Below are 144,179 nucleotides of genomic sequence, written 5' to 3' on the forward strand. Positions count from 1 at the left end.
GTAAAACACTGGAATGGTAGATTTGCAGTGGAAGAATGTGCAAAGTAGAAATAAAAATAATGGGGTGCAAAGGAGCAAAATAAATAAATAAAAATAAATACAGTAGGGAAAGAGGTAGTTGTTTGGGCTAAATTATAGGTGGGCTATGTACAGGTGCAGTAATCTGTGAGCTGCTCTGACAGTTGGTGTTTAAAGCTAGTGAGGGAGATAAGTGTTTCCAGTTTCAGAGATTTTTGTAGTTCGTTCCAGTCATTGGCAGCAGAGAACTGGAAGGAGAGGCGGCCAAAGGAAGAATTGGTTTTGGGGGTGACCAGAGAGATATACCTGCTGGAGCGCGTGCTATAGGTGGGTGATGCTATGGTGACCAGCGAGCTGAGATAAGGGGGGACTTTACCTAGCAGGGTCTTGTAGATGACATGGAGCCAGTGGGTTTGGCGACGAGTATGATGCGAGGGCCAGCCAACGAGAGCGTACAGGTCGCAATGGTGGGTAGTATATGGGGCTTTTATGGCTAACCCCCGTCGATTTCTACAATTTATCTGGTTATAATCAGATTTTAAACCTAACCTTAAATTAAGACCAAAAAAGAATGTTAGTTTAAATATTTTTTTTACGATACAGACAGTTTTAACTTTGTGGCTGTCTTGTGGAAACCCTAGGGCGATTTGACAGCAGTCTACCTAGCAAATATGGCTGACCAAAACAAAACATCAGCTAAAGTAGAATTCGGCAATGAATTACTAAAGTAAGTGCACAGTTTAAACGCCGTGTCTTTGAATAGGCACCGGGTTAATCGTTTCTTACATAATAGTTTTTGTCAAATAAGTTAGCTAATTTAGTACAGTTTTGTTGTGAAATTAAAGCTGTTATAAAGGTGTTAGCAGCTAGCTAGCTAACCCATTCATAGACGCTAATGTTAACTGCTACGGACAACGCTAGCTAGGCAATCTGAATGTGATTGTCCTGTCTTTATCAGCGCGGTCAAATATTTTTATGTTTTTCTAACCGAGCTAATTAAATGGAAGACCGGCATTTTTGGGGGGTGATTTCTTACCATATATAGTGCGAAAGACGTGTAGCCAGTGCTGAGACCGAGTCAGTTCTTGCAACTTGTTGTGCTTCTGATTCAATGACAGCCCACCTGAGCTGTTCGAAGCCCGCACGCGCAGCCACAAGATCCCGGTGCGCGGGCAGAAGGATTTCATTCCCACAGGGTCGGATCAGCAAAGGGATAGGCTTCAGCAGAGTTTGGACGAGCACTGGAATCTAGTATCTGAGGAGCGAGTGGAGAGGTTGTGAGTAATGGATGGAGGAACCAAGGACGACTAGAGTGGCAGCTACTAGTATAATTAGATAGTGTATGTGTCATCAACTTTAGACTGTTGGTGTGGTTAGATGATTATACCTAGTCCATATGTATTTGCAGCTAAACAAACATTGGTATTACTGTGCTTTACAGCTGGTGGCGTGACTGACTCCTTGTATGTTTTTGTGCCCAGGGGGAACCTGGTGAAGGCAGTGTGGATTCCCAGTGACATGATAGTGGAGCTGCAGTCACCAGCAGTGAGTAATGGTCCATCAGAGAGAGCGAAGGACCTTGTCATGACAAGCTCTCTGCCTCTGCTGATGTCTATTCGAACTCACCAAGAGCTCACCTCTCATTAACATTTAGTATAGGCTAATGTCTAAAGATTTCACATGAAAACTGACATTACATTCATTCTCTGTTCTGCTGTAGGGGAAGTTTTGGCAGACTATGGGGTTTTCTGCCCATGGTAAGCAATGTCTACATCCAGAAGAGGCTCTCTATCTAATGGAGTGTGTAAGTGCATGGGCTCAGCATTGCCAATAAACATGTTAATCAGGGAATTGTTACCAGCTCACACCATTCAGGTTATAATTATCCCTGGTTGGATTGTTGTTCACCTAATAAAGACATTTCCATTAGTTTGATACATGTGGATCCAAATAGGACAAACACAGTTTGTCATTTTTATCTTAGAATTGTTATCCCTTGTGATCCTCAAAATGAATAGGGAAACCTGCAAGTTTTCTACCAAGACCTGCCACTGTCCATCCAAGAGGGTTATGAGAGATTTCTATACTCAAAGACAATGAGTGTACAGCATTACCAGGTATGAGAAAAGACAATATAATACAATTCCAGCAAGTCTAAACTTATGATTTGACGTAACGTGATGATTTTATTTCTTCTAAAGGTATTTGGCCATTTGAAGCGACTTGGTTATGTGGTGAACAGATTTGATCCCAGGTAATTGTCTCCCTCATGGGCATGAACTAGTCTAGATTCTAAGGCCATTCCTTTACTTTAACTTGAACCTTTTCCTTAGTTGCATGCAAGCGACTGTATTTATGATCTGAGGATTGGTGTGGTTCCCTGTAGTTCTGTACCATCGCAGTATGAGAGGCAGTTGAACCTGCCCCAGTCCCGAGACAGCTCAGGAAAACTTTGGAAGAGGAAACGCAGCCACAGCCCCACCTCCACGTGAGTGAGCAGACACAGACATACCCAGTTTATATTTAAACATGGTTTAATCACTCAGTCAACCCACACACCTCAAAGCGATTACTGTCCAATGGGAAACCCTGCCTTTCTGCCTCTTCTAATGTGCTCCAGGCACACAGGAACACAGGAGGGCCCCACTTCTAAGAGAATGGAGGAGGAGAAAGACTGCAACAGAGAGGAAGAGGACAAGAATCCTGACTCTCTTCCAGATCTTTCAGCCCCAGACATTGACGAAATCCAGACAGCATCACACGTTGACCCCACCACTTCAACTGTGGGTGGCCAGGGCAGGAGCTGGTGGTCAAAGAAAGGCTCCCCAGACCCTGACTCTGAGCTGCCAGGTCAGCCCCAGAGCTCCCCTCGCTGGGACTTCAGCTCCATCCCCTTCCCAGACCTGGGCTCCAGATGCTGGCTCCCCAGCAGCCTGACCTCCCCAGACCCCTGCCTGCTGCCCGGGGCTGTGGGGTCAGTGGGGGCCTGCGATGTGGCCCCCTGGCTGCAGAGGCTCAACCTGCGGGAGGTGAGGATGTCCCGGCGTGAGTGGGAGAGAGAGCGGGATAGGGACCGGTACCGGAGGGACATCAACCAGGACAGAGAGGTACGACGTTGCAGGAACTGGGCGGAGTACCAGGAGCTACAGGAGAGAAGGATTCAACGGAGCCGCAGAGATAGGCCAGTACACCTGTGGGAGGGGCCGGTCACACCCCTACATGACCCTGCACAGGTCACTTCAACTGGTAAAACTAATCTGGACTTCATTGCTGTCAATGACAAGTTCATATAAGTTCCAATATCTGTTTACTCTCTGTGATTCATTGTTACATGAACTCATTATCCCATGTGGTTTACCAAAGTTGGATTACATTTTTCATAAGCAGCATCTTGAATGGTTAAATGTCTAAATGGTTTAGACTTTTCTTCCTTCTTGGATGCAGGTGAGCTGCTGGATAAAATCAGTGTGATCAAATCCACACGGCTGCTGGAGGGAACATCCAGGTATTCCTCTTTAGTATCTTATCACGAACCCTGAAGTGGACATGCTAGCTGAGTGTTTCATCCCGGTTAGTGGTAATTGTATCTCCCTGCTCATTCATCATACCATTGATTAAGATGAATGAAATTACAGTTAACGAAAATGTACGCTTAATCCAGTATAAACTAATGTATAGGATTTATTATACAGGAGACAAAATTAACTAATTCTACAGCTCAATGGCAGAGTCATGTCTTAAGTGTAAAACTAATAATGACTCAATAATCCATGCTTTCTGGGAATGCTGTACAATTTTTTGCATCTAAGTTTTTGTATGTGGAGTAAAAATGTCTAAATAATAAGACGAGTGAAACCTTATACTGTGGGTTTGTTAAATATGATTAACATTATGTCCTAGGATGATATATACAATATGACGTAGAGGTGCATTTTATATATTACATCTATGTCTATGCTGCCTGCCTTGTGTTTGACTTTGGGCTTTGTCTTCTCAGTTTGAAAGGTTCAGAGGAGTGGGGAATCTGTTTCAACATTTACCAACCCGACACAGTCGCTGAATTCAAGAAGAGCACTCCTGGAAAACCCTATTCTCGCATGTGTGTGTGCAGGTAAACATCCCAAAACTGTCAGGGGGTGTTTGCATACTTTAAAATCAGTAAAGAAAATACACAAGAAAAGAATACCATTTTCAAAAGAGATGACACAAGACCACCTGCCATCAAAAGTAATCCTAAATGCACTATTATCAAATGCTACTGCACGCTGAATAATGTCTGCTGTCTTCTCCCAGTTTCGATGGTCCAGTGCCTGACTTGTGGACACTGAAAATGCTGGCTTTCCAGAGTGGGGACGTCCCGGTCACCTATGCAGTGGTGGACCACGGGGACATCTCCTTCTACTCCTTCAAGGACTTCCAGATACCCACAGATGTGTCCTTCTGAGGGCCTGACCACAGTAAACAGTCACACGCCCTGGTTTAACTACTGCACCATGCCAGGGCTGCCTGCGGTAATCTGAAACTCTGCAACTGGAACTAATGCCAAAGAAATGAACGAAACGTAATTCTCTTAGTGAATTGATGGACGGCAGTCCTCACACTGTTTGATGCTGTAGTATGCCTTCCTCCTGTGTTGCAGACTTCTATTAGTGGCATATGATCGTCTGCATCTGATTGAAGGTAACCTACATTGTCACCTCTCCAAACAATGTCACCATGTCTTATACCAAGCATGGTTTTGTAACGCCTCTGAAGATTTTGAACCGAATTGGCTCGGTTTTCTTCTGCCTTTATCTCATCACCACCATTGGTTTTCTGGTATTCATATACTGTATCACGAGTGGCTTCACTATGTATGCACTTGGTATAGATGCGGTATGTGTAGATCATACGTATATATCTCAGCCCTTTATTTTTGTCTATCTGCCCATATTTTAGATCCAATCAGCTTTACTGACTGGCCTTTTGTTGTTGTTACCTGACTCCTGTTCTCTTGTTTTTGTTTCAAATTGCTTGTAAAACTCTACAGCTACAGGCCACCATTTATCTTCGCATTGTCTTTGTGGTTGAGTTATTGTTGCATTGTTCTCATGGTTCTTCCTAACAAAACCAATCCCCCCAAACCCAAGTAGTGCCTACCATACACTTCTACTCATTACATAAAGAAAACAACCTTTATTCTACCCTTTATGACATTCTGTCTGAAATCTATGGGACTAGTAAGCCTGTGTAATAACATTTTCTTTCCATTTCCTTTGTGTGGCCTAATCTGAAGATGTAAAGCACATATTCTTCTCTCTTATATAAGTCCACAAACTCAGTGGTGTTAAAACATTGAGATGAGGTTACTGACCACAACCTGCTCCTCTCAGCTCTAACTTACCAGCAAACCCTGTCCATCAGTCCTTCTGTGATGTGCAGTACAATAAATACACTGGATCTCCACCCTTCAGGATCACATTGTCTCTATGTCAATAGGTTAGGAGGAGATTTGATCCATAATAGAAGGACCCTTCCAAGTGCCTTTTGCATCCTTTTGTTATTTTAAGTAGAAATTGTGCACCAATATTGCATTTTAAAATGAAGTGCCCTTAATATAGACCACATGGAGAATTCATTTAATTTGAAGAAAGGCTTGCTAAGGTGCCAAAATTCAGTATCAACCCTGTGCTACTTCTAGGAAGATTTTAACCCACTTTAATCCCCAAATTGTTTTGTTGTTTCCACCATTGTTTTAAAGCCCTAGTTATTTTGTTGCTTTGACGAAGTCATTGCTGAAGATTATGATTTATTTCACATAACAGGTCAACCCTGTTGTGTGAAATGAACTCTCATTTTTACTATGGTGAAACTATTAAACTATTCCTTTTAAAATATTTTCAAAAACATTGAACATATTATAGTCAAATCAGTGTAAAAGCAGGTGAGCTGGTTCTACTCTTTGTCTTTTCTTTGCCATCTTCTGGTGTTTTGTGGTGGAAAACTGAGCGGGTCGAACATAACACGTCACCCTGTTACCCATAGACAGGCTAGACAATTTTTTACAATTTCATTTTTGTGAAGCTTGCATTTAATTGCTACTCCCAGTTTCACCAAACACACTTCCATTCCCGTCGCATGGGGATTTATGGCTGATTTAAAAATACATATTAAACCCTGTTACAGTCCACGTTGTTACTTTATTTAGCCTTTTAATAAGCACTTACTCTAGTAATTTATTTAACTTGTTTAGATGAGAAAACATGTTTTATGAAGTTGAACATGTGCTCTTTATGACAGATTGCTAAAAGGAGGTGAAATCAACAAAATAATTTGACTAAGTTACACTTCTCAAATGGCACTGAATTTGTGGAATGACCCAGAAGGTTTTGGCTTGAACACTCTGTACCTCTGACAATGCCCCTGAGTAAAGTCAACTAGCCATGTGATTGGGCCACACTCACATAATGTTCTCCAACACATATAAAACACAGCCCTCTCCCACTTGGACACCATTCTGCTGGACCTGTGAGCCTAAACATACAGCAATGAGCACTCTGTGGCTTCCGTGTTCACTCCTCTAATTGGTGAGATGTCATTTTTGATTTCTCTCAGCTCCTCTTTCTCCTTGTTTGTCTTTGGCTTCTAAGAAAATAATACATATTTTTGGCACATTATTGAAAATGGAACTTGTTTATGAGTCCCATATTCTACCACGTACGGATAACCCATCCATTGTACTACCATTTGTATCAGTTGTGATCCATGTCTTCTGTAATCTAAGATAGGGTTTACTCTCCTAAGCAGGTGGCGTTTCCACTATGGAGGACTGTTCCTATCATCGTCTTCAGGAACACTTGAGTCTGTCACAGAAAAATGAAAGTACAACAGGTCTGCGGCCTGTGGTGTACTGGACCAATGGTAAGTGTTTGTCTATAAACCCTCTGCCAACATTTTTTTGGGTGAGCTCTGCCCTGAACCTCTGCAACTGAGATATATATACAGTGCCTTGCGAAAGTATTCGGCCCCCTTGAACTTTGCGACCTTTTGCCACATTTCAGGCTTCAAACATAAAAATATAAAACTGTATTTTTTTGAAGAATCAACAACAAGTGGGACACAATCATGAAGTGGAACGACATTTATTTGATATTTCAAACTTTTTTTAACAAATCAAAAACTGAAAAATTGGGCATGCAAAATTATTCAGCCCCCTTTACTTTCAGTGCAGCAAACTCTCTCCAGAAGTGAGGATCTCTGAATGATCCAATGTTGACCTAAATGACTAATTGCACAAATCTGGCCTTTATGGAAGAGTGGCAAGAAGAAAGCCATTTCTTAAAGATATCCATAAAAAGTGTTGTTTAAAGTTTGCCACAAGCCACCTGGGAGACACACCAAACATGTGGAAGAAGGTGCTCTGGTCAGATGAAACCAAAATTGAACTTTTTGGCAACAATGCAAAATGTTATGTTTGGTGTAAAAGCAACACAGCTCATCACCCTGAACACACACACCATCCCCACTGTCAAACATGGTGGTGGCAGCATCATGGTTTGGGCCTGCTTTTCTTCAGCAGGGACAGGGAAGATGGTTCAAATTGATGGTAAGATGGATGGAGCCAAATACAGGACCATTCTGGAAGAAAACCTGATGGAGTCTGCAAAAGACCTGAGACTGGGACGGAGATTTGTCTTCCAACAAGACAATGATCCAAAACATAAAGCAAAATCTGCAATGGAATGGTTCAAAAATAAACATATCCAGGTGTTAGAATGGCCAAGTCAAAGTCCAGACCTGAATCCAATCGAGAATCTGTGGAAATAACTGAAAACTGCTGTTCACAAATGCTCTCCATCCAACCTCACTGAGCTTGAGCTGTTTTGCAAGGAGGAATGGGAAAAAATGTCAGTCTCTCGATGTGCAAAACTGATAGAGACATATCCCAAGCGACTTACAGCTGTAATCGCAGCAAAAGGTGGCACTACAAAGTATTAACTTAAGGGGGCTGAATAATTTTGCACGCCCAATTTTTCAGTTTTTGATTTGTTAAAAAAGTTTGAAATATCCAATAAATGTCGTTCCACGTCATGATTGTGTCCCACTTGTTGTTGATTCTTCACAAAAAAATACAGTTTTATATCTTTATGTTTGAAGCCTGAAATGTGGCAAAAGGTCGCAAAGTTCAAGGGGGCCGAATTCTTTCGCAAGGCACTGTATATATATATATACACACAGTGAGTAAACAGTATACAAATATGATATGTTGATATCAATATTATAGTATATCAACAATTAATATAAAGTATAATAATATATCAATCAATATAAATAATGATATCAATCTGATACCCAACTGTGCAGTTGATAACATGGCAATCATTGGTTGATGCAATGTAGTTGGTCTGGAACGAGACCTGTTTGATGCAACACTTGGAGGATCATCCATACAAGTTGTCTTACAGGAGACCGACATGCTGCGTGTATAAGGAGAGAAGTATTTCCATTTTTGTTCAGTAATATGTATTATGACTACGTAATCTATACAGTGCCTTCAGAAAGTATTCACACCCCTTGACTTTCTACATTTTGTTGTGTTACAAAGTGGAATTAAAATGGATTTTTCATTTTTTTTGTCAACAATCTACACAAAATACTTTGTCAGTGGAAGAACAATTATAATATTGGTAAAAACTTTGAGAAAGAAAACACTAATATATCTTGGTTAGATACAGATTCAACCCCCTGAGTTTAGAATTACCTTTGGCAGCGATTACAGCTGTGCGTCTTTCTTGGTAAGTCTAAGAGGTTTCCACGCCTGGATTGTGCAAAATTAGCCCATTTATTATTTTCAAAATCTCTCAAACTCTCAAATTAGTTGTTGACCATTGCTAGACAACCATTTTCAGGTGTTTCCATAGATTTAAGTAGATTTCAGTCAACTGTAACTCGGCCACTTAGGAACATTCAGTGTCTTCTTGGCCTTGTGTTTTAGGTTATTGTCCTGCTGAAAGGTGAATTCATCTCCCAGTGTCTGGTGGAAAGCCGACTGAACCAGATTTTCCTCCAGGATTTTGCTTGTGCCTAGCTCCGTTTTTATTTTTTCATCCTGAAAAAACTACCCAGTTAACAACTTCAAGCATACCCATAACATGATGCAGCCACTGCTATGCTTGAAAATATGGAGAGTGGTACTCAGTAATGTATTGGATTTGCTCCAAACATAACACTTTGTATTCAGGACAAAAAGTGAATTGCTTTGCCCACATGGTTTGCAGTTCTATTTTAGTGCTTTGTTGTAAATCCCTGATCGGTTTCCTTGCTCTCCGGCAATTGAGTTAGGAAGGACGCCTGTATCTTTGTAGTGACTGGGTGTATTGATACACCATCCAAACTTTAATTATTAACTTCACCATGCTCAAGGGATATTCAATCTCTGCTTTTGAAAAAAAATGTTTACCCATCTACCAATAGGTGCCCTTCTTTGGGAGGTGTTTGAAAACCTCCCTAGTCTTTGAGTTTATTTTATTTTTACAGGGACAGTGCACATTAATCAACGTTTCAGTAAAAGTGCCGGTTTTAGCCAGCCGGCTAATTTTCAACCTCAGTCCCTGGGCAGGTTATTAAAAACAATTACAATATAGACAATCATTGAGCAGTGAGCACACGCAGAGCAACAAAGGACAAGCAAGACATAGCATACAGACAGAGCAACATAGGAAAAGCAAGACGTAGCATACAGACAGAGCAACATAGAACAAAAAGCAGCCAGACAAAATTCATAAAAGCAACAGTGTTTCCACACCTCACAAGCTACAGACAACATGGAAAGCGGCAATACACAGGGATTATGTTCACAAATCTGATTGACCTTCAGCCATGTCTTCATGCATTTTGTGAAAGTGTGATATGTGGTGCACTTATGTGTGTTGTCTGGCAGTGTATTCCAGACATGGGAAGCTCTCACAGAGAAAGCGGATTTACTAAAGGTGCTTTTCCTTAAGGGAACTATACAGTCACCTCATGGCAGACCTGGTGGATCTGCTGCCATATGTATGGGTTTTCTGTTTAACAAAAATACTGAGTGGCGGGGGAGCCAGGCCATTTAGGATCTTGAATACAAGACATGCGTCGGTGTATTGAACAAGATTTTCCCAACTCAGGAGCTCATGCTTTCTGAGGATGTAACAGTAATGATGGCCATTAGGCTTCCTATCAAGCACTTTGAGAGCCTGTTTGTAGACAGACTGAATAGGTTTTAATGTTGTACAGCAAGCTTGGGCCCAACTAGCCAAGCAGTATGTTAAGTGGGGAAGTATCATAGATTTGAAGTACAGTTTTGCTACCTCTGTAGTCAAACAATTTCCTATAAATCGGAAATTAGCTAGGTTGAATTTGGTTATCTAAATTACTCTTTTCACATGCTTTTTAAAAGAGAGGTTGGAATCAAGTATGATGCCAAGGTACTTAAAATCAGATACCACCTGGAGCTTCTCCCCTGACACACAGACATCTGGCTCAGTAGCATCTGTTGCCCTCTGTGAAGAACATGCAAACAGTTTTTTTCAAATTGAGATGCAAACACGAGTCACTGAGTCACTTCGTAACCTGGACCATTACAGTAGTGAGTTCTTGTGCAGCTTGTTGTTTGCTCTTTGCATGCACATATATCACTATCATCAGTATACATTTGAACTTCAGACCCAGTACAGACAGAAGAAAGATCATTAATGTACAGGCTGAACAGGAGGGGCCCCAGTATTGACCCTTGGGGCATGCCCACATCATATCTAAGAGTGGGCGACAGCTCATTGCTCACTCTGACACACTGAGTTCTGCCTTCAAGGTATGATTTCATCCATCTCAAGGCATCGGGGGAAAAGTTGAACTTGGACAATTTTGTGATGAGAATCTCATGGTTAACAGTATCAAAAGCCTTCCTTAGGTCCAGAAACACAGCCCCAACAACTCCCCCATTACGCCCCCATTATCCATCTTGGACATCACATTTTCCAGAAGAAAGCAGTTGGCCGTTCCTGTGGAGTGTTTCGCTCTGAAGCCAAACTGCATGGAGTGTAATGTGAAGGGGCTGTTGTTGAGGTGGGTAATCAGTTGTTCTGCTACACACTTTTCAACAACCTTTGACACCACAGGTAGTATACTAATGGGCCTGTAGTTACTCAGGTCAGTAGGGTCGCCCGATTTAAAGATGGATGTTATTATGGCCGGCTTCCATACCCTTGGAAACAACCACAGACAAATAGATGTGTTGGTGACATTCCAGTTAATTCCCTTAATTGCATTTTCAAAATAGTTTTATTCACTCTTAGGTATTCTTAGTTGATCTGGCTTTCTAACAGTAGAGAGGTTAAACCTGCTCTTAGACAGCTTTCTGGCTATAAGTGTCAGATTATAATCAGATAGCTCAGTAACCATATTGAATGATTTAGTCACTCTGGTTTATTACTTAACACAATCAATCTGTGTTTTAGAGCAACAAGTCACCCTGGTTGGCCCTTTTTAACTAGCTGTGTAAGGTCAAAGGTATTAGTGATCCGTTTGAGGATTTCCTACAAGACTTGTCTTCATAATTAATATTAAAATCTCCCATTAAGATGACCTCTTTCCCAAAATCACCTTCCCTAAGCATGTTATTAAACTGATCAAAAACACACTTTTGGTGGAAGGTGGCCTATACTTTCCAATAAGGGTAAAAGACATTTGGGGAGACAGTGTAACATTCAGGCCAATACATTCTACTTCATTATGACATGACCACTCAATTTGTTTACATTGAATATGTTCTTTAATGTAAATCATCACACCCCCTCCTCTTCCTTCAATCCTGTCTCTCCTGAAAACATTGTAGCCAGGCACAATCAAAGCAGCATATGGAGAGTGTTTATGGAGCCATGTCTCTGAGAGGCAGAGGAAGTCAAGGTTGGAGTCTGAGTAGATGTTGAATTGTATCACTTTTTGGAATGACACTACGAATGTTCAAGTGCCCCCCTAGTAGTCCCTTGGGCTTAGCTCGTGGGTCCCAAGATGACTCGAGAGTAATTGACACATTGAAAAAAGTTACATTTTTGACTGGGTTTAGGCCGTTTTGATTAGGGGCAGTTCGGTTCGGTAGCGCAATTAACAATCCCTCCCGTCTGCACTGGATGCGGGGAACTAATTAAACATCTTGCGTACCAGAAACAGAGTCAGGGATCGCATATAACGACTTGGGTATGTTTGAAGAGTCAAAATCTATCTTGGAGCCGGGCGAGTCGAGAGAAACCATGGGACCATAGCACTCACCTACTTCCACAGCGGCGACGATCAGTGGACGAGGCCATCCACTGCTTTCCACTCCATTATTCAGAACATTATGGTATGCTGTGTACTGTCCGCTCCCGTGGAACGGTGAACCAATGTGTTTGGTGTTGATATTCTCCTGCAGTAGATTTATTGTGTCATCCCAGCAAGGAGGCACTGAGATTATCAGTAGAGCAGCTACATAACTGACAATCATGGCCAAGTACTGGAGATAAAACACATAATTGCGCTTTAAGTCTTTGCTTGAGTTACTTAGCTGGGGTCGGCGTACACCTGATGTTTTAGATCAAATAACAGCATTTGTATGAGAAGCGGCACCACCCTGTCTTCCGTCCGCCATTATCCTGTTAAGGTTAGGAGATAGATGTCATCGCGTGATGTGGTTGAATCTGTGTTTGAAATTCACTGCTAGAAAGATAATTATATGTGTGGGGTTCAGAGATGAGGTAGTCATTCTAAAATCATGTTAAACACTATTATTGCACACAGTGTTATGCTGGTGAATGAGGACCCAAAAGCGACTTAACGAAAACAGAGTCTTTATTCCAGTATTTGACAAAAGTGATAATCCTGGATATATCAAGGTGAAAACAAAACAGGAAAACTGAAATCCACTCGTCAGTAGAGAGGACTGACTGGAGACTCGACCATAGACTGCAGGTTGCTTCGGGAAGGCACCGGCCGTAGCAGACCTAGACACCTGCTCACACGCAGCATCTGAAGAAGGTAAAACACGACAGGGCGAGACAAGGACACAGAACAGCGAACATCATACAAGGATCCGACAAGGACAGAAGCGGAAAACAGAGGGAGAAATAGTGGCTCTAATCAGAGGGCAAAATAGGGGACAGGTGTGAAAAGAGTAAATAAGGTAGTTAGGAGAATGAGGAACAGCTGGGAGCAGGAATGGAACGATAGGGAGAGAGAGAGAGCGAGAGAGGGAGAGAGGGAGGGATAGAAAGAGGGAAAGAACCTAATAAGACCAGCAGAGGGAAACGAATAGAAGGGAAGCACAGAGACAAGACATGATAACCAATGACAAAACATGACACACAGAGTGAGTCCATGCTTATTATGTGACTGGTTGAGCACATTTATATTCCTGAATTTATTTAGGCTTGCTATAACACAGGGGTTGAATACTTAATGACTCAAGACACTTCAGCCTTTCATTTGTAAAATAATAATAATTGAAAAACATAATTCCACTTTTACATTATGGGATGTTGTGTGTAGGCCAATCTGAAGTTAAGTTAATACTTGCTTTGAACAAATATTACAAATAAATAGCAAAACTTCGTATTTTCCTACCCTTTAATACTGCAATGTTGCCCCGAGTCAACAAATTACATTGTAGGCTAGGGGTACAAAATATTATGATTGGATTATAATTTGTAAGCCCCAAACCTCATAAAACAAGAGCTAAAAAATGTTTTGGATGAAAAACAAAAAGGCATGTAGTATATGGTACTGTGGTGTTTATAGCTTAATCTGGTTATTTCAATAATGTCAGCAGTTTGTTAGGGAGTGTGCAATTGCATTTCTGTTAGTACATATACATGGTACACTCTTAGAAAAAAAGTGCTATCTAAAAGGGTTCTTTGGCTGTCCCAATAGGAGAACCCTTTGAAGAACCCTTTTTGGTTTCAGGTAGAACCATTTCCTCAGAGGGTTCCATGTAGAGCCCTTGTCACATGTAGAGCCCTTTCCACTGGAACCAAAAATGGTTCTGCTATGGAGACAGCCAAAGAACCCTTTTGGAACCCTTTTTTTTCTAAGAGTGTATGCATTACTACCACCACTTATAGGTAACTGCCACACTTGAGTAAATGAGGAATACAAAGTATTTTGAAAGCAGGTGCTTCCACACAGGTGTGGTTCCTGAGTTTTGGGTCCTTCATAGTAGCTGAAGAGGTCCATCAGCCATTCCTTGGGCTACAATACCTGTTTTGCCAATTGGCCTAGACCCCTTTTACTGCCGATACGGAGCCCCGCCGATCCTTCACAACTGGTCTACCGACGTAATCCGTCTGAGGGGGTTTTCAACAATCTCCTCCATCGCGACTTCCCCTGAATTGCCCGTCTGCTAGCCGTTTAGAGCATATCGGACTGTTAGTTGAAGAGGTCCATCAGCCAATTTTCTTGGGCTACAATACCTATTTTGCCAATTGGCCTGAACCCTTTTATTACACAGAGCCCTGCCGATCCATCGCGACTGGTCTGCCGACGTAACCGCCCGAGGGGGCTACAACTGATTCTTCCGTCCCGACGTCCCCCTAAGGCACTTCTGCTAGCCCCGGCTAGCTGTCTGAATCGCCGTGTCTCCAACCCGCCTAGCTCCATGATCACTCGGCTACGCATGCCTCTCCCTAATGTCAATATGCCTTGTCCATTGATGTTTTGGTTAGTGACTATTGTCTTATTTCACTGTAGAGCCTCCAGCCTTGCTCAATATGCCTTAGAAAACCCTTTTGTTCCACCTCCCACACATGCAGTGACCTGGTTTAAATGGTGTCTTTAGAGACAATACCTCTCTCATCGTCACTCAATGCCTATGTTTACTTTCACTGTATTCACAATCTACCATAACCTTGTCTGTACATTATGCCTTGAATCTATTCTTCCGTGCCCAGAAACCTGCTCCTTTTACTCTGTTCCGAACGCAATGGAGAAAATCAATTCTTATAGGCTTTAGCTGTACACTTATACTACTCCTCCTGTTCCTCTGGTGATGTAGAGGTTAATCCAGAACCTGCAGGGCCTAGCTCCACTCCCATTCCCCAGGCGCTCTCATTTGTTGACTTCTGTAACCGTAAAAGCCTTGGTTTCATGCATATTAATATTAGAAGCCTCCTCCCTAAGTTTGTTTCATTCACTGCTTTAGCACACTCTGCCAACCCAGATGTCCTAGCCATGTCTGAATCCTGGCTTAGAAAGGCCACCAAAAACCCTGACATTTTCATCCCTATCTACAACATTTTCAGACAAGATAGAACTGCAAAAGGGGGCGGAGTTGCAATCTACTGTCATACTATCCAGGTCTGTGCCCAAACAATTTGATTTCTACTTTTAAAAATACACCTTTCCAGAAACAAGTCTCTCTCTGTTGCCACTTACTATAGACCACCACCTGCACCCAGTTGTGCCCTGGAAACCATATGTGAATTGATTGCCACCCATCTATCTTCAGAGCTTGTGCTGTTAGGTGACAAAAACTGGGACATGCTTAACACACCGGCCGTCCTACAATCTAAAATAGATGCCCTCAATCTCACACAAATTATCAATGAACCTACCAGTTACAACCCCAAATATGTAAACATGGGCACCCTCATAGATATTATCCTAACCAACCTGCCCTCCAAACACACCTCTGCTGTCTTCAACCAGGATCTCAGCGATCACTGCCTTCTTTGCCTGCATCCGTAATGGGTCTGCGGTCAAACGACCACCCCTCATCACTGTCAAACGCTCCCTAAAACACTTCAGCGAGCAGACCTTTCTAATCGACCTGGCCCGGGTATCCTGAAAGGATATTGACCTCATTCCGTCAGTAGAGGATGCCTGGTTATTCTATAAAAGTGCTTTCCTCACCATCTTAAATAAGCATGCCCCATTCATTTAAAAAAAAAAACAGGAACAGATATAGCCCTTGGTTCACTCCAGACCTGACTACCCTTGACCAGCACAAAAACATTATGTGGCGTACTGCATTAGCATCAAATAGCCCCCGCGATATGCAACTTTTCAGGGAAATTAGGAACCAATATACACAGGCAGATTAGCTTTTTCAAACAGAAATTTGCATCCTGTAGCACAAATTCCAAAAGGTTCTGGGACACTAAAGTCCATGGAGAATAAGAGCACCTCCTCCAAGCTGCTCACTGCACTGAGGCTAGGAAACACTCACCACCGATAAATCCACCAGAATTGAGAATTTCAATAAGCATTTTTCTACGGCTGGCCATGCTTCCCACCTGGCTACCCCTACCCCGGTCAACAGTCCTGCACCCCCCACAGCAAATTCACCAAGCCTCCCCCATTTCTTCTTCATCCAAACAAATCCAGATAGCTGATGTTCTGAAAGAGCTGCAAAATCTGGACCCCTACAAATCAGCCGGGGTAGACAATCTGTACCCTCTCTTTCTAAAATGAAATGCCGCAATTGATGCAACTCCTATTACTATCCTGTTCAACCTCTCCTTTGTATCGTCTGAAATCCCCAAAGATTGGAATTATGCCGCGGTCATCCCCCTCTTTAAAGGGGGAAACACTTAGACCCAATCTGTTACAGACGTATATCTATCCTACCCTGCCTTTCTAAGGTCTTCGAAGGCCAAATTAACAAACAGATCACCGACCATTTTGAATCCCGCCATACCTTCTCCACTATGCAATCTGGTTTCTGAGCTGGTAATGGGTGCACCTCAGCCATGCTCAAGGTCCTAAACAATATCATAACCGCTGTCGATATAAGACAATACTGTGCAGCCGTATTCATCGACCTGGCCAAGGCTTTTGACTCTGTCAATCACCACATTCTTATCAGCAGACTCAAAAGCCTTGGTTTCTCAAATGACTGCCTCGCCTGGTTCACCAACTACTTCTCAGACAAACTTCAGTGTGTCAAATTGGAGGACCTGTTGTCCGGACCTCTGGCAGATCTTATAACATCTGGATAGGTATTTTGCGTATCAGCTAACCACATCATGGTCGCGTTCCTCTGCTCACACGTTGTATGAAACAACCAATGGTTGCATGCCATTGCTACAACATATGATGTGGTTAGTTGATATGTAAAATGCCTATCCAGGTGTTGTAAGATCTGCAAGGAGTCAGCAATGCCTGGGCAGAGGAACACACCCAATATATTATAGCAATCTGGTGCCAAATCTCACGTAACTATTGGTTGATGCATGCAACGTCTGAGCAGGGCAACGCATCCAGTGCATACAAAAAAAGATGCCATTACTATAGCCAAAGCCAGTACAGTATTGTAATATTTGTGTTGTGGAGAAATGACCAGGCAGGAGACAGGAGTACAGTTAGTTTTCATTTAGTCAAAAACCCCTCGTGCTCTACAGTTCCCGGCACCCTAGTGCGCATGTGCATTTCCTATTAGGTGTTGTAACGTAACACTGCCGTAATACATTACTGCTTAGTAACAGCATAGTAACTAATATAAACAGATGTAGATCCCAGATACTACATGTATGAAGATAGAAATCCCTTACCATGCTTGATCAGACTTGTAGGCGATGTCATGGCAACATTAGCTGGCTAAACTGATGCCCAGAAACAAGTCATCAGGTCTAACCAATTATCTATATGAATCTTTATCTACATAAAGATTGATGATGCTATGTATTGGCCATTGAGAGGCTTTGAAGCCACCTGTCAGCCATATTGGCACTCCCCAATAGGAGCAGTCCTCCATAGGGATGAATGGAATTCTACAGTATTTACATTCAATGTTTCAAGGACAAAATTAAATGTTTTCAAGTATTTAACATTAGTCTTCTCTTAAAAAGTATACATTAAGGACATTTATAAACAGTACCGATCGAAGGTTCGGCCACCTACTCATTCCATTAAAATAAACTATTTTCTACATTGTAGAATAATAGTGAAGACATCAGCACTATGGAATAACGCATGGAATCATGTAGTAACCAAAAAAGTGTTAAACAAATCTAAATATATTTTATATTTGAGTTTCTTCAAAGTAGCCACACTTTGCCTTGATGACAGCTTGGCACACTTGGCATTCTCTCAACCAGCTTCACTTGGAATGCTTTTCCAAAGTCTTGAAGGAGTTCTCACATAAGCTGAGCACTTGTTGGCTGCATCTCAGTGCTAGAGGCGTCACTACAGACCCTGGTTCGATTCCGGGCTGTATCACAACCGGCCGTGATTGGGAGTCCCATAAGGGGGTGCACAATTGGCCCAGCATTGTTAGGGTTTGGCTGAGGTAGGCCGTCATTGTAAATAGGAATTTGTCTTAACTGACTTGCCTAGTAAAATAAATAAATATCAATAATATTCATGCAATTACAGAATACAGATAATCTTATACCTGAATCATGTCCTCTAGGAGGATATCTGTCTATGCTATTGTGTAGAACCATATTAAAGTCTCCCCCAAATATCAGCTTTGCAGTAGGAAAATGATCTTGGAGTGAATCTGTATTCTCTTTTAGGTCTTCCAAAAGTTTTTTAAATTTGCATTTCTTGAGTTATAACCATAAGTATTACAAAGTAAGAACTGTTTACCAGCAGTTTCAATTACTAAAAATACCCAGTGACCTCTTGTATGAGTTTTAGTTGTTAATACAACAACAACAAATGCCCATGCTGAAGATGTCTATATCGGTCCACTAATACAGGCCTAGTAAAAGCCCAGTGCACTAGTTTTGTGAAAACATTTGAACTAACTGTATTTGAGTGTTTACCAGCATTTATAACCTGAGTCAGATAATTATCTGTACAAAACAGTTAATATGATAATACTTGTGGAATATAAAAATACTTGCTTGATATATGTTTTCCAGTTTATTTAAATACTTTGCAAATGCATCTTATTTCATACTTTTCCCCCGTGGGTATAGAACCCACAAATCTAGCATTGTAAGTGCCATGCTTTACCAACTGAGCCACATTATCACATAATCACAAACCACTTGATGTCTCAATGTACTCAATTACTGTATTGTGCATTGTTTTTCTTCATGGGGATGGGAAGTCTTCAGTTACAAACCTAGATGACCAGCTGCACAATACGGTAATCAAATCAAATCAAATCAAATCAAATCAAATCAAATTTATTTATATAGCCCTTCGTACATCAGCTGATATCTCAAAGTGCTGTACAGAAACCCAGCCTAAAACCCCAAACAGCAAACAATGCAGGTGTAAAAGCACGGTGGCTAGGAAAAACTCCCTAGAAAGGCCAAAACCTAGGAAGAAACCTAGAGAGGAACCGGGCTATGTGGGGTGGCCAGTCCTCTTCTGGCTGTGCCGGGTAGAGATTATAACAGAACATGACCAAGATGTTCAAATGTTCATAAATGACCAGCATGGTCAAATAATAATAAGGCAGAACAGTTGAAACTGGAGCAGCAGCACAGTCAGGTGGACTGGGGACAGCAAGGAGCCATCATGTCAGGTAGTCCTGGGGCACGGTCCTAGGGCTCAGGTCCTCCGAGAGAGAGAAAGAAAGAAAGAGAGAATTAGAGAGAGCATATGTGGGGTGGCCAGTCCTCTTCTGGCTGTGCCGGGTGGAGATTATAACAGAACGTGGCCAAGATGTTCAAATGTTCATAAATGACCAGCATGGTTGAATAATAGTAAGGCAGAACAGTTGAAACTGGAGCAGGAGCATGGCCAGGTGGACTGGGGACAGCAAGGAGTCCTCATGTCAGGTAGTCCTGAGACATGGTCCTAGGGCCCAGGCCAGTTGAAACTGGAGCAGCAGCATGGCCAGGTGGACTGGGGACAGCAAGGAGTCATCATGTCAGGTAGTCCTGGGGCATGGTCCTAGGGCTCAGGTCCTCCGAGAGAGAGAAAGAAAGAGAGAAGGAGAGAATTAGAGAACGCACACTTAGATTCACACAGGACACCTGAATAGGACAGGAGAAGTACTCCAGATAAACAAACTGACCCCAGCCCCCCGACACAAACTACTGCAGCATAAATACTGGAGGCTGAGACAGGAGGGGTCAGGAGACACTGTGGCCCCATCCGAGGACACCCCCGGACAGGGCCAAACAGGAAGGATATAACCCCACCCATGTAATGCACATTTACATATGGATTTGTTGGCTCTTTCTATATTTCCAGAAGACCTTTGACACTGTAAGCCATACTGTTTTTTTATACCCTCCACAAAATTTGGACATTTCTTTAATGAACTCAATAAGAACTCTATACAATGGAGGTAATAGCGCTCTAAAACATGCCAATAGTACATCACCTAAATTTGAAGTCAACAAAAGAGTGAGGCAAGGTTGCCCAATAGTCCATTCCTCTACCTCTTGACAGCTCAGTTTTTACATCTACTAGTATCCCAGAATTAATTTACAGGTATTAAGATAGATAGATGAAAGAGAAATTAAGATATCCCAATTGGCAGATGATACCACTATTTCTTTTAAACCATTTGGAAGTTCCTCTAGCCTTTAATGTAATCATAACTTTTTCAAAGATCTCATATTTAAATCTGAATTTGAAAAAGTGTGACATTCTAGCATTGAAAGGTACTGATATCACTGAAGCTGGCAGTATTCCAATCAGACACAAACTTATTTAGAGATAACAATTACAAAAGAAAAGGAGAGAAGAACATTAATCTTTGCCCCTATGTCTCAGCTATAAAAAAATAAGTTTAACTCATGGTTAGGCAGAGATTTGTCCATTCAAGGAAGAGTTTTGCTGACTAAGGCTTGTCTAGAGCCTCTTATGCGTTCTCTTGTCTTTATTTATTTTATTTTTATTTCACCTTTATTTAACCAGGTAGGCAAATTGAGAACAAGTTCTCATTTACAATTGCGACCTGGCCAAGATAAAGCAAAGCAGTTTGACAGATACAACAACACAGAGTTATACATGGAGTAAAACAAACATACAGTCAATAATACAGTATAAACAAGTCTATATACAATGTGAGCAAATGAGGTGAGAAGGGAGGTAAAGGCAAAAAAGGCCATGGTGGCAAAGTAAATACAATATAGCAAGTAAAATACTGGAATGGTAGTTTTGCAATGGAAGAATGTGCAAAGTAGAAATAAAAATAATGGGGTGCAAAGGAGAAAAATAAATAAATTAAATACAGTTGGGAAAGAGGTAGTTGTTTGGGCTAAATTATAGGTGGGCTATGTACAGGTGCAGTAATCTGTGAGCTGCTCTGACAGTTGGTGCTTAAAGCTAGTGAGGGAGATAAGTGTTTCCAGTTTCAGAGATTTTTGTAGTTCGTTCCAGTCATTGGCAGCAGAGAACTGGAAGGAGAGGCGGCCAAAGAAATAATTGGTGTTTTTTGGGGCGGGGGGGGGGTCTTAATAGTCCCAAATCTATTTGCTCCCAATTAGATGGAAAAATAAACCTCACAAAGGGAAAAATATGTTCTTACAAACAGCGTGTTTAGTTTAGTTAATTTTTTTATTTTTACAGGGACAGTGCACATTAATCAACGTTTCAGTAACAGTGATGGTTTTAGCCAGCCGGCTAATTTTCAACCGCAGTCCCTGGGCAGGTTATTAAAAACAATTACAATATAGACAATAGCAGCATAGAACAAGCAGAACATAGCAACATAGGACAAGCAAGACAGCATACAGACAGAGCAACATAGGACAAGCAAGACGTAGCATACAGACAGAGCAACATAGAACAAAAAGCAGCAAGACATGAGGATGGTCATGTTGGACTTTACTACTTTTAACCAATTCTTAAAAATGTATTGGATAAAGCATTACTTTAAAGACCCAAACAGCTTTGGGTTTACAATACCAAATCTTACTTTCAATACATTTGGTGGTTTAAGTTTCCTTTTGCAGTGTCCTTATGCAGTTGACAAAATGTCCTGTTAAACTGGCTGATTTCCACAAACAAATGCTTAATTGTTGGTCCCTTTTATACAAACACCCCCCCCCACATAAGTATGTTATATGGAATAGTCTTGTCATAAAATATAAAAACAAGTCACTGTTTTTGGAACATTTGTTAAGGAAGGACATTTTACTTGTGGGCCAGCTGCTCAACTCCAATGGACATCTGTATATGTACAATCACTTTTTGAGAATGTATCAGCTCCCTGTCTCACCAAAGGAATATGAAATGGTGTGAAAAGCAATACCAGATGGTGATCGAACACTTTTGAAACAAACTAGGGTCCATACAGATCCATCACTTGTAAATTCAACCATAGTAAATATGATCAGTTTCTCAATCATTGATCAAAATGTCAATAATGAATTCATTAGAGAAGCTTTTTATTTTATATAGCAAAATGTTGGTGGGACTTGCAATGTGTTGTAAATTGGCCAAAATAACTCATATTACCCCTCCAATGAAAGTATTTGTAATCATATTATACATGTTGATGAGAAATGTCAATCTGGGACAGAATCACTTGGGCATTTGTATTCCAATGTGTGTATGTGACTATGTTCTGGGTGGATCTTCGGCTGGACTTGGTAGGAACATCCATCTGCAAGTGATTGTCTTTTTGATTTTGATAGTCCAAGATTCTCCACTAGAAGTATGTGATGAATTTGATTGTAATTCTTGCTAAACATTACATCAATAAAATGCATTTTTTAAAGAACAAAATCCTATTTTAAGATGGGGTGGCAGCGTAGCCTAGTGGTAAGAGCATTGGACTAGTAACCAGAAGGTTGCGAGTTCAAACCCCCGAGCTGACAAGGTACAAATCTGTCGTTCAGTTAACCCACTGTTCCTAGGCCGTCATTGAAAATAAGAATGTGTTCTTAACTGACTTGCCTGGTTAAATAAAGGTAAAAAAAAATAGATTTAAATAATGACTTTGCCATATTGAATACTATGCCTGGTTAAATAAAGGTAAAAATAAGAAGGTAAGGAAATAAATTCATACTCGTTTAAGCTTTTCAAATAGATTTGTCTGTAAAAACCCTCTTTGTTTTTGTGTTTGTTTTGTGTTACAATTTTTAAGAAGGATGTATAGATTTTTGTAACACATTTGAATTTGTATCCTTCAAAATGTATGGAATTTCAACAAAATTATAATAATAAAAAATACTGAGGTACCGTAAGTCACTTCGGTATGGAAGTCTTTCCACAGAGTTTCTAAACCCAGAAGCGCAACATCGCGAGACTTCCGGGAACGCTTGAGAAACAGATGAGCCCAAGGTTTGGGGTTTGAGAAGTCAATGAGAGAAGTGAACATTTTGTATTTTCTCGAAATCTAAAGGCACTACCTAACTTCGAGCCAATGTCTTACGTAGCTGAACTTATTACTCCAACCTCATGAGAGTGACAAACTGATACGTTTTCATTTTCGTCAATAAAGAACTTTATATACAAGGTTATATCAAAAAAGGTTGCTAGATTGAATCCCCGAGCTGACAAGGTAAAAATCGGTCGTTCTGTCCCTGAAAAAGCTAGTTGACCCACTGTTCCTAGGCTGTCATTGTAAATACGAATTTGTTTTTAACTGACTTGCGCAGTTAAAGGTTAAATACATAAATAAATGATTACATGCCTTTGATTTGACGGCTTGTACATGCGCAGTACGGCGCGGAAGACCCGAGGACGTTTTCTATGCATGATCTTAGCTAACCAATTTCGCCATGACCACGCCTATATGTGTGATCGGGAATTTCAGTTTTAGCTGAAACAGGCGTCTCGAAATAGCTATGCATATTCATAGCATGACGAGTCTAGTTTATGCCGCATTCAAACACAACTGGGAACTGGAAAATACGAGGTCAAATCATGATGTCAGTGATCTTTCGGTCGGAGTTCTATAAAGCGGCCCGAGTGATATATCAGTGATATAGAATCTAAACAGTGTGATGAACCCATCAAAGTTGAAGAGATGAGAGTCTATCAAACATCTAAAGAACAATAAATCACCAGGTATTGATGGAATTACATCAGAATTTTACAAATTATTTTCTGAACAAGTAGCTCCCTTCCTATTTGAAGTATTTTTGTTTTAGCGAGTATTAAAAACAATGTTCTCCCTCCTACAATGAGTCAGGGGTTAATAACACTGATACCTAAGCCTAAAAAAGAAGTGCTGCTCATCGATAACTGGCATCCAATTTGTCTTCTTAATAATGATTTTAAGATATTATCCTTACTACTTGCAAAAATAATTTTAAAAGTCCTGGATGCAATCATTGATGAAACACAGTCTGGCTTCATGAGGAACAGACATATTTCTAACAATGTCAGACTAGTATTAGTCATACTTGACTACTCGACCAAATAACTTCATATTATTTTTTGATTTTTATAAAGCATTTGACACAGTAGAGCATCAGTTTCTCTTCCACTCCCTTGAGAGATTTGGCTTTGGGGATTTGGGGACTCTCTATGCAAATGGTAACAGCTCTATCAAATTGAAATATGGCACCTCACCTAGATTTGAGTTAAAGAGAGGAATTAGGCAAGGTTGTCCTATCTCTCCGTACCTGTTTTTATTAATCACACAACTTCTTGCTAATTACCATAGCTGGTAAATAAATTATTATAAGCCAGCTGCCTGATGATACTACACTTTTTCTGAAAGATGCTAACCAAATTCCCATATCAAATTCCCATATCGATCAATGTGATACAATCCTTTTCCAAAGTGTCTGGTCTATCTTAACATTAATAAATGTGAACTCATAGCTGTCAAAGATTGTGTGACACCTTCATATTAAGGTATTTCAGTAAAAGAAGAACTTACATATTTAGGCATAACCATTACAAAGGATCATAAGTCTAGAGGCTTACTACATTTTAACCCTCTTATTAAAAAAAACCAGAAGAAGCTACATCAATGGCTACCGAGGGACTTATCTTTAATAACCAAGGTCAAAGGTATCTCTAGACTAACATATGGTGCTCTATCTTTATATCTTGACAGTAAAATAAGCAAGGAGAAAGACCAGATGCTTTTCAACTTTCTTTAGAGAAAGGAAAACTGTTGTAATGAACACTTATGAGAATGGTGAACTGAATTTTCTGGACTTTACTACTTTAAATAATACTTTTAAGATCAATTGGATAAAACAATTCCTAAGAAGACCCACTTATATCTGGAATTTTATTCCTCATCATGTCTCTACTTTTGGTGGCCTTAACTTCATGTTGTTTTGCAATTATAATATTGACAAAGTTCCAGTGAAACTTTCTGCTTTTCATCAGCAGATTTTCTTGTCATGGTCCTTAATTTACAATGGATTAATTGATAATATCTGTTGGAAAAAGTTTGGATGTTGCCACACACATACCTACTTGTTAACAAAATGAAGGAAGTTTCCTTTAAAATTATTCATAAATATTATCCTGCCAACCACTATATGAAGAAGGTTAAGGAAAACATCATCTCAAATTCCAACTTTTGTAATGACCACCCAGAAACAGTGTTGCATCTTTTTTGGGCATTATATGCATGTAAGAACTGTGGCAAGACATCACTAGGTTTATAATTGAACACATGTATGAAGATTTTACACTATTGTGGAGAGATGTACTGTTTGGATTCTTTACATATGATAGAAATAAGCTGAAACATTTTTATGTAGTTCATTTCATTATTCTTTTGGCCAAATTTCATATACACAAATGTAAATTTACAAACAGAAAACCACATTTTCGTACCATACAAAAATAAATTGAACTGTATTTTAAGACGGTTAAATGCTCTACTAACAAAAAAGCTGTTAGAATTTTAAGTATATGTGTGTCCCTTAAGGTCCTTGTGTAATTGTAATGTGATATTGTACCCCCCTAGCTCGATTGTCCATCGTTTGTAATCTATGTATGCTTGTGTTCCCTCGTGCTTTATGTATTGATTTGTTGTTAATAAATAATAATAAAATAAAAGAAAGCGGCCCGAGTTCGAATTCAGAGTTAGATGACCGTTTCCCAGTCGGAGCTATCCCCCCCCCCCCCCCCCAGGTTGCCAGTTCTTTGAACGCACGGAAGTCAGAGATTTTCGAGTTCCCAGTTGTTTTGAATGCGGCAGTAACATATCTCTCCATTTAATACAGACATTTGACGTCAAATACAGTCATCGAATATTAAAAATATGATTACAATAATCACATGTATTCACCAATGCAAAGAAAATAGGCCGCTAGACAGCCCACCGTGCCGCTTTATGGACACCGACTCAATCGTTAGGGCGGAGAGACCTGTATCTTGTCAGTATATCCAGAATCTTTGATTTGACTCACGGTGACGTTCCGAATTTTGTTGTCTCGTGACCTACTAAATACTAGATAAAGTCATAAACCCCTAAAATTGTTATTTTAAATTTTAACCTTAGCCACAATGATAACCATAACCTTAAATTAAGACCAAAATCACATGTTTGTTGTCATACATTTTAACGAAAAATTCATTACGCCAATTCTGTTGCAAAACATTTATTTAATGGTTGCAAACGGAACGAAACGGGGGAGGGACCTACCTTGATTTGTCCAATAGAAACTCTCGTTTTGAAACCGTTTGGCTAATAATTACACCCCTGCTGTCTACACAGCCATTGAATGTGCATGAGACAGAATGGACAAAACATGTTTATTGGCGGAGGATGTTTCTTTTCTGCACGAGTTTTTTATTATTGCCATTCGCTGTCTTGTTGGCTTGAAATTTAGCTTTCTGGTTTAGTTACCCTGAAAAAGATTCACTGAACGCAGGTGTGTGTTGTTTACATCTTACTTTGACTTTTTAAAATACTGTTGCAAGTGCTTGACAACAATGTCTAGAGGTGATACACGTAGCTAGATAACCAGCTCGTACTACATTTAGCTACAGTACACATTATGGTACTAGCTACAGTAACATTAACGTTAGACTGGAGAATGTGTCTAGACAGTGCTAGCTACTTACTGCTGTAGGTCAGCTAGGATAGGTTGTTTAGCTAGCTAGCGTTAGCCAACTGACGTTACCTAGTGAGTGCAATACATTTATGCCACATAGCAGCAGATCGAATGGCCTTAGCCAACTACTAAAGACTGCATCACTAGTGTGATGGCATGGAATAGTTATCAGTGCTAGCTAGCTATCTGCTCTCTCACAAGGTGTCCTGCATTTTTCCTGACGGCTGTCAGGAAGCTACAGTCAACTAGATTTGTATAAAAGCGGTATCTATGAAAGTGAAACATTTTATATAATTGGTAGGACACAGTTTTGTGAATAATTTGATTTAGGATTTGCCATTACTGTATCTCCCAGGTTGTGATCTCCAGTATTGTTGCCCATCATGGCAGGAGGCATCACAGAGACCGGGGAGCTCTACTCCCCTTATGTGAGTATCACTATTAGACCCTGCAGTGTTATGCTCATTCTCCTGTTTCATGTCAGGTATTGGTGTGCATTATTTTTTTATTTTACAGTCATTCCATATACGAATTTATAAATAAGAACAACAACTTCCAGACACACACTAAAATGACTACATCTCATCTGCCCAGACCCGCATGCTCACACCCCCATCCCTAGTGCCTGTATTATTGTTTGCCATAGTGCTTGTATTATTGTTTGCCACTTGGCCTGAAATTGTATCAATTTGTTTTATTTTCTGTCGCCCATGCTATTTAAAAAAAAGTGTTAATGATTGGTGTATTGATTTGATTTCCAAGTCTTCAGATAAAGTTTTTTGAAGATGAGTGTAAAACTAATAATGACTCAATAATCCATGCTTTCTGGGAATTATATAGTCTGGAAGTTGTTGGCGGAGCTAGAAAGTTGACTGTTATAGGTATTACAATGTAAATGTACTTTTAATCCTTCTGTCTGCATATTTCAAGACATGACATAGGGGGGTGTAGTGAGAGACCCAATGGGCTGGACAATTCTCTTCTCATCACTCAAGACATGACTCTGCCATTGTGCTGTAGGATTTGTGAATTTAGTCTCGTGTTGTGTATAATATATTCTATATATTAGTTTCTACTGGATTAAGTGTAAATGTCAGTTAACTGTAATGTCATTAGATATGCTCCAACTTTCCCTCCATCTTGTTTCAACATAACATATCAACATATCTTTTTATAGAGGTTGACAAATGAATAATGGATAGCAAATGCTGAAAAATTATGTAGGCTAAATTAGTTCAAGTTACCTGCATGAGTCCAAAGTCTACACAATATGTGACAAAATCATTTAAAATAGTGATGTGCACCTACTCTCGTATATATTACATTTTTATCTCTAAAAATGTTCATGAATTCTGCCGCTTGAACAATCTGACTTTCAGATCATGCCTTTATCCGCCTCTGCTTTGACCTTTGTAAAAGCATCCCTTGATCAAAGAGCTGGAAATTCAACACCTCCATGCTATCAAATGAAGCATTCCATACATTGGTCACTACATGGACAGACAACTACACACAATTATAATCACAGCCGCATATATTCTCCCCCAAGCAGACACATTGACGGCCCTGAACGGACTTTATTTGACTCTATGTAAACTGGAAACCACATCCCGAGGCTGCATTCATTGTAGCTGGGGATTTTAACAAGGCTAATCTGAAAACAAGACTCCCTAAATTCTATCAGCATATTGATTGTGTTACCAGGGCTTGTAAAACCCTGGATCATTGTTATTCTAACTTCCTAAACGCATATAAGGCCGTCCCCCACCCCCCTTTTGGAAAAGCTGACCACGACTCCATTTTGTTGCTCCCAGCCTATAGACAGAGACTAAAACAGGAAGCTCCCGCACTCAGGTCTGTTCAACACTGGTTCGACCAATCTAATTCCACGTTTCAAGATTGCTTCTATCACATGGATTGGGATATGTTCCACATTGCGTCAAACAACAACATTGACGAATACGCTGATTCGGTTAGCGAGTTTATTAGCAAGTGCATAGGCGACGTCGTAACCACCACAACTATTAAAACTTTCCCAAACCAGAAACCGTGGATTGATGGCAGCATTCGTGCGAAACTGAAAGCGCGAACCACTGCTTTTAACCAGGGCAAGGTGACCGGAAACATGACCGAATACAAACAGTGTAGCTATTTATAGTATAGAGATATAGTATATACAGACAGTGGAGTCTCAATTCAACGGCTCAGACACAAGAGGTATGTGGCAGGGTCTACAGTCAATCACGGATTACAAAAGGAAAACCAGCCCTGTCACAGACCATGATGTCTTGCTCACAGACAGACTAAACAACTTCTTTGCTCGCTTTGAGGACAATACAGAGGACACGGCCCGCTTCCAAAACCTGTGGACTCTCCTTCACTGCAGCCGACGTGAGTAAAACATGTAAACGTGTTAACCATTGCAAGGCTGCAGGCCCAGACGGCATCCCCAGCCGCGTCCTCAGAGCATGTGCAGACCAGCTGGCTGGTGTGTTTACGGACATATTCAATCAATCCTTATCCCAGTCTGCTGTTCCCACATGCTTCAAGAAGGCCACCATTGTTCCTGTTCCCAAGAAAGCTAAGGTAACTGAGCTAAACGACCACCCCGTAGCACTCACTTCCGTCATCATGAAGTTCTTTGAGAGACTAGTCAAGGACCATGTCACCCTGGGTCTCGACCCCGCCCTGTGCAACTGGGTACTCAACTTCCTGACGGGCCGTCCCCCAGGTGGTGAGGGTAGGTAACAACATCTCCACCCCGCTGATCCCCAACACTGGGGCCCCACACGGGTGCGTTCTGAGCCCTCTCCTGTGTACTCCCTGTTCACCCACGACTGCGTGGCCATGCACACCTCCAACTCAATCATAAAGTTTGCAGACGACACTACAGTGGTAGGCTTGATTACCAACAACTATGAGACGGCCTACAGAGAGGAGGTGAGGGGCCTCGGAGTGTTGTGTCAGGAAAATAACCTCACACTCAACGTCAGATGATCATGGACTTCAGGAAACAGCAGAGGGAGCACCCCCCTATCCACATCGACGGGACAGTAGTGGAGAGGGTAGTAAGTCTTAAGTTCCTCGGCGTACACATTAAGGACAAACTGAATTGGTCCACCCACACAGACAGCATGGTGTGAAGGCGCAGCAGCGCCTCTTCAACCTCAACCTCAGGAGGCTGAAGAAATTTGTCTTGTCACCAAAAGCACTCACAAAACTTTTAACTCCAGCCACTTTAATAATGGAAAAATGATGTAAAAATGTATCACAAGCCACTTTAAACAATGCCACTTAATATAATGTTTACATACCCTACATTACTCATCTCATATGTACAGTGCCGCGACCACTGCGCGGTCGCGGCCGGTTACGACAGAGCCTGGACGCGAACCCAGGGTCTCTGGTGGCACAGCTGGTGCTGCAGTACAGCGCCCTTAACCACTGCGCCACCCGGGAGGCCTTGAGACAGGTACTCTTTTGATAACATTCACAGTCTTTTTGATATTATAGATCAAGTAAACGCACGAAAGACCCCTGTTCTGCTGGCTTCACTGGATGCTGAGAAAGCATCCAGTTGGCTCCCGAGTGGTGCAGTGGTCCAAGGCACTGCAACTCAGTGCTAGAAGCATCACTACAGACCCTGGTTAGATTCCAGGCTGTATCATCAAATCAAATGTATTTATATAGCCCTTCATACATCAGCTGATATCTCAAAGTGCTGTACAGAAACCCAGCCTAAAACCCCAAACAGCAAGCAATGCAGGTATAGAAGCACGGTGGCTAGGAAAAACTCCCTAGAAAGCCCAAAACCTAAGAAGAAACCTAGAGAGGAACCAGGCTATGTGGGGTGGCCAGTACTCTTCTGGCTGTGCCGGGTGGAGATTATAACAGAACATGGCCAAGATGTTCAAATGTTCATAAATAACCAGCATGGTCCAATAATAATAAGGCAGAACAGTTGAAACTGGAGCAGCAGCACGGCCAGGTGGACTGGGGACAGCAAGGAGTCATCATGTCAGGTAGTCCTGAGGCATGGTCCTAGGGCTCAGGTCCTCTGAGAGAGAAAGAGAGAATTAGAGAGAGCACACTTAAATTCACACAGGGCACCGAATAGGACAGGAGAAGTACTCCAGATACAACAAACGGACCCTAGCCCCCCGACACATAAACTACTGCACCATAGGGTGGTTCACAATTGGTCCAGAGTTGTTAGGGTTTGGCCGGGGTAGGCCATCATTGTAAATTAGAATTTGTTCTTAACTGACTTGCCTAGTTAAAGAAAAGGTCAAATAAAATAAAAATAAACATTCGACAGGATGAAGTGAAGCTTTCTGTTCTCAGTCTTAGAAAAGTTGAATATGGGCCCAAACTTTATCAAATGGATGGTGGTGTCTACTAATGGTCTAAACTCTGAGAGATTTTCTTTGGGATGGGGCACAAGACAAGGATGCTCGCTGTCTCCTCTCTCTAAGTGGATGATGTCTTACACTACATATCCAACCCCGAGAAATTCATCCCTTCCATTTGAGACACAATTTCTCAGTACATCAAGTTTTCAGGATATAAGATCAATTTGAATAAATCCATTGTTTGCCCTCTCAATCTTACCGGCTCTATGGAGACACTCTGCCCGTTCCAATGGAAGACACAGGCTTTCAATACCTTGGAATCTTTGTAACACCAGATCTGAATTGCCTTTTCAACTACTTCTCCTGGATCGAATCAAGAATCACCTCCGAACCTGGATCTCCATCCCAATTAGCTTAGTCAGAAGAATCAATGTTATCCATATCAACATCCTCCCTAGATTGAACTATTTATCTCCCTCACCAACTTTAAACATCTGGTATCTGAGCAGCTAACCGATCGCTGCAGCTGTACATAGTCCATCTGTAAATAGCCCACACAATTTACCTACCTCATCCCCATACTGTTTTTATTTATCTACTTTTCTGCTCTTTTGCACACCAGTATATCTTCTTGCACATGACCATATGATCATTTATCACTCCAGTGTTAATATGCTAAATTGTAATTATTCGCCTACCTCCTCATGCCTTTTGCACACAATGTATATAGACTCTCTTTTTTTTCTACTGTGTTATTGACTTGTTTATCGTTTACTCCATGTGTAACTCTATTGTCTGTTCACACTGCTATGCTTTATCTTGGCCAGGTCGCAGTTGTAAATGAGAACTTGTTCTCAACTAGCCTACCTGGTTAAATAAAGGTGAAATAAATAAATAATTTATTTTAGATGCTTCCATGCTATCTCCCAGTTTCATTTTTCAAAGGTTTTTAAGAAACACTTTTTTTTGTTAATTAAAATAATATAAAATTGATCAGAAATGCAGTGTAGATATTGTTGTAAATTACTATGGCTGATTACTATTACTAATTATTACCAATGATTAATTACTAATGGATGACTTTTAATGGAATATCTACATAGGCGTACTGAGGCCCATTTATCAGCAACCATCATTCCTGTGTTCCAATGGCACGTTGTTAGCTAATCCAAGTTTATAATTTTAAAAGGCTAGTTGATCATTAGAAAACCCTTTTACAATTATGTTAGCGCAGCTGAAAACTGTTGTCCTGATTTAAAGAAGCAATAAAACTGGTCTTCTTTAGACTAGTTGAGTATCTGGAGTATCAGCATTTGTGGGTTTGATTACAGGCTCAAAATGGCTCTAACCAGAATATAAAGAGTAGGGTAAGGCCCCGGTGCACAACTGAGCAAGAGGACTACTACATTTGTCTAGTTTGAGAAACGGACACATCACAAGTCCTCAACTGGCAGCTTCATTAAATGGTACCAACAAAATAGCAGTCTCAACGTCAATAGTGAAGAGGCATTTCCGGGATGCTGGCCTTCTAGGCAGAAAAAAAAACAAGGACATTTCTAAGTGACCCAAAACATTTGAACGGTAGTGTATATGGGGCAATAAAAAAAACTTAATCAAGTTCTCCACTCTATCAAAACCTGAATCTAAGGGTGGTCATGCCCTTCCCTGCCTTTAAATCAAATTGGATTTGTCACATGTGCCGAATACAGCAGGTGTAGTAAACCTTACAGTGAAATGCTTACTTATAAGCCCTTAACCAACAATGCACTTTTAAGAAAAATACCCCCCCCCCCCCCATAAAAAATAATAATTAAAAGTAACAAATAATCAAAGAGCAGCAGTAAAATAGCGAGGCTATATACAGGGGGTACTGGTACACAGTCAATGTGCGGGGGCACCGGTTAGTCGAGGTAATTGAGATATGTACATGTAGGTAGAGTTATTAAAGTGACTATGCATAGAAAATAACAGAGTAGGAGCAGTGTAAAGGGTGGGGGGGCAGTGAAAATAGTCTGTGTAGCCATTTGAGTAGATATGCAGGAGTCTTATGGCTGTTTAGAAGTATTTTGGACCTAGACATGGCACTCCGGTACCACTTGCCGTGCGGTAGCAGAGAAAACAGACTATGACTAGGGTGGCTGGAGTCTTTGACAATTTCCTTCCTCTGACACCGCCTGGTATAGAGGTCCTGGATGGCAGGAAGCTTGCCCCATTGATGTACTGGGCCGTAAGCACTACCCTCTGTAGTGCCTTGCAGTTGGAGGCCGAGCAGTTGCTATACCAGGCAGTGATGCAACTTGTCATGATGCTCTCAATGGTGCAGCTGTAGAACTTTTTGAGGATCTGAGGACCATTCCAAATATTTTTCACTCTCCTGAGGGTAGTGGTTTTGTCGTGCCCTCTTCATGACTGTCTTGGTGTGCTTGGACCATGTTAGTTTGTTGGTGATTATGGATGCAAGGAACTTGAAGCTCTCAACCTGCTCCACTACAGCCCCTTTGATGAGAATGTTGGTGTGCTCGGTCCTCCTTTTCCTGTAGTCCACAATCATCTCCTTTGTGTTGATCACGTTGAGGGAGAGGTTGTTGTCCTTACGTTACACTGGCAGGTCTCTGACCTCCCTAAAGGCTGTCTCATCGTTGTCGGTAATCAGGCCTACCACTGTTGTGTCATCAGCAAACTTAATGATGGTTTTGGAGTCGTGCATGTCCGTGCAGTCATGACTGAACAGGGAGTACAGGAGGGGACTGAGCATGCACCCCTGAGGGGCCCCTGTGTTGAGGATCAGCATGGCGGATGTGTTGTTACCTAATATTACCACCTGGGGGCGGCCCGTCAGGAAGTCCAGGATCCAGTTGCAGAGGGTGGTGTTTAGTCCCAGGGTCCTTAGCTTAGAGATGAGCTTTGAGGGCACTATGGTTTTGAATGCTGAAGTCAATGAATAGCATTCTCACATAAGTGTTCCTTTTTGTCCAGGTGTGAAAGGGCAGTGTGGAGTGCAATAGAGATTGCATCATCTGTTGGGGAGGTATGCAAATTGGAGTGGGTCTAGGGTTTCTGGGATAATGGTGATGATGTGAGCCATGACCAGCCTTTCAAAGCACTTCATGGCTACAGACCTGAGGTGCTACGGGTTGGTAGTCATTTAGGCAGGTTACTTTGGTGTTCTTGGGCACAGGGACGATGATGGTCTGCTTGAAACATGTTGGTATTACGGTCTCAGACAGGGAGAGATTGAAAATGTCAGTGAAGACACTTGCTAGTTGGTCAGCGCATGCTCAGAGTACACGTCCTTGTAATCCGTATGGCCCTGCGGCCTTGTGAATGTTGACCTGTTTAAAGGTCTTACTTACAACGGCTGTGAAGAGAGTGATCACACAGTCGTCTGGAACAGCTGAAGCTCTCATGCATGTTTCAGTGTTCCTTGCCTCGAAGTGAGCATAGAAGTAATTTATCTCATCTGGTAGGTTTATGTCACTGGGCAGCTCGGCTGTGCTTCCCTTTTTAGTCTAATAGTTTGCAAGCCCTGCCACGTCTGATGAGCGTTGGAGCCGGTGTAGTCCGATTCGATCTTAGTCCTGTATTGATGCTTTGCCTGTTTGATGGTTCGTCGGAGGACATTGTGTGATTTCTTATAAGCTTCCAGGTTAGAGTCCCACTCCTTGAAAGCAGAAGCTCTACCCTTAGCTCAGTGCGGATGTTGACTGGCTTCTGATTGGGGTATGTACGTACAGTCACTGTGGGGACGATGTTATCGATGCATTTATTGATGAAGCCAGTGACTGATGTGGTGTACTCCTCAATGTCATCTGAAGAATCCCGGAACATACTCCAGTCTGTGCTAGTTAAACAGTCCTGTAGTTTAGCATCTACTTCATCGAATCACTTTTTTATAGACTGAGCCACTGGTGCTTCCTTCTTGTAAGCAGGAATCAGGAGGATAGAATTGTGGTCATATTTGCCAAATGAAGGGCAAGGGAGAGCTTTGTTCGCGTATCTGTGTGTGGATTAAAGGTTGTCTAGAGTAGTTTTTTCCCTCTCTGGTTGCACATTTAACATGCTGGTAGAAATGAGGTAAAATGGATTTAAGTTTACCTGCATTAAAGTCCCCGGCCACTAGGAGCGCCACCTCTGGATCAGCGTTTTCCTGTTTGCTTATGGGGGTACACAGCTCATTGAGTGCTGTCTTCGTGCCAGCATCAGTCTGTGGTGGTATGTAGACAGCTGCAACAAAATACAGATAGTGTGGTCTACAGCTTATCATGAGATACTCTACCTCAGGAAATCAAAACCGAGAGACTTCCTTAGATATCCTGCACCAGCTTTTGTTTACAAATATACATAGACCGCCACCCCTTGTCTTACCAGAGGCTTCTGTTCTATCCTGCCGATACAGTGTATAACCCACCAGCTGTATGTTATTCATATCATCCTTCGTCCACGACTAGGTGAAACACAAGATATTTGTTTTTAAAGTCCCGTTGATAGGACATACAGTGCCTTGCGAAAATATTCGGCCCCCTTGAACTTTGTGACCTTTTGCCACATTTCAGGCTTCAAACATAAAGATATAAAACCATATTTATTTGTGAAGAATCAACAAGTGGGACACAATCATGAAGTGGAACGACATTTATTGGATATTTCAAACTTTTTTAACAAATCAAAAACTGAAAAATTGGGCGTGCAAAATTATTCAGCCCCTTTACTTTCAGTGCAGCAAACTCTCTCCAGAAGTTCAGTGAGGATCTCTGAATGATCCAATGTTGACCTAAATGACTAATGATGATAAATACAATCCACCTGTGTGTAATCAAGTCTCCGTATAAATGCACCTGCACTGTGATAGTCTCAGAGGTCCGTTAAAAGCGCAGAGAGCATCATGAAGAACAAGGAACACACCAGGCAGGTCCGAGATACTGTTGTGAAGAAGTTTAAAGCCGGATTTGGATACAAAAGGATTTCCAAAGCTTTAAACATCCCAAGGAGCACTGTGCAAGCGATAATATTGAAATGGAAGGAGTATCAGACCACTGCAAATCTACCAAGACCTGGCCGTCCCTCTAAACTTTCAGCTCATACAAGGAGAAGACTGATCAGACATGCAGCCAAGAGGCCCATGATCACTCTGGATGAACTGCAGAGATCTACAGCTGAGGTGGGAGACTCTGTCCATAGGACAACAATCAGTCGTATATTGCACAAATCTGGCCTTTATGGAAGAGTGTCAAGAAGAAAGCCAATTTCTTAAAGATATCAATAAAAAGTGTCGTTTAAAGTTTGCCACAAGCCACCTGGGAGACACACAAAACATGTGGAAGAAGGTGCTCTGGTCAGAGGAAACCAAAATTGAACTTTTTGGCAACAATGCAAAACGTTATGTTTGGTGTAAAAGCAACACAGCTCATCATCCTGAACACACCATCCCCACTGTCAAACATGGTGGTGGCAGCATCATGGTTTGGGCCTGCTTTTCTTCAGCAGGGACAGGGAAGATGGTTAAAATTGATGGGAAGATGGATGGAGCCAAATACAGGACCATTCTGGAAGAAAACCTGATGGAGTCTGCAAAAGACCTGAGACTGGGACGGAGATTTGTCTTCCAACAAGACAATGATCCAAAACATAAAGCAAAATCTACAATGGAATGGTTAAAAAATAAACATATCCAGGTGTTAGAATGGCCAAGTCAAAGTCCAGACCTGATTCCAATTGAGAATCTGTGGAAAGAACTGAAAACTGCTGTTCACAAATGCTCTCCATCCAACCTCACTGAGCTCGAGCTGTTTTGCAAGGAGGAATGGGAAAAAATTTCAGTCTCTCGATGTGCAAAACTGATAGACATACCCCAAGCGACTTACAGCTGTAATCGCAGCAAAAGGTGGCGCTACAAAGTATTAACTTAAGGGGGCTGAATAATTTTGCACGCCCAATTTTTCAGTTTTTGATTTGTTTTTTAGTTTTTTAAATATGCAATAAATGTCGTTCCACTTCATGATTGTGTCCCACTTGTTGTTGATTCTTCACAAAAAAATACAGTTTTATATCTTTGTTTGAAGCCTGAAATGTGGCAAAAGGTCGCAAAGTTCAAGGGGGCCGAATACTTTCGCAAGGCACTGTATGTGCTTTTAGTTTGTCCAAGTAATTATCCAGCAATTGTATGTTGGCCAATAGCAGGCAGATTAGCCACTCTTTGGCAGATCCTCAAAAGGCACCCCGATCTCCTTCCGCGATACCTCTTCTGTCTCTTTCTCCTTCAAATGACGGGGATGAGGGCCTGTTCGGGTATCTGGAGTAAATCCCTCTCGTCCGACTCATTAAAGAAAAATTATTCATCCAATTCATGGTGAGTAATCACTGTTCTGATGTCCAGAAGCTCTTTTTGGTCATATGAGACAGTAGCAGCAACATTATGTACAATTGTACTACTGGTCTGCCCAAATCGGCAACATGTTAACATGGATCACAAACAGACAAGACTCAATGTGAATTCAGATAGAGGCCCAATCCTGTGTTCAATTACCTCAACTCAATTATATTCATTAATGACTTTAGTGAAGTGGGGAACATACCTAAAACCTTTGATTTACAACACCCTACTAGCATGGAAGGACTGCAAGAAATACCTTGGCATTTCCTCCCAGATATGCTCTCACTGGCCTATAGGAAACAACCCAGTCTCGCCAAAGCCCAGAGTGATGCCAACTTTCATCTTTGGCATACTCTCAGGATCAGGACCTATTCAGACCTGTTTCATCAGAACGCAACTACACTGAAATCCTTTCAAGAGCTCTGCAGGGAATTCGATGTGCACATTTTTTGTTCTTGATATCTTCAAATTAGACACGTAATTTCCTCATTCACTTCCAAGGAGAGGTTTAGAGCTGATCTCAATTAAGTTGAGACCCTTCTTGCTACAGCACAATCCATAAAAGGCAAAAACTCCAATATCTATATATTCCTATATGAGAGTGTGGGTTCCTCTTTACTCTTAAAATAATCTGGGAAAAGGACCTTTGTCTGATTATCAGTCATAGTTGAAGTGTACCTATGATAAAAATTACAGGCGTCTCTCATCTTTTTAAGTGGGAGAACTTGCACAATTGGTGGCTGTCTAAATACTTTTTTGCCCCACTGTATATGCATGTATTTTGGAGTTGTAGAGAGATCTGGTCATCTATACATACTACTGTATGTACAGTTTGATATGACCCCATGTCTCTATCTTCTTAATGTTCAGCAGGACTTTGTTCTTCATCCAGACTGAGAGAATTGGTTTAAGACTCACATACTTTGCTATAACATGTATTCTCCTGCTGGGGGCTTCTAATTCTTCCCCTGCATTTTAAAACGTGGATTGACCAGATTGTTGACTTTCTTCCTCTTGAAAAGCTCACTTACGACCTCCGCAAGAGACATCCCAGGTTTGATAGACTCTGTCTCCCACTACTCAAACTGGACAGAGTGAATGGGGTGATTTAAGGAAGTGTGTGTGTGTATACAGGAAGTGTAAGTTGCTCTAAAGCTAATTCTTTAATTGTTTTCTCTGCTAAAGCTGGAAATGTCTACACGATTACTGATAGTGCTGCTGCAATTTGTTTGTTTGATATTTTATTCTATAATTTGTCTGCCACATCTGTGAATATGGAATCTGTTTTGTTTGTTGATTTGAAAAACAATAACTTAATATCTTTAAGTTATACAATAGTGATGTAGAGCAGAAATGTTGTGGGGAGCACGTGCGGTGGTTACTCATCTAGTCAGGAAACTGAAAAGAGGAAGAAGGAATGCTTAGGCACTGAAAAAGGCTACCACTGATGGACTTTGATGACCTAAACCATAAATTCTGTTTAGCATTGCGTTATTGTGAGGCCTGTCTAGGTATGTCACAAGTTTCTGCAGGGACTGATATCAGCATGGCTGTGTCTGCTTCAGCTGTTTTAAGGCTAGTTGTCTTGTGGTTAAAGTGCCCTTTCTAGATGAAATATTAACTGACTGAAGGAATGGATAGGGATAAGGGCTTTTTAGTGATCTGACTTTCTGTTCACTGGTCTACCTATATGTCACGGTGTCAGCCCTATGTCTACTGCTAGATGGGACTGTAATAGTCCACAGCTGAGGACAGTGTTTAAATAAGATCAAGATAATGTATTCAGTTGACCAGTGCGTTGCAACTTGGCAATGTGAGGTCAACATGTTTTTCTTTACACCGGTGCTAAACTGTCACATGATTTCCAGGGTTCAAATTTCACTCTCTTGACCAGAGTGGGGTGTTACGTTAAGTGAAGGGAGGATAATGTCCAGTAAACAGGAGCGTCCAGACCTACTGGCCTTTTGTGGACCCCCAAGACAACGACACCCTCTAATAGAGCACTCCCTTCGTCTTACTTATTGTTCTGTGTCTTTGCAGGTGGGCTTGGTGTACATGTTTAATCTGATCGTGGGCACGGGGGCACTGACGATGCCCAAGGCCTTTGCCCAAGCAGGTTGGGCGGTCAGCCTGGCGCTCATCTCCTTCCTGGCATTTATGAGGCGAGTTACTCGTAGGCTCACTGCCTTTCCATTCATTTCCACAACTGTTGCCTTACACCCACTTCCCCAGCTCTCACTTTAGTTTAAGCACACCATAGCACAAGATGAATTTACAATATTTAATCCTTATCGTCCACACCTAAGGTCCTCCCAGCCACCTAAGTGGAGAGTTATTGCCCTCCCTATCAAATGGGATGCCACTGATGAGGCGTGTCAGTAATCTAGCAGGGAACAACCAGAGCAGGAGGAGTTGCAGATGAGTTGATGCAGCGTGTCAGTCAGCAGGAGGAAGTTGATGATGCAGGATGTGTTTCATTAGGGTAGTATGTGAGGAAAAAGGGGAGACAGTGGACACACAGAGATGCAGATCAGAGGCCAGTACTTTAGCTTTGTGATGTGGATTTAAACATACACTGAGCCTTTTAACAGTTTAATCTTTTATATCGCTTTGTTTTTATATGATTGAGATCTAGAGATCCTGTTTTATCACCAAGGATAGTGTGCAGTTAGGCAAGGTCACAGACTACAACAAATACAACACAATGATATTATTTGACAGTTGTTGACAATGGGTCATACAATTCTACATTTGTATAAAATTGTTATGCTCAGTATATAATATGTGTAGACTTTTCAGGGCTAGTTTTTGTCATCTGAATATATTTTTCTGAACCCACTTTGTTTCATTTTCATCAGTTACATGACCACTACGTTTGTGATCGAGGCCATGGCAGCGGCCAACGCTCAGCTGTGCTGGAAGAGGAGGGAGCAGGAAGAGGTGAGTTAGCACATATAAATAACCAACAGGTGGAAGTAATGGAGGAAGAGTGATAGTTGACACTCATACATACTGTCTTTTCCAGTGATCCCTACTCATCAAGTGAAGGCCCAGATTTGCTCGTTCACTACCCCTTAAACCGCAACACCTTTATGTGAAGAATAACCTCAAGGTGGTCAATAGACCATTAAAGAATAATATGGGGAATGGAGCGCTTGCCACTCCCACAAATGTGTGATTAAACAAGCCTTGTAGTGTCCTCTACTGACTCACTGGGGGGGCAGTTTAGTTTTTAATCATTGTTACTTTAGTCATTTTAAATAGTAAGGGAAAGTCTTCTCGTGCAGAGATTGATAGAGCTGGTGGAGTTCATTTTCTTTTTTTACAGAAAAGCAGCAAGTCATTTTGGAATACCTAGGATAGGATAAGTAATCCTTCTCACCCCCCCTTTAAGATTTAGATGCACTATTGTAAAGTGACTGTTCTACTGGATGTCATAAGGTGAATGCACCAATTTGTAAGTCGCTCTGGATAAGAGCGTCTGCTAAATGACTTAAATGTAAATGTAAATGTAATTTTGCCTAATGCCGAAAGGTTTCCGCTGGAGGAGTTATGAGCGTAAGGACAATGGGTCTGGCTTTGACAGAGCCCCAAACCCCATGGCCTTGATTCATGGCTCACTTAGTCTTCCTCCAACATTTCCTCCCACATAATGGGAAGAAGGGAGGCACAGAGCGGGAATGTTTACCCTTGAACATTCTTTATTTCTTTCCGCTCGAATGAAACAAATAAAAAAAGTTAAGCTGTTCCTTTAAAGTGATATACCGGCCGACATTTTCTGAGAAAGTCCCATAAAAGTGTATCAGTTTGAATTTGGGGGGGACTGACTCTGCATCTCTCGGATGTGACGTAGAAATAGGATAGATCTGCTCTTTTGACTCAGCCAAGGCCACATCTGTCACTTTGATGTTAGATGCTTTGTTTCTGTTGCTGGCATATTCTGTTCCAGTGACCCACCCACTTCTTAGTCTCTCCCACACCCTGCCCAACCAGCTGTAGCTGCTCTTGTTAATTCAACTGATAATGACATCCCCAATGTCGATTGTAATTGAGCATTAATTAATATACATCTGTAGTGAATTTGGTAGATGACGAGTTATGGGAGGGCGTCAGATAGGCGCTCATATCTATTGTATATGAGGGGGACAGCTCCCTCATCCTCCCCAGCGTATCCCAGCTGTTCCAGACAATTTCCAGATGCTGCTCCCCTCCACGTCACATGTCCAGCAAATAAAACACAGTGTTAATAGGTTGTAAACTGACTGTTGTTGGCACTGAGCAATAGGATTTGTAGATTAGGAGTGAAGTCAGTGTTGGGTGGAGGTAGGCTGGTTATCCTCTTTCCATCACCCTCATCTTCAGGTCCAAGACAGCGACTCCACCTCTGATTATTCGGATGATGATATCCGGGGACGATCAGAGCCAGAGATGAGGCCCATTTTGTCAGGCCGTGAGTATAGTGTTCCTCTCATCCCTCCTGAAGACTAGACACACTGCTAAGTTCGTGTTAAGAATGTGTTGAAAATAAGGTACACTACATGGCCAAAAGTATGTGGACATCTACTCGTCGAACATCTCATTCCAAAATCATGGGCATTAATATGCAGTTGGTCCCCCTTTGCTGCTATAATACCCTCTACACTTTTGGGAAGGCTTTCCATTCAGCCATGAGCATTAGTGAGGTTGGATGTTGGGAGATTAGGCCTGACTCAGTCATTCCAATTCATCTCAAAGGTGTTTGATGGGGTTGAGGTCAGGCTCTGTGCAGGCGAGTCAAGTTCTTCCACACCGATCTCGACAAACAATTTCTGTATGGACCTTGCTTTGTGAATTTGGGGGGCATTGTCCTGCTGAAACAGGATTGGGCCTTCCCCAAACTATTGCCACAAAGTTGGAAGCACAGAATTGTCTAGGATTTTATTATATGCTGTAGCATCAATATTTCCCTTCACTGGAACTAAGGGGCCTAGACTACTGAACCATGAAAAACAGCCCCAGACAATTATTTCTCCTCCACCAAACTTTACAGTTGGCACTATGCATTCGGGCAAGTAGTGTTCTCCTGGCATCCGACCAAACCCAGATTCGTATGTCAGACTGCCAGATGGTGAAGTGTGATTCATCACTCTAGAGAACGCGTTTCCACTGCTGGAGAGTCCAATGTCGGCAAGCTTTACACCACTCCAGCCGACGCTTGGCATTGCTCATGGTGATGTTATGCTTGTGTGCGGCTGCTCGACCATGGAAACCCATTTCATGAAGCTCCCAACTAACAGATATTGTGCTGACGTTGCTTCCAGAAGCTGTTTGGAACTCCGAAGTGAATGTTGCCACCAAGGACAGACTATTTTTACGCACTATGAGCTTCAGCATTCCGCAGTCCCATTCTGTGATCTTGTGTGGCCTACCACTTCGTGGCTGAGCCGTTGTTGCTCCTAGACGTATACCTCTGGCCATGTAGTGTATATATGAAAACATTGAGTCTTGTGGAGGATTCGGAATTCTCTTTTTGTCGTCCCTCCTTTTTGAAGGTCTCAATTCTTAAGCATATGTTGATTGCCATAATCAGATCAATGATACATTGTATGTATCCTCCATATGTCATTGGTTAATGTCAACGTTTTATAGAAGGAATGACATCAGAATGACTCCGATTGGAATGACTCACCACTGCATTCTCATGTCTATGCATTATCACAGAGCGAACAGGAGGAGGACACGTTGATCACTTTGACATTGTGGAGAGGGTAGAGATGGGTCAAATGGCCTCCATGTTCTTCAACAAAGGTAAGAGCCTATCCTCATTCAGTACTTTGAGGGGATATGATGAATCCACACACTGTTATTGAATGAAGTGCTGCTGATGCCGCTATGTGCAGGGCATGGTAAAACCTGTCCTTGTCTAACAGAGTCTTGACAGTTGTGTGGGATAATTTGGGGACAGTTTCTTAACCTTTTAAATGGGAATCATTGTTAGATTCCAAAAGTGAGGCTGTTAGCTCTCTAATGGGGTGTAATTTTATACTGAGTGTACAAAACATTAGGAATACCTTCATAATAGTGAGTTGCACCCCCTTTTGCCCTACAAGGTGTGGAAAGCATTCCACAGGGATGCTGGCCCAGGTTGACTCCAATGCTTCCCACAGTTGTGTCCAGTTGGCTGGTAGTAGATCTCTACTAGTAGCATCGTTCCATCTCATCCCACAGATGCTGAATTGGATTGAGATCTGGTGACTGGGTAGGCCACTGCAGTAAGCTGAATTCACTGTCATGTTCGTGGAACCATTCCTGGACAATCCTTACCTTGTACCATTGGGTATTATCCTGATAATAAAAAAGACATTTGCAGATGGATACACTGCTGCCATGAAAGGATGCACCTTGATTGGCAATAATGTTCAGATATCCTGTGGCATTCAAATGTTCCTCCATTTTTATCAAGGGGCCCCAATGTATGCCATGAAAACACCCCCCACACCATTATACTACCACAACCACCACCAGCCCGCACACAGCATGATGGATGCATGTACTCATGGTTTTCTCTCCATTCCCTTGTCCTCCCATCAGCTAGAACCAGGGTTCATTCAGATCAGGCAATGTTTTTCCAATTTTCCAGTGTCCATTGTTTTTAATCCTTAGCTCACTGCAACCACAGTTTTTTGTTTTTTTGCTGAAAGAAGTGGAACTCTGTAAGGTGTTTGGCTGCCATACCCCATTTGTGTCAAGGTACGACTAGTTGTGCATTCTTTGAGTCTTTGGGCACCAATGTTGTACTGGACTATCAGTTGACTTAACTGTAGCCCGTCTGTTGCGCTGCACAATTTGTCAGCCTCCTTTGTCCTCTTTCATCAATGACCCGTTACTGACCACTGGCCTGCTTTTGGTTGGATGTCGTTTGGGTGGTGGATCATTCTTGATACACACTGGAAACAGTTGAGCGTGAAAAACCCAGCAGTGTTGCAGTTCTTGATGCACACCTGCTGCTCCTGGCACCTACTACCATACCCCATTCAAAGGCACGTAAATATTTTGTCTTGCCCATTCACCCTCTGATGGGCACACATACACAATCCATGTCTCAAGGCTTAAAAATCCTTCTTTAACCTGTCTCCTCCCCTTCATCTACACTGGTTGAAGTGGATTTACAGGTGACATCAATAAGGGATCAGCTTTCACCTGGTCAGTCTATGTTATGGAAACAGCAGGTGTTCCTAATGTTTGGTACTCTCGGTGTATATGGCTAAATGGTTGTATATCCCAGGCCATCACACCGCTGCTGTTTTAGTCTCCCCAGCTGTGTGTGGGGGCCTCCTGCAGGCTGCAGCAGCGGCGGTGAACATGTTAAAGCCTCGGCAGCCTGAGTGATGAGCTAATTGAAAGCAGAATCATGTTCACCTTGAACCAGAAACAGAACACCCTTGCTGATTTACATTACTCACCTACGTCAGAGTTGACACTCCTCGGTGTGCTGGGCCCGCTCACTACCCCCTCCCCACCCTCTCCTCCTCTGCTGGCAGGTCGGCCTGTTTCTCAAGTAGTATTAACCAGGTAGGTGACTCAACAGTCTGCAGCATGCGTACTTGCAGCGCCAATACTTCAACAGAATCGCTTTTGTCATCTCTGATGATAAAAAGGTCAAACCGTTCTGCTCCACTCTGACAATGTCATCTGTGTGCAGATCTCTTCCTGTGTTGTGATCCGGCTCTGGCCACTAGGTGGTGCACTTGGCACACTCTCACACAAAAATGATTCACTGACTCACACAAAGCCAGGCAGGCATGCAACATGCTGTTAGAGAAGCAGCGTGTTGTTCCCTTGTGGAACACTCCGGCTGCTGTCTCTTCTTTCCACTTTCTCTCAGCCCTATTAAAGTGTTAAAACAGTCTTTGGCGATGACCTCTCCCTGTGTGTGTGGAGTGTGTCTGGTGTGGTGTTGTCCTCGGCTGCAGGTGAGGGTGAGGTGCCCTGAGGAAGTATTGATCGGTGGCAGAGATAAGAGTCCCCTCTATCTCTCTGTGTGATGTGGGAGTGCTGCCCAGTGACTCTAATCAGAAATGAATTAGATGGGCGCTGGGCCCAGCTCGCATGAGAGAGGAGTGAGATGCAGCTCTTTGACTCAGCTCAATGGCGCTCCAGCATAGTGAAAGTCTCGTTTGTCTCTCTACCCAGATCTCCGCTGATATGAACTCTTCTTTGTGTAATTAGTGCTGGGAGGTAATATAAGATTAGTGGTATGTCTGATCAGGGAGTTTTACTGGTGTGGCAAAGCTGTCAGGCATTAAAACAAAATCTCTTGTTTTTTTGTTGAGGGATTGGATAGTGGAGTGTTGTTGAATGTGTTGTTGGAGTTAATGGGCTTGGTTGTGTGTGTGAAGGGCAGCTCACAGAGCAGCTGGCCTCTTGAATCCTTACTACCTCGGGCTGGTTCTGGTTATTGATGGGACTGTTCGACCACACTGGGCACCACTGGCAGGAAAGGCACATTTTCACTTAATGCGCAGATGCAGATTCAGTGTGGATGTGTGGGGGAATACTTTTTTTCAATGTTTTTTTTCCTCTTCTCCTGTCCACTTCATGTAATTGAAAAATAATCACTATGAAAGGGCATTCACTTCCTCCTGAGCTAAAATTGTCATAGCAGCAGAGCAAGCTTGGAATAAGGCCATGGGTATCGGTCCTGACAGAATTTTGATGGGGGCTGGTTTATCAGCGGAGCAGCGAGGAGAGTGCCTGTAGTGTTACTGTAACCTTCCTCATCCACAATTTGCAAGTTGATTAGAAGACGACTTTGGCTAATATCACAAAGGGGGGTGAACAGCAGAGGCTGGTCTGTGTGCTCCTGCTCCCATCTCAGCCCACCGTCCCTCTAGGTAGAAAAGGCAGTAGAAGTGATGTATGGAGAAATGGATGGTGTGCAGACAGAGGGAGAAGGTACAGGCTCTATAACATGTACCTACCACCCTTGACTTATAGAGACCATGGAGAGGAATACTAATCCAGTCTCTTTTATTACAGACCCAAGCTTTAATGAGTACCTAACACCGATGCATACATTTTTTTTTTTTATACTTGAATGACTTTTCTTAAATGTCATACTTGTACGCTATGAGGGGCACTGACAAAAGGAAAATGTGGAGCAGCGCTGCCACTAAGAAGATAAATGGACATGTTTATGTCAGCCACCACCCCCCCCTCCCACCACCCCAATTACATAAGCCTCAACTAAAATAGTTTTCAAGTCTCTATTGTATATGAACATAAAGGATGCGCTTTCCTTTTCAGAGGGCCTGCTGCTATTACTGCTCAACTCTATGATTACCCCGAGATCCAGATCAATATCCCAAGTTTTAGCACAGAGAATACATCTCACTCAATGAAAGCCCATTGGGGTTTCAAAATCAAACCTAAGGAAAGTCATTTCTGTTGCATCCAACAAACAGCCTTTAGTTGTCAGGCTCTCATTCACATTCCTGCCTGATGAAGCTCCACGATAGCAGAGTGGAGCCCAGTACAGCTGTGGCTTCCAGCGTGGTTGGCATTCAACAAAATGGCTGTGGATGTTGGAAGGAAGCAACTTCCTAACATACCTCTTCTGGGAACTACTCCCTCCTCCTCCAGACCCAGCTAGAGAGGCTATCAGAGCCTCTGTCAGTCTGCAACAGTGGGGTGATGGATAGTGACGTGTGTCCGTGCCGCTAGGGGACTGAATGGAGCTCCTAGGTGAAGAGTCATTTGCAGCAGCAGCAGTGAGCCTCTGGCCGTGGGTAATGGGGAGGTATTAGTGACAGAGCCTGGCAGGGCAGCATCCTCTTGGTCATGCTTGGTCCTCACCTAGCTATCGCTCACTGACAGGGGCAGCACAGGCAGCCCTGATTCCCCCTATCCGAGGCAAAAGCTCTAACAGGCTTCCTTTCCATAGGGCCAGATGGAGACATGCAGGAATGGTAGAGAGTACTGTACAGTGCTAACCTCTGAAAGTGGGGTTGTCGGAGAGGAGGTGAAAATGGAATGTGTAGAATTGATGCCGAGAGAATAGAGTCCCCCCACCAACCTGTGAGATACTTTCATACATTGATCAGTGTGCAGATCAATACTGATATGATAGGTACAGTATAGTCTTGAGTTATCAGTGTTTATTTTCCCCATCCTGTGTTTTATGACCTCAGTGCACCACTGCACAATGATGTGGTCCTGGAAGAGAATAAACACAACCTGGCTACCAAAGTGCCCTTTGGTTCCCTCTCCCACAGTACTTTAGCACCACATTATCCTCAATGGAGGTAAGATGAGTGGTGGTGCTAGCTAGGTAAATGTTTGCTGTCATCACCCTTTCCCACAGAATTTACCTGCTGTTAGACTCTCCATCTAACTCAAACAGGGCTACAGCAACTTACTGTTGCAGCTGTAATATAGCTTCATGTCATAATGCAGTCGACTAAGTATCCATCAATCCCTGCAATAAGACAGGTAATGACTGTTTTACAACTACATGGGCTTATCTGGCTGTTGGACCAGCTAGTCCTCTTCCATATCCCTTTTCTTGTTTCCCTCAGCTCGGCTGTGTGATGGGCAGCAGAAGGTTGCCATTCGTCCCTTTACTCTCAGATCAGATGAATCAATTTAGCCCTGTAAAACTATAAACCCCTCACTTTTTAATGATTTTTAATGGACTCCACACTCTAATTTCCCTGTCAGTAATGAATTGGCTGCCAGGACCAGTAGGACACAGGAGCCTCCCACATGAGAACTCCAGTGTATGATGGATGCCTGGCACAACATGGCTATCGGTCTCCCGTTGTTGAAAGCTCTCAATCTCCCCTCGTTGCGCCAGCTTGGATGGGCCAGTAGTGTGAGGTGGGTGTGGGGGAGGTAATGAGAATTTTCCTCATGAAGTGATTACTTTCTTAATTAGTGTGATTAATATTCTTCCGGAGGAGCGGAGAAATGTGCTGCTGCAGTTGTGGCTGCCATCCCGGAGGGAGAAGCAGGGGATTGATGGAGGAGTGGAGGTGTAGAGACGGAGGAGATTGCCTCTGATGGAGACTGCCCGTTTAGCGGTTGAAGTTTGACACAAGTTGCATTGACCATATTTCATAATCAGGCATCTGACGGCTGTTAAAGATGAGGAATGGGTTAGCTAAGCTATCCCTGCATGTGTGTAGGCAGATTCTCTCAGAGATATGATGAACTGATAACACAGTCATATACACTAGAAATGTATAATGTATGACATTGTATATATAGGTCCAGGTATAACCTGCTCATGTCTTAACCCTTTGGTTTTGTCTTTCAGTTGGTGTCAACATGTTCTATATCTGCATGGTAGTCTACCTGTACGGAGACCTGGCCATCTATGCTGCTGCTGTGCCCATATCACTAATGGAAGTAGCCTGGTAAGACCAGCCAGCCAGCTTGCTGCTGATTCATTACATTCATGGGTTTCTTATTTGGGGGTGTTATTTCAAGGAACTGTATGACTAATGTGGGTGCAGCTGACTTTCCCAAGTACTTGGAGCATTTACTTTTGGCAGGACAAAGCATATCCCTTTCTCTCAGTTCTGTTTTTATCTCTGCACTTTGGCTGTTCCCTGACCTTCTGCCTAAGTAAAACTTTCTGATGAGGGGGCCTTTAGCCTTCCTGACCTCCCACCAGTGCTCTTGGCATTTACTTTTTGTTGACTGGCTCCCAGACAGGTTTTTATTACAAGTCCCCTCCACTGGCCCGGTGGGGCTGGGTGAATATCACATATTCCATATTGTCTAAGGGAGGCTCTTCTCTAGAGAAACTATTGTCCTGTTGAGACCACCTTAACCGTCAGGATCACAATTCAATTTGGTGTAGCTTTATGACAGAAAGATGATTGACTTTCTCATGGTGTTCCAAAAAGAACAATTTCAACCAAAGACCCCTCCCCAAACACGAAAGCGCTCTCCCATTTTGCCCAAATGACATTAGATTATCAGTGACTATTTAAGGTTTCAGTGAGCCCTGGGAGTGCCATATAGGGGTATCTTATGAACATAATGTGGTGAGGATGAGATCCTTAAACATTTATAGAGATACTTAACTTTTAAAGGACAAGGTGAGTGAATACATTTCAATTCAAGATTACAATTTAACCACTTACCACATCAGAGGAAGTTCTATTAACATACCACCATAATAGCATAAAAAATATACATTTGTCCCTCTCTGACTCAGTGGGGTCGAAAAGCCCAGAGGTAACTTTCTAGCTAAAATGTGAGGCGGAACAGACACTTAAAAAGGAATTACCCTATGGCACAGACCGGAGCTCCACGCTCGACTGGCTCTGCCACTGAGGAGAGCCAGGCGATTGAGATCGTAGAGCGGTATCTCTTTGTAAAGCCTTGCCGCAGCAGACTTCTCGGTGGCAGAGGCAGATTCTAATGATTATGTCCCATAATTGATGCTCAGTCTGCCGCACCTTGTTGGCAGCACTGAAAGGGTTTTGTGATTGCCTCAGAATGACAATGTGTAATTTTCCACCAGGAAGACTGGATCATCAAGTCTAGTGCAGTGATATAACCTTTACTGATACTTTTCTTACTGATAATCTAACTGCTCCGAGGTAGTAGGAACGGACCTCGCTGATATTCTAACCGCTCTGAGGTAGTAGGAACTGACCTCGCTGATATTCTAACCGCTCCGAGGTAGTAGGAACTGACCTCGCTGATATTCTAACCGCTCCGAGGTAGTAGGAACTGACCTCGCTGATAATCTAACCGCTCCGAGGTAGTAGGAACTGACCTCGCTGATAATCTAACCGCTCCGAGGTAGTAGGAACTGACCTCGCTGATAATCTAACCGCTCCGAGGTAGTAGGAACTGACCTCGCTGATAATCTAACCGCTCCGAGGTAGTAGGAACTGACCTCGCTGATAATCGAACCTCTCCGAGGTAGTAGGAACGGACCTCGCTGATAATGGAACCTCTCCGAGGTAGTAGGAACGGACCTCGCTGATAATCTAACCGCTCCGAGGTAGTAGGAACTGACCTCGCTGATAATCTAACCTCTCCGAGGTAGTAGGAACTGACCTCGCTGATAATCTAACCGCTCCGAGGTAGTAGGAACTGACCTCGCTGATAATCGAACCGCTCCGAGGTAGTAGGAACTGACCTCGCTGATAATCTAACCGCTCCGAGGTAGTAGGAACTGACAAGTCTGCAAAGTTTTAGTAATTCTGCCCCGTCATATTTAATATTTTATCATTGCTTCATTTGCAATATTGTAAACTAGTCTTTCCTGTCGTATGTTATTCTTGGACTGACTTGATCTGATCATGAAGGGATCTGTAATGATCACCAGTCTGTCTGTTCTCTCTGTAGTGGTAACCACTCATGCAGTGCTGGCAGTGTGAAATACGACGACACCGACTTGTGCTGGGGGCCTGTCACCAGGAAAGACGCCTACAAGGTGTTTCTGGTGAGTACATACTGCACCCCTGTTTCTCACCCCTGTCCTTCTACCCTCGTCCCAAAGGCCCCTGGAGGATACATGGTGTACCACACCTCTCTCTGTCAGCCCCTGCCATCGTGACTGAGCCCCAATGTGCCAACCCTTGTCTGTGTTAGTGTCAGAGACCCCCTTCCAGCTCGTTCTCCCTCTCACGGCCTCCACTCCTGCAGCCCTGAGCAAATGTATGTGCCCTTGAAGTCTTAAGAGAGCGAAACTCCTGCAATTTCCACTTTTGCTTTAACTTTGCCGGCCGACAGTGATAGATGTGCTGATCTCCTCCTGTATTATTTCCCCCCTCCACTGTTCTCCCTCCACCCTCACTCATTTTCAACACAACGAGCATACCCAAACAATTCTCCAATAGATGCATTGTTGTTTTTTATCTCGTCTGGATAAGCCTCTTACATCATGTCAACGAATTGAAATTATGCTGATTTATAATCTCCTCCTGTATTTTTTGTTTACCTTGCAGTTTCACAAAGTTTCCTTTTAGGGAAAGGGACATTTCCACCTCTGTGTTAATGTATCTAACTGATTGCTTCTTATTATAGTAGATGTTGAGATTATTTCTGCTTGGTAATATTTTAAAATAATTAATTGAATCTGACAAAGTCAACTGTTCTCTGGTGTTTCTTAAAGAAGATGTTTCCTGTTATTAGTTTTGGTCTCTCCTGCGTACAGACATTTGGACTTCTAGGGGCTTAGTTGTATTTTCTCCCATTTTCTTCTCCATGAATCCTTATTAGAGTCCTTCCTGTGGTGGACTCGTCCTTAAATAAATAATTGGGCTTTGATAAAACATTCATCAGCTTCTGTTAGCACACAGGGAGTGGAGTGTCTTCCTTCCCCTCAGCCCCCCTTTGTCTTTGACGTGCCTGGGTCAAACGCTCTGGCCCCTTAGCCACTGCCCACCACTCCCCATGATCACTTTAAATAATTGATTGACTATTCCTTTTAAGCCCAGCCGCTCTCCATACACCGCTCTGTCCTGCCCAATGGAAATACCTCTCCTCTCCCCCCTACGCTATGCTTGCTTATGCTCTCTGACACGTCTCTGTCCCACCCCAAAGACCAAGGTGCCCTTCGTCCTAATGATGGGTCTATCTAGGCACAATGTCCACAACATCTAGAGTCTTTGCCATCTGGAGTCATTATGGAGCCCAGTATTTTCCCTTTTCTTTACAACGTCCATATCATTTCACTGGAAGGCTTCAAGCTCCAAACTAAGTGACCTGCTTTATCACCCTACTGCCAGTCTCTTTATGAACTGAGTGAGTCAGAGGGTGCTTTAGTATTGACTCCTATTATAATATGCTCAATCAGACTTTGGAAAACATTGGAACAGTTGTCAGAAAGGCTGACAATACTGCATTGAGAAATGCCCCTTTATTTTGTTTTGGTTTAGCTAAAGAATTCAAATGAGCCTATTCATTTATTATGCCATCCCATTCTTTGAGTGTTTGAAAAAGGCATTACAAAAAGAACCATAATTACAATTCCTAATTACTTTTTTTGTTTTGGTTATGCAATTAGTTTGGCTTAGTTTTGAGCCTCTAAGAGGGAGTAGGCATTAGCAAACACACTGCGTTCAATATGTTAGCATTAATTGCTGCTCAGTTGTTGTATACCAATGGAATTGTTCAAAGCTGGTCTTTGAACTATGTTCTGGAGGTTCTCTGTATTTCAGTCGTCATTACATTCTATCTGTTAATGGCCCTTCTCTCCTGTCCTTATCAACCACATTTCTCTCCTCACCATCACATCTTCTCAACCTCAAAATCTTGTAGTCTCTCCTGGCAACAGATTGTCAGTTAATCCTCTATTTGTATCTTGACCAGGCATTTGTAGTTCCCAGTTTTATAGGTGTCATTAATCCCTTGCTATGGTATTATCCGTTTCCTTAAGGGATTTTACTGTGGTAACTGCTCTGTACCATATTTATTAATCTTAAATAATCAATAGTGTGTGTAATGTGTAAGTTGTGGTTTTGTGCTAAGCAGTAATGCAACCTGAACTTCCTCAGTTGGGTGCGTATTTGGTCTGCCTGGGCTGCCGTACTGTATAGGGCACCACTGGCTGCCACAGGGGGAGTTGGATTGATGTCGGACACATTAGTCCAGCCACAGCGTTATTAGGGTTTAGAAAAGGAAGCAAGGAAAGATTAAAGGGCAGCCCGCATTACAGCATAACGGTGCACAGCTGTAATCCCCGTGTGGGTGGCTGTTTGAGAGAGAAGGAAAGAGAGAAGGAGAGAGCATGATATAGAGAACTCAGGCTAATGTCACAGACAGACAGAAGTAGGGTTGGCCTTCTACCCTCTGCACCCTCAGAAATGGACTGTTGACCATACAGACAGGCTTAAGAGCTTTTTTCACCTGCCCTGTATTGTGTTGGTCTTAAAGTTACAACCCTGGGCGTTGCATGTTTCGGGCCACCGACCTCCTCATCAGACCAGGTTTTTAAAGATGCCACCTACATATCAGTGGTCTGCCTGGCCAGACCGCTCTAATCGTCATCAACTAATCGTTGGTCGATTTTGAATGTGCCAGTCCCTTTATCAGAACAAGATACAAGACACATTTCAGTTGAAGGCATTTGAATTCAGTTCTAGGTATCCCCCTTTCCCTGACATGACCAAAACTGTGGACACCTGCTCGTCGAACATCTCATTCCAATGTCATGGTCTGCGCACTTCTACACTCGGCGGTCCCGTTCTTTGAGCTTGTCTGGCCTACCACTTTGCGGCTGAGTCATTGTTGCTCCTAGACGTTTCCACTTCACAACAATAGCACTTACAGTTGACCAGGGCAGCACTAACAGGGCAGAATTGTGACGTACTGATTTGTTGGATAGGTGACATCCAATGACGGCGCCACGTTGAAAGTCACTGAACTCTTCAGTACGGGCCATTTTACTGCCAATGTTTGTCCATGGGTGTTGCATGGTTGTGTACTCTATTTTATACACCTGTCAGCAACAGGTGTGGTTGAAATAGCCGAATCAACTAATTTGAAGGGGTGTCCACACTTGTGTGTGTATATATAGTGTACCTCACATTATGCTTGTAAATCTCTCATTTCATTTGTCATTTTTTTCCAGACAATTGCCCCACGGTGGTTGCAGCAGTGTTTGTTGTGCTTGGACAACAGATTGTGGGTTATTTTTTAGTATGTGACAGAATAGTTGTCCCAGTTCAGAAAAGTAGTTCTGCTCTACTAGCAGACCCTCAAGGTTCTGGGGATCAGCACAGAGAAGGGGAGAAAGGTGAGATAAACACTGACCAAATCAAGGATCATCTATTATATAGGAGGGACTATTTTGATAACTACTGTCAATAGATTTCTTCAGCTTATCTGAACAAGCTACCGTCTTCACAGCCTGTCCAGGGCTGGGAATTTCCAGGGACCTCACATTGTTATCACGATACTTAGGTGACGATATGTATTGTGATTCTATATGTATTTCAATTCGATAAAGCTGCGGAGAGACGAGAGCATGAGAAAATTAGTTTTGATCAGTCATTGAAATAAGTGCTGAAAACATGTTGGCTCACTATTTAAAAAGATGGAGAACAAGCCGTAGGATGAAAAATACCGTAGTTTTGACTTGCTCTAGCTTATGCTACCAAGAAACAAAAAGTGTGTGTATGTATATATACACTGCTCAAAAAAATAAAGGGAACACTAAAATAACACATCCTAGATCTGAATGAATGAAATATTCTTATTAAATACTTTTTTCTTTACATAGTTGAATGTGCTGACAACAAAATCACACAAAAATGATCAATGGAAATCAAATTTATCAACCCATGGAGGTCTGGGTTTGGAGTCACGCTCAAAATTAAAGTGGAAAACCACACTACAGGCTGATCCAACTTTGATGTAATGTCCTTAAAACAAGCCAAAATGAGTCTCAGTAGTGTGTGGCCTCCACTTGCCTGTATGACCTCCCTACAACGCCTGGTCATGCTCCTGATGAGGTGGCGGATGGTCTCCTGAGGGATCTCCTCCCAGACCTGGACTAAAGCATTTGCCAACTCCTGGACAGTCTGTGATGCAACGCCACGTTGGTGGATGGAGCGAGACATGATGTCCCAGATGTGCTCAATTGGATTCAGGTCTGGGGAACGGGCGGGCCAGTCCATAGCATCAATGCCTTCCTCTTGCAGGAACTGCTGACACACTCCAGCCACATGAGGTCTAGCATCGTCTTGCATTTGGAGGAACCCAGGGCCAACCGCACCAGCATATGGTCTCACAAGGGGTCTGAGGATCTCATCTCGGTACCTAATGGCAGTCAGGCTACCTCTGGCGAGCACATGGAGGGCTGTGCGGCCCCCCAAAGAAATGCCACCCCACACCATGACTGACCCACCGCCAAACCGGTCATGCTGGAGGATGTTGCAGGCAGCAAAACGTTCTCCACGGCGTCTCCAGACTCTGTCACATGTGCTCAGTGTGAACCTGCTTTCATATGTGAAGAGCACAGGGCGCCAGTGGCGAATTTGCCAATCTTGGTGTTGTCTGGCAAATGCCAAACTTCCTGCACGGTGCTGGGCTGTAAGCTCAATCCCCACCTGTGGAAGTCAGGCCCTCATACCACCCTCATAGTCTGTTTCTGACCGTTTGAGCAGACACATGCACATTTGTGGCCTGCTGGAGGTCATTTTGTAGGGCTCCTCCTGCTCCTCCTTGCACAAAGGCAGAGGTAGCGGTCCTGCTGCTGGGTTGTTGCCCTCCTACGGCCTCCTCCACGTCTCCTGATGTACTGGCCTGTCTCCTGGTAGCGCCTCCATGCTCTGGACACTACGCTGACAGACACAGCAAACCTTCTTGCCACAGCTCGCATTGATGTACCATCCTGGATGAGCTGCACTACCTGAGCCACTTGTGTGGGTTGTAGACTCCGTCTCATGCTACCACTAGAGTGAAAGCACCGCCAGCATTCAAGTGACCAAAACATCAGCCAGGAAGCATAGGAACTGAGAAGTGGTCTGTGGTCACCACCTGCAGAACCACTCCTTTATTGGGGGTGTCTTGCTAATTGCCTATAACTGCATGTGGAATTTATTGTCAATCAATGTTGCTTCCTAAGTGGACAGTTTGATTTCACAGAAGTTTGATTGTCTTGGCGTTACATTGTGTTGTTTAAGTGTTCACTTTATTCTTTTGAGCAGTGTACATATTTATATATATATCACACGCAGTTGAAGTCGGAAGTTTAGACCTTACATACACCGTAGCCAAATATATTTAAACTCAGTTTTTCATAATTCCTGACATTTAATCCTAGTAAGAATTCCCTGTCTTAGGTCAGTAAGTATCACCACTTTATTTTAAGAATGTGAAATGTCAAAATGATAGTAGAGAGTGATTTATTTCAGCTTTTATTTATTTTATTACATTCCTAGTGGGTCAGAAGTTTGCATATACTCAATTAGTATTTGGTAGCATTGCCTTTAAACTGTTTAATTTGGGTCAAATGTTTCGGGTAGCCTTCCACAGGATTCCCACAATATGTTGGGAATTTTGGCCCATTTCTCCTGACAAAGCTGATGTAACTGAGTCAGGTTTGTAGGCCTCCTTGCTTGCACACGCCTTTTCAGTTCTGCCCACAAATCTTCTATAGGATTGAGGCCAGGGCTTTGTGATGGCCACTCCAATACCTTGACTTTGTTGTCCTTAAGCCATTTTGCCACAACTTTGGAAGTATGCTTGGGGTCATTGTCCATTTGAAAGACCCATTTGCGACCAAGCTTTAACTTCCTGACTGATGTCTTGAGATGTTGCTTCAATATATCCACCAAATTTTCCATCCTCATGAAGCCATCTATTTTGTGAAGTGCACCAGTCCCTCCTGCAGCAAAGCACCCCCACAACATGACACTGCCACCCCCGTGCTTCACGGTTAGGATGGTGTTCTTTGGCTTGCAAGCCTCCCTCTTTTTCCTCCAAACATAACGATGGTCGTTATGGCCAAACAGTTCTGTTTTTTTTCATCAGACCAGAGGATATTTCTTTAAAAAGTACAATCTTTGTCCCCATGTGCAGTTGCAAACCGTGGTCTGGCTTTTTTATGGCGGTTTTGGAGCAGTGGCTTCTTCCTTGCTGAGCGGCCTTTCAGGATATGTCGATATAGGACTTGTTTTACTGTGGATGTGGATACTTTTGTACCTCTTTCCTCCAGCATCTTCACAGGATCCTTTGCTGCTGTTCTGGGATTGATTTGAACTTTTCGCACCAAAGTACGTTCATCTCTAGGAGACAGAACGTGTCTCCTTCCTGAGCGTTATGACGGCTCCGTGGTCCCATGGTGTTTATGCTTGCATACTATTGTTTGTACAGATGAACGTGGTACCTTCAGGCCTTTGGAAATTGCTCCCAAGGATGAACCAGACTTGTGGAGGTCTAACATTTTTTTCTGAGGTCTTGGCTGATTTCTTTAGATTTTCCCATGATGTCAAGCAAAGAGCCACTGAATTTGAAGGTAGACCTTGAAATACATCCACAGGTACACCTCCAATTGACTCAAATTATGATCAATTAGCCTATCAGAAGCTTCTAAAGCCATGACATAATTTTCTGTAATTTTCCAAGCTGTTTAAAGGCACAGTCAACTTAGTGTATGTCGGGCGCAGTGGTTAAGGGCGCTGTACTGCAGCGCCAGCTATGCCACCAGAGTCTCTGGGTTCGCGCCCAGGGTCTGTCGTAACCGGCCGCGACCGGGAGGTCCGTGGGGCGACTCACAATTGGCCTAGCGTCGTCCGGGTTAGGGAGGGGTTGGCCGGTAGGGATATCCTTGTCTCATCGCGCACTAGCGACTCCTGTGGCGGGCCGGGCGCAGTGCGCGCTAACCAAGGTTGCCAGGTGCATGGTGTTCCCTCCGACACATTGGTGCGGCTGGCTTCCGGGTTGGAATGTGTGCTGTGTTAAGAAGCAGTGTGGCTTGGTTGGTTTGTGTATTGGAGGACGCATGACTTTCAACCTTCGTCTCTCCCGAGCCCGTACGGGAGTTGTAGCGATGAGACAAGATAGTAGCTACTAAAACAATTGGACACCACGAAATTGGGGAGAAAACGGGGTACAATAAAAAAAAAATTTAAAACTTTAAAAAACTTAGTGTATGTCAACTTCTGGTTGTGATTAAGTGAAACAATCTGTCTGTAAACAATTGTTGGAAAAATGACTTGTGTCATGCACAAAGTAGATGTCCTAACCGACTTGCCAAAACTGTAATTTGTTAACCAGAAATTTGTGGAGTGGTTGAAATACGAGTTTTAATGACTCCAACGTGTGTGTGTGTGTGTGTGTGTGTGTGTGTGTGTTTTTACAGATTGATTCTTGAAGTCAGTATCAATGTAATATTGTCCAAAAATAATGTCCCGTATGTAACTGTATCGATCCCCTCCGTCACTAAGCCTGTCAAACCACTCTCTCTAGGATTGAGAGGTAGTGCCTACACAGTATGAACTTTGCACCTCATACATACATGCATGCAGAGGACATGAGTGAAACTCAATAACAATATTCACTGGATTGCACGGAATGGAATTCACAATTCTGGAGGTTAGCCTCACACTTTACCCTGAGGTGTCTGGACTATTTGTCAGTTTGACTTATCGTCAATGGCCAGCTCTGCGAGTTCTTTTGAAACTTAAAGTCATATCAGTTCATTCAGTGACTTTGTGACTGAAATGATAAAAGTATTCCAGGTGATCAAAGGTTTTCTCATTCTGTAAACCTTCAATGGACGTCAAGCTTTTCACACAGCTCGTGCTGGGCTGTACTTTGTCAGTTCCTTTCACATTCTTTAGTCCCTTTCAGACGGAGCTCAGACGACATTGATTGTAAACACACAGGCTTTTGTCATAGCAAGACGGACTAATAACAGCATACAAGCTGCAAGGTGGGTGGCCTTTTGGTTTCCTCTGACCTTTGGTTAGATCAATGGTATCCACACAAAATGCTATGTATCATGCTGTGGAGCATGGTAGCCGTTTTCTCCATCACGATCTGCAAAACCTCTTAACCCTTTTACACTTGTAGGAATTGGCCTATATGGATAGGGCTACATTTAAATGTTTCTGACAGAAGAAATATGACAATGATATGCATAATCATGGTAGCAATTGAAAGGGAACAGTTTGGATATTATTGGAAAATGATTAGACCAAAGGTGAGGACACAACAGTTCACCTGACACAAGACTGAATCCAAAAATGACACTGTGAATTTTATGTTCATTTTACATTTATTGTACTTCTGTTGCATTTGTTGATAACAAAATCTGAAAAATACTCTGGATATATTCAGTAACATGAGAATATTCCTGGAAAATGCGGGGTAGGTGCAACATAAGACAAATAATTCCAAGTGTTTGAGTGAGAGGACTAACTGGTGTATCCACTTGGCCACAAACGTCTTCAAAGTGTGCACATATCCTAAGTCATTTTAATGCACTTTTATTACTCAGAGAAGACTCTTCAAATACAGTGGGGAGAACAAGTATTTGATACACTGACGATTTTGCAGGTTTTCCTACTTACGGTGGCAGGGTAGCCTAGTGGTTAGAGCATTGGACTAGTAACCGAAAGGTACAAAATCTGTCGTTCTGCCCCTGAACAGGCAGTTAACCCACTGTTCCTAGGCCGTCATTGAAAATAAGAATTTGTTCTTAACTGACTTGCCTAGTAAAATAAAGGTAAAATAAAAAAATAAATTACAAAGCATGTAAAGGTCTGTAATTTTAATCATAGATACACTTCAACTGTGAGAGACGGAATCTTAAACAAAAATCCAGAAAATCACATTGTATGATTTTTAAGTAATTAATTAGCATTTTATTGCATGACATAATTATTGATCACCTCCCAACCAGTAAGAATTCCGGCTCTCACATATCTGTGAGTTGTTCAATAAGAAGCCCTCCTGTTCTCCACTCATTACCTGTATTAACTGCACCATTACCTGTATTAACTGCACCTGTTTGAACTCGTTACCTGTATAAAATACACTTGTCCACACACTCAATCAAACAGACTCCAACCTTTCCACAATGGCCAAGACCAGAGAGCTATGTAAGGACATCAGGGATAAAATTGTAGACCTGCACAAGGCTGGGATGGGCTACAGGACAATAGGCAAGCAGCTTGGTTAGAAGGCAACAACTGTTGGCGCAATTATTAGAAAATGGAAGAAGTTCAAGATGACGGTCGATCACCCTCGGTCTGGGGCTCCATACAATATCTCACCTCATGAGGCATCAATGATCATAAGGAAGGTGAGGGATCAGCCCAGAACTACACGGCAGGACCTGGTCAATGACCTGAAGAGAGCTGGGACCACAGTCTCAAAGAAAACCATTAGTAACACACTACGCCGTCATGGATTAAAATCCTGCAGCGCATGCAAGGTCCCCCTGCTCAAGCCTGCACATGTCCAGGCCCGTCTGAAGTTTGCCAATGACCATCTGGATGATCCAGAGGAGGAATGGGAGAAGGTCATGTGGTCTGATGAGACAAAACTAGAGCTTTTTGGTCTAAACTCCACTCGCCGTGTTTGGAGGAAGAAGGATGAGTACAACCCCAAGAACACCATCCCAACCGTGAAGCATGGAGGTGGAAACATTCTTTGGGGAAGCTTTTCTGCAAAGGGGACTGGATGACTGCTTCGTATTGAGGGGAGGATGGATGGGGCCATGTATCGACAGATCTTGACCAACATCCTCCTTCCCTCAGTAAGAGCATTGAAGATGGGTCGTGGCTGGGTCTTCCAGCATGACAACGACCCGAAACACACAGCCAGGGCAACTAAGGAGTGGCCCCGTAAGAAGCATCTCAAGGTCCTGGAGTGGCCTAGCCAGTCTCCAAACCTGAACCCAATAGAACATCTTTGGAGGGAGCTGAAAGTCCGTATTGCCCAGTGACAGCCCCGAAACTTGAAGGATCTGGAGAAGGTCTGTATGGAGGAGTGGGCCAAAATCCCTGCTGCAGTGTGTGCAAACCTGGTCAAGAACTACAGGAAACATATGATCTCTATAATTGCAAACAAAGGTTTCTGTACCAAATATTTCTGATGTATCAAATACTTATGTCATGCAATAAAATGCAAATTAATTACTTAAAAATCATACAATGTGATTTTCTGGATTTTTGTTTTAGATTCCGTCTCTCACAGTATATTTAGACACTAAGAGAAATCTTACATCCTAACTACTCACTTAGATTGGGCTTTGCCTCAGTCATGCATATCCCAGCGTAAGGTTGTAGGTCATTGTGTGCTTGACCAATCCTAGCCGTTGACCTGCCCTTTACATTGGACCGCAGTTTTAATTGTAAGGATTATGTTTCGGCATGAAAGTGCAACAATGGAGTCTTTCTGGGGACTGGCTTAACCCCAGCAGAGATTTCCTGAGACCTCGATTAAATTAGGTTTAACTTTTGATTTTCAATTGCAATTTGCAACACCATTGGGCCTTTACTGCATAAAAAAGGCCCTAGCTGTCCACTGGTTCAATAATGCATACATATACTGTTGCATAACCCAGCTGTGATTTAAATGGCTGATTTTATATTGAGAATGTTTTTCTTGTGGTTGAGAAAGTGATGGAAATCAATACTGTATATCAGCTCAAAATTAGGTTTTGCTGACACTGCGTTCTTTCCCTGTTTGTCTTTATGCATATGTCTGTGTTAAAGGCTGTGTCTATTAGACCACTCAAGGGAGTGGATGCCCAGTGAATTGAAATATTCTCTCAGCGGGCGCCACCCACCATGAAACGAGGCCACCTTTGTGTCAACCATCTGTTTAGATCCACTCCATTGAACGAGTCCGACTCACTCACACACTCGAGGACCTACAGAGAGAACAGACGCAGATAAGCCCAGATAATACACAGAGGTACAGTATTTGATGTGACGCTTTCTTCAGATGTTTGTGTGTTTCACTTTGGAGGAGAGGGAGCAAGGGTGCTGTAGTGTAGCTCTGTTGTGGTACAGCCACCCCAGAGCTGCAGGGAGATGACGACAGTGCAGATGGTTTAATAGAGATTACCTCAGCAGGGGGAAGTGTTGGAGTTGGGAACCACACAAGTAGAGTCCACTCCACACCAACACGAGGCAGAACCCAATCAGAGCTGCAGATCAGGACACTGCAGAGGAACACAGCCGTACTGGGAGAGGACTGGAGGGACTTGGAGGTCATGCAGGAGAGAGGATACAGCCTCTCTTAGTCGGAGAACAATAATGTAGGCTGAGGATCCAACTGATCATCCAGTCACTTTCAAAGACTTTTGAAAGACTAGAACCTATACTTACCCTGTTTAGGAACAGTTTGTCCCATCTCTGTTTGCTAACTACAGCATATTGCTTCCACTCCAGCAGATTGAGCAGTTGTTAACCTTTTTTTGTGTGAGTGGTGCTGCTGTCACATTACCATAAAGAGTGGCAGTTAGCCACACGAGAGAAACTGTTAACGCCATCAAATGTGCTTAAGGATCTCTTTGGCAGCTGTCACTACAGAACTCAATGTGGCTTGTGTGTCTGTGATTTGTAACCACGGTAATACATGGTTTAATTATTGCCTTCAGCCTGTCCATTTAACTCAGTTTTCCCTCTGTCTTTTTGCTTATAGACGCTGCAGCCAATCATCATTTGAGAAGTTATTTCACTCATTGGTTTTGAGAAAACAAAACAAGGGAGTGGTGTAGCCCATTGCTTTCTATTACCTTTAATGGCATTGTCTATGTCAATTGTTAATTATTTCCTTTTCTCAGGGGAGTGAGATAAAATAGACGTATTTGGCCTGTCTAACACGTTGGTAAAGTCTGTGCCTCGTGTTTAAGGAGAAAATCTACATGCTGAGTACAATATTGTTTTCTGTTTTGAAAAGCTGGTTATCTGGTACAAGGACATTGCAGAATGATGTACGGGTCTTGCTCAGTGGGTGGCTGAACGCTAACAAACGTGATTCTCATGAAATTAATCTGACGCTTAAACGGAACACAGGCTCCCATTTAAAAAGGGACAGGTTTCAATAGACGTTTACCTTCAGACCCTGTGACCTTGGGCTGTTTGCTTGTATGGCTGTGTGTTGGTGTATTTGTCTGGGCCTGCTGGTTAGGCTGACCAGACCCAGCCTCCTATTGAAAGAATGACCCAACCGTTTGCACCCTTCTCCAAAGCCAGTAAATTAAAAGGGACAGTCCGCTTCCTCATATTCAGCTTGTCTTTTTCAATTACACTGTGACATGGAACATATTCATGACGAGGCCCCTTAGTTGATGTATTATTTAATTTATTCTTCATAGGGTCAATCGTCATAATTTAATGAGACCTTGTTCTTTGTGCGATATGGCACCCCCTTTTCCCCATCCCCCACATCCCCTACTAAAAGTTATAACGGTCGGGAGAGTGAAATAGCTGAGGTCCTATTAAACCACAGGCAAATTATCGTTTCGAATTTGCTCCCAGTTATGTCCCTTGCCTGTCATAAATCTTCCCTTTGCGGTGTTGCTCGTTATTTTTTTTACCTAGGTGTATAATTGTTTCTTTTGAGGAGCCAGAGATTTTAATTAGGCAAACCAACTGGAAGGCGACTGCACCACAGGTCCCCATATGAAGTCATAATGGTTCATTGTAGCAAATTAATGCTATGCTCATCATTGTTTACTTATTTTTATATTTAAAAATTAAATAAACTGCTCATCATTGTTTACTTTGACAACTGATTATTGTTCCCAATTTCATGTGGCTAACCAAATAGAGGCTGCTGGCACAAATGTATCCGCAACAGTTTTTTTGGGGGTCTGGTTAAGCTAAACCCATATTTCTGGGAAGTTGTGAATGATAAAGTAGGCAATCGTTTTAAATGTTGGCTAAGAGTTTAGCTCATGTCTTATTCTTGGTGTCCTCTCATCTCTCCAGAGAGAAGTGAATTTTGAGATCCAGTGTAAAGGCAGAGCTTTAGATCAGCCCCTCGATTGATCTGTTGAACTAAGAATGACCTATACAGGTCACACTAGCGTTCAGTATTTGTTTACGCTGATGTTATGCCTGTTCAGTGATTGTTGTATGCCACAGCATTCTCTGATAGACTTCAAAGGCTTGAAACTCTGAACATCAGAGGGGTTTTGAAGCTAGGATGAATGGAGTAATACAGTCTTATCTGTACAGTATAGAGTTGATCATCCTCATCATTTCCTCTCCTCATTGCTTCAGTCTCTTTCTGTTTCAGTAATGGCTTGGTGATATCACTGAAGTTACTAACTCATATCTATCAAATCAAACTTTATTTGTCAAATGCGCTGAATACAAGTGTAGACCTTACTGTGAAATGCGTACTTACAAAGCCTTAACCAACAGTGCAGTTCAAGAAGAGTTGAGAAAATATTGACCAAATTAACGAAAGATAAAAAATAAATAAAAACTTACACATTAACATGACAGTAACGAGGCTATATACAAGGAGTACCGGCACCGATTCATTGTTCAGCAGTCTTATGGCTTGGGGGTAGAGGCTGTAAAGGAGCCTTTTGGTCCTAGACTTGGTGTTCCGGTACTGCTTGCAGAGAAAAGTCTATGATTTGGGTGACTGGAGTCTCTGACAATTTTTTTTTATGGGCTTTCCTCTGACACCGCCTATTATATAGGTCCTGGATGGCAGGAAGCTTGGCCCCAGTGATGTACTGGGCCGTACGCACTACCCTCTGTAGTGCCTTACTGTCAGATGCCGAGCAGTTGCCATACCAGGCAGTGATTGAACTGGTCAGGATGCTCTCAGTGGTGCAGCTGTAGAACTTTTTGAGGATCTGGGGACCCATGCCAAATCTTTTCAGTCTCCTGAGGGGGAAAAGGTTTTGTTGTGCCCTCTTCACGACTGTTGGTGTGTTTGGCCCATGATAAGTTCCTTGGCGTACACGTCACCAATGACCTAACTCTTGACTCGCTCCACTCGTGTCTGGGTTTCCCTTTGTAGTCTGTAATAGTTTTCAAGTTTTACCTTGCGTTCCAGTGCTATTTTTTCAGACAAAGGAATTCTCCGGTTGGAACATTATTGATGTTTTATGTTAAAAACATCCTAACGATTGATTCCATACATCGTTTGACATCTTTCTAAAGGACTGTAACGGAACTTTTTGAGTTTTTGTCTGGATTACTGGGCTTGAACACGCTAACAACAAGTGGCTATTTGGACAAAAATGATGGAACTTTATGGAACAAATCAGTCATTAATTGTTGAACTGGGATTCCTGGGAGTGCCTTCTGATGAAGATCATCAAAGGTAAGTTAATATTTATGGTGTTTCTAATTTTGTTGATATTCCTCTGGCTGTTTTGGGCTCTGAGTGCCGTTCTCAGATTATGCTTTTTTCCTTAAGTTTTTTTGAAATCTGACACAGCAGTTGCATTAAGAAGAAGTCTATCTTTAATTATGTGAATAACACTAGTATCTTTTATCAATGTTTATTATGAGTATTTCTGCAAAATCACCGGATGTTTTGGAATCCAAACATTACTGCATGTAAGGCGCCAATGTAAACTGAGATTTTTGGATATAAATATGCACATTCTCGAACAAAACATGTATTGTGTAACATGATATCCTATGAGTGTCATCTGATGAAGATCATCAAAGGTTAGTGATTAATGTTATCTCTATTTCTGCTTTTTGTGACTGCTATCTTTGGTTAAGAAAATGGCTGTGTTTTTTTCCGACTTGACTGTGATCTAACATGATCATATGTTGTGCTTTAGCTGTAAAGCATTTTTGAAATTGGACACGATGGGTAGATTAACAAGAAGTTTATCTTTCATTTGCTCTATTGGACTTGTTAATATGTGAAAGTTACATATTTAATTTTTATTGTTTTATAATAATAATATTTTGCACGCTGCCTATCTTATAAGTGTCCGGATTAGTGTTCCGCTCCTTGAAAGCGGCAGCTTTAGCTTGATGCGGATGTTGCCTGTAATCCATGGCTTCTGGTTGGGATATGTATGCACGGTCACTGTGAGGACGACATCGTCGATGCGCTTATTGATGAAGCCGATGACTGAGGTGACTTGTTTAATTGGTCCAGCTCCTTTTGGAGGATAAAGTGCCATTAGTAATCTTACTCTTGATTTCTAATGTTTAAAGTTGGTCCAAAGTAAATGTGACACAGATAAAAAATTGCGAAATAATGCTATTTAGCCTATTAATTGATGGAAATACCAGTCGATGGAAATACATTTGACTGGTCATGCTTATCGGTCAATAGATTCATTTGCATAATTTAGTGGAATTAAATTGGCCCGTGTATTCGTTATGTATCTTATCATACAGATACAGAGCCTTTGAGTGAAAAATCTGTCAGACAGCGCAAGAGCTCCCAAGTGGCTTAGCGGTCTAGAGATGCCACTACAGACACCCTGGTTCGATTCCAGGCAGTATCACAACCGGCTGTGATTGGGAGTCCCATAGGGCGGTGCACAATTGGTCCAGCGTCGTCCGGGTTTGGCCGGTGTAGGCCGTCATTGTAAATAAGAATTTGTTCTTAACTGATTTGTCTAGTTAAATTAAGGTTAAATAAAAACAAGATGATAAACAAACAGTTTCTATTATTATTATTATTATTATCTCCTTTTACTGCTTCACGATACTCATTCAGAAGAGTGAACACTTTCATATTGGTTGTACTGTCACAATGTGCACAGTGGCCACACTTGTAATTGCCATTGGGTGGGCCTGCATGCTTCTTACGTAGCTTCATGTTGTGTGTCATGGAATCGGCTATATTCTTTTATGGCCCCCAAAAAATGTGAGGGTGTAATATTGTGGACACTCGTAGGTTTGGACTACTTTTGAGAATGTTGCAGTGTTTTAATACATTGGATTTGACGCGACCGGCACGTGCTGTAAAACACAAACATAGGGGCGTTTTGTCCATTTTTTTATTTAACCTTTATTTAACCAGGTAGGCCAGTTGAGAACAAGTTCTCATTTACAACTGCGACCTACTCAAGATAAAGCAAAGCAGTGCGACACAAACAACAACAACATAGAGTTACACATGGAATAAACAAGCGTACAGTCAATAACACAATCGAAAGTCTATATACAGTGTGTGCAAATCAGGTAAGATTAGGGAGGTAAGGCAATAAAAAGGCCGTAGTGACGAAATAATTCAAATTGAGCAATTAAACACTGGTGTGGTAGATGTGCAGAAGATGAATGTGCAGGTAGAGATACTGGGGTGCAAAGGAGCAATTGGATGGGCTATTTACAGATTGGCTATGTACAGGTGCAATGATCTGAAAGCTGATGCTTAAAGTTAGTGAGGGAGATATGAGTCTCCAGCTTCAGTGATTTTTGCAATTTGTTCCACTCATTGGCAGCAGAGAACTGGAAAGAAAGGTGGCCAAAGGAGGAATTGGCTTTGGGGGTGACCAGTGAAATATACCTGCTGGAGCGCTTGCTATGGGTGGGTGCTGCTATGGTGACCAGTGAGCTGAGATAAGGTGGGACTTTACCTAACAAAGACCCATAGATGACCTGGAGCCAGTGGGTTTGGCGACGAATATGAAGCGAGGGCCAGCCAACGAGAGCATACAGGTCGCAGTGGTGGGTAGTATATGGAGCTTTTGGTGATGAAATGGATGACACTGTGATAGACTGCATCCAATTTGCTGAGTAGAGTGTTGGAGGCTATTTTGTAAATGACATTGCCGAAGTCGAGGATCGGTAGGATAGTCAGTTTTACGAGGGTATGTTTGGCAGCATGAGTGAAGGATGCTTTGTTGTTAAATAGAAAGCTGATCCTGGATGTAATGTTGCATTGGAGATGCTTAATATGAGTCTGGAAGGAGAGTTTACAGTCTAACCAGACTCCTAGGTATTTGTAGTTGTCCACATATTCTAAGTCAGAACTGTCCAGAGTAGTGAAGCTAGGCGGGCGGGCAGGTGCCAGCAGCGATCGGTTGAAGCATGCATTTAAGGGCAGTTAGAGGCCACAGAAGGAGAGTTGTATTGCATTGAAGCTCGTCTGGAGGTTCGTTAACACAGTGTCCAAAGCAGGGCCAGAAGTATACAGAATGGTGTCGTCTGCGTAGAGGTGGATCAGAGAATCACCACTATTAGTGCCAGTGAGTAGGCTTTGACGTTCAGTCTTTCTAACACAGGTATAGGCCTGTTCAATAACTCCCTTATCATTCCCACATTGCAGGAACCTAGTGTGCATACCATTAGCTTTGCGCTCAAAGTCTGTCTGTGAAACAGTTACTTCGGAGTCTTAGGAATTGAGATACCGGTGTGTAAAAGTGTATTCTTACTCTGCGGCTTGCAGAAGATGGTAGACTCCAAGTCTGTTTTCTTCTCTTCTCTCTGTTGTGAATTTGAGATTGGGTTCAGATAAATTATAAGAAATTAACTCTGAGAGGAGACCTTCAGCACCGTTCCATACCAGTAGGATGTCGTCTATGTATCTTTTCCATAGGGTGATATTCTGGAAATATGGGTTTTTCTGGACATCATAAAGGAAGGTCTCCTCCCAGTGTCCCATGAATACATTTGCATAGTTAGGAGTCAGTTCCCATTGCTGTACTCTGAATCTGTTGGTAGAAACTGCCCGCAAATTGGAAGTAATTTGATGTGAGGGCTTTTCAGTATCTCCTAAAAAGGCTGGCAATGCTGGCACAAATGTTAAGATGAATAAATCACCATATTGAGATGGGTGTTCAACAGGGCTACTGTTACCTGACACTATGGGACGTAAAGGAGGTTCATCCATACTTCTATGTATTTTCGGTAAGCCATCATAAACTGGTCAGGCTGGCTTAAAGTGAGCAATAAGAAATCGATCTCTGCCTTTTTTGTTGTTGAGTGCCCTAACTTAATTTGACATCAAATGAGTCCTTTTGGAAGTTTTTCTTGGTAAGCCCTTCTTGAAGTTATTCTAACATGTTCAAAGTGCACATCAGAAGTCAGAACTACAAGGACCACATATCGTTGCATCCTCGACATGCATGTTCTTCTGAATGCGATTTCTGTCACACTGAGCACGGTGTGTGGATGCCCTAATCAGGTTACGCACCCAATGCATATGGGTCCTGTACATTTAAAAATGTTGCTGGTCAAATGTCCGGCACAGCCATTTCCTAATGGTAACCCTCATGTGACATCGTTATTCAAACAAAGCGGCAGTGTGTGAGGGTATACATTTGAGAGCTCAGTGGTCCTCACCATTTAGTCTCAAATAGACTCACACAAGTGGAACCCTGCAATCACTTGCTTAATCATGCTGTAAATGGTTCTTAATAGTTGAGCGATTGCCTTTTAAAAAGTTTAGGCCTACACATGGATTCTCTGTCAGACTGTCCTGAGACTGGATGCTGACCTAGGAATGCTGGTGGATTGTGAGTCTTGGCCTGACAAATACTAGCTGGCCATGACAAGCCCAGCCAGCGTGATTTATTAGTACTGCAGTGAAATAAATAAAGATGCATCTATCTGCATGCTTTAGTCTTCATGTTGCCCTACAGCGGTGTGTACATTGAAATGCCACAGGTTCAACTCCTTTGATTTTACTGACATCTGCTTCAACTTCCTTCATTAGTTTTCTGTCATCTCCTACTGAGACAAAGTGAAGAGGAATTGGGCTCAACTGCGTTACTGTAGTGTTGAGCAATTCTGATGTGTTGAATAGTCACAGGCAGGTGGCAAAATATCCCATCTACACTTACCTCACCCTCCTCCATGTCCTGTCCAATCCCATTCTCTGGCTGCTGCCATCCTTCCTCTCATTACAGTCATCTTTAATTGCATAGATACTAGACGGTTGTCTCCTGGGTCATCTACTTAATTAACAGTAAAAGTGTCTGTGTTGAGTATATCCCACTTCCACTGAGTGCGAGCTGTGTATGAGAAAGATGAGTGAGGTTGTTTTTATTATTTTCACACATTTCACAGTGATGGTAGCCATGAGCTAACCGTTAGGCTCATACATCTGGACATCAGCTTGACCTTGGTGAGTGTGAAGCTAATGGAATCTATACTAAATGTGTTCCTTGTAGCCTTGTCAAAGTTGCAATTTTCTAATTTAGCATTGTAAGGTCATATTTTAGACAGTTATTGAGGCAAGCTCACTTCTGGGTAGAGTCCTTGTGTACTGGGTGCGTCATTGAGTGTTTGTGGGTCAGCTGTAACACGTGGAGGTCCAGTGGGTGTTAACTCGAAATGACACAACGACAAGGTTCCAGTTTAATAAAGTTTACTATATCGTATGAACACACTACAAGGTAGCCATTCCACTCAAGGCTAAGTCCATCTACAACAAGACTTCCCACACAGGCGCACTCTTGACTGAGTGATAGCCCATGAATAACAGAAATATAGGGGTACTTAAAACATCAACTTAACAATCTCCTCCTTTTCTTTAAAGACAAAACATCAACAACATAATTAAATGTCCAAGTATTATTCAAGTTCGTCATTACAAATTGGTTGTGTGACAGTTTTGTATTACTCAAGCTGCCACTTTCCATTATTGAGAGCCTGTAGGAGCACAAGACCGGATGCTCCTTTTTTAGTCAGACAGTCAGCAAGCTGTTCCTTTGTGGTCGACCACAGAATCCGCTGGATTCTCTGTGCATGAATAAGTTCCTTGATGCTGCTAATCTCAAGACAAAGTATTTTCTCTGTGACAGACTTGGTTGACTTCACAGCATCAACTAATGTGTTGATGCAGTGTGTCAGTGACACACTGCAGGTAGAATGTGCCGTTTTGTCTCACCAGTGGTAAGCTCTTTTTAAAATGTATTTTTACCTTTATTTAACTAGGCACGTCACTTCTTATGGTATAGGGGACAGTTGCATCCCACTTGGGAAAATGCAGCGTGGCAAATTCAAAAAAATATATAAAATTCAAACTTTCATTAAATCACACATGTAAGATATTCAATTAAAGCTACACTCGTTGTGAATCCAGCCAACATGTCAGATTTTTAAAAGTTTTTTGGCGAAAGCATAAGAAGCTATTATCTGCACAATGTCAACAAAGAAAGCAGCATATTTAAACCCTGCAGGAGCTACACAAAACACTGAAATAAAATATAAAACATGCATTACCTTTGACGAGCTTCTTTTGTTGGCACTCCAATATGACCCATAAACATCACAATTGGTCCTTTTTGTTCGATTAATTCTGTCCATATATATCCAAATGTCCATTTATTTGATACATTTGATCCAGAAAAAACGCAACGTCACTACAAAACATTTCAAAAGTTGCCTATAAACTTAGCCAAAATATTTCAAACTACTTTTGTAATACAACTTTTAAGTATTTTTAACGTTAATAATCGATCAAATTGTGGACGGGGCTATCTGTGTTCAATACAGGAAGTAAACAAACCATGCTCCTTTTCACGTCTTGCGCAACTCTCAATAGTGTAAAGTTGTTCCAGGATGTGCTTCTTCTTCGTTGCACAAATGAATAAACTCAACCAAATTCCAAAGACTGGTGACATCCAGTGGAAGCGGGTGGGAACTGAAAACAGGTTCCTAAGAAATATCCCTTGGCAAAGACAGGGAACAGTCAGAGGCAAAAAATAAAAATCTGAACAGTTAGTCCTCGGGGTTTTGCCTGCTACATAAGTTCTGTTATACTCACAGACATGATTCAAACAGTTTTAGAAACGTCAGTGTTTTCTGTCCACATCTACTAATAATATGCATATCTTAGATTCCTGGCATGAGTAGCAGGAAATTGAAATTGGGCACGCTATTTATCCAAAAGTGAAAATGCTGCCCCCTAAGTACAATTTCTTATTTTCAATGACAGCCTAGGAACAGTGGGTTAACTGCCTTGTTCAAGGGCAGAACGACAGATTTGTACCTTGTCAGCTCGGGGATTTGAACTTGCAACCTTTCAGTTACTAGTCCAACGCTCTAACAACTAGGCTACACTGCCACAACAGAGTTGCAAGAAAGATTGCATTGTCAATTCCATCCGCAAGAGCAAGGGTTTCTCCAGCAAGTGTGCTTCGGACAACCCTTCTGATCCTTTTTGACTGCCAACAGATAGGTGAGAATCTTCCTCCTTCACCCATTAACCTCTTATGGCTGCATCGCTTGTTCTCCATTTCTGGCCGAAGACATACCCTAATCTAACTGCCTTTAGCTCAGCCCCAGAGGCAAGGATATGCATACTCTTGTTATCATTTGAATGGAAACATTCTAAAGTTTGTGTTTGTGTTAATTGAATGTAGGAGAATATAACACAGTAGATCTGGTGGAAGAAAAGAGAAAGAAAGAGCATAAGTTTATAGTTTTTTATTGTTGTAGCATCATCTTTCATATGTACTAGAATAGCCACACAGTCAGATAGGATGCTGGAGATAATTTTGATGGATAACACCAGAGGGCAACTGTAGGTGTGCAAGTTTCAGACTGATAACTTCAGGAATGGGTGAGCTACATGACATTTAGCATGGAGTCATCCAGGTGTCCCACACAAGTTGGCCGAATTGGTGAAATTACCTATAACTATATACAACAGTGCAAATAACTATATACAACATATCAAAAAGCAATTCTAACACACACAAAAATATATACAAATGTTTTTTTAAATATTAGAAAAAAATATATTTAAAAAATAACAGGGGTTTGGAAGTCCTCTACACAATATTTTGTTACCTGTGCCATGTCCCATAGCAGTCTCTTTCTGATGTAAAGCAGAGGCAAACTGAACAACTGGTGCAGGTGATGGGGGACTTCATGTGACAAAGAACACAACGACAGCTCCATGCTTTGCCCTTTTGGCCCCGAGGCACAGTCATGCCTGCAGTAATGAACTGTGGCATATGAACACCACTGGAGGCAGGAGTAGAGCTGGCAGAGGTAGAGGGGGCAGAATGTGATGCATTGGCATTTTTGCTATAGCCAGCAAGCTCCCAGATGAGCAGCTCCCTGAAGGCTAGCTGTGAGATGGGGGGCTGTCCACAGGTCTTCGCCATTTCCTTCTGCAGGAGGAAGGAATTCACCACAGCAATGTCAATGAAATGGTAAAACAATGTCTTGTACCATTTCTTTGTCTTATGTAGAACATTGTAGTATCAGTGCGTCTGATAGGTCTACACCTCCCATGCTATTGTTGTAGTCCTTGATGGCTGCAGGAATGGGGACATTTTTGGTGGTCCATGCCCCAGTAGCGTCCTTCACACGCCTGACGACGTGATCGTCACTGAAGGACTTGTGGATAGTGGAGCACATCACCACCTCTCTGGTGTCCATCCACTTCACAAACAGCAGGCCATCTTCACGGATCCATCGCATGGTACCCCGCTCATCCCGCTTATGCATGTCATTTACCTTGGTCTTCGGAAAGTCCACTCTGTTGGTCCGAATGGTGCCACAAGCCCACACATCCCGCTTCCTCAGGTCTGCAAACAGGGCAGGGCTTGTGTAGAAGTTGTCCACAAAGAGTTTGTAGCCCTGAAAATCCAATAACTCCATTACAGAGTAATTGGAGTCCGTTATCAGTCGCACAAGTGTTCTTCCCCTCATAGACAAAACAATTGCATGTGTAGGCACACACAGAATCAGCCAAAACAAACAGCTTGTAACCCCACTTAGTTTGTTTGTTACGCATGTATTGTTTTAGGCCAATTCTGGGCTTTGAGGCTACCAACCTCTCATCTATGGCCTCAACCAAGCTGGGGTAGAGAGGTTTGACTTTGCAGAGCCTGTCAAACCTTGCGGTGCCTATCCTCCTGTCATTCTCCTCATCAACTTCTGGGTCACTGATGTGAAGTGCCCGTGAGATACTTAAAAACCTTGTAGAGGACATGACAGTGGGGGGGAAAGGCAGGTGATAGAGTGGGGATGTTTTTCAGTAATCCTTTAGGGTTTTTAACTTCACCAGCCCCATGTAAATTACCTGTGAAAAGTAGCAGAAAAGTTCTGACATGGAAATGGGCTTCCATGCTTCTTTCTTTCCTGCTTGCTTCCTAGCCCCATACTTGTTAGTATTACACACCAGGGAATCAACAACTGCTGGGGTGAAAAACAATTGAAAAAGTTGCATGGGGCTGTATTTTGATGTCATGTCGAGCTGAGGTCCTGGTGGCCTTTTTGGTCGGAATATTGGAGCATGTGGCTCCACAGCCTCCTCCAGCACAGAGTGCCATTGCCCCTCTACCGCCGGGCGGGGGTAGGTGTGGAGCTGGAGGCAGCAGGAGTCCGGCTGGATGAACCCGCTTTAGTGGGGGATGGGCACCTTGGCACCGGGGCCTCCCAGTCAGAGTCACTATCACTGTGAAGGAAAACATAGATTTGTATTGTATGAGCCTTTTATCATCACATAAAATAAACAGATATGTATTGTATAGAGCAGAGGGAACAGTCACTAAGGTGAAGTGCTGTTCCATTCAACTCTGGACATTGTTGTGGGCCTGCCCTCCCCCAGACGCAGTGGCCATGTGTGTGTTTGTTGTTCTACTCCATTCCAATTGAATGGAAAATATATATATCTGACATGGAATATATGAAGTATTTTATATATATGTATATATATATATATGAAGTATTTTATATATATATATATATATATATATAATACTTCCTAGATCTGAATGAATGAAATATTCTTATTAAATACTTTTTTCTTTACATAGTTGAATGTGCTGACAACAAAATCACACAAAAATGATCAATGGAAATCAAATTTATCAACCCATGGAGGTCTGGATTTGGAGTCACACTCAAAATTGAAGTGGAAAACCACACTAAAGGCTGATCCAACTTTGATGTAATGTCCTTAAAACAAGTCTAAATGAGGCTCAGTAGTGTGTGTGGCCTCCACGTGCCTGTATGACCTCCCTACAACGCCTGGGCATGCTCCTGATGAGGTGGCGGATGGTCTCCTGAGGGATCTCCTCCCAGACCTGGACTAAAGCATCCGCCAACTCCTGGACAGTCTGTGATGCAACGTGCCTTTGGTGGATGGAGCGAGACATGGTGTCCCAGAAGTACTCAATTGGATTCAGGTCTGGGGAACGGGCGGGCCAGTCCATAGCATCAATGCCTTCCTCTTGCAGGAACTGCTGACACACTCCAGCCACATGAGGTCTAGCATTGTCTTGCATTGGGAGGGCCATGGCCAACAGCACCAGCATATGGTCTCACATGGGGTCTGAGGATCTCATCTCGGTACCTAATGGCAGTCAGGATACCTCTGGCGAGCACATGGAGGGCTGTGCGGCCCCCCAAAGACATACCACCCCTCGCCATGACTGACCCACTGCCAAACCGGTCATGCTGGAGGATGTTGCAGGCAACAGAACGTTCTCCACGGCATCTCCTGACTCTGTCATGTCTGTCACATGTGCTCAGTGTGAACCTGCTTTCATCTGTGAAGAGCACAGGGCGCCAGTGGCGAATTTGCCAATTTTGGTGTTCTCTGGCAAATGCCAAACGTCCTACACGGTGTTGGGCTGTAAGCACAACCCCCACCTGTGGACGTCGGGCCCTCATACCACCCTCATGGAGTCTGTTTCTGTCCGTTTGAGCAGACATATGTGCATTTGTGGCCTGCTGGAGGTCATTTTGCAGGGCTCTGGCAGTGCCTTGCACAAAGGCGGAGGCGGACTCCTGATGTACTGGCCTGTCTCCTGGTAGCGCCTCCATGCTCTGGACACTACGCTGACAGACACAGCAAACCTTCTTGCCACAGCTCGCATTGATGTACCATCCTGGATGAGCTGCACTACCTGAGCCACTTGTGTGGGTTGTAGACTCCGTCTCATACTACCACTAGAGTGAAAGCACCGCCAGCATTCAAAAGTGACCAAAACATCAGCCAGGAAGCATAGGAACTGAGAAGTGGTCTGTGGTCACCACCTACAGAACCACTCCTTTATTGGGGGTGTCTTGCTAATTGCCTATAATTTCCACCTGTTGTCTATTCCATTTGCACAACAGTATGTGAAATGTGTTGTTAATCAGTGTTGCTTCCTAAGTGGACAGTTTGATTTCACAGAAGTGTGATTGACTTGGAGTTACATTGTGTTGTTTAAGTGTTCCCTTTATTTTTTTGAGCTGTGTGTGTGTGTACACACACAGCTCAAATTATTGGTGCACAATGAAGTCATTGCTCGCTGTTTTCAAATCAGTTCACTTCGGTCAATACTCCCCACAAAAAAAAAACAATCAAGTTTGGCTGTGTTGCAAACATCCAGAGGTTTGCACTGAAACCAACTATGACTAGATAAACGATTGTTTACTGTGTGTAATTACGTCGAATGCTCTGTAGAAAGTTGAGAGATGGAATTCACGACACACGGTTTACAAAATGTTTCGTTTTAGGCTTTAAAAATGGATTTTATCAAAGAAAACGCCACTTCATTTGATCACTGGGACCCTCAGGAAGAGAAATAAGAGCAAGATATCAGAATGTAAGTCATAATTTTACCTTCAGATGTGAATGTGTAAAAACTGTCATGGCGGAAAATGTTTTTTGTTGTTGATCGCTCTTCTCAAACAAAAGCATGGCATTTGTTCTCTGTAATAGCTATTTTAAATCGGAAAACGTAGTTTGATTACCAAGATTCTAATCTTTTGAAGGGTGTAAGACACTTGCATTTTCAAGAATGTTTCATGTTACGACGTATTTTTAGTTGTCACTGAAGTTTCCCCCGACGTTGATCCCTGTACGGGGATCGCAACGCAGGACACGCTAGATAAACTAGTAATATCATCAACCGTGTGTAGTTATAACTAGTGATTATGATTGATTAAGTTTAATGCATTCTTACTGCATTCGCGTAACAGGCGGGATCCTCGTGAGGCAGGTGGTTAGAGCATTGGACTAGTTAAACGTAAGGTTGCAAGATTGAATCCCTGAGCTGACAAGGTAAAAATGTCATTCTGCCCCTGAACAAGGCAGTTAACCCACTGTTCCTAGGCCGTCATTGAAAATAAGAATGTGTTCTTAACTGACTCTGTGAATGTCAGAATCTCCATGTGCTCTGTGTCAATCAGAATCTCATTTCTACATGGACTCTGTGTGATGTCTTTGTCTAAAATGTTTACACAATAGTTGCCTGAGGTAGTAAGTACAAGAGTCATTGGTTGTTTAAACATCACTGCCTTATCATTTTTTACATCTAGTACAGCCCCTGCCTTCTTGAGGGAAGCTTCACTTAATAGTAAGGGGATATCTGTAGGGACCACCTCTGTTTCAATGTGACACTTAGTCTGACCAATTTTAGCTGGTATCTTAACTCTTGGTAGAATGGACAATTCTCCCATCTCCAAATTTGATCTCAGTATCAGATTCATTTGAAAACAGTGTAATGTTACACTGCTCTATCTTTGTGTTTACATTTTCCTCTGTTAGTTTAACTTGTTAATTTTTATGAGGACAGTCTAACCCAATGGTAAGTGCTTTGACAAATAGCACATTTTGTTCTCCTTCCATATTTGTCCAGTGGATTTGTGCCGGGAAATGGCGCCCTCTTCTGGTTGTCTTGAGAACGTGACTTGTTGGAGCCTTTTCTCTGCTGCTAGGTGTAATATGCTGCATCACTCACTTGCATTCCATCTGTTATTGGTGCGACAGACGTCTTTTCACCCCAAAATATTTTTAGTGCCGACTTCATTGATGCAAAAGTCAGCACAGTACAAGCAGTCAAAGCCAACTGTTTCTCCCTACCATCTAGACAGGCAGTATCCAGCAACTTGAAAGATAACACTGCATCCAGGAGAACCATGTGGTACTTGCGTATCTTATCGTACCTCTGTTCAAAATCAATGATGTAGACCGTCATTGCAAACTAAATATCTCTCGTAACACTGTAGGCACGGTCTTTCTCTTTTATAAATGCAGAATTCAGTGCTCTGATCAAAGTTTCCATACCATCATCCTTGTTCAAATCCTCAACGGATATTTTTAGTGCTGTATCTCTCGCTCTTCCCTCCAGTGATAATACCACCGCAAGTGCTTGCTTTTTCGCGTCCAGATTAATATATATATAATTATTATTTTTTTATTTTACCTCTTTTTCTCCCCAATTTCGTGGTATCCAATTGTTGTAGTTTCGTGGTATCCAATTGTTGTAGTAGCTACTATCTTGTCTCATCACTACAACTCCCGTACGGGCTCGGGAGAGACTAAGGTTGAAAGTCATGCGTCCTCCGATACACAACCCAACCAGCCGTACTGCTTCTTAGTACTGCTTCTTAACACAGCGCGCATCCAACCCAGAAGCCAGCCAACCAATGTGTCGGAGGCTACACCGTGCACCTGGCAACCTTGGTTAGCGCACACTGCGCCCGGCCCGCCACAGGAGTCGCTGGTGCGCGATGAGACAAGGACATCCCTACCGACCAAGCCCTCCCTAACCCGGACGACGCTAGGCAAGTTGTGCGTCGCCCCACGGACCTCCCGGTCGCGGCTGGTAACGACAGAGCCTGGGCGCGAACCTAGGGACTCTGATGGCACAGCTGGCGCTGCAGTACAGCGCCCTTAACCACTGCGCCACCCGGGAGGCGCGTCCAGATAAATAACGCGTGTCCAGATTCCAAGTTCATTTTCCAACTTTCGTACTACTTCTTCTCGTCGAAGTGAGGTGGCATATTGTAGTTATTAGCCATCCTCTACTACCATTGTTAACTTGAAATGACACAACGGCAAGGTTCAACTTTTTAAAAGTTTACTATACTGTATGAACACACTACAAGGTAGCCATTCCACTCAAGGCTAGGTCCATCAACAACAAGACTCCCTGCGTAGGCGCACTCTTGACTGAGTGATAGCCCCGTAATAACAGAAATATAGGGATACTTAAAACATGAACTTAACAGTGGGAACCCTGTATGTCAGGCTACTTAGGTCCACACACCTCTGTATAAAGATCCTGTCAGAGACACTGACCCATTCTATCTGACAAGGTTCCAACCCGTCCATAGTCCCAGCCTGGCTCACTGACCTCCTGAAGGTGGACTTTCACACACAAGCCATGTCTACAGAGAGAGACTGTGTTATTTATTCATCTCGGGTGGTTTTACATCCCTGTTTTATTTTGGAAGTGTTCAGTTTCCGCTTGCCTGATAGTGACCTCTGGGCCTGCAGGGCCAGTGATGCATCCACAGTTGATGGAGAGGAGATCTGACATTGATGAGTCTATGCCTGTTCGTCACACAGGGGGATGGCAAGGCTGCTGCTACCACAAGATAAGCTCTCCTTTATACCCAATAAAGCCTCTGTCTCTGTGTGTCTCTCCTACACTCACTGAGGGGAAAATAATGAATGAGCCCAGGCCTAACATCCCTTCAAGTCATTTATGTATTTTGTGTTTGTATAGCAGAATTGCTTTTTTTTTGGGGGGGGGGATCAAAACAAGTTGTTCGATGCAGCTCTACGAATGTATTCTTCTGAAGACTGCAGGAGTTGGGGCTCACACACACACACGTCACACCGAATGTGGATCTAGCGTTCGTCTGCAGATCGTTCAGCACGCTGTTTTAGGGACCACCCGCTGTAGACGTCAGACTGCCTACATTTGTCATGCGATTCTATTTATAATGACGTCTTCAACGTATCTCAATCATTGTCATGTGGTTTTTCAAAATTCTATCTAAATGAAAATGATACAAACCTAAAAAAGTAACCTCTATTGCAATTTCTAACTATGCAGAAATTGCCTATATAAAAACATATATATATATATATATTTTTTTTTAAATCTGGATATTTCTACCTGCAATGTTTTTATCCTTTAAATCACTTTGGCTACACATGGCCTGTCTGCAACAAAGTTTAAACATGGTATCAACTATTAACTTGGGTCTGGCCCAAAGCTTGCGCTACTGAACTTGCAACATTGAATAAAATATTCTGGGCCCTCAGTTTCCTGCGCCAGTGAGCTCGATACAGACACAGCTGAAGGCTAAGAAGCAGTGCTCGACTTCGGCTGGAGCTTACCGGAGCTGAGAGCTTTTCCTCTTATAGAATATTAGCTCAAAATGATTGTGGAACTCCTGCACCTAAATATAAACCGTACCAACTACAATGAGTACCAGAACCTAAGTCCAGCACTGATAAGAAGCCTGTTTTCTGACTTTTCCACTGGATCAAGGGCATGATATTTTTCCCTTTCATGCCAAGTGGTTATCGAAAGGGAGAGAGCTGTAAATGGATGTAAAAATAGACTTTGTTTGCTTGCTGTTTTAGGTGAAGAAAACATCACTCATTAGTGGTGGTGTGTTAAGCCAATCAGCAATACTATCAGATCTCCAAATGGGAATATTTATATGCCTACATTTGTGCGCAGGCCAGGTGGCCTATAGGCCTACTTCTATGTGTGTGCATCCTTACTCAACATTGACAGGAGCGCTCCAAACAAAATACAATGACTAAATTGACAGAACCTGTAAATGGAATTAAACAAACCAAGAGTAGCATAGGTTGTGCACTCTGCAAACAATGTGTTCACTTCGACAATGAGAACAGGAAGACTGGAATAATATTGAATGCATTAAATTAAATTACCATACCCAAAGTAACAAACATTGTAGATCAAAATAATTACAGGAATTTACCTTACATGTACTACTGGTGATAACAGTGCATTCAGAAACTATTCAGACCCCTTCCCTTTTTAAACATTTTGTTACGTTACAGCCTTATTCTGTGGTAAGTTAATTTGATTGGACATGATTTGGAAAGGCACACACCTGTCTATACAAGTTCCCACAGTTGACAGTGCATGGCAAAGCAAAAACTAAGCTATGAGGTTGAAGGAATTGGCCGTAGAGCTCCGAGACTGTGTCGAGGCACAGATCTGGGGAAGGGTACAAAAACATTTCTGCAACATTGAAGGTCCGCAAGAACACAGTGGCCTCCATCATTCTTAAATTGAAGAAGTTTGGAACCACCAAGACTCTTCCTAGATCTGGCCGACCGGCCAAACTGCGCAATCGGGGGAGAAAGGTTTTGGTCAGGGAGAGGTGACCAAGAACCCGATGGTCACTCTGACAGAGCTACAGAGTTCCTCTGTGGAGATGGGAGAACCTTCCAGAAGGCAATCCATCTCTGCAGCACTTAACCAATCAGGCCTTTATGATAGTGGCCTGACGGAAGCCACTCCTCAGTAGAAGGCACAGCCCGCTTGGAGATTGCCAAAAGGCACATAAAGGACTCTGACCATGAGATACAAGATTTCTCTGGTCTGATGAAACCAAGATTGAACTATTTGGCCTGAATGCCAAGCTTCACGTCTGGAAGAAACCTGGCGCCATCCCTACAGTGAAGCATGGTGGTGGCAGCATCATGCTGTGGGGATGTTTTTCAGTGGCAGGGACTGGGGGACTAGTCAGGACTGAGGGAAATATGAACGGAGCAAAGTACAGAGATCCTTTCATGAAAACCTTCTCAAGACCACTCAGGACCTCACTGGGGCAAAGGTTCAGCGTCCAACAGGACAATGACCGAGACAATGTTGGAGTGGCTTCGGGACAAGTCTCTGAATGTCCTGGAGTGCCCAGCCAGAGCCCAGACTTGAACCCCATCTAACATTTCTGGAGAGACCTGAAAATAGCTGTGCAGCGACGCTCCCCATACAACCTGACAGAGCTTGAGAGGAACTGCAGAGAGGAATGGGAGAAACTTCCCAAATACATGTGTGCCTAGTGTCATACTCAAGAAGACTCAAGGCTGTAATGGCTGCCAAAGGTGCTTCAACAAAGTACTGAGTAAAGGGTCTGAATACTTATGGAAAAGTGATTTTTATTTTTAATAAATTTGCCAAAATTCTAAAAAATATATTTTTGCTTTGTCATTATGGGGTATTGTGTGTAGATTGACGAGGGGGGGGGGAACTATTTTATCCACTTTAGAAAAAGGCTGTAACATAACAAAGTGGAAAAAGTCTAGGGGTCTAAACACTTTCTGAATGCACCGTATGTAATGGGGAATTGACATATACTAGCAATCGAACGTTAACAATTCACACACAGTGCATTCTTTGTGTGAATTGGAGAGAGTGCATTCTGGAGAGGGAAGTGCATTGTGCATCTGGGCACATGGTCAATCAGTCGTCAGCATTGGCCATGATGCATTTACGGTGAAATGGTCTCAGCTGAAGTCAGGGCAAGAATGGCCTCAGCAGAAGTCAGGGCATTCATACTTCTTGCCCTTCAGAGCAATGCACAGCTGTTGTCAAGGAAGTGAGTTTGTTTTTATACAGGATGTACCACGCCCACCTACCATCTCAATGCGGAGCTGTACAGAGCCCTCTGCATTGTTAAACAATTTGGGAGGCGCATGGTGAAGAGGTACAGAGCTCGATTTGGCCTCTGGAGGTTCCTCTATTGCTTCACACACGCCATATGGAGCCTCCAACCACATTTTTGAATCAAGCATACATTGGCTTTTAGTCTAGGCCTCCACAATCAATTAGTTCACTGACATGAGATATATATATTATATATACTGCTAAAAAATAAAGGGAACACTAAAATAACACATCCTAGATCTGAATGAATGAAATATTCTTAAATACTTTTTTCTTTACATAGTTGAATGTGCTGACAACAAAATCACACAACTTATCAATGGAAATCTAATTTATCAACCCATGGAGGTCTGGATTTGGAGTCACTCAAAATTAAAGTGAAAAACCACACTACAGGCTGATCCAACTTTGATGTAATGTCCTTAAAACAAGTCAAAAAGAAGCTCAGTGTGTGGCCTCCACGTGCCTGTATGACCTCCCTACAACGCCTGGGCATGCTCCTGATGAGGTGGCGGATGGTCTCCTGAGGGATCTCCTCCCAGACCTGGACTAAAGCATCCGCCAACTCCTGGACAGTCTGTGGTGCAACGTGGCTTTGGTGGATGGAGCGAGACATGATTTGCTCAATTGGATTCGGGTCTGGGGAACGGGCGGGCCAGTCCATAGCATCAATGCCTTCCTCTTGCAGGAACTGCTGACACACTCCAGCAACATGAGGTCTCGCATTGTCTTGCATTAGGAGGAACCCAGGGCCAACAGCACCAGCATATGGTCTCACAAGGGGTCTGAGGATTACCTAATGGCAATCAGGCAACCTCTGGCGAGCACATGGAGGGCTGTGCGGCCCCCCCAAAGAAATGCCACCCATGACTGACCCACCGCCAAACCGGTCATGCTGGAGGATGTTGCAGGCAGCAGAACGTTCTCCACGGCGTCTCCAGACTCTGTCACATGTGCTCAGTGTGAACCTGCTTTCATCTGTGAAGAGCACAGGGCGCCAGTGGCGAATTTGCCAATCTTGGTGTTCTCTGGCAAATGCCAAACGTCCTGCACGGTGTTGGGCTGTAAGCACAACCCCCACCTATGGACGTCGGACCCTCATACCACCCTCATGGAGTCTGTTTCTGACCGTTTGAGCAGACACATGCACATTTGTGGCTTGCTGGAGGTCATTTTGCAGGGCTCTGGCTGTGGTCCTCCTGCTCCTCCTTGCACAAAGGCGGAGGTAGCGGTCCTGCTGCTGGGTTGTTGCCCTCATACGGCCTCCTCCACGTCTCCTAATGTACTGGCCTGTCTCCTGGTAGCGCCTCCATGCTCTGTACACTACGCTGACCGATACAGCAAACCTTCTTGCCACAGCTCGCATTGATGTACCATCCTGGATGAGCTGCACTACCTGTGCCACTTGTGTGGGTTGTAGACTCCGTCTCATTTCACAGCATGTGAAATGTATTGTCAATCAGTGTTGCTTCCTAAGTGGACAGTTTGATTTCACAGAAGTGTGATTGACTTGGAGTTACATTGTGTTGTTTAAGTGTTCCCTTTATTTTTTTGAGCTATATGTTATGTTATGTCTCTACTAAAGCAATCTCGGTCGACCAACAACTTAACGACCAAACAATCGACCAGTCGACTAATTGGGGTCATTCCTAAAAATAGGTGCGCACTCAGTTCGCAAATTAATTTCAGAGGTGCTAAACACTCTCGGCCAGCAAAAGCTATTGACGTGTCTGAGCCCTTAGTTTAAGTTTTAAAGATCGTCTGTGTGCAGTTACGGTGACACCAATGAGAAGCGTGCTTCTGATTTTGAAAACTTTAGGCCTATCTTAATCAAACTCTGTAACTGAATATCTACAACATAAAAAAATTTTTGCTCTGTGAATAATGTTCATGGTGTGAAAACTGTACTTGATACATTTTAATTCAAACATTCCCCCTCGCTGCAAATACTGAATGGTGTTTGATTTATGCCTCTTGACACTGAATTGGGCCCCTTGGTCCATGCAGTAGAAACATCCCAATCCTCCTACACTGTGTTAGTACCCTTCTACCCTTGTTGAATATGTGATCATGGATGAGCTTGATACACTTTTGTGACAGTCTGTGGTGTTCCTCTGCACACAGATTATCATGGAGAGGCCTAATGTTTGTATCCCTAAATCATTTAATTCAATTTGTCTCAATAATTTGACTGAGGCAAAATATAGCCTTGTTACTTAATTGCTTTCATTTTTTTCATTAGAGCAAGGGCTGGGTGTTGGTTGTTTAGGAAATTCGGCAAGGCAATCTTTTCTATTTAAGCATCAATTTATTTAGTAATTAATTTCGTTTTTTAATTATGGCTGCGTGATAGTAATACATTTTGGTGATTAATGATGTCGGAGGTAGTCTCTCTTTCATCTTGACAGACGCAAAGTGCCAGAACGTTTGAGAGTACTGTCCCATAAGCCCTCTTTCCTTCTCATGTGTTGGCCGTCGTTTTAATCGCACTCTCACTTTCTCCTCTCATTTCTCTCCTTGTTCCCCTTGCCCTCACCATGTTCAATGAATCAATTGACTTGTTATCACCATCAGTTTGGGTTTATACATCCCTCATGGGCTTTTATGGCCTATTGGATGTACAGTTGAAGTCGGAAGTTTACATACATAATACACCTTAGCCAACTACATTTCAACTCAATTTTTCACAACAATTCCCGAGGTCAGGGCTTTATGATGGCCACTCTAATACCTTGACTTTGTTGTCCTTAAGCCATTTTGCCACAACTTTGGAAGTATGCATGGGGTCATTGTCCATTTGGACCAAGCTTTAACTTCCTGACTGATGTCTTGAGATGTTGCTTCAATATATCCACCTAATTTTACCTCCTCATGGTGCACCAGTCCCTCCTGCAGCAAAGCACCCCCACAACGGGATGCTGCCTCTCCCATGCTTCACGATTGAACGGTGTTCTTGGGCTTGCAAGCCTCCCCTTTTCCTCCAAACATAACGATGGTCATTATGGCCAAACAGTTTTATTTTTGTTTCATCAGACCAGGGGACATTTCTCCAAAAAGTACGATCTTTGTCCCCATGTGCAGCTCCAAACCATAATCTGGCTTTTTTATGGTGGTTTTGGAGCAGTCGCTTCTTCCTTGCGGAGCGGCCATGCAAATAGTCTGGTGGGTAGTCATTTGATTAGATGTTCAGGAGTCTTATGGCTTGGGGTAGAAGCTATTTAGGAACCTCTTGGACCTAGACTTGGCACACCGGTACCGCGTGCGGTAGCAGAGAGAGCAGTTTATGACTAGGGTGGCTGGAGTCTTTGACAATTTTTAGGGTCTTCCTCTGACACCGCCTGGTATAGAGGTCCTGGATGGCAGGAAGCTTGACCCCAGTGACGTACTGGGCCGTATGCACTACCCTCTGTAGTGCCTTGCGGATCACGTTGAGGGAGAGGTTGTTGTCCTTGCACCACACGGTCAGGTCTCTGACCTCCCTATAGGCTGTCTCATCGTTGTCGGTGATCAGGCCTACCGTTGTTGCCATCAGCAAACTTAATGATGTTGTTGGAGTCGTGCCTAGCTCTGCAGTCATGAGTGAACAGGGAGCACTGGAGGGGACAACACACACCCCTGAGGGGGCCCCGTGTTGAGGATCAGTGTGGCGGATGTGTTGTTACCCACCCTTACCACCTGGGGGTGGACCGTCAGGAAGTCCAGGATCCAGTTGCAGAGGGAGATGTTTAGTCCCAGGGTCCTTAGCTTAGTGATGAGCTTTGAGGGCATTATGGTGTTGAACGCTGAGCTGTGGTCAATGAATAGCATTCTCACATAGGTGTTCCTTTTGTCCAGGTGTGAAAGGGCAGTGTGGAGTGCAATAGAGATTGCATCATCTGTGGATCTGTTCCTGCAGTACGCAAATTGGAGTGGGTCTAGGGTTTCTGGGATAATGGTGTTGATGTGAGCCATGACCAGCCTTTCAAAGCATTTCATGGCTACAGACGTGAGTGCTATGGGTCAGTAGTCATTTCGGCAGGTTACCTTCCTGTTCTTGGGCACAGGGACATTGAAACATGTTGGTTTTACAGACTCCGACAGGGAGAGGTTGAAAATGTTATTGAAGACACTTGCCAGTTGGTCAGCGCATGCTCGGAGTTGGGAATAACCCTGTTTTTTTGTTTTCACAATCTCAATGCATACTATTGAGGCTCATCATCAGTATCACTTATGAGTATGAGGGAAAGCAACAGCCCAGTGATGAACAGCCTTGGCAGAGCCAAGTGGATCATAGTTTCTGTGTTCGCCACTATACCTTCACACTCCTCCTGTCGCTCCAACCCGGAAGTCGGTCAGCCCAACCCGGAAGCCCATCAGCCCTGTAGTGACTGATGGGTGTGAGCTGGGGCGACAGTGTCTCTCCCAGCTGGCCACTGGCACGTCCCTCCACTGCGTGCCAGTGGCCAGCTGGGAGAGACACTGTCGCTTCAGTGTTCATCACACATTGACCCAGTCTCCCAGCTCACACCCATCAGTCACTACAGGGCTGATGGGCTTCCGGGTTGGGCTGACCGACTTCCGGGTTGGAGCGAGCGGTCGCATCCGCACTTCGGTCCGCAGGTAGTATAACTTTTCATTACATTTCATTATAGTACAACGGTTTGATTTGTCTAATCTTAGCAATTTCTTCTTAACTAGCTACATAGCCGTCTTTGTATCAAAGATAATTGCGTAATTAGTGTATTTCGTCGTCCTAACGTAGTCTACACTGCTATCTGCCCAGCAGCTAGCCAGCTAGCAAACGTCCACCGTCTACCGAATAGCAGCACTGTAGAAACTATTACACTCAACTGAACGACTTGATTAGTGTAGTGTTAGCTAGCTACATAGTTGTCTTTGCTGTCTTCGTATCCAAGATAATTGTGTAGTTTAGAGTGTGTAGTCTTAGAGTGATTATCTTAATTTACCGAGGTTAGCTAGCCAGCTATTTGTCGTCCTTAACGTAGGAGACACTGCTAGCTAGCCAACGTCTACCGAATAGAACTTCCGCACTCAACAACCCGGTCGCATTCCGCTTCGCTCCACAGGTAGTATCACATTTTCATTTCATTTCATTACAGTACAACGGTTTGATTTGTTTGATCGTAGCTAGCTTCATAGCTAGCTACATAGCCGTCTTTGTATCAAAGATAATTGTGTAGTCTAGAGCGATTTTCTAGGTTAGCTAGCCAGCTATTGTCGTTCTTTTAATGCAACGTAACGTAATCACAACCCCGAATAGCAGCACTGTAGAAACTATTACACTCAACGGAACGACTTGATTAGTGTAGTGTCAACAACGCAGCCACTGCCACCTGGCATCCTTTCACTCCCTCCTCTCTACATTTTCCTCCTCTGTCTCTGCTGCTAAAGCCACTTTCTACCACTCTAAATTCCAAGCATCTGCCTCTAACCCTAGGAAGCCTTTTGCCGCCACCTCCTCCCTCCTGAATCCCCCCCCCCCTCCTCCCTCTCTGCAGATGACTTCGTCAACCATTTTGAAAGGGTCGACGACATTCGATCCTCGTTTGCTAAGTGAAACGACACCGCTGGTTCTGCTCACACTGCCCTACCCTGTGCTCTGACCTCTTTCTCCCCTCTCTCTCCAGATGAAATCTCGCGTCTTGTGACGGCCGGCCGCCCAACAACCTGCCCGCTTGACCCTATCCCCTCCTCTCTTCTCCAGACCATTTCCGGAGACCTTCTCCCTTACCTCACCTCGCTCATCAACTCATCCCTGACCGCTGGCTACGTCCCTTCCGTCTTCAAGAGAGCGAGAGTTGCACCCCTTCTGAAAAAACCTACACTCGATCCCTCCGATGTCAACAACTACAGACCAGTATCCCTTCTTTCTTTTCTCTCCAAAACTCTTGAACGTGCCGTCCTTGGCCAGCTCTCCCGCTATCTCTCTCAGAATGACCTTCTTGATCCAAATCAGTCAGGTTTCAAGACTAGTCATTCAACTGAGACTGCTCTTCTCTGTATCACGGAGGCGCTCCGCACCGCTAAAGCTAACTCTCTCTCCTCTGCTCTCATCCTTCTAGACCTATCGGCTGCCTTCGATACTGTGAACCTTCAGATCCTCCTCTCCACCCTCTCCGAGTTGGGCATCTCCGGTGCGGCCCACGCTTGGATTGCGTCCTACCTGACAGGTCGCTCCTACCAGGTGGCGTGGCGAGAATCTGTCTCCTCACCACGCGCTCTCACCACTGGTGTCCCCCAGGGCTCTGTTCTAGGCCCTCTCCTATTCTCGCTATACACCAAGTCACTTGGCTCTGTCATAACCTCACATGGTCTCTCCTATCATTGCTATGCAGACGACACACAATTAATCTTCTCCTTTCCCCCTTCTGATGACCAGGTGGCGAATCGCATCTCTGCATGTCTGGCAGACATATCAGTGTGGATGACGGATCACCACCTCAAGCTGAACCTCGGCAAGACGGAGCTGCTCTTCCTCCCGGGGAAGGACTGCCCGTTCCATGATCTCGCCATCACGGTTGACAACTCCATTGTGTCCTCCTCCCAGAGCGCCAAGAACCTTGGCGTGATCCTGGACAACACCCTGTCGTTCTCAACTAACATCAAGGCGGTGGCCCGTTCCTGTAGGTTCATGCTCTACAACATCCGCAGAGTACGACCCTGCCTCACACAGGAAGCGGCGCAGGTCCTAATCCAGGCACTTGTCATCTCCCGTCTGGATTACTGCAACTCGCTGTTGGCTGGGCTCCCTGCCTGTGCCATTAAACCCCTACAACTCATCCAGAACGCCGCAGTCCGTCTGGTGTTCAACCTTCCCAAGTTCTCTCACGTCACCCCGCTCCTCCGCTCTCTCCACTGGCTTCCAGTTGAAGCTCGCATCCGCTACAAGACCATGGTGCTTGCCTACGGAGCTGTGAGGGGAACGGCACCTCAGTACCTCCAGGCTCTGATCAGGCCCTACACCCAAACAAGGGCACTGCGTTCATCCACCTCTGGCCTGCTCGCCTCCCTACCACTGAGGAAGTACAGTTCCCGCTCAGCCCAGTCAAAACTGTTCGCTGCTCTGGCCCCCCAATGGTGGAACAAACTCCCTCACGACGCCAGGACAGTGGAGTCAATCACCACCTTCCGGGGACACCTGAAACCCCACCTCTTTAAGGAATACCTAGGATAGGATAAAGTAATCCTTCTCACCCCCCTTAAAAGATTTAGATGCACTATTGTAAAGTGGCTGTTCCACTGGATGTCATAAGGTGAATGCACCAATTTGTAAGTCGCTCTGGATAAGAGCGTCTGCTAAATGACTTAAATGTAAATGTAAATGTAAGGGCTGTAACCACAGACCTGCTCTCACTGGCCTCTAAATAATGGTTCCAGTCGTACAGTCACTCTGAATGGACAAACCCGTTCGCTATCTGAATCACAGGAAATACCACCAGAGTAGAGATAGTGATGGTTCTGAGAATGAAAGGAGTCTGAATATTTAACAATGAATATGTGTTGAGTAGGATGGAATTTGGTTGAAGGCAAATCAATGGACCTGGCATTTTTATTCAAATATGTGAATGTTTGGTTTGTAGCAGTCGTCCAGCCTGGTTTGCCTATCCGCTTGTGCACCTGCTGATTTGTTCCATGCGAGATGCTGATATCCTGTCAAGCAGTCTTCCATAAATTAAACACAACAAACACATTCTAAAAGATGGTACCTCGCTCCACTGTGTCTGTATAAATCAGTAGAACCGCATCCACCCAACCTCTCTTGTTTTCCCTTTTCTTTCGAAGGAAGTTGAAAGGAAACCGGTGACCTCAGTTGAATTGTTATTTAATGTATTTTATCATTTGTTCTCATTAGTCAGAAATGAGCCAGAATGGAATCCTATCTCCCTCCTCCCACCCATGTAGGTTTTTCCATGTGAAATCTGTCCGGAATGAAGATTAACATCTGAAACAAATGGCTGGGGATCTTGGGACTGTGGGGATTGGGAATAGTAATCCTTGTTCGGCTGTTTTGATGGTGGGTGGATTACAGTGTTCCAGGCTGCATGACCACATGTCATTCTCATGACCACGACCATAGAGAATTAACCATGAGTGGTCTCTGGCTTCTGTGTTTTCATCCATTAACCCCCTCTGCCTCTGCCTCCACCCAAACACCAGAAATAACACAATGGCCAGAACACTAAGCAATATAAAAGCAAGATGCCAAACAGCTTTGTAGCAGTCAAGTGATGCAGTACTCTATGATTTGAATCCAATCCCTGTAACCAACCTATCCTCGAGCACCAAGACAGCTGTGTGGTGGTGGTAACTGGCTGACCCCTCCAGAATGAGGTAACCAATATGGTGATTAATTATTCAAATGGGTGCATGGATCAGAGATGTGTTATGTGGGGCAACTGTAATGGCTGAAGTGCCCACGTGAAATACTCACACATGCAGTGATTAACCAGACCAACGGATTGACTCAAAGATGACGCAAGCCAAAGCTAATCAAAGGCTGTTGCATACACACGATTCCCTTACACACAAATCTTTCACATAAAATATGGATTACTTGTTGACATTGATTGTCAGCCACTTTTTCCACCATGATCTTTGGAGAGATTATGGACACCGGCAGATTAAACAACCCAATGATTTGGGTTTTTAAGTTTGATTGATATCAATGAATTTGTAGTTCCCACAACACTACTAGTATATTTCATGATCACACAACATCTCCCTTTCTATAACCAAACTGCGAGGGCCTTAGGAGCCATACTGTTGCACTTTCAACAAAAGCACCAAACCCCGAAAGTCTTCTTCTCCAGCACTTTGATGACTCTAGTCCCATGGTGATTGAACTGACAGGTGAGTCATTCCCAGCACTCCAGTGAATGAGCTCACCTCCCCACCATGCACAGGAGGTGGCCTGCTCGGCTGGGGAGCTCATTACTGTAGCCACATGGCTGTCTGGAGTGGGATGGCCTGCTGGAGGTACCTACTGTGTGAAGAGGAAGAGAGAGAGATGGAGAATGTGAGAGAGGAGGCGGCAGGAGATTTCCAGGCCCTCTGGCCCTGACATTGGGACATGATGAGAAACGGATGGTGTCCTTTGAGCCTTCTCTTTTTCTGGGTCACCATCAATGTTCCATCATTTCTTTCGGCACTGAGCAAATTATTAGGTCTGCTGAGCACAAACTTGAACCTTGTATAAATTCTGAACTTCCGGCGCTTTTACTGTGAACACTGGCTGTACCCGCTTTTTAAGTTAAGTGGCAAAGTAGACTACTGTTGCTATTTGATCATAATACAGGCCCTACAAGAGTGGCCTGCCATCAAAAACAATGGAGAAATGCATCCCATAACATTTTAACATGGAAATAGCTATTGAAAGCTGTTCTATGATACAGCCTACAGTAGCAGCCATTGCGGTGTTCATTGTAAGCCTACATTCCTTGAGCCTTTTGAAAACATGCAGGACTTGACATTAACCTGTTTAGCCACTTGTCCTTCAAACAAGGAGGTGACTGGAAATGTAGTTGTATTGTGCTTAATGCAAGTAACCACTTTACAAAATAAAATGTATTATTATCCCCATACATTATCATAATGAATAATCATATAAAACTGTATGCTACCCTCACTATTGGCTTCTAAGCTTGTACAAGCCTGTCTTAAAATACAACCCTGCCCCTTCAAGACATAAACAGCTCTTTACCTGACTCGCTTTTCAAAGATGGACACAATGACACAATCTTACTGTGTGTTCACCTGGCAACAAACCTCATGTTGACTAATTATTATGGCAAAAACAGAACTACGACATGTTCTCCTGTCACTGTTATCAGATAGGATATTGTCCCTAGGGGGTCTGTTCGCTTGTCTCTTGCTTCCAGAAGTGCTCTAATGGTCCGTGGAGAGAGTGTGTACCCTTTCAGCCGGGGTAATAGAATAAATCAGTGTTTGTATCCGTCTTCAGCCTGGTCACTTTTGCAGTTTTCATCTCTTGACTTATTGTTTATTGCATTTCACTCAAGTGTGTGATTGTGTCAGGTTTGGTGTTGCTCACCGTTGTCTGATATTGAGGCAAGAACTGGCTGAAGCTTAAGAATGTCATTGTCGTCAAAAATGAAACACTCCAAGTCATGATTGAGGGTGTCACTCTGCCAGAACAAAATCATCATCACACCGCGAAGAGAGGGAAGGAAAATAATGTTTTCTCCATGACAGGGTTTGTTCTCACTATGGATACTTTTATTGCATACGTTTGAAACGTAAGCACTCTGGGTCAGGAAAGAACATGCATAGACAAAAATCTATTTCAGTGCAGCGCAGGGAAGAGTGAGATGAACAAATCAGTAGAGCATCTTGAATGTAGAATTAAATGCATCGAAACCAAGTGCCAGTCAATCTTCCTAAGACATGGAACTCTACCTATATTGCCTTTGTTTTTCCCCTTTGTGTACTTGGCAGGGAGTGCTTTGCTTCCTGTGTCTCCTTGACAGTCCTAAATAAGTCCACCTGAGTGCTTGGCTGGCCCGTGGGCACTGACTCCGTCTACACCAAACCTTATTAATAGCAGAACTGCCTTTCAAATGAAAGATCACTGAACACAGATGGCGCTGAGGGCTAGGGATTTGAAAGGACATGATTTCACTGTCATTGGTTCTGAGGATTATAATAGCTGGCCCAAAATGGATTTGAATTGAATCACAATCCCAACTGCTTTATTAGTGATGTTGTCCTCAAGTCTCAGTCAGAAGCCATGAATGAAATAGCCTTTGATTAGTGAAAACTGACATTATCCCCATTAATATATCCTGTCACAACAATTTTCAAAGGTGTGTGTGTGTGTGTGTGTGTGTGTGTGTGTGTGTGTGTGTGTGTGTACTAGCTACACCACCAACCATCACAAAATGGTGTTATGCCGGTAGTCGGTATACATTTCATCTGTCAATCTAAAGCCTAGTTTATTGACTCTGTGAAGTTCATTGTTCAGGAGAGGAGATTTGTGTGTTGACCTGCCAGTTCAGTCAGCTATGGCGACATGACTCACTGACCACATGCAGACTACCTCCAGATGCCCCTCTCCATTTCCTATAGCTCTAAAAACGTCCGTCTAAGGCTCTGAATTTGCAGCGTTTATTTTAATGAGCTTTCCTTTGGCCTTTTCACTTCCTTGTCCCTGTCTCTAGGCTCATTTTCCGTCCCATAGTAAGATGGTGCAGTGTGTGTAATTCTATGGCGAGTGACTAGGTAAGTGTTATCTCTTGCAGCAGTGCCTCTTGTCGCTCTGTCTATTCCTCCGTCTCTCTCTCTGCCCCCCCCCCCTGTGCCCTCCTGCTCCTAAGGCCCTGCCAACACTGGGTCTGAGTCACTCTACAGCACATGGCACCTGATGCCTTCTCCCCTGACCCACACTCCCTCTGTTCCTCCCTCCCCCCCCATACTGTACACAAGCCATGCCTCTCGTGCCTCCAGCTCTGCCCCTCTGTCAGCCTTCCCTTCCGGTCCTGGCCTTGGCATCGCTTGCCAGTGTGATGCCACCCCATTCCCCATCCCATTTGTCATTACCATCACAAAACCTTGTTGGCAAAATGGTTTCTTCCATCTCTGCTCTCTCTGTCAGAGATGAAAGGCTCTCTCCAACTCTCTGTAAATCACTGCAAGTCACTGCTGGCCTTCACCGACAAATCCTTATCAAGATACAGCACAGAGCTTTATTTGCTATTTGTATTCTTTATCCATTTCAATTGTTTTGTGTTGCTTCCTGTGGCTGTTGTGCTGTGGTTAAGTGCAGTCCAGTGTCCTGAGGCCTTATTGTCTGGCTGTGGTGGGAGGTTGTAATTGGTTAGAGGAGGGGGTCTTGATTCATGTGTGGTGCTGACTGCACAAGAAGGGTGAAATTCATCAGCCACTATGCCTCCCCACTCTTATTTTTATATTTTTATAAACAAGATCAGTTTTAAACTTTGTTTCTTTTCTCGTTTGCATCATCTCCTGTTTTCTTACTTTTTTGTTTGTTTTAAAAACGTCTTCATTTCATAGCAGACCCCTCCAGCCACATGCGCACTACTGCTTTAACACCAGAGTCTCATCCACAGAACTATCTCCTCTTCTGTAGAGACCATATGTTGCCTCCAGCTATGGCAGTGAAAAGGTCCCGTTCTAACATGCTCTTCACGTTCATGGAGAATCTCTGTTGATATGGGTCTTTGTCCGGTCCAGTAGACTCTCTCTCCAATGTAAAGCCTTGAGGGCCCTTTTTATTTTACCTTTATTTAACTCGGCAAGTCAGTTAAGAACCAATTCTTATTTTCAATGACTGCCTAGGAACAGTGGGTAAACTGCCTTGTTCAGGGGCAGAACGACAGATTTTTACCTTGTCAACTCAGGGATTTGATCTTGCAACCTTTCGGTACTAATCCAACGCTCTAACCACTAGGCTACCTGCTGCCCTATTCTTGACAAGCACATATTCCCCACCTCTGAGATGGCATATAGCATGTGTTCTCAGGCCAAGAGTGGTAGCAGTCCATCACTTGGTGGCAGATGGATGGGAGGTATCATCAGGCCTGTGATGGACTGTTGTCTGGCTGGAGGATGAAGTATGACACGTTAGACTGTCTCATACCACAGGTACAGAGACAGACCCAGGCACCACTGACCATTCAGAGCTGAAATATGTCTCACTGTCACTCAACCTTCTTCTTTAGGACAGTCCACACTTTCCATAATACCTCCTCCTTTACACATTAATGAGTATTGCAAATTTATGTCCGTCGCTCCAAGATGTAATACATTTTCGGGAATTCTGCACTGATTTGTAGCAGTCACTCGTAGCTGGTATTAAGTACTATTCAGCACTTTCATCTTCTGACACGTGGGATTTGCAATTCTTCTCCATAATTCAGGAAATAATAAGGACTTAACGTCTTATGGTTGGGGGGCAGTATTGAGTAGCTTGGATGAATAAGGTGCCCAGAGTAAACTGCTACTCAGGCACAGAAGCTAAGATATGTATATTATTAGTAGATTAGGATAGAAACCACTCTGAAGATTCTAAAACTGCTTGAATGATGTCTGTGAGTATAACAGAGCTCCCATGGCAGGCAAAAACCTGAGAAAATATCCAACCAGGAAGTCGGAAATCTGAGGTTTGTAGTTTTTCAACTCTTTGCCTATCCAAGATAGTGTACATTTGGTCCGATTGCACTTTCCTAAGGCTTCCACTAGATGTCAACAGTCTTTAGAACCTGGTTTGAGGCTTCTACTGTGAAGGAGGAGAGAATGAGAGCTGTTTCAACCAGAGGTCTGGTAGGCCATGAGCTCAGTCAGGCGTGCGCCCGTGAGAGGTAGCTGCGTTCCATTGCATTTCTAAAGACAAAGGAATTCTCCGGTTGAATCATTATTGAAGTTTTATGTTAAAAACATCCTAAAGATTGATTCTATACATTGTTTGACATGTTTCTACGAACTGTAACAAACTTTTTGACTTTTCGTCTGGCCTGCGCGTCGTGAATATTGATTTGTGAACTAAATGTGCGAACAAAAAGGAGGTATTTGGACATAAATGATGGACTTTATCGAACAAAACAAACATTTATTGTGGAACTGGGATTCCTGGGAGTGAATTCTGATCATCAAAGGTAAGTTAATATTTATAATGCTATTTCGGACTTCTGTTGACTCCACAACATGGCGGGTATCTGTATGGCTTGTTTTTGTGTCTGAGCGCCGTATTCAGATTATTGGTGTGCTTTTTCCGTAAAGTTTATTTAAAAAAATCTGACACAGCGGTTGCATTAATAAGGAGAAATGTATCTAAAGTTCCATGCATAACATTTGTGTATCTTTTATCAATGTTTATTATGAGTATTTCTGTAAATTGATGTGGCTCTCTGCAAAACCACCGGATGTTTTGGAAGCAAAACATTACTGAACTTAACGCTCCAATGTAAACTCAGATTTGTTGATATAAATATGAACTTTATCGAACAAAACATACATGTATTGTGTAACATGAAGTCCTATGAGTGTCATCTGATGAAGATCATCAAAGGTTAGTGATTAATTTTTATCTCTTTCTGCTTATTGTGACTCCTGTCTTTGGCTGGAAAAATGGCTGTGTTTTTCTGTGACTAGGTACTGACCTAACATAATTGTTTGGTGTGCTCTCATCGTAAAGCCTTTTTGAAATCGGACACTGTGGTGGGATTAACAAGAAGTGTATCTTTAAAATGGTGTGAAATACTTGTATGATTGAGGAATTTTAATTATGAGATTTCTGTTGTTTGAATTTGGCGCCCTGCACTTTCACTGGCTGTTGTCATATCGATCCCGTTAGCGGGATCTCAGCCGTAAGAGATCTGGTCCCACCCTTCCCTGTCGGCTGGTCTCTCTGTTGCGTTCTTGGCATTAGCATCCAGCCAGCATTGTACCCTTCCCTGTCCCCAGTGGATGGCCTCCTTGTGCAGGTAGAGGCTGTCAACATTCTCTGTCCGGTCTCACACTTATGTCACCAACACTGACCACTGTGTCCTGCCCTCACAACCCACGGGCCCACCCTGTAAATACAGCACAAAGGGAAGGGGAGAGCTAAGGGTGGGGGAGGGTGGAGTTAGGGAAGTTCATGGGAGGGGTCAGAGGTCCTGGAGATGGAGAGTGACTGGAGCAGATCAGTTTTCTGAGTGGAACATTTCTCCATCTGTATCTTTCTGTCTCCACTTTGGTCTTCTGATTGAGCTCTCACCCCCAGGCCCTGTTAGAGATTATTGTGTCTGACTGTGTGAGTTCTACCCTGCAGGCTCCTCTTCAGATGACATGCCACTGAAGTGACTGGCCTTGAGATCACACGTCACTCAACCTCCGCTATCAGACATGGGATTGTCAGAGAGAATGTGATAGATGGGGAATAGAGAGAGGGGGCTGAAGTCACTGATGATTGCAACTCTCGATAAGACCCATCTTTGTTATGAGGCAATCGGTACTATGATGGCTTCAAAGAATTTCAACTTAAATGTTTTATTTTGGGGTTTGGCATCTTGGTGTATATTGGGTGGAAAGGGAATAAATAGCCTCGTTCTCTATTTTCATCTTGGAAAAATCCAATTGTACCATTTGCCATTTATTTCCCATGCTGTGGAAGTATAAACACAACCCAAACACACACTGGTTTGTGAATATGTTGTATAAAGTGATTTCCAATGTGTTTTAAGATGATCTCTCCCTCTCTACAGAGCATCTTCACTGTGATGTTGGGCCCTTTCGTCTTCTTCGATGCTCAGAAGACTAAATACCTCCAGATCCTCACCTCACTCATGCGCTGGATCGGTAAGAGTAACTTATCTTACCTTAAGGTATATAAACACCATAGGCTGATAAAGGTTGCTCTGGACAGACTCAAGGCATGCATCTTCAAATAATCACATTAAATGTGGATCTCAATTTATTTTGTAGGTAGAGCAATTCAAGCTGTGAAATTCCCAGGAACTTTATCGAAATGGTAAATCTGTCATGGGTATTTATTTAGGAAGCGCTTTAATGTGCATTATCTCTTCCAAGTTTGTCTGCATGATGGAGGGTGTGTCTTTCCTTCCATTAAATATCACACTCCATTATCCCCGGGTCACGGTCTCACGCCTTCTCCCAGATTGCTCTTTGTCACTGTTGCAAATGTTTAGAAAAAAAAACACTTTATTCCACCTGGCTGACGGTCTGAACCTTGGTGAGAGCAGTCCTCCTCTTCCTCTCCCTCTTTCATTCCTCTCCCCTCTCTGTGGCTCCTGTACCTGGGTCCGTCGATCATACGGCAGTCCTGCTCCGTGCCCTGATTCCCATCTCCTCTCATCCCTCAGCCTGACAGGCCTGACAGCCCGTCCCAGGCCTGATTGGACCGTCACTCACAGGGTGACGGACGAAAATAAACCGCCCGTCCTGGACCTGCTGTTAAAATCACAACACTACTGAATCATGGCTCTGCCGCCACCCCCGTGTGGGCATACTACTGGCACCCACAACAACACACAGACACACACACACACACACACACACACACACACACACACACACACACGCACACGCACACGCACACGCACACACACACACACACACACAGGCACACACACACACAGGCACACACACACACAGGCACACACACACACAGGCACACACACACACAGGCACACAGGCACACACACAGGCACACATAAACAACACACACTGTCCATTATCTGGCTATCTACAAAGCACCCTGGGATTCTGGCTACACCCCTTCCACTCCCTTTTACATCCCCGCCCTCCCCTGGCTCTACCTGTGATTGATTGGCTGTGTCACCTCTACAAGCCTCTACAGCACCAGCTAATGATTCAAAATGGCCGCAGTGGCAGCTCTTTGTTTCCTTACTGCACCGGTGCCACGGCGCATGAGGATAGATGGCCTGCCTTCAAAGCATAGGGCACTGAAAGCTGAGGTGTTTATGCAGCCATCAAACACAGGGTTGGAGACCGTTTTAAATCGTATAAGAAAAACATTATGGGCCAAGGTTTAGGAGGAAAAGACGGCTGAAGAAAAATGAATGGGCTGGACAGCATGCTTGAGTCCTAAATCTCTAGTGTCAATTTTTATTAATTTTTTCAGTTTAGGTAAGTTTCTAATGTTTAGCTAATCTCAGAGGAATTCACTTTGGAGACCTAACCTAATTGATCATTTTAAGTACTGCTTTTATTTTTTTTCATGAAAGGCAAGTGGCTGTCTAAAGACATATTCAACTGATATTGCCCTCTGAAATTTGTGTTGAAGAGTTTTCTGGCAATTTATGTGGTGCTGTTATCAGGACAGGGGCAGCATAGCCTGTCTGACCTCTCCACCCTGTCTCTACAGAGTCTCTAGTCTCATTTTGACACAGAAACAGCATCTGTCTGTACTAGATTTGCTGCTAAACCTTTAGGGCTTGTTTGTCTGGCTATACCAGCCTATCCAACCCTGAAAGAGAGAGCTCACTGACAAAGGTCTCGAGTAATTGGATGCGCAATAAAAAAATACATCCGGCAAATGGAAAAATGTTACTCCATTCGGTAACGCATAAATACACTGAACAAAAATATAAACGCATCATGCAACAATTTCAAAGACAATTTCACCTAGTTACAGTTTAAGGAAATCAGTCAATTGAATCAATTCATTAGGCCCTAATATATGGACTTCACATGACACGAACTACAGCTGTGCATTTATTGGTCACAGATACCTTTTTTTTAAAGGTAGGGGAATTGTCAGAAAACCAGTCAGTATCTGGTGTGACCACCATTTGCCTCATGCAGCGTGACATCTCTTGTTGATTGTGGCCTGTGGAATGTTTTTCCGCTGTGTGAAGTTGCTGGATATTGGCGGGAACTGGAACATGCTGTCGTACAGGTTGTATCCAGAGCATCCCAAACATGTTCAATGGGTGTCATGTCTGGTGAGTATGCAGGCCATTGAAGAACAGGGACATTTTCAGCTTCCAGGAATTGTGTACAAATCCTTGCAACCTGAGGCTGTGCATTATGCTGAAACATGAGGTGATGGCGGCAGATGAATGGCAATGGGCATGGCAATGGGCATCAGGATCTCGTCACGGTATCTCAGTGCTTTCAAAATGTGATTGTGTTTGTTGTCTGTAGCTTATGCCTGCTCCTACCATAACCCCACCGCCACCATGGGGCACTCTGTTCACAATGTTGACATCAGCAAACCGCTCGCCCACACATCTGCCCAGTACAGTTAATTATCGGGTTTCATCCGGTCTCAGAAGATCTGCAGGTGAAGAAGCCAGCTGTGAAGGTCCTGGGCTAGCATGGTTACAAGCCAGTTGGACGTACTGTCAAATTCTCTACACTGACGGCTTATGGTAGAGAAATTAACATTCAATTCTCTGGCAACAGATCTGAAGGATTTACTGTGGTCAGCATGCTTCCTCAACTTGCGACATCTGTGGCATTGTGTCAAAACATCTGTGACAAAACTGCTTATTTTAATGGCCTTTTATTGTCCCCAGGGATGTAAACAAATTTGTACACAACATTTTACTGAAATACGCTATTTGTGCATATGGGACATTTTTGGGATCTTTTATGAAACATGGGACCAGCCCTTTACATGTTGCGTATATATTTTTGTTCAGTGTATATATTAGTTTTTTATGGCATGATACTCTGGCCATAAACTTAAAGCGAGCGAGTGGGTTCATCACAAAGGGTACCACTTCAAGGCAAATAATTGATTACCGAGCCAATGCATCGTCAGCCAGAATGTATTCTGGGTCTTTTTCTCCATGACTGTTATTAAGTCATTTATACAATCTTTAGCTGTCCTTCTTTCAAAGTTACAGCCTCTGGCACCAGTTCAATGTTTCCGAGGTAACCTATGTGTTCCAATTCCTCAAACGTTTCCCATTTAAAAGCGATTTTGATTATGTATGTGGTCATTTCGAGGGCCTTGTGGTTAAAGAGGATGTGTTATGCTCTCAAGGCATTGATTGTCTGTCCTGTTAAAGATACTGTGCTTTATCGTTGCCCTGCAGCAAGACAATGGGACTCGGGAGTGATTCATTTCACATGTTATCCATTTTATCACGTGTCCTCTGACTCATCTCCTCACTCTGATTTAGCTCCACTCTTTTCACCCACTGAAGCTGCTGAATTGGACACGTTGTTGGGCTTGAATGCTGGGGCGGCAGGGTAGCCTAGTGGTTAGAGCGCTGGACTAGTAACCGAAAGGTTGCAAGTTCAAATCCCTGAGCTGTCATTCTGCCCCCGAACAGGCAGTTAACCCACTGTTCCTAGGCCATCATTGAAAATAAGATTTTGTTCTTAACTGACTTGCCTAGTTAAATAAAGGTAAAATAAAATATGCGTGTAGCATAGCTTATGTCTTGGCGAAGGTTGTGACTTAACAAAGCTTTGGTCTCAAGGGAGGAATTTAATACCAACTTAACGATATAGTGAAAGTAATAGTAAACCTCTTATTTCTGTCACGATGATGGGATTCATGATTGTTTTAAGAATGTCATTAGTATGCACTGTGAATACGTCTCTGGATTAGGCCCATGGTTTTACACCTTCATGTACCAGGTATCTCCGAATCATCCTGTGACTCCTTCTCCGCACCTTAAAGCCCCCAAATAAGCACGAACAACAGATCCTCATTAATGTTAATGAAGAGTTACTAACAAAACAAAACCCTCAAGTGTAAGAATTTATATATATATTTTTTATGAGACAGTTTATGAGGAGACTGAGAATGTCTTAAGACATGTTTGAAACGAGTCCTCCAGGGTTTTTTGTTTTCAGTCAAATGATTTCCATGATGACACTGATGTTGTACAGTATGATACGTTTTTAGACAGCAATTATATTAATGTTCTTGTCACTCTGAAACCATATCACAACATCGAACCACAGGATTCTCACCTATTGACAACTCGTATATTTTAATAAGCAATTAGTACTACTGAGCTTTTCCTTTTTTTCTAGTGCCAACCAGTATGCAGTTATCCTTTAAAATATAACTGCATTATAGCAAACTGTCTGACAAAACTGACAGTGCATGTTCGTCACCTTTTTCTTCATTTTTACAGTAGCCTGCATTTGCCGGATTTAATGACTTTCCACCACTATCAGATCCTTTCTTGTCTTCTAAGATAGCAGATATTGATACCTGCGTAGTTATGTCCCCCGTTCAGCCACTTCCATCTCCATTGGGCAGGGTGATGATAGTGGTGGATGAGTAGGGGGGGAATGTTAGGCGAGATGTGTTGAAGCCCTGTGCCCTGCTCACTGCCTGTGGCCTTGTCAGTGTCACTCAGCTGAGCCCCCACTGTCCAACCAAGCTCACTACACATGTTTTGTCTTCCCCCAATGAGGACATGACTTACATAGTGGACATAGTAGTCCATATGTATATTCCTCTTGTAACTCCATCTCATAGTAGTCCATATGTGTATTCCTCTTGTAACTCCATCTCATAGTAGTCCATATGTGTATTCCTCTTGTAACTCCATCTCATAGTAGTCCATATGTGTATTCCTCTTGTAACTCCATCTCATAGTAGTCCATATGTGTATTCCTCTTGTAACTCCATCTCATAGTAGTCCATATTCCTGTATTCCTAGTCTATGTGTAACTCCATCTCATAGTAGTCCATATTCCTCTTGTAACTCCATCTCATGTATTCCTCTTGTAACTCCATCGCATAGTAGTCCATATGTGTATTCCTCTTGTAACTCCATCGCATAGTAGTCCATATGTGTATTCCTCTTGTAACTCCATCGCATAGTAGTCCATATGTGTATTCCTCTTGTAACTCCATCTCATAGTAGTCCATAGTAGTCCATATAGTGTATTCCTCTTGTAACTCCATCTCATAGTAGTCCATATGTGTATTCCTCTTGTAACTCCATCTCATAGTAGTCCATATGTGTATTCCTCTTGTAACTCCATCTCATAGTAGTCCATATGTGTATTCCTCTTGTAACTCCATCTCATAGTAGTCCATATGTGTATTCCTCTTGTAACTCCATCTCATAGTAGTCCATATGTGTATTCCTTTTGTAACTCCATCTCAACTCCATCTCAGTAGTCCATATGTGTATTCCTCTTGTAACTCCATCTCATAGTAGTCCATATGTGTATTCCTCTTGTAACTCCATCTCATAGTAGTCCATATGTGTATTCCTCTTGTAACTCCATCTCATAGTAGTCCATATGTGTATTCCTCTTGTAACTCCATCTCATAGTAGTCCATATGTGTATTCCTCTTGTAACTCCATCTCATAGTAGTCCATATGTGTATTCCTCTTGTAACTCCATCTCATAGTAGTCCATATGTGTATTCCTCTTGTAACTCCATCTCCTGTCCTGGTTGTGATCCCATCACTCTGCTTGTAGCTGCTTCTGTCCATGGTCCCACTTTGCTGGAGCCATTAGAAACTTTGTGTAGCCCTGTTTCCAGACCCATTTGCGTTTCCCGTTCATGTTCCTGTTTATTATTCCTCCTACTCTATACTCGGTTCCCCTGACCCATCTTTTAATGTCACAGTTCTGTTGCCTGATGACCTCATAGGCTCTTAGTTGAATGACTATATCGCTCACATACTGCACCGTCTCTATGAACTTCCATATGTGCTCACACGCTTGTTTGTTGAAACCCATCTCCATTGGGTGAGTTATGTGAATAGATAAAGCTTGCTGCCTTGTTACCTTGTCCCCATCCTCTCTAGCAGCACACTGTGAAGAGAAAGAGGGTTATCATTATCTGACAGCAGACCGGGAGAAGGGTTAAGAGCCGGCACTTTAATTGATATTGAGTGGAGAGGAATAGACGGAAAGGCACCTAGCTCGGTAAACGAGCATTAATCACCCTGCTTCTGTCTCCACAGGGATGGATGGATGGATAGGTGAAGAGCCTCCGAGGCGCTATTTATTACCCTTACAGCCATGGCATATAGATCCTACTGTATGATGGGAATGGAGAAATCATGCATTCTGAGAACACTGTCCTCCCACTGGCACATTTGTTTTTCTAGACATGGTGAACTACACCACCCCAGCCAAGCTTTGTGTGGAGTAACCTCCAGCTCAATAGGAAAAGAGGCTGTGAAATGAACTAGGGCTGTTACTCTCTCTGGAGAAATGAATAGCTGGAACCACAGGCCCCAGCCCACAGTGATCTGTGGATCCCTATCCAGTCCATCCCACTGTCTTGGTTTAGGGAGTAACCAGGGAGCGTTACAGCTACCTATTGCCATTTCAAGCAGAGAGAGAGGGTAGTATTTGTTTTTGAAGGTCAGGGAGGGACCTCTACTCGTGGCTGATTGAGCGGAACCTAAGAGTTTCCCCAGAAAGGCTAATGTAGAGTGCGTCTCACGGGGAATGTTGAAGTATGGCTGGGCGTTCATGAACTTTCCAACATCAGCACAGCTCAGAAGTTGTGAAATTTGCATTAAAGGAAAACTGCAGATTGGAATGCATCATTCCTTTTCTTGTCACAACGGACATTACTTCTAGTCAACACTGACCATGGAGTTGTTCAAATAGAAAATATGTCTTCAATCAAATGTATTTATAATGCCCTTTTGACATCAGCTGATGTCACAAAGTGCTGTACAGAAACCCAGCCAAAACCCCAAACAGCAACCAATGCAGATGTAGATGTCTTAGTTTGACACTTCTCTTTCAGAAACAAAACATAAACCGAGCTCAGATCCTAAGTCCGCTTTACTCATATCTCTGTTGAGTTTTGATATATACAGTGGGGCAAAAAAGTATTTAGTCAGCCACCAATTGTGCAAGTTCTCCCACTTAAAATATGAGAGAGGCCAGTAATTTTCATCATAGGTACACTTCAAGTATGACAGACAGAATGAGAAAAGAAAATCCAGAAAATCACATTGTAGGATTTTTTTATTAATTCATTTGCAAATTATGGTGGAAAATAAGTATTTGAACACCTACAAACAAGCAAGATTTCTGGCTCTCACAGACCTGTAACTTCTTCTCCTCTGAGTGGAGGCTCCTCTGTCCTCCACTCGTTACCTGTATTAATGGCACCTGTTTGAACTTGTTATCAGTATAAAAGACACCTGTCCACAACCTCAAACAATCACACTCCAAACTCCACTACGGCCAAGACCAAAGAGCTGTCAAAGGACACAAGAAACAAAATTGTAGACCTGCACCAGGCTGGGAAGACTGAATCTGTAATAGGTAAGCAGCTTGGTTTGAAGAAATCAACTGTGGGAGCAATTATTAGGAAATGGAAGACATACAAGACCACTGATAATCTCCCTCGATCTGGGGCTCCACGCAAGATCTCACCCCGTGGGGTCAAAATGATCACGAGAACGGTGAGCAAAAATCCCAGAACCACACGGGGAGACCTAGTGAATGACCTGCAGAGAGCTGGGACCAAAGTAACAAAGCCTACCATCAGTAACACACTACGCCGCCAGGGACTCAAATCCTGCCGTGCCAGACGTGTCCCCCTGCTTAAGCCAGTACATGTCCAGACCCGTCTGAAGTTTGCTAGAGAGCATTTGGATGATCCAGAAGAAGATTGGGAGAATGTCATATGGTCAGATGAAACCAAAATATAACTTTTTGGTAAAAACTCAACTCGTCGTGTTTGGAGGACAAAGAATGCTGAGTTGCATCCAAAGAACACCATACCTACTGTGAAGCATGGGGGTGGAAACATCATGCTTTGGGGCTGTTTTTCTGCAAAGGGACCAGGACGACTGATCCGTGTAAATTAAAGAATGAATGGGGCCATGTATCGTGAGATTTTGAGTGAAAACCTCCTTCCATCAGCAAGGGCATTGAAGATGAAACGTAGCTGGGTTTTTCAGCATGACAATGATCCCAAACACACCGCCCGGGCAACGATGGAGTGGCTTCGTAAGAAGCATTTCAAGGTCCTGGAGTGGTCTAGCCAGTCTCCAGATCTCAACCACATAGACAATTCTTGGAGGGAGTTGAAAGTCCATGTTGACCAGCAACAGCTCCAAAACATCACTGCTCTAGAGGAGATCTGCATGGAGGAATGGGCCAAAATACCAGCAACAGTGTGTGAAAACCTTGTGAAGACTTACAGAAAACGTTTGACCTCTGTCATTGCCAACAAAGGGTAACAAAGTATTGAGATTAACTTTTGTTATTGACCAAATACTTATTTTCCACCATAATTTGCAAATAAATTCATTAAAAATCCTACAATGTGATTTTCTGGAATTGTTTTTCTCATTTTGTCTGTCATAGTTGAAGTGTACCTGTGATGCAAATTACAGGCCTCTCATCTTTTTAAGTGGGATAACTTGCACAATTGGTGGCTGACTAAATACTTTTTTTGCCCCACTGTATATATAGAGAAATACACATGGGCAGCTTTTTTCCCTATTTGTTTTTGGGCACCTCTCCTTGATCCTTTTTAGTATTGGTGTTTGGTGTTTCATTTTGTAATGAGACCTTAGTTTTGATAGTGAACACAATTTCTAGGAGGTGATTAGGGGAAAACGTGTAGGATTTCTCTGCTGTGGTGTTGCCTGGGGTCAGTTGTAGCTCAATACCCTGACAACTAAGCCCTTAATCATGACTGTTGACTTCCGTCCCCCTCTCACCTCACTGTGTTGTTGTCATCGCCTCCATTTCCTTGTCTGGGAGGGAGGTGAGGGAGGACTGAGAATGTAAGACACAGTGCTTCTAGAATGTAGTTTTAACTGCAGTCTGGTGTTGTAGTGTACACTCTTTCTCAGGGTTTCATCATTGATCTGCAGGAATACTAGAGGTCAAATGCACAACTTGCTTTGAACATTTTACGTTTGTCTCATTTGAAAGAAATGTCAGACCTGAACAGGATTTGATATTGAAGACGGAAGCAGATGAGAATTTGGTTTATTTATATCTTGTCTGCCTTGTACGTCCATTGCATCACGAGCCAAGCTTTCTATGCTCAATAAATGATTTGATATGGTCAGAAGAAAAAATACATTAATATTCTGCACTCACTGAATGTTTAGTTACTGTTGGATGGGTGTTTTAACTAACCTGGTGCAACCACCCACTGAATTTACATAAACATTTGACTTCTATTAGTTTGTTATACAATTTAAAAAAATGTCAGCAGTAGCACAGAAGAGCTTGTTGGTTTTAAACATTTGCGGTTGAGAAGTTAAGGGGTGGGGGCAGCATCAAGCGGATGTGTTTTCGAGATCCCAGTGTTTGGAGCGTGGCTTAGCTCAGCCTTATGGTAAGGAAGGTAGGTGCATTTTGTTTCTTATCTTTGGCCGAATGTGCAATTTGCAGCGGCATGGCTGAGTGATTGGACTAATTGATGTTTTCGTGAACACTGTAGATAACGTCATGGAGTTGAACTCTGCTCTGCCCGGTGGAGTTGAGCTGCTGTGTGGGGTGTTAAATGGCAGCCCTGCTGCGATACTGCACACCCTGATCGCGGGGCTTGTCTCGAAGTAGCCAGGCTAGCAGGCAATTATCACCAGCTATCACACGCGTTCTCTCCCCCTGCTTCTGATAACCAAGACTATGCCATTATAGGATATCACCAAAAAACATCTGCAGTAAAAGATTCTGCAAACCTCGAAATCGGGCAAAAACTGCCAGAGCTGCTCATTGCCACTGAGACTCAACCAAGTGGTCTCATCATGGAGCACCTGATTTTAAAGGGCAACTCCTCCACTTTTCAAACTCATTTTCATTATCTCCAGCACAATACCAGTGTCTACATATGTGAAAACTGTGCATTTCTATGTTTTATAGAAAAAAATGGTTAAAATGTTTTAAACACTATGAGATTCGTGGTGACGTGGGGAGCAAGGAAATACCCTCCCTCTGGCTCGACACTTGTTGCAGGTTTTAAATCTTACCCTGTCATGAGAGAATGTCCTTTCTTATTGTTTTAACCACAGATCATAGAAACACTGTTTTCACAAATTATGTAAACATTGGTTTGGTGCTGGAGATAATGAAAATGAGTTTGAAAAGTGGTGGAGTTGCCCTTTAATTAATAATGGGATGATTGCTGCAAAGGAGTGCTGCTGGAGTGGGACTTGGATTTTAATCTGTTAGGCAATGGAAGTAGCAAGAGGTCAGTTTGTATACCAGTAGAGATTAATGTTCCTATCTACTGTCAAAGCCTTTGCTAGAATTATATCCCGTATGTCTTTTAATGTCAGAAAGATGAAAGCACATGAAAAGCCCTTGACCTGTCAACTGTTATTATAGACACTTCTTCCCACATCAAGCGCAAAAGCAATGGTACAGGGAGTGTACTACTCACAAAATCAGAACAGTTGTGTGCTTCAAAGCTCCTCACCTGAAGTCATTTTGTGCTCCTTAATGAAGTCAAGGAAACCCGTCACAGGACAGCGACTGAAGAGGAGTCCCTCTTCTACAGATACTGTATTCTACAGTTCTTTGGGGGGTTGAGAGTGCCGGCCAAACTCTTTTGTTTGCTACCACTGGAGATACAACTGTAAGTGCCTCCTCTGGGGGGCGTTTAAGTTGAAACATTCCCCACAAGTCATGGCCATCCCCATTGAAGTGCTATATATCACAGATAGCAGTTATGTGGATGTGATATGTGACTGTTTGACACCTACACAATGCACTCAGTCCCTCCCCGATGCCTTGTGACGAGTGTAACCTGCAGACAGGCGTGAAGAGCAGAGTGTTAATGTAAAAGTCCAGGTAATCACCATATCATCAGAGATATCTCTGCAAAGAAAATGGCTCATCCCATCTGAATTAATTAGTTTTTCACCTGAGTGTCCATCGATGGAGAGGCAAGAAGGAGTGTCCATTGTTGATTGAGGATTACCAGGAGGGTGAAAAGAGTGCTTTAGAGTAGACTCCATCAGGAAGTCAATGACACTGCCCTTTAGAGGGAGGAGAGCAATATGGCCGCAAGAAGGAATGTAAAATGTACCATTTTTAAAAATATTTTTTAAATCATTATGGCGGTTGAAAAATATTTAATTTGCTGTGAATTTATGATGCAATGACTTATTTAATGCTGGCTCTATGCTATTACCAATGGCTTGTAATCTGACTAACTACGTTGGATTTTCTCTACAGACACACTGTCCCCGTGCCTCTAAAGCACTCCTAGTGATCAAAGATTTCCTCCTATTCCTCGCAGTTAGACAGATAAAACATTGAGATTCTCAGCTAAGGCTCCACCAAGTACTATAAAACCCACACATGGTTGCCCTAACTCGTGTAGCATGATCCAGTTGCAAAGGAATGATGAATGAGTACATTATCAAAATGTACTTTGTTCTACTAGTGTCCAGTTCTTTCATCTTATCAATTATCATTCTCTTTCAAAGATAAGAGGAGTTAGTTCAGTGCCTTAAGTAAGACAAATGAGGCCTTGTCTTTAATGAGCACTAAAGCATGATAGTCGGGATCAGAGCCATAGAGAAATTATCTGTCACTCCATCTCCTCTGCCATAGAGAAAATTCTCTCACTCCATCTCCTCTGCCATAGGAGAGAAATTCTCTCACTCCATCTCCTCTGCCATAGGAGAGAAATTCTCTGTCACTCCATCTCCTCTGCCATAGGAGAGAAATTCTCTGTCACTCCATCTCCTCTGCCATAGGAGAGAAACTTTAGGACAGAACTACAGTAGAAGGGTCAACTATGCTTTTTTACAGATCATTGTTTACCTTTGAACCTCACTTGTTCTCTATCACAGATGTGTGTTTGTCAAGCAGCTGCCAAAGTAATTATTTAAGTTGTGACCTGGCTATGGCTTCCCGATCTATAACCCAGAAGGTTGCACCAGTTATTTGGGTGGGTTCCATTCAGCCGCTCCGGTATACCTGCTCAAAATGGAGCCAGGTCAAAGATTGCTGCCAATGTCATTCCACTCTAATACCATGTGATACATCTTGACCTGAAAGTCATGGTTTAAAAAAATATATTTCCCCCAAACTCTCCCTGCCCTTCACACTGTCTGATCAGCCTGTGTAGATACCCGCGGAGCCGCTATGCCTTTTTGCCATTCACTATCAATTTGAGGCGCGATGCAGAGCCTTCTTGTCCCAACCTTAGCCTGTGCCGCCGTACGGTAGGAAAAGAGCAAAGTTTTCTATCAGCTTGTTAAAGCGTGGCCCTTCCCTCATAAAGGAGCCAGTCACTGACGGTGTCGCCAGGGGTTTTACAGTTCAAACCCTGCCGAGAGGAGTGCGCTGGGCTCCGGCATCAGAGGCAGATACATCAAGATGAAGAAGACTGTACATAAATACCAGTGCCATTTTCCTCCAGGCTTCCATGGGCCTCACCGAGGGGATAAGAGGGGAGTGTGATGAATCACTGTGCTTGTTGCACCACGACAACCTAACATTTCAGCCTTGCTGGCAGAGAAAAGACCTGTTGTTCTGGTGAAGGTTAAGCATCTGTACACTAGGTGTGCGTGGCGTCCCGTCCTATAAGACTCTTAATTAAACGCCCTCCGCCCATGTTCCTTCCTGTATAGTCTGTTACCGTTAATGTCAGGGAATAGAGGAGAAGCGTCTCCCGCTGTCCATCCTCTGTCATGACCAGCGGGACGGCTCCTTTTGATGGCTGTTTCACACACAGCGGATGTACATTAGTTCTCGGGTGGGAGAGAGAGGGAGAGTACAGCAGGCAGACTGTCATACAGCACATTGTGTTCCATGCCTGAAGTGAGAGGGACAGCTGATAACCACCCCCACTGACAGTCTCTCATGTCCAGTCAGATGAAGATACAAAGAAAACGTCACTACAATACATAGTGTATTCTCAGAGTCCCAATGTGGCTCATGTTAGCACATTGAGTGTTGACCTCATCTGCATAGTTTTTCCATATGTTTTGATGTGATGTCTTTGGGGATTATACTTGTTGTGAAGGTGTTATTTGCCGATGTCCTTGAGTGCTGGTCCACTGCCCACTGTCCCATTCTCTACATAGACTGTGTTAAAACAGGATTCTGCTCTGGCTGCTTCTCCTGTCCTGAGCCAATGTTGACAATGGATGTAGGCCAGGTATCCTTTAAATCTTGACTATCTGAGCTGAAATCCTCAACAGGTAGGACTTTGGCCACTGCTGGGCATCTTTATCTCAGTGTCCACCCCAAACTAAGTCCACATAAAGCACAAGGAAAAACATGTTTTTAAGAGTATCTTGTCCTATTTTAAGATGAATAAGTAATCACATTAGTCAAAATAAGATGTTTGTATTTAGCCTGTTAGTTAACAACTCTTGACTTATTTCTGCTTGTTCTCTCCAAAGGCATAATCCCACTACTTGTTAGCTATCCTACTACCTCTGTCATTGGTCGTTTTTCCCCCATCCCCTCCTCGGAACATTTTGTCCTTGTAATTGGAGTGAATCATTTCATCCCCCTGACATACATTAAAGTGCCACGGCAGAAGTACACAGTACCTGATTAATAGGGGCAGATTAAAACTCCACGTTCCCAGCCCCTTTCCCCCTTGCTAGCTCTGGAATATTTCACCTGTGCCCTGAAGAGTGTAAAAAACAAACATTGAAGGATTGGAGCAGAGGACTCCACTCCTGTCCCGACCTCACCTGATGCTAGTGAGAGACCTTGAAGGAGGATGAGGCTGCCGGTGGCACCCCTCTCCCACGTCTCCTCCCTATACCCCCTCCCACCGCCCCAGTAGCTGCAGATGAATTGGTAATCCGCTGGCCCCTCACTCAGGCCCTATCTAAAGAGCCAATCCATCCTCCCCCCTGACACTGATGGGTTGCCTCTCCTGGCAATTGGGCCCAGATAGATTCTGAGATATTGCCGGTAAGTACAAAAGAGCTTTGGCTCTAGTCTAACCTGCATAGCTACGCAGGGCTGTGTGGGTGTGTTTTGAAGTGGGGTCCTAGTGGTATGGTGTAGTGGGGTGAGTAGTGAAGCAATGTGCGTTCTGAACGTCACCCCGTGTGAGTGTGATGAAAGCTGAGGAGTGGGCCGTGGAGTGCGTCTGTGACTGATTCCCAGTTTAATGGCCTGATTTGGATTTGGGAAGGTGAGGGGATGGATTAGGGGGGGGGGCAGGCATGACTCTGAGCCTTTAATAAGACTGGCATCCATGCCTAAAGCTCTCATATAGTAACGCAAAGCCCAACCGCCACAGAGGCAGTCGCACCAATCGATTTGGGGATGGCCTTTGCGCAAACAGTAGGAGGTGGAGACGCTGACGCCTTTTGTACCACCCAGCCTCCAACCTCTGCTGACTTTAGGTTGGATGAACTGAGAGTCAGAGAGCCTTCACACACTGAATATAATCAATAGCATTCCTATAGGCTGTAGTCTTTGCCTGCGGGATAGTTTCTGGATCAGGCAACTGGAAGGCAATATCTCAGTATTATCCTCATGAGGCATAAAGCCTCCTGCCCTTTGATGGGGGGGGGGGGGGGGTTAGGTCATATTGTTTCTGCAGTCAGCTGACTGATGCTGGCTTGTGTTTCTACCTGGATGGCCATGCTCAGGCATTAGCAGCATGGAGGACAGAGGAGGAAGCTGAGTTATGTGTCCGTCCTGGCCAGCTCAGCATTCTTCCCACAGCCCATTAGGGCCTAAACGATCTTGCCTTGTCAACATTAATCGCTTTCAGATTAGCAATGGTAGAAGGCTTGTCCTTTAAAAGGTATTTTTAAAAACAGTGGTGCTATAATGAAAGGTAGGGGTGGATTAGGGGAGGGCTACATAAAGGGATCATTCCAGAGGTTTGGCCCTAATCTGACCTCTGGGATGTTGCAATATCTGGACCCATCAAAAGCATTCAGGGATTAAGCGGTGTGTAGCTTTGCCTAGTTGGCATGCACCGGATCACAATTTGGCATCAGAAATATGCAATAATGTGAACCCGGTGACCCGAAGTCGAATGTCCCAAAAAATTATATGTATTATCTGTATCCTTAAATGCCTCCATGTCATTTCTTTACTCGGCCAATCCTATTACTGTTGTCATGAGATGATGTAGGTGTATTATAGATTTGGCCAATATTTAGCTTACAATTTAATTCACTTTTTACATTAAATATTTTACTTTACTCTGAGGATTTTTGTGTTTTAGTTTGCATGCAACCAAGTAGAATATGGGTTTGATTTGGTCTAAAGGAAATTTGAGCTTTATTTTACCGTAACAGCTTCCCTTTCAACTCTCCTAGTAGATAGCCTCATGCAGTTTAAATCAAGGCTCCCTTGAGGCTATCTCAGTCCCTCTGTGGGAGCTGATTTGACCTTTTTTGAAATGTCGTACACACCAATCAAATGTATTTCTATAGCCCTTCTTACATCAGCTGATATCTCAAAGTGCTGTACAGAAACCCAGCCTAAAACCCCAAACAGCAAGCAATGCAGGTGTAGAAGCACGGTAGCTAGGGAAAAACTCCCTAGAAAAGTTATGAGGGGTGGCCTGTCCTCTTCTGGATGTGCCGGGTGGAGATTATAACAGAACATGGCCAAGGTGTTCAAATGTTCATAAATGACCAGCATGGTCAAATAATAATAATCACAGTAGTGCAGCAAGTCGGCACCTCAGGAGTAAATGTCAGTTGGCTTTTCATAGCCGATCATTAAGAGTATCTCTACCGCTCCTGCTATCTCCAGAGAGTTGAAAACAGCAAGTCTGGGACAGGTAGCACATTCGGTGAACAGGTCAGTGTTCCATAGCCGCAGGCAGAACAGTTGAAACTGGAGCAGCAGTACGGCCAGGTGGACTGGGGACAGCAAGGAGTCCTCATGCCAGGTAGACCTGAGGTATGGTCCTCCGAGAGAGAGAAAGAGAGAATTAGAGAGAACATACTTAAATTCACACAGGACACCGGATAAGACAGGAGAAGTACTCCAGATATAACAGACTGATACTAGCCCCCGACACAAACTACTGCAGCATAAATAATGGAGACAGGAGGGGTCAGGAGACACTGTTGTCCTTTCGATGATACCCCCAGACAGGGCCAAACAGGCAGGATATAACCCCACCCACTTTGCCAAAGCACAGCCCCCACACCACTAGAGGGATATCTTCAACCACCAACTTACCATCCTGAGACAAGGCCGAGTATAGCCCACAAAGATCTCCGCCACGGCACAACCCAAGGGAGGGGGCTCCAACCCAGACAGGAAGATCACGTCAGGTACGTGACGCTCCCCTCCTAGGGACGGCATGGAAGAGCCAGTAAGCCAGTGACTCAGCCCCTGTAATAGGGTTAGAGGCAGAGAATCCCAGTGGAGAGAGGGGAACCGGCCAGGCAGAGACAGCAAGGGCGGTTCGTAGTTCCGGGGCCTTTCCATTCACCTTCACACTCCTGGGCCAGACTACACTCAATCATATGACCCACTGAAGAGATGAGTCTTCAGTAAAGACTTAACGGTTGAGACCGAGTCTGCGTCTCTCACATGGGTAGGCAGACCATTCCATAAAAATGGAGCTCTATAGGAGAAAGCCCTGCCTCCAGCTGTTTGCTTAGAAATTCTAGGGACAATTAGGAGGCCTGCGTCTTGTGACCGTAGCGTACCTGTAGGTAGGTACGGCAGGACCAAATTGGAAAGATGGGTAGGAGCAAGCCCATGTAATGCTTTGTAGGTTAGCAGTAAAACCTTGAAATTAGCCCTTGCCTTGACAGGAAGCCAGTGTAGGGAGGCTAGCACTGGAGTAATATGATCAAATTTTGGGGTTCTAGTCAGGATTCTAGCAGCCGTATTTAGCACTAAATTAAGTTTATTAACAAAGTAAGTAACAAAAGCATGGATACATTTTTCTGCATCATTTTTGGACAAAGTTTCATATTTTTGTAATGTTACGTAGATGGAAAAAAGCTGTCCTTGAAACAGTCTTAATATGTTCACACACACACTACTTGTTTGTTTTGGTGTTGTTACATCACTTAACTCCAGTACCCGCTGTTTTTCTGTGTGTCTTTCAGCATTCACCATGATGATTATCCTGGCTCTGATCCGTATTGGTAAAGGCCGGGGCGAAGGCCACCCCCGTATGGCCCAGATCTCGGGGGTTCCAAACCTGTTTGGAGTGTGTGTCTACTCCTTCATGTGCCAGCACTCTCTGCCCTCCCTGGTGACGCCCATCTCTGATAAGAGGCGTGTGGGTACCCTGGTGGTGTGTGACTATGTCCTCATCCTTGGCTTCTACGGCCTGCTCTCCTTCACAGCCATCTTCTGCTTCGACAGCTCGCTGCTACACGACATGTACACCCTCAACTTCACTGACAACTGTGACGTGCTGGACATCCCCGCTTTGCGCTACTTCCTGGGCCTCTTCCCCGTCTTCACCATCAGCACCAACTTCCCCATCATCGCAGTCACGCTGCGCAACAACTGGAAGACCCTCTTCCACCGTGACGGGGGCACCTACCCCTGGGTGGTTGACCGCATCGTCTTCCCCCTCATCACCCTGGTACCGCCCATCATCGTGGCCTTCTGCACCCACAACCTGGAGTCCCTGGTGGGCATCACGGGCGCCTACGCTGGCACGGGCATCCAGTACATCATTCCCGCCCTACTGGTGTACTACGGCCGGCGCCACCTGGTGCCTATGCTGGGCACGGACGAGGTCAACAAGCACCGGTCCCCGTTCCGCCACACCTTCTGGGTGTGGTTCGTAGTGGTGTGGGCTACCTTCTGCCTCATGTTTGTCACAGCCAACATCATCCTGGAGGACACCAAGAAATGAGGACACGGACTGACTGTGAAAGACCGGTTTCTCTGTGTGGGTGTCTTGTATTTCTACATTCTCTCTACCTGAGGCCTTCCAGAACAGTACAGGTTGGACGATGTGCCTTTTTTATGCTGCTCTTGTAGCATGGGAACCCTTTTAATTACAGCGGTAATCAGCAGCTGAAACCATTATAAAGTGTCCTCCCCACCCCTGTGTCAGTACAAAGGATGGGACTGGAGACATGTAACCATTATAAAGTGTCCTCCCCACCCCTGTGTCAGTAAAAAGGATGGGACTGGAGAAATGTAACCATTATAAAGTGTCCTCCCCACCCCTGTGTGTCCAAACCTGTTTGGAGTGTGTGTCTACTCCTTCATGTGCCAGCACTCTCTGCCCTCCCTGGTGACACCCATCTCTGATAAGAGGCATGTGGGTACCCATCCAAAGGATGGGACTGTAGAAATGTAACCATTATCAAATTCATAGACCGAGCTATGCATGTAAGGACTAGCCATCCATGATATCAAAATGATAGTTTTAACAATGTTTTAAAGCTATATAGTGTTTATTTACATTTACTTTGTTTACAAACAGTTCCTGTTTCGGTAAAAAGCTTGAGGTTGGGGCTGGAGATGTAAACCATTATGAAATTCATAGATCAAGCTATGCATACAAGGACCAGCATTCCATGATTTCACAATTATAATTTTAAACATGTTTTTAGGCTATATAGTGTTTATTTACATGTACTTTGTTTACAACATTGGAGTACAACAAGCTTATATTATAGGTACTGATCAGTTTTGAGAGTTGAACTAAGCGGATGAGGCATTTATTTAAGTTATATTCTTCAAGAATCAATGAGCACATACATTTATTAATTATATCAACTGCAGATCACCCCTTTTAAGAGTAATCTATACCATTTGTGGAAAGGGACCAAATATCTCGTGATTGTATGAAAGCTGCTACCGTATGTAGGAACACAAGGAAGAGGACCTTGTTCACTCTGTTCCAGTGTCCCTCTGTAGAAAAATACAAGCTGAACAATCGGACTGTATTAGCAAGGCATTACACTACAACAGCACTGTTTTTAAGCATATACAAAGAGCTGGTCAACTTGTTCCAAATGCCTAATTTTAAATCCAAAATAACTGAAGGAAGGATAGAGCAGGGAGGTGTCAGTGTTCCTCTGGACCTTCAGAAACAGTGCGGCTAAAGACAGAATATGCTGAAACTATGGAGAGAGGATGGAGAGTGGAGGAAAAATAGAACCTGACAACTAACTCAACGCTCCTGTTCCTAATGGCAATGCAGAGAGACTTTAATGTGGCTTTAAAATGAACTTGGGATGGTGAAAAAAGCAAGCTAAATGAATCTGTTTTAATCAGTTTATTATGGCTGGTATTTCTACATTCCTCACTGGTGGCTCTGCCTCAGTTCTCCTTGTCTTCCCTGTGAACAATGAACCTTTGTCCATGACAGATCCCTGACTGATGGGCCTGATGACAGAGCTCCGTCTCTGGTCATCAGGAGACCGATCTTGAGTTCAAACTGTACACAAACCACCCTCATGTTTTACTGTTCACCACCAAATCATCAGCCCTTCATCAACTCCATGTCAGCACCCGACTGCTCTCTGTTGAACTTTGACCCCAGATAGTTATCAATGGACACAGGAAGGTTTATGTTGGCTACATCACCAGGAGCCAACTGGTACAGTGTCTACTGTGCCACACAAAGACACCTCTGCAGTAGTCCCAGTATATCTCTTTTTGCAATCACTGTTGGTTAAGGTCTTGTAAGTAAGCATTACACGGTAAAGTCTACACTTGTTGTATTCGGCGCATATGGCAAATAAAGTTTGATTTGATTTTAACCATCTGTCTCGTGCTCGCTCGTAACGAGAACTTCTCAGCTGGCTGATTTGTCGTCAGCTCCTTACTTGAGGTTTTATTAGAGTTTCCTGGTAGCTCAGTTTGATCGACTAATTAGATTTTACTTCCAGACATGTGGGAACATCCTCTTCACCCCGAGCTCTGCTCATGCTAATGTCCACATTATACGCTTCTGTCTCCTCATTGTCATGTCCTCTGGTTCTATATATCTATATATATATCTCTGCTCTATAGAATATATATTATGTCCCATTATAGTCATCAAGTTTGGAGCCCAACTACAGGAGTCATACCTTTGTGAAGCAGTATTGTTGTTGGGGAATGTAAATCATGTTTTGTGGTGTAGGGTTCCATATTACATGGTCACATTTAGAATAGTGGTTCTCTTTTACTATGTAAGTGCTAAAGTAATAGCTAAAGTGTATCGTTAGCTGGCTGTCATGAGCACACTGCTGGTCAAAAAGGGAAATACTTATTGCCATTCATGGTTTGCACCTGCAACATTGCACAAGTTTGCACATAATTGCCTTGGGTTTGACCTTTTGTGTGTTTTACGTAGACTTTTGCAAATGGTTTGAAGATGTTGTAAGGGTTGATAACTATGGTAGTTATCTAACAGTCTTCAATGGTATTCTTAACCCATCAATATATACAGCTTGACACTATTTAAAATGCATTAGACTAATAGTCATGCATTGTAGCATATTGATGGCTGTACAGTATTGTTGAGGACTATTGAATAAGAGGCCTCTGCATGTTGTTGGTATTGTGTGTGTTAGGACAGAAAAAGAGTGCTGACTATTTCTGTAACACTGCTTCTCTCAATCTTGGGTTCCTTCTCTTCAATCTTGTGTTCCTTCTGGTAATTATTGTCAACATTACATTTCTGCATGCAGCTCCTTCCAAAATTCAGTAGTCAGTTGTTCCTTTAAGCCTCCAGATTGTGATGGATAGTTACTCCTCTTCTTATTTTTCCTCGTCTTCTTTTCAATACAAATGTGCAATATGCTTTGAACTGGGTTGGGGAAGTAAGATTTCAAGTGAATATTGACTGTTTCTGAGAGTGTTTGTCTGTGTGTGTATTCTTCTGTGTCAGTGTATGTGTCACTTTGAAAAGATTTTAAATGCGTGTGTCTGACTCTTCTTTGGAGTTGTGAAATGTGCCTTTTTCCCGGGGTTATTGTTTCCATTCATTTGTTGACTGCTGTTTTTCCACGTTTTTGCACGTTTTTGTTTTAAGCAGCCTGTCAGATAAGATCTGCATGTAAGCCAGTTAAATGAACTGACAACCAATGTCTCCTCAAAATAAACTGGGATATCCTTGTCTTCTAAAGTGTGGGTTTGCCTCGTCTTTGTGACTTTGAGACAGTTCTGTGATAATTAAAGAGATATAGAACATTTTAATAGTGGAATGATAGTTTTTCACAATATTTTGTGTTTTTTTCTTATTGGCCAACAAAAGATGGACTGGCTCTTGTCAAATGAATTCTGAGTGTTTTTTATGCTTTTTGAGGGTGTTTAGGTTTCGCACATTTATAAAACAAATGCACTATGCATTATGTGGGTTGAATGCTGTAACACAGAATAAAACGATGAATAAAAGTCCCATGACGGTAGACTGCCCCTTACTACATATAATCTTTTAACCGTCATTTATTCACATTACTTTAATAAAATATTTCAGTCGTGTATATTACATTAGTTCTATTTCATGACTTTATTCCGTCATCTCATCTATATAGAGCTGCTATCTGACAAAATCACTAATTTGAGTGATTCTTCAAAGTAAATAAGGTACTTTTAGGGCTCCCGAGTGGCGCAGCGATCTAGGGCACTGTATCTCAGTGCTAGGGGGCGTCATTACAGACCCTGGTTCGATTTCAGTCTGTATCACAACCTGCTGTGATTGGGAGTCCCATAGGGCAGCACACAATTTGCACAGCGTCGTTAGGGTTTGGCCAGGGTAGGCTGTCATTGTAAATAAAAATGTGTTAACTGACTTGCCTAGTTAAATACATTTTATCATTCCTGATACCAATACAAATTTTGTCACGTGCCAAATACAACAGGTGTAGACCTTACAGTGAAATGGGCTTACTTACAAGCCCTTAACCAACAATGCCGTTTTGAGAAAAATACCTTAAAAAAAGAAATACAAGTAACAACAAGGGGGTACCGGTACAGAGTCGATGTGCGGGGGCACCATTTAGTCAAGGTAATTGAGGTAATATATACATGTGGGTAGTTATTAAAGTGACTTATGCATAGATAATAACAGAGAGTAGCAGCTTCACTTAGATCATGTATTTTCAGGGAGAGATACCTCACGCAACTGCTCTCTATCACGTGTTTTTCTGTCTCCTCTTCTCTCCCTCTCGGTGTATGCCCCACACAGACTGGACAAGTAGGCATGCAATGGATTATGGTCATTGTAGTTAATTACCATGTTTTCTGCGCTAAACTACGTAGAATATTGGCCTGTTGGAAACTACAACTCCCTACTACCTTACATTGCACAGTTTGGCTTGATCTGATTTATATCTAGAGAAATTGCTGTAAGAAAATGCCCATTGAGCTCACAGAAAAAACTAAATGGAATTCAATAATTAAACCAAGGTCAGTCAATGAGTTGTTTAAAAATGGAAAGATAACGGAAATGTTGGTTAATTGCTCAGCACTGTCTAATTGACTGGAGCCAGCAAATCTCTTGTCAATTTGACCATAGACCAGTAAATTTGACAAGAGATTTGCTGGCTATAGTCAATTTGACAAGATATTTGCTGGCAATCGTCAATTTGACAAGAGATTTGCTGGCTATAGTCAATTTGACAAGATATTTGTTGGCAATCGTCAATTTGACAAGAGATTTGCTGGCTATAGTCAATTTGACAAGAGATTTGCTGGCTATAGTCAATTTGACAAGAGATTTGCTGGCTATAGTCAACTTGACAAGACATTTGCTGGCCTCAGTCAATCTGACAAGAGATTTGCTGTCTCCAGTCAATTTGACAAGAGATTTGCTGTCTCCAGTCAATTTGACAACAAAATCTGCTGGCTATAGTCAATTTGACAATGTGATTTGCTGTCTCCAGTCAATTTGACAAGAGATTTGCTGGCTATAGTCAAATTGACAACGAGATTTGCTGGCAATCGTCAATTTGACAAGAGATTTGCTGGCTATAGTCAATTTGACAAGAGATTTGCTGGCTATAGTCAATTTGACAAGAGATTTGCTGGCCTCAGTCAATCTGACAAGAGATTTGCTGGTTATAGTCAATTTGACAATGAGATTTGCTGTCTCCAGTCAATTTGACAAGAGATTTGCTGTCTCCAGTCAATTTGACAACGAGATTTGCTGTCTCCAGTCAATTTGACATGAGATTTGCTGTCTCCAGTCAATTTGACAAGAGATTTGCTGGCTATAGTCAATTTGACAACGAGATTTGCTGTCTCCAGTCAATTTGACAAGAGATTTGCTGTCTATAGTCAATTTGACAAGAGATTTGCTGGCCTCAGTCAATTTGACAACGAGATTTGCTGGCTCCAGTCAATTTGACAATGAGATTTGCTGTCTCCAGTCAATTTGACAACGAGATTTGCTGTCTCCAGTCAATTTGACAAGATATTTGCTGGCTATAGTCAATTTGACAAGAGATTTGCTGGCCTCAGTCAATTTGACAAGAGATTTGCTGGCCTCAGTCAATTTGACAAGAGATTTGCTGGCTATAGTCAATTTGACAATGAGATTTGCTGTCTCCAGTCAATTTGAGAATGAGTTTTGCTGTCTCCAGTCAATTTGACAAGAGATTTGCTGTCTCCAGTCAATTTGCTGTCTCCAGTCAATTTGACAAGAGATTTGCTGTCTCCACCAGTCAATTTGACAACGAGATTTGCTGTCCCAGTCAATTTGACAAGAGATTTGCTGGCTCCAGTCAATTTGACAACGAGATTTGCTGTCTCCAGTCAATTTGACAAGATATTTGCAAGTCAATTTGACAAGATTTGCTGTCTCCAGTCAATTTGACAAGAGATTTGCTGACAACGAGATCTCCCAGTCAATTTGACAATGAGATTTGCTGGCTCCCAGTCAATTTGACAAGAGATTTGCTGGCTATAGTCAATTTGACAACGAGATTTGCTGTCTCCAGTCAATTTGACAACGAGATTTGCTGGCTCCAATTTTACAGTCAATTTGACAAGAGATTTGCGAGATTTGCTGTCTCCAGTCAATTTGACAAGAGATTTGCTGGCTATAGTCAATTTGACAACGTGATTTGCTGTCTCCAGTCAATTTGACAAGAGATTTGCTGGCTATAGTCAATTTGACAAGAGATTTGCTGGCCTCAGGCTCAAGTCAATTTTGACAACGAGATTTGCTGTCTCCAGTCAATTTGACAAGAGATTTGCTGTCTCCAGTCAATTTGACAATGAGATTTGCTTTTGACAACGAGATTTGCTGGCCCCAGTCAATTTGACAACGAGATTTGCTGTCAATTTGACAACGAGATTTGTTGGCCAGTCAATTTGACAACGAGATTTGCTGTCTCCAGTCAATTTGACAAGAGATTTGCTGTCTCCAGTCAATTTGACAAGAGATTTGCTGTCAATCTGTCAATTTGACAAGTCAATTTGACAACGAGATTTGCTGGCTCAGTCAATTTGACAAGAGATTTGCTGTCTCCAGTCAATTTGACAATGAGAATTTGACTGAGATTTGCTCCAGTCAATTTGACAAGAGATTTGCTGTCTCCAGTCAATTTGACAAGAGATTTGCTGGCTATAGTCAATTTGACAAGAGATTTGCTGTCTCCAGTCAATTTGACAAGATATTTGCTGGCTATAGTCAATTTGACAAGAGATTTGCTGGCCTCAGTCAATTTGACAAGAGATTTGCTGGCTATAGTCAATTTGACAACGAGATTTGCTGTCTCCAGTCAATTTGACAAGAGATTTGCTGTCTCCAGTCAATTTGACAACGAGATTTGCTGTCTCCAGTCAATTTGACAAGAGATTTGCTGTCTCCAGTCAATTTGACAACGAGATGCTGGCCCCAGTCAATTTGACAACGAGATTTGCTGGCCCCAGTCAATTTGACAACGAGATTTGCTGTCTCCAGTCAATTTGACAATGAGATTTGTTGGCCCCAGTCAATTTGACAACGAGATTTGCTGTCTCCAGTCAATTTGACAAGATATTTGCTGGCTCCAGTCAATTTGACAAGAGATTTGCTGTCTATAGTCAATTTGACAAGAGATTTGCTAGCCTCAGTCAATTTGACAACGAGATTTGCTGGCTCCAGTCAATTTGACTATGAGATCTGCTATCTCCAGTCAATTTGACAAGCAATTTGCTGGCTATAGTCAATTTGACAAGATTTGCTGGCTCCAGTCAATTTGACAAGAGATTTGCTGGCTCCAGTCAATTTTACAGGAGATTTGCTGTCTATAGTCAATTTGACAAGAGATTTGCTGACTATAGTCAATTTGACAACGAGATTTGCTGGCCTCAGTCAATTTGACAAGAGATTTGCTGGCTATAGTCAATTTGACAACGTGATTTGCTGTCTCCAGTCAATTTGACAAGAGATTTGCTGGCTATAGTCAATTTGACAAGAGATTTGCTGGCCTCAGTCAATTTGACAAGAGATTTGTTGGCTATAGTCAATTTGACAACGAGATTTGCTGTCTTCAGTCAATTTGACAACGAGATTTGCTGTCTCCAGTCAATTTGACAAGAGATTTGCTGTCTCCAGTCAATTTGACAACGAGATTTGCTGGCCCCAGTCAATTTGACAACGAGATTTGCTGGCCCCAGTCAATTTGACAACGAGATTTGCTGTCTCCAGTCAATTTGACAACGAGATTTGTTGGCCCCAGTCAATTTGACAACGAGATTTGCTGTCTTCAGTCAATTTGACAAGAGATTTGCTGTCTTCAGTCAATTTGACAACGAAATATGCTGTCTCCAGTCAATTTGACAACGTGATTTGCTGTCTCCAGTCAATTTGACATGAGATTTGCTGTCTCCAGTCAATTTGACAAGAGATTTGCTGGCTTTAGTCAATTTGACAACGAGATTTGCTCTCTCCAGTCAATTTGACATGAGATTTGCTGTCTCCAGTCAATTTGACAAGAGATTTGCTGGCTATAGTCAATTTGACAACGAGATTTGCTGTCTCCAGTCAATTTGACAAGAGATTTGCTGTCTCCAGTCAATTTGACAGGAGATTTGCTGTCTATAGTCAATTTGACAGGAGATTTGCTGACTATAGTCAATTTGACAAGAGATTTACTGGCTCCAGTCAATTTGACAAGAGATTTGCTGTCTATAGTCAATTTGACAAAAGATTTGCTGACTATAGTCAATTTGACAACGAGATTTGCTGGCTCCAGTCAATTTGACAACGTGATTTGCTGGCTCCAGTCAATTTGACAACGAGATTTGCTGTCTCCAGTCAATTTGACAAGAAATTTGCTGGTGATAGTCAATTTGACAAGAGATTTGCTGGCCTCAGTCAATTTGACAAGAGATTTGCTGGCTATAGTCAATTTGACAACGTGATTTGCTGGCCTCAGTCAATTTGACAAGAGATTTGTTGGCTATAGTCAATTTGACAACGAGATTTGCTGTCTTCAGTCAATTTGACAACGAGATTTGCTGTCTCCAGTCAATTTGACAAGAGATTTGCTGTCTCCAGTCAATTTGACAACGAGATTTGCTGGCCCCAGTCAATTTGACAACGAGATTTGCTGGCCCCAGTCAATTTGACAACGAGATTTGCTGTCTCCAGTCAATTTGACAACGAGATTTGTTGGCCCCAGTCAATTTGACAACGAGATTTGCTGTCTTCAGTCAATTTGACAAGAGATTTGCTGTCTTCAGTCAATTTGACAACGAAATATGCTGTCTCCAGTCAATTTGACAACGTGATTTGCTGTCTCCAGTCAATTTGACATGAGATTTGCTGTCTCCAGTCAATTTGACAAGAGATTTGCTGGCTTTAGTCAATTTGACAACGAGATTTGCTCTCTCCAGTCAATTTGACATGAGATTTGCTGTCTCCAGTCAATTTGACAAGAGATTTGCTGGCTATAGTCAATTTGACAACGAGATTTGCTGTCTCCAGTCAATTTGACAAGAGATTTGCTGTCTCCAGTCAATTTGACAGGAGATTTGCTGTCTATAGTCAATTTGACAGGAGATTTGCTGACTATAGTCAATTTGACAAGAGATTTACTGGCTCCAGTCAATTTGACAAGAGATTTGCTGTCTATAGTCAATTTGACAAAAGATTTGCTGACTATAGTCAATTTGACAACGAGATTTGCTGGCTCCAGTCAATTTGACAACGTGATTTGCTGGCTCCAGTCAATTTGACAACGAGATTTGCTGTCTCCAGTCAATTTGACAAGAAATTTGCTGGTGATAGTCAATTTGACAAGAGATTTGCTGGCCTCAGTCAATTTGACAAGAGATTTGCTGGCTATAGTCAATTTGACAACGTGATTTGCTGGCCCCAGTCAATTTGACAACGAGATTTGCTGTCTCCAGTCAATTTGACAACGAGATTTGCTGGCCCCAGTCAATTTGACAACGAGATTTGCTGGCCCCAGTCAATTTGACAAGATATTTGCTGGCTATAGTCAATTTGACAAGAGATTTGCTGGCTTTAGTCAATTTGACAACGAGATTTGCTCTCTCCAGTCAATTTGACATGAGATTTGCTGTCTCCAGTCAATTTGACAAGAGATTTGCTGGCTATAGTCAATTTGACAACGAGATTTGCTGTCTCCAGTCAATTTGACAAGAGATTTGCTGGCTCCAGTCAATTTGACAGGAGATTTGCTGTCTATAGTCAATTTGACAAGAGATTTGCTGTCTATAGTCAATTTGACAAAAGATTTGCTGGCCCCAGTCAATTTGACAACGAGATTTGCTGTCTCCAGTCAATTTGACAACGAGATTTGCTGGCCCCAGTCAATTTGACAACGAGATTTGCTGGCCCCAGTCAATTTGACAAGATATTTGCTGGCTATAGTCAATTTGACAAGAGATTTGCTGGCTTTAGTCAATTTGACAACGAGATTTGCTCTCTCCAGTCAATTTGACATGAGATTTGCTGTCTCCAGTCAATTTGACAAGAGATTTGCTGGCTATAGTCAATTTGACAACGAGATTTGCTGTCTCCAGTCAATTTGACAAGAGATTTGCTGACTATAGTCAATTTGACAAGAGATTTACTGGCTCCAGTCAATTTGACAAGAGATTTGCTGTCTATAGTCAATTTGACAAAAGATTTGCTGACTATAGTCAATTTGACAACGAGATTTGCTGGCTCCAGTCAATTTGACAACGTGATTTGCTGGCTCCAGTCAATTTGACAACGAGATTTGCTGTCTCCAGTCAATTTGACAAGAAATTTGCTGGTGATAGTCAATTTGACAAGAGATTTGCTGGCCTCAGTCAATTTGACAAGAGATTTGCTGGCTATAGTCAATTTGACAACGTGATTTGCTGGCCCCAGTCAATTTGACAACGAGATTTGCTGTCTCCAGTCAATTTGACAACGAGATTTGCTGGCCCCAGTCAATTTGACAACGAGATTTGCTGGCCCCAGTCAATTTGACAACGAGATTTGCTGTCTCCAGTCAATTTGACAACGAGATTTGCTGGCCCCAGTCAATTTGACAAGAGATTTGCTGTCTCCAGTCAATTTGACAACGAAATATGCTGGCTATAGTCAATTTGACAATGTGATTTGCTGTCTCCAGTCAATTTGACAAGAGATTTGCTGGCTATAGTCAATTTGACATCGAGATTTGCTGGCTCCAGTCAATTTGACAACGAGATTTGCTCTCTCCAGTCAATTTGACAACGAGATTTGCTCTCTCCAGTCAATTTGACAACGAGATTTGTTGGCCCCAGTCAATTTGACAACGAGATTTGTTGGCCCCAGTCAATTTGACGACGAGATTTGCTATCTCCAGTCAATTTGACAAGAGATTTGCTGGCTCCAGTCAATTTGACAAGAGATTTGCTGTCTCCAGTCAATTTGACAACGAAATCTGCTGGCTATAGTCAATTTGACAACGTGATTTACTGTCTCCAGTCAATTTGACAAGAGATTTGCTGGCTCCAGTCAATTTGACAAGAGATTTGCTGTCTCCAGTCAATTTGACAACGAAATCTGCTGGCTATAGTCAATTTGACAACGTGATTTGCTGTCTCCAGTCAATTTGACAAGAGATTTGCTGGCTATAGTCAATTTGACAAGAGATTTGCTGGCCTCAGTCAATTTGACAAGAGATTTGTTGGCTATAGTCAATTTGACAACGAGATTTGCTGTCTTCAGTCAATTTGACAACGAGATTTGCTGTCTCCAGTCAATTTGACAAGAGATTTGCTGTCTCCAGTCAATTTGACAACGAGATTTGCTGTCTCCAGTCAATTTGACAACGAGATGCTGGCCCCAGTCAATTTGACAACGAGATTTGCTGGCCCCAGTCAATTTGACAACGAGATTTGCTGTCTCCAGTCAATTTGACAATGAGATTTGTTGGCCCCAGTCAATTTGACAACGAGATTTGCTGTCTCCAGTCAATTTGACAAGAGATTTGCTGGCTCCAGTCAATTTGACAAGAGATTTGCTGTCTATAGTCAATTTGACAAGAGATTTGCTAGCCTCAGTCAATTTGACAACGAGATTTGCTGGCTCCAGTCAATTTGACTATGAGATTTGCTGGCTCCAGTCAATTTGACAAGCAATTTGCTGGCTATAGTCAATTTGACAAGATTTGCTGGCTCCAGTCAATTTGACAAGAGATTTGCTGGCTCCAGTCAATTTTACAGGAGATTTGCTGTCTATAGTCAATTTGACAAGAGATTTGCTGACTATAGTCAATTTGACAACGAGATTTGCTGGCCTCAGTCAATTTGACAAGAGATTTGCTGGCTATAGTCAATTTGACAACGTGATTTGCTGTCTCCAGTGATTTGCTGTCTCCAGTCAATTTGACAAGAGATTTGCTGGCTAGTCAATTTGACAAGAGATTTGCTGGCCTCAGTCAATTTGACAAGAGATTTGTTGGCTATAGTCAATTTGACAACGAGATTTGCTGTCTTCAGTCAATTTGACAACGAGATTTGCTGTCTCCAGTCAATTTGACAACGAGATTTGCTGTCTCCAGTCAATTGGACAACGAGATTTGCTGGCCCCAGTCAATTTGACAACGAGATTTGCTGGCCCCAGTCAATTTGACAACGAGATTTGCTGTCTCCAGTCAATTTGACAACGAGATTTGCTGGCTCAGTCAATTTGACAACGAGATTTGCTGTCTCCAGTCAATTTGACAAGAGATTTGCTGTCTCCAGTCAATTTGACAACGAGATTTGCTGGCTCAGTCAATTTGACAACGAGATTTGCTGTCTCCAGTCAATTTGACAACGAGATTTGCTGGCCCCAGTCAATTTGACAAGAGATTTGCTGGCTATAGTCAATTTGACAACGAGATTTGCTGTCTCCAGTCAATTTGACAACGAGATTTGCTGTCTCCAGTCAATTTGACAAGAGATTTGCTGGCTATAGTCAATTTGACAACGAGATTTGCTGTCTCCAGTCAATTTGACAACGAGATTTGCTGTCTCCAGTCAATTTGACAAGAGATTTGCTGGCTATAGTCAATTTGACAACGAGATTTGCTGTCTCCAGTCAATTTGACAAGAGATTTGCTGTCTCCAGTCAATTTGACAGGAGATTTGCTGTCTATAGTCAATTTGACAGGAGATTTGCTGACTATAGTCAATTTGACAAGAGATTTACTGGCTCCAGTCAATTTGACAAGAGATTTGCTGTCTATAGTCAATTTGACAAAAGATTTGCTGACTATAGTCAATTTGACAACGAGATTTGCTGGCTCCAGTCAATTTGACAACGTGATTTGCTGGCTCCAGTCAATTTGACAACGAGATTTGCTGTCTCCAGTCAATTTGACAAGAAATTTGCTGGTGATAGTCAATTTGACAAGAGATTTGCTGGCCTCAGTCAATTTGACAAGAGATTTGCTGGCTATAGTCAATTTGACAACGTGATTTGCTGGCCCCAGTCAATTTGACAACGAGATTTGCTGTCTCCAGTCAATTTGACAACGAGATTTGCTGGCCCCAGTCAATTTGACAACGAGATTTGCTGGCCCCAGTCAATTTGACAAGATATTTGCTGGCTATAGTCAATTTGACAAGAGATTTGCTGGCTTTAGTCAATTTGACAACGAGATTTGCTGTCTCCAGTCAATTTGACATGAGATTTGCTGTCTCCAGTCAATTTGACAAGAGATTTGCTGGCTATAGTCAATTTGACAACGAGATTTGCTGTCTCCAGTCAATTTGACAAGAGATTTGCTGGCTCCAGTCAATTTGACAGGAGATTTGCTGTCTATAGTCAATTTGACAAGAGATTTGCTGTCTATAGTCAATTTGACAAAAGATTGCTGGCCCCAGTCAATTTGACAACGAGATTTGCTGTCTCCAGTCAATTTGACAACGAGATTTGCTGGCTCCCAGTCAATTTGACAACGAGATTTGCTGGCTCCCAGTCAATTTGACAAGATATTTGCTGGCTATAGTCAATTTGACAAGAGATTTGCTGGCTTTAGTCAATTTGACAAGAGATTTGCTCTCTCAGTCAATTTGACATGAGATTTGCTGTCTCCAGTCAATTTGACAAGTTTGCTGGCTATAGTCAATTTGACAAGAGATTTGCTGTCTCCAGTCAATTTGACAAGAGATTTGCTGACTATAGTCAATTTGACAAGAGATTTGATCTGGCTCCAGTCAATTTGACAAGAGATTTGCTGTCTCTAGTCAATTTGACAAAAGATTTGCTGGCCCCAGTCAATTTGACAACGAGATTTGCTGGCCCCAGTCAATTTGACAACGAGATTTGCTGGCCCCAGTCAATTTGACAAGATATTTGCTGGCTATAGTCAATTTGACAAGAGATTTGCTGGCTTTAGTCAATTTGACAACGAGATTTGCTCTCTCCAGTCAATTTGACATGAGATTTGCTGTCTCCAGTCAATTTGACAAGAGATTTGCTGGCTATAGTCAATTTGACAACGAGATTTGCTGTCTCCAGTCAATTTGACAAGAGATTTGCTGGCTCCAGTCAATTTGACAGGAGATTTGCTGTCTATAGTCAATTTGACAAGAGATTTGCTTCTATAGTCAATTTGACAAAAGATTTGCTGGCCCCAGTCAATTTGACAACGAGATTTGCTGTCTCCAGTCAATTTGACAACGAGATTTGCTGGCCCCAGTCAATTTGACAACGAGATTTGCTGGCCCCAGTCAATTTGACAAGAGATTTGCTGGCTATAGTCAATTTGACAAGAGATTTGCTTCCAGTCAATTTGACAACGAGATTTGCTGGCTCCAGTCAATTTGACAACGAGATTTGCTGTCTCCAGTCAATTTGACAAGAAGATTTGCTGGCTATAGTCAATTTGACAACGAGATTTGCTGTCTCCAGTCAATTTGACAAGAGATTTGCTGACTATAGTCAATTTGACAAGAGATTTACTGGCTCCAGTCAATTTGACAGGAGATTTGCTGTCTATAGTCAATTTGACAAGAGATTTGCTGACTATAGTCAATTTGACAACGAGATTTGCTGGCTCCAGTCAATTTGACAACGAGATTTGCTGGCTCCAGTCAATTTGACAACGAGATTTGCTGTCTCCAGTCAATTTGACAAGAGATTTGCTGGCTATAGTCAATTTGACAAGAGATTTGCTGGCCTCAGTCAATTTGACAAGAGATTTGCTGGCTATAGTCAATTTGACAACGAGATTTGCTGTCTCCAGTCAATTTGACAAGAGATTTGCTGTCTCCAGTCAATTTGACAACGAGATTTGCTGGCCCCAGTCAATTTGACAACGAGATTTGCTGGCCCCAGTCAATTTGACAACGAGATTTGCTGTCTGTCCAGTCAATTTGACAACGAGATTTGCTGGCTCCAGTCAATTTGACAAGAGATTTGCTGTCTCCAGTCAATTTGACAACGAGATTTGTTGGCCCCAGTCAATTTGACAACGAGATTTGCTGTCTCCAGTCAATTTGACAAGAGATTTGCTGGCTATAGTCAATTTGACAACGAGATTTGCTGGCTCCAGTCAATTTGACAACGAGATTTGCTGTCTCCAGTCAATTTGACAACGAGATTTGCTGTCTCCAGTCAATTTGACAACGAGATTTGCTGGCCCCAGTCAATTTGACAACGAGATTTGCTGGCCCCAGTCAATTTGACAACGAGATTTGCTGTCTCCAGTCAATTTGACAAGAGATTTGCTGGCTCCAGTCAATTTGACAAGAGATTTGCTGTCTCCAGTCAATTTGACAAGAGATTTGCTGGCTATAGTCAATTTGACAACGAGATTTGCTGTCTCCAGTCAATTTGACAAGAGATTTGCTGGCTCCAGTCAATTTGACAAGAGATTTGCTGTCTCCAGTCAATTTGACAACGAAATCTGCTGGCTATAGTCAATTTGACAACGTGATTTGCTGTCTCCAGTCAATTTGACAAGAGATTTGCTGGCTATAGTCAATTTGACAAGAGATTTGCTGGCCTCAGTCAATTTGACAAGAGATTTGTTGGCTATAGTCAATTTGACAACGAGATTTGCTGTCTTCAGTCAATTTGACAACGAGATTTGCTGTCTCCAGTCAATTTGACAAGAGATTTGCTGTCTCCAGTCAATTTGACAAGAGATTTGCTGGCTCCAGTCAATTTGACAAGAGATTTGCTGGCTCCAGTCAATTTGACAACGAGATTTGCTGTCTCCAGTCAATTTGACAACGAGATTTGTTGGCCCCAGTCAATTTGACAACGAGATTTGTTGGCCCCAGTCAATTTGACAAGAGATTTGCTGTCTCCAGTCAATTTGACAACGAAATCTGCTGGCTATAGTCAATTTGACAACGTGATTTGCTGTCTCCAGTCAATTTGACAAGAGATTTGCTGGCTATCGTCAATTTGACAAGAGATTTGCTGGCTTTAGTCAATTTGACAACGAGATTTGCTCTCTCCAGTCAATTTGACATGAGATTTGCTGTCTCCAGTCAATTTGACAAGAGATTTGCTGGCTATAGTCAATTTGACAACATCAGATTTGCTGTCTCCAGTCAATTTGACAAGAGATTTGCTGGCTCCAGTCAATTTGACAACAAGATTTGCTGTCTATAGTCAATTTGACAAGAGATTTGCTGACTATAGTCAATTTGACAAAAGATTTGCTGACTATAGTCAATTTGACAACGAGATTTGCTGGCTCTAGTCAATTTGACAACGAGATTTGCTGTCTCCAGTCAATTTGACAACGAGATCACTGGCCTCAGTCAATTTGACAACGAGATTTGCTGTCTCCAGTCAATTTGACAACGAGATTTGCTGGCTCCAGTCAATTTGACAAGAGATTTGCTGTCTCCAGTCAATTTGACAACGAAATCTGCTGGCTGGCAGTCAATTTGACAATGTGATTTGCTGTCTCCAGTCAATTTGACAAGAGATTTGCTGGCTATAGTCAATTTGACAACCCCTTCCATGATTTGCTGAACGCTCCAGTCAATTTGACAACGAGATTTGCTCTCCCAGTCAATTTGACAACGAGATTTGCTCTCTCCAGTCAATTTGACAACGAGATTTGCCCCCAGTCAATTTGACAACGAGATTTGTTGGCCCCAGTCAATTTGACATGATTTGTTGGCCCCAGTCAATTTGACAACTGAGATTTGCTGTCTCCAGTCAATTTGACAAGAGATTTGCTGGCTCCAGTCAATTTGACAAGAGATTTGCTGTCTCCAGTCAATTTGACAACGAAATCTGCTGGCTATAGTCAATTTGACAACGTGATTTACTGTCTCCAGTCAATTTGACAAGAGATTTTCTGTCTCCAGTCAATTTGACAAGAGATTTGCTGTCTATAGTCAATTTGACAACGAGATTTGCTGTCTCCAGTCAATTTGACAACGAAATCTGCTGGCTATAGTCAATTTGACAACGAGATTTGCTGGCTCCAGTCAATTTGACAACGAGATTTGCTCTCTCCAGTCAATTTGACATGAGATTTGCTGTCTCCAGTCAATTTGACAAGAGATTTGCTGGCTATAGTCAATTTACATTTACATTTAAGTCATATAGCAGACGCTCTTATCCAGAGCGACTTACAAATTGGTGCATTCACCTTATTTGACAACGAGATTTGCTGTCTCCAGTCAATTTGACAAGAGATTTGCTGGCTCCAGTCAATTTGACAATGAGATTTGTTGGTCCCAGTCAATTTGACAAGAGATTTCCTGGCTCCAGTCAATTTGACAAGAGATTTGCTGTCTCCAGTCAATTTGACAACGAAATCTGCTGGCTATAGTCAATTTGACAACGAGATTTGCTGTCTCCAGTCAATTTGACAACGAGATTTGCTGTCTCCAGTCAATTTGACAAGAGATTTGCTGGCTATAGTCAATTTGACAACGAGATTTGCTGTCTCCAGTCAATTTGACAACGAGATTTGCTGTCTCCAGTCAATTTGACAAGAGATTTGCTGTCTCCAGTCAATTTGACAACGAGATTTGCTGGCCCCAGTCAATTTGACAACGAGATTTGCTGGCCCCAGTCAATTTGACAACGAGATTTGCTGTCTCCAGTCAATTTGACAACAAGATTTGTTGGCCCCAGTCAATTTGACAACGAGATTTGCTGTCTCCAGTCAATTTGACAAGAGATTTGCTGGCTCCAGTCAATTTGACAACGAGATTTGTTGGCCCTAGTCAATTTGACAACGAGATTTGCTGTCTCCAGTCAATTTGACAAGAGATTTGCTGTCTCCAGTCAATTTGACAACGAAATCTGCTGGCTATAGTCAATTTGACAATGTGATTTGCTGTCTCCAGTCAATTTGACAAGAGATTTGCTGGCTATAGTCAATTTGACAATGAGATTTGCTGGCTCCAGTCAATTTGACAACGAGATTTGCTCTCTCCAGTCAATTTGACAAGAGATTTGCTGGCCTCAGTCAATTTGACAACGAGATTTGCTGGCTCCAGTCAAATTGACAATGAGATTTGCTGTCTCCAGTCAATTTGACAAGCGGTTTGCTGGCTCCAGTCAATTTGACAAGAGATTTACTGGCTCCAGTCAATTTGACAGGAGATTTGCTGTCTATAGTCAATTTGACAAGAGATTTGCTGACTATAGTCAATTTGACAACGAGATTTGCTGGCTCCAGTCAATTTGACAACGAGATTTGCTGTCTCCAGTCAATTTGACACACGCACTGAAAGCTAACTCTCTCTCCTCTGCTCTCATCCTTCTTGATCTATCGGCTGCCTTCGATACTGTGAACCATCATTTGCTGGCCACCCTCTCCGAGTCAATTTGACAACGCTTGATTTGCTGTCCTACCTGACAGGTCGCTCCTACCAGGTGGCGTGGCGAGAATTGTCTCCTCACCACGCGTCAATTTGACCCCCAGGGCTCTGTTCTTGGCCCTCTCCAGTCAATTTGACACACCAAGTCACTTGCCTCTGTCATAACCTCACATGTCAATTTGACAACGAGATTTGTTGGCCCCAGTCAATTTGACAACGAGATCTCTGCTGTCTCCAGTCAATTTGACAAGATGACGGATCACCACCTCCAGTCAATTTGACAACGGAGCTTTGCTCTTCCTCAATTTGACAAGGACTGCCCGTTGCATGATCTCCCAGTCAATTTGACAACTCCATTGTGTCCTGGCTCCCAGTCAATTTGACAATCCTGACAACATGTTTCTCAACCAACATCAAGGCGGTGGCCCGTTCCAGTCAATTTGACAACATCCGCAGAGTACGACCCTGCCTCACACAGGAAGCGGCGCAGGTCCTAATCCAGGCACTTGTCATCTCCCGTCTGGATTTGCAACTGCTGTTGGCTGGGCTCCCTGTCAATTTGACAAGAGATTTGCTGGCATCCAGTCAATTTGACAACGAGATTTGCTCACTCACCCCGTCAATTTGACAACTGGCTTCCATTTGCTGTCTCCATCCGCTACAAGACCATGGTGCTTGCCAGTCAATTTGACAAGAGATTTGCTGGCTCTGATCAGTCAATTTGACAAGGAGATTCATCCTCTGGCCTGCTCGTCCCTACCACTTGACAAAGAGATTTGCTGCTCAGTCAATTTGACAACTGTTTGCTGGCTCCAGTCAATTTGACAAACTCCCTCAGATTTACTGGCTCCAGTCAATTTGAGACACCTGAAACCCCACCTCTTTAGGAATACCTAGGATTTGATAAGTAATTCTCACCCCCCCCTTAAGATTTAGATGCACTGTAAAGTGACTGTTCCATAGTCAATTTGACAAGAGATTTTGACTATAGTCAATTTGACAACGAGATTTGCTGGCTCCAGTCAATTTGACAACGAGATTTGCTGGCTCCAGTCAATTTGACAAGACATTTGCTGGCTATAGTCAATTTGACAAGAGATTTGCTGGCCTCAGTCAATTTGACAAGAGATTTGCTGGCTATAGTCAATTTGACAACGAGATTTGTTTGCCCCAGTCAATTTGACAACAAGATTTGCTGGCTCCAGTCAATTTGACAACGAGATTTGCTGGCTCCAGTCAATTTGACAAGACATTTGCTGGCTATAGTCAATTTGACAAGAGATTTGCTGGCCCCAGTCAATTTGACAACGAGATTTGCTGTCTCCAGTCAATTTGACAAGAGATTTGCTGGCTCCAGTCAATTTGACAAAGAGATTTGCTGGCCTCAGTCAATTTGACAAGAGATTTGCTGGCTCCAGTCAATTTGTCAATGAGATCTGCTGTCTCCAGTCAATTTGACCAGAGATTTGTTGTCTCCAGTTAATTTGACAACGAGATTTGCTGGCTCCAGTCAATTTGACAACGAGATTTGCTGGCTCCAGTCAATTTGACAACGAGATTTGCTGGCTCCAGTCAATTTGACAACGAGATCAATTTGACCACGAGAAATATTGCTTAACAAGTCACATTAGTTGCAAAAATTGTGTTTAGTAGTGTTTAATATGATTTTTGAATGACTACCTCATCTCTGTACCCCACGCGCAATTGTCTGTAAGGTCCCTCAGTCGAGCGGTGAATTTCAAGCACGGATTCAACCACAAAGACCCACGGAGCTTTTCCAATGCCTCACATTAAAAAAGCAGACATTGATTATACCTTTGAGCGTAGTGAAGTTATTAATTACACTTTGGATGGTGTCTCAATACACCCAGTCACTACAAAGATACAGACGTCCTTCTTAACTAAAAAAAAACACTCAGGGATTTCACTATGGTGACTTTAAAACAGTTTAATGGCTGTGATAGGAGAAAACTGAGGATGGATCAACAACATTGTAGTTACTCTACAATACTAACTTAATTGACAGAGTGAAAATAAGAAAGCCTGTACAGAATAAAAAATATTCCAAAACAAGCCACTAAAGTAATACTGCAAAAATGTGGCAAAGCAATTACGTTTTTGTTCTGAATATAAAGCTTTATGTTTTGGGCAAATCCAATACAAAACGTTACTGAGTACCACTCTCCATATTTTCTAGCATATTGGTGGCTGCATAATGTGGGTATGCTTGTAAAATCCTAGAGGGAAAACCTGGTTCAGTCTACTTTCCACCAGACACTGGGAGATGAATTCCACTTTCAGCAGGACAATAACCTAAAACACAAGGTCAAATCTATACTGGAGTTGCTTACCAAGAAGACGGTGAATGTTTGTCTAGCAATGATCAACATCCAATTTGGCATTTTAAAAAGAACACAATCCAGGTGTGGAGATCTCCTAAAGACTTACCCAGAAAGACTCAACGCTGCCACTTTGACATTATATAATATTTTGTGTAGATCGTTGAAAAAAATATACAATTAAATCCATTTTAATCCCACTTTGTAACACAACAAAATGTGGAAAAAGTCAAGGGGTGTGAATACTTTCTGAAGGCACTGTGTGTGGGTGTGTGTTTGCGGGTAGAGATGTAATTGGAAATTAAAACTTTGCTTGTCTTAATTTATTCACAGCTAATTTAATGTCTTCATGATTTATACCATGTTTGGATGGAGAGGGGGAAGAGGGGAAGGAAGAGGGTATGGGGTGTTACTGAAATTGACTGCACTGCTTTAATTGGATCAAATTAGGATTTTTCTCTGAACTGGTTGGCCTCATCAGTACTAACCCCAGCACAGGGCCAGTGACACGTGGTTAGTTAGAAACGAGACCATTCCCAATGCTGGCTCAGTTAACAATATAATGACTCATACTCAGACACATGCAATAGGCCTACAGAAGTGTTGTCTGTATTTGCTACTACTCATTATGTGATCTGCATTAGGGATTGTTCAACCTATTGAGCCTATTGATCATGTATCTGCTGTCTTAACCAGCGTTGATAGAGAGCAGCAGGCAGGTGCATGATTCTGGGTGCCAGGTAGGTAGAACAGGGAATCATGAGGCAGGGCTCTCTGCTACTGAAACTGCTGCAGCCTTGAGACACAGAGGAGGAGGGTACCACCTGCTCCTTATCAGTGGACACCTTCTGTCCTCACTAAACTCTCCTTCGTTCTCTCTCCTCCACAACCTTGGGGAAGAGAGGATGTCATCAACCTGGCAATGCCAGGCTAGAGAGGCTTATTCTAGGTGTTGTATTAGGAGAGGTGCCCAAACTGACATAGCAGAGGAAGTCAATAAAGAGAAAGCAGTAGGAGCATAATATAATAATAATAATATATATGCGATTTAGCAGACGCTTTTATCCAAAGCGACTTACAGTCATGTGTGCATACATTCTACGTATGGGTGGTCCCGGGGATCGAACCCACTACCCTGGCGTTACAAGCGCCATGCTCTACCAACTGAGCTACAGAAGGACTACAGAAGGAGCAGTTGGATAGAAGATCCCCTTATTCTAACGAGGGTGCTGGAGGCACGAAGATCTGCTTATTCTAACAAGAGGGTGCTGGAGGCTAGAAGGTCCCCTTATTCTTTAAAGGCTGCACTCTTGTTATTCTGGCCATAGGTTATCAGGGTATTAGAACCTGTTCCGGTGTCGACCCATCCTATATGATAGTCTAATTTTGAATACAGATAGTTTAATTGCTAAAGTGGATATTCATTAGTAGAGTAATATACTTTTCATGACATGCGGTACGTATCATGTATTTCAGCCACCTTAGCAGTCTGTGGGTTTAATGGAAGTCTGTGGGAGAGATTCAAGTCACACTGGAAGAAGTGTTTTAGGGACGATGGCCAAGCCCTGCGTGGTGAAAAGCTCCTAGTGTCTTATTGGCTAGCATCAGAAAGGGAATAGACAGGCATCGATAGTAGGGATAATAGGTTCCAACTAAATTGCCCCTCCTCTCCAGTTACCTGTCTTAAATTGTTTTTAAATTGCTCTCCCTTTTTTCTCTCTCCATCGATAGCTAGGAAGCCAGCACTGGTTGAATATTCTAGAGGAGCCACTGTCTGGAAAACATTTCAGTGGTTGATTTATGACCATTACAGGACTCACAGTGGAACACAAATACAATTGACTTACGTGTATATTGTTTACATTTTAGGGATGTTAAGGAGTCTGTGTGATCTGCCTTACCCTTCAGCTGTTCATCATCAATCAACTTTATCAGCCTACTGTCACAATACTCAATATTCATTCGGTCTGCACTGGTTCCTCAAAAGCAGCATCGTAACAGACTATAGATGGAATACCAAAATGTGTGAATAGCTTATCTCATGCTGGGCTATAGAGAGTTCAAATTGATGTTTAATCCATGCTTGGAATACTGCATATACATGTAGAGGAATATCTGTTTGGGAAAATTGATAGTAGAAAGCGTGTTCTGTATAAGTGACAGACAGACCACATGATGGTATCTTTATGTACCATTACATCTGTTCAGGATTCAGGACACAGGTGGCTAGAACAGGTTAATCCTATCTGCTGTCTCCTATCTCACTGCTGTCTATGGGGGGGTTTAACACACTCTCAATGGCATGAAATTGCCTGTGACATTACATGGGTTTTTCCAGTCCATACACACCTCTTACCCTTTCTCCGCCCCTACAATACAACACTGACAGTGTCCCCTCAAGGGTGTCCTAGTAGAAGATGATCTGTCTGGTTAGCTATCAGTCACCTGGAGGTCAGTGTTTAGGGGGGTAGCACTAGGAAAGGTCCCAGTCAGGATACAAACATGCACTCATGCTGTAGGCCTGCTACACGGAGCATTACTCTCTGTCTTGTTGCGTGTTTGCATAGCTCCATGTTGACAGCATGGCGGCCCAGCCTCAGACCGGACCGGGCTCTCAATCTGCCTTATTTACCCAGGATTCACAAGGGTTTCTCGCTGAGGATCACAGTGAGTGAGCAAACACCATGGACAGGGTTGTCTCGCTGGCTGGCTGCTGTTTACTCTCGCTACAGTGTCAGGAGTGTCCTTGGGACAGTGTGCAAACAGTCAGTTATCTATCTGCAGACGCTGGCAAACCCATATTATTTCAATATAATTCTCTCATGTCTCGGATTTACCTCAATGTGTGTTATTGATGTTTTTAAAAATGTTTTTAAATCGGTTTATCTTGGCGAGCCCATGTGACAACGTAATGCTTAGTCAAGATGATTTATATGGGAGTCTTAGTTACTGTCTGATTGCATCAATATTTTCTTTACAATAAAGGTTTATCTTAAACCCCTATTCCCTCACTCTTAAGCCATTGCTGACCACAAACTGCTGTGTTTTTGGTTTAGACATTTGACCAATCGACTGGCTCCTTACAGGGAGTGCAGTCCTCTCCCTCTCCAAAAAACTGATAATAGATTGTAGATGATAGGAGGGTAGGAGGAAGAGGGGGTGGGTGCTGGTAAGAGGAGGTGGAGGTGTGTGAATTTGATCTGGGCGATAAGGCTCTCTCTCTCTCTATCAGTGCCCAGAGCTGTTTGAGCCCTGCCTCGTCATCCATCACTGGCCTGGGGAGCCGCCACCTCCACCATCGCACCGCCACAATGTGTGCTGCATAGCAGATGTGGCAGAGTGCAGCAGTCCCCCCCCCCCCCCACACACACACCCGACACATGGTTTCTTATGTTTTTCACATGCCATGTTAGTTACAGTCCCTATACACGTTTTGGCTCAACAGCAGTGCAGCACAAGGACTGGAACAGTCACTGCCTTTGACACACCTGTAGGAAAACCGGTGGCAAGTTTAATATAGTTCATTACCACAGTACTACACAGTCTCTTTGAGGATGACAGTGGCAGTTGCTAATCATGCATTCTCTCAATAACCTGCTCTCTCATTATGTATAAGCTACCTTTCCCATGTAGGTAATCCGTATGGGGGAAGGTATAGGGATATTTCACACTGGGCCTGAACATTTAAATGGGCCATCACTCAACTTCTGGACAGCACTGAGTCTTTGTGATCACATTTCCCACAGACACCCGTGCTTGATCACATTCCCCAGGTATGGAGAAGGTCATGGGTGGTAATATGACAGGTATGCTACATCTGTGTGTGTGCTGGGTGGGTAATTGGCATGAATGAGTGATCTGAGACTAGCAGTCCAAAGCTTCTCAGACAGGATGCAGTCCATGGACTTCCCCTGGGCTAGCTAGCTCGTCTGACAAAAACGGAGAGAATTTAAACTCTGTGTGTTTGTGTGATTGTGTAAGTATGTGAGTGTGTGGATGTGATTGAGTAAGTGTGTGTACCCACCCGTTGACAACCCCTCCCCCTTCCCCAAGGGCTCTGACCGCCGGCAGGAGGAAGGAGGCAGGCCAGCGTGCGCCTGGCAGGAGAGGATTAAGAGACATAGTTTGGATTGATGTGGTCCGACAGTGTCAGACAGTCAGCTCCACGCCTCTCATTAGGATACGCCGGCGGAATGTAAAATGTCTGCCGCTGATGGCAGCTTAAGCCCCGTAGAGTGATGATGCCGAAACAGCCGCAGAGGGACTTGAGAGAGACACGCGGCAGCCAGGCAGCAGCTTTGGTCACTGTCACCTCTCCTGTCAGTGTCTTTGTCCTCGTACTGTCTCTGTCCCTGTCTCTGTCCCCGTCCGTCTCTGTCCCTGTCCGTCTCTGTCCCCATCTGTCTCTGTCCCTGTCCCCGTCTGTCTTTGTCAGTGTCCCTGTCTCTGTTCCTGTCTTGGTCCATGTCTCTGTCCCTGTTTCTGTCTCTGTCCCTGTCCCCATCTGTCTTTGTCAGTGTCCATGTATCTGTTCCTTTTTCTGTCCCTGTCTCTGTCCCTTACACACTGACAATTTGTCGCTTTGTCAACTGGAGTATGAATCAACTACTGTGTGTATCAACTACAGTGTGTATCAACTACAGTGTGTATCAACTAGAATGTGTATCGACTAGAATATATATCAACAAGAATGTGTATCAACTAGAATGTATATCAACTAGAATGTGTTTCAACTAGAATGTATATCTACTAGAATGTATGTATATCAACTAGAATGTGTATCTACTAGAATGTATGTATATCAACTAGAATGTATATCTACTAGAATGTATGTATATCAACTAGAATGTATATCTACTAGAATGTATGTATATCAACTAGAATGTGTTTCAACTAGAATGTGTGTCTACTAGAATGTATGTATATCAACTAGAATGTATATCAACTAGAATGTGTTTCAACTAGAATGTATATCTACTAGAATGTATGTATATCTACTAGAATGTGTTTCAACTAGAATGTATATCTACTAGAATGTATGTATATCTACTAGAATGTATGTATATCAACTAGAATGTATATCAACTAGAATGTGTTTCAACTAGAATCTATATCTACTAGAATGTATGTATATCAACTAGAATGTGTTTCAACTAGAATGTGTATTGACTATAATGTGTATCTACTAGAATGTATGTATATAAACTAGAATGTATATCTACTAGAATGTGTGTCTACTACTATGCATATCAACTGGAATGTGTTTCAACTAGAATGTGTATCGACTAGAATGTATATCTACTAGAATGTATGTATATCAACTAGAATGTGTTTCAACTAGAATGTGTATCGACTAGAATGTATATCTACTAGAATGTATGTATATCAACTAGAATGTGTTTCAACTAGAATGTGTTTCAACTAGAATGTATGTATATTAACTAGAATGTGTATAGACTAGAATGTGTGTCTACTAGAATGTATGTGTTTCAACTAGAATGTGTTTCAACCAAAATGTGTATCTACTAGAATGTATGTATATCAACTAGAATGTGTTTCAACTAGAATGTGTGTCTACTAGAATGTGTATCTACTAGAATGTGTGTCTACTAGAATGTGTATCTACTAGAATGTATGTATATCAACTAGAATGTGTTTCAACTAGAATGTGTGTCTACTAGAATGTGTGTCTACTAGAATGTATGTATATCAACTAGAATGTGTTTCAACTAGAATGTTTATCTACTAGAATGTATGTATATCAACTAGAATGTGTTTCAACTAGAATGTTTATCTACTAGAATGTATGTATATCAACTAGAATGTGTTTCGACTAGAATGTGTGTCTACTAGAATGTATATCTACTAGAATGTATGTATATCAACTAGAATGTGTTTCAACTAGAATGTGTGTCTACTAGAATGTATGTATATCAACTAGAATGTGTTTAAACTAGAATGTGTTTCAACTAGAATGTGTATCTACTAGAATGTATGTATATCAACTAGAATGTGTTTCAACTAGAATGTGTGTCTTCTAGAATGTATGTATATCAACTAGAATGTGTATCGACTAGAATGTGTGTCTACTAGAATGTATGTGTTTCAACTAGGATGTGTATCGACTAGAATGTATATCTACTAGAATGTATGTATATCAACTAGAATGTGTTTCAACTAGAATGTATGTATATCAACTAGAATGTGTTTAAACTAGAATGTGTATCTACTAGAATGTATGTATATCAACTAGAATGTGTTTCAACTAGAATGTGTATCGGCTAGAATGTATATCTACTAGAATGTATGTATATCAACTAGAATGTGTTTCAACTAGAATGTGTATCGACTAGAATGTATATCTACTAGAATGTATGTATATCAACTAGAATGTGTTTCAACTAGAATGTGTATCGACTAGAATGTATATCTACTAGAATGTATGTATATCAACTAGAATGTGTTTCAACTAGAATGTGTGTCTACTAGAATGTATGTATATCAACTAGAATGTGTATCGACTAGAATGTGTGTCTACTAGAATGTATGTGTTTCAACTAGAATGTGTATCGACTAGAATGTGTGTCTACTAGAATGTATGTATATCAACTAGAATGTGTTTCAACTAGAATGTGTATCTACTAGAATGTATGTATATCAACTAGAATGTGTTTCAACTAGAATGTGTGTCTACTAGAATGTGTGTCTACTAGAATGTATGTATATCAACTAGAATGTGTTTCAACTAGAATGTTTATCTACTAGAATGTATGTATATCAACTAGAATGTGTTTCGACTAGAATGTGTGTCTACTAGAATGTATATCTACTAGAATGTGTTTCAACTAGAATGTGTATCTACTAGAATGTATGTATATCAACTAGAATGTGTTTCAACTAGAATGTGTGTCTACTAGAATGTATGTATATCAACTAGAATGTGTTTCAACTAGAATGTGTATCTTCTAGAATGTATGTATATCAACAAGAATGTATATCAACTAGAATGTGTATCTACTAGAATGTATGTATATCAACTAGAATGTGTTTCAACTAGAATGTGTGTCTACTAGAATGTGTGTCTACTAGAATGTATGTATATCAACTAGAATGTGTTTCAACTACAATGTTTATCTACTAGAATGTATGTATATCAACTAGAATGTGTGTCTACTAGAATGTGTGTCTACTAGAATGTATGTATATCAACTAGAATGTGTTTCAACTACAATGTGTATCTACTAGAATGTATGTATATCAACTAGAATGTGTTTCAACTAGAATGTGTGTATACTAGAATGTATGTATATATCAACTAGAATGTGTATCAACTAGAATGTGTGTCTACTAGAATGTATGTGTTTCAACTAGAATGTGTATCGACTAGAATGTATATCTACTAGAATGTATGTATATCAACTAGAATGTGTTTCGACTAGAATGTGTGTCTACTAGAATGTATGTATATCAACTAGAATGTGTTTCAACTAGAATGTGTATCTACTAGAATGTATGTATATCAACTAGAATGTGTTTCAACTAGAATGTGTGTCTTCTAGAATGTATGTATATCAACTAGAATGTGTTTCGACTAGAATGTGTGTCTACTAGAATGTATGTGTTTCAACTAGAATGTGTATCGACTAGAATGTAATGTATATCTACTAGAATGTATGTATATCAACTAGAATGTGTTTCAACTAGAATGTGTATCTACTAGAATGTATGTATATCAACTAGAATGTGTTTCAACTAGAATGTGTATCTACTAGAATGTATGTATATCAACTAGAATGTGTGTCTACTAGAATGTATATCTACTAGAATGTGTATGAACTAGAATGTGTATCTACTAGAATGTATGTATATCAACTAGAATGTGTGTCTACTAGAATGTGTATCTACTAGAATGTATGTATATCAACTAGAATGTGTTTCAACTAGAATGTGTGT

The 144,179-nt window shown here is 42.7% G+C and overlaps 2 protein-coding genes across 8 annotated transcripts; both read left to right on the plus strand.

The window, feature by feature from the left end:
* The first annotated feature begins 281 nt into the window (after window positions 1–281).
* LOC124015646 (tRNA-splicing endonuclease subunit Sen54-like) lies at window positions 282–5,069 on the plus strand. 7 transcript variants are annotated; one of them, XR_006835202.1, is made up of 12 exons: window positions 494–745; window positions 1,137–1,295; window positions 1,500–1,563; window positions 1,739–1,822; window positions 2,037–2,135; window positions 2,220–2,272; window positions 2,405–2,506; window positions 2,639–3,264; window positions 3,463–3,523; window positions 4,016–4,129; window positions 4,312–4,529; window positions 4,658–5,069. XR_006835202.1 is itself a non-coding variant. In XM_046331018.1 (11 exons), the coding sequence occupies exons 3-11, from the start codon at window positions 1,537–1,539 to the stop codon at window positions 4,460–4,462; spliced, it is 1,317 nt and encodes a 438-aa protein (XP_046186974.1). In that variant the 5' UTR covers window positions 282–345; window positions 1,137–1,295; window positions 1,500–1,536; the 3' UTR covers window positions 4,463–5,069. The 7 variants fall into 7 exon arrangements, 5 of the variants coding, with proteins under 5 accessions (XP_046186974.1, XP_046186975.1, XP_046186976.1 ...); XM_046331018.1 differs by lacking the exon at window positions 494–745 and adding an exon at window positions 282–345 and having other exon boundaries at window positions 4,312–5,069; XM_046331019.1 differs by lacking the exon at window positions 494–745 and adding an exon at window positions 426–485 and having other exon boundaries at window positions 1,137–1,358; window positions 4,312–5,069.
* A 21,492-nt stretch (window positions 5,070–26,561) lies between these two features.
* Window positions 26,562–118,801, plus strand: LOC124015474 (transmembrane protein 104-like). The gene is made up of 10 exons (XM_046330677.1): window positions 26,562–26,711; window positions 27,250–27,322; window positions 39,657–39,778; window positions 40,475–40,556; window positions 41,979–42,066; window positions 43,317–43,403; window positions 48,913–49,012; window positions 50,967–51,063; window positions 97,593–97,686; window positions 114,822–118,801. The coding sequence occupies exons 2-10, from the start codon at window positions 27,278–27,280 to the stop codon at window positions 115,583–115,585; spliced, it is 1,479 nt and encodes a 492-aa protein (XP_046186633.1). The 5' UTR covers window positions 26,562–26,711; window positions 27,250–27,277; the 3' UTR covers window positions 115,586–118,801.
* The last annotated feature ends 25,378 nt before the right edge of the window (window positions 118,802–144,179 follow it).

This window comes from Oncorhynchus gorbuscha, linkage group LG26 (assembly GCF_021184085.1).
Source record: "Oncorhynchus gorbuscha isolate QuinsamMale2020 ecotype Even-year linkage group LG26, OgorEven_v1.0, whole genome shotgun sequence".
NCBI classification, from domain to species: Eukaryota; Metazoa; Chordata; class Actinopteri; order Salmoniformes; family Salmonidae; genus Oncorhynchus; species Oncorhynchus gorbuscha.

Excerpts from the sequence above, each read along its gene's own strand:
- LOC124015646 (XM_046331016.1), top strand. The coding sequence starts at position 690 with ATGGCTGACCAAAACAAAACATCAGCTAAAGTAGAATTCGGCAATGAA. Across the intron at positions 1,296-1,499 it reads GAGGAGCGAGTGGAGAGGTT|GGGGAACCTGGTGAAGGCAG; the intron begins GTGAGTAATGGA and ends TTTTGTGCCCAG. Across the intron at positions 3,265-3,462 it reads TGCACAGGTCACTTCAACTG|GTGAGCTGCTGGATAAAATC; the intron begins GTAAAACTAATC and ends TCTTGGATGCAG.
- LOC124015474 (XM_046330677.1), top strand. The coding sequence starts at position 27,278 with ATGGCAGGAGGCATCACAGAGACCGGGGAGCTCTACTCCCCTTAT. Across the intron at positions 27,323-39,656 it reads GGGAGCTCTACTCCCCTTAT|GTGGGCTTGGTGTACATGTT; the intron begins GTGAGTATCACT and ends GTGTCTTTGCAG. Across the intron at positions 51,064-97,592 it reads ACGCCTACAAGGTGTTTCTG|AGCATCTTCACTGTGATGTT; the intron begins GTGAGTACATAC and ends CCCTCTCTACAG.